The sequence below is a fragment of the Symphalangus syndactylus genome, chromosome 18 (genome assembly GCF_028878055.3).
Source record: "Symphalangus syndactylus isolate Jambi chromosome 18, NHGRI_mSymSyn1-v2.1_pri, whole genome shotgun sequence".
Lineage (NCBI taxonomy): Eukaryota > Metazoa > Chordata > Mammalia > Primates > Hylobatidae > Symphalangus > Symphalangus syndactylus.
Window position 1 is genome coordinate 75,318,673 of NC_072440.2, and position 104,764 is coordinate 75,423,436.

The 104,764-nt window shown below is 47.3% G+C and overlaps 2 protein-coding genes, 1 long non-coding RNA gene and 2 pseudogenes across 5 annotated transcripts; 4 read left to right on the forward strand and 1 right to left on the reverse strand.

Annotated features, from left to right (window-relative positions):
• Window positions 1-37,172: 37,172 nt before the first annotated feature.
• Window positions 37,173-42,062, forward strand: LOC129467541 (mpv17-like protein; annotated as a pseudogene).
• Window positions 42,063-42,098: 36 nt separating this feature from the next.
• LOC129467746 (protein SET-like) lies at window positions 42,099-43,472 on the forward strand (annotated as a pseudogene).
• Window positions 43,473-44,644: 1,172 nt separating this feature from the next.
• Window positions 44,645-45,165, forward strand: LOC134733587 (uncharacterized). Its single transcript, XR_010117214.1, has 2 exons — window positions 44,645-44,717; window positions 45,121-45,165. It is a non-coding gene; the product is annotated as an uncharacterized lncRNA (long non-coding RNA).
• LOC129467743 (nuclear pore complex-interacting protein family member B4-like) lies at window positions 44,693-69,362 on the reverse strand. Its single transcript, XM_063623829.1, has 16 exons — window positions 68,332-69,362; window positions 68,003-68,159; window positions 58,314-58,442; window positions 54,620-54,719; window positions 54,318-54,456; window positions 51,799-51,804; window positions 51,252-51,353; window positions 50,176-50,236; window positions 50,031-50,066; window positions 47,551-47,677; window positions 46,179-47,190; window positions 45,991-46,034; window positions 45,715-45,867; window positions 45,239-45,378; window positions 44,995-45,040; window positions 44,693-44,793 (listed from the first exon to the last, which is right to left on the reverse strand). The coding sequence occupies exons 1-16, from the start codon at window positions 68,376-68,378 to the stop codon at window positions 44,702-44,704; spliced, it is 2,391 nt and encodes a 796-aa protein (XP_063479899.1). The 5' UTR covers window positions 68,379-69,362; the 3' UTR covers window positions 44,693-44,701.
• On the forward strand, window positions 64,192-102,048 carry PLA2G10 (phospholipase A2 group X). 3 transcript variants are annotated; one of them, XM_055252477.2, is made up of 5 exons: window positions 73,853-74,087; window positions 78,580-78,909; window positions 83,094-83,244; window positions 86,186-86,292; window positions 101,844-102,048. In XM_055252477.2, the coding sequence occupies exons 1-5, from the start codon at window positions 74,084-74,086 to the stop codon at window positions 101,984-101,986; spliced, it is 735 nt and encodes a 244-aa protein (XP_055108452.2). In that variant the 5' UTR covers window positions 73,853-74,083; the 3' UTR covers window positions 101,987-102,048. The 3 variants fall into 3 exon arrangements, 1 of the variants encoding a protein (XP_055108452.2); XR_008652458.2 differs by lacking the exons at window positions 73,853-74,087; window positions 83,094-83,244; window positions 86,186-86,292; window positions 101,844-102,048 and adding exons at window positions 64,192-66,567; window positions 67,767-68,011; window positions 70,014-70,118 and having other exon boundaries at window positions 78,580-78,658; XR_008652457.2 differs by lacking the exons at window positions 73,853-74,087; window positions 78,580-78,909; window positions 83,094-83,244; window positions 86,186-86,292; window positions 101,844-102,048 and adding exons at window positions 64,192-66,567; window positions 67,767-68,011; window positions 70,014-70,118; window positions 76,834-78,451.
• The last annotated feature ends 2,716 nt before the right edge of the window (window positions 102,049-104,764 follow it).

Below are 104,764 nucleotides of genomic sequence, written 5' to 3' on the forward strand. Positions count from 1 at the left end.
AATCGAAGAAACTGAAGCACTTGTGACTGACCCAGATCTTCACGGAGGAAAGGGTATTCGAACCCGGCTAACCCAGGAGCCTGAGCTCTATACTCAATGCAGCATTCTCACAGACACCCAAGATAACGTTATCCTTACGGAAACGAGTTCGACGAAGTGACCTACCCCAAAGCCTCAAGGCTGTGATGATGCTGGAATGAGAAACAACAGGAGAGTTACCAAGAGGTGTTACCCCCTTGACATTTATTTATTTATTTATTTATTTATTTATTTATTTTTTCTTTTGAGACCGAGTCTTGCCCTGTTGCCCAGGTGGAGTGCAGTGGCGTGATCTCAGCTCACTGCAACCTCCGCCTCCCCGGTTCAAGCAATTCTCGTGCCTCAGCCTACCAAGTAGCTGGGATTACAGGCGCATGCCACCATACCCGGCTAATTTTTGTATTTTTAGTGGAGACGGGGTTGCACTGTGTTGGCCAGGCTGGTCTCGAACTCATGACCTCAGGTCATCCACCCGCCTCGGCCTCCCAAAGTGCTGGGATTACAAGCGTGAGCCACCGCGCCCGGCCAAACTTAAATTTTTAAAAGAGGAACAGGAGTCAGCCAGACCAACAAAAGAGCGGCTGGTGTTCCAAGCATAGGAATCAGAGGAAACAGAGGCCAAAACCTTGGGACTGTGGAGAATGTAGAGGGAGAGCAGGGGCTGCCCCTACTCTCAGGGAAGGGAAAAGGTTGCAACCTTGGAAACTGTACAGGCCTATCAAAAATACAAAAATATCCAGCCTGGGTGACACGGTGAAACTCCATCTCTACAAAAAATTTAAAAAATAAAAATAATAAAAATTATCTGGGTGTGGTGGCACACACCTGTAGTCCCAGCTACGCGGGAAGCTGAGGATTGCTTGAGCCTGGGAGATAGCACCACTGCACTCCTGCTTGGGCAACAGAGTGAGACCCTGTCTCCAAATAAATAAATAAAATTTTAAAAATGCATATGTATGGGCCCGGCGCAGTGGCTGATGCCTGTTATCCCAACACTTTGGGAGGCCGAGGCAGGTGGATCGCCTGAGGCCAGAAGTTTGAGAGCAGGCTGGCCAACATGACAAAACCCTGTCTCTACTAAAAATACAAAATTAGCCAGGCATGGTGGCAGTGCCTGTAATCCCAGCTACTTGGGAGGCTGAGGCAGGAGAATCGCTTGCACCCAGGAGGCAGAGGTTGCAGTGAGCCAAGATCGTGCCATTGCACTCCAGCCTGGGCGACGAGCGAAACTGTGTCTCAAAAAAAAAAAAAAAGGTGTGTGTGTGTGTGTGTGTGTTTATATGTATCTCTTTCCAAGAGTTCAAGACCAGCCAGGGCAACATATGGTGGTGCATACCTGTAGTCCCAACTACTTGAAAACTGAGGAGGGAGGATCGCTTGAGCCTTGGAGGTCAAGGCTGCAGTGAGCTGTGATTGCACCCCTGCACTCCAGCCTGGGCAACAGAGCTAGACCCTATTTCACAAAATAAAATACAGCAATTTGGTTTTTTCGTTTGTTTTTTTTGAGACAGAGTCTCGCTCTGTCACCCAGGCTGGAGTACAGTGTCGTGATCTCGGCTCATTGCAACCTCTGCTTCCCAGGTTGAAGCGATTCTTGTGCCTCAGCCTCCCCAGTAGCTAGGATTACAGGCATGCGCCACCATGCCCAGCTAATTTTTGTATTTTTAGTAGAGACGGGGTTTCACCATGTTGGCCAGGCTGGTCTTGACCTCTTGACCTCAAGTGATCCGCCCGCCTTGGCATCCCAAAGTGCTGGGAATACAGGCATGAGCCACCACGCCCCGCCAGCAGTTTGTTAAATATAAACCATAGCTCTGTTTTGCAACAGTGTAAAATCAGTAACTGTCTTTCCTGAGTCTCTATTTGGTCCTTACTGAGTTCCTTGGGAATGTTGGACAGGAATCATCTGTGTCTCAAGGACAGAGGAAATAATTGCACTCTAGCTCCCAAAGATACTTCAAGGTAACTGTTTAAATGAGAATCTCTTCTTCACTTCCAAGGCAAAGCAAAGCAAAAACAAAAAGCAACAATAGCAAAACAGCAATTTGACAATTATCTGTTTTGTTTTGGTTTGGTTTGAGACAGCATCTCATTGTCTAGCCCAAGTTAGAGCGCAATGGCACGATCACGGCTCGCTGCAGCCTCGGGCTCCTACAGCTTAAGCAATCCTCTTACCTCAGCCTCCCAAACCCACACCACCAAGCCCAGCTAATTTTTTGTATTTTTGGTAAATATGAGGTCTCACTTTGTTGCCCAGGCTGGTCTCGAACCCCTGGCCCAAGTGATCCTCCCACCTTGGCCTCCCAAAGTGTGTCTCCCCACCTATACCCCCATTCTTTCACTTCAAAAAAGTCTGAGTCTGGGTGCAGCGGCTCACACCTGTTATGCCAGAGCTTTGGGAGGCCAAGGCAGGAGGATAACTTGAAGCCAGGAGTTTGAGACCAGCCCAGGCAACACAGCCAGACTCCGTCTCTACAAATAACAGTTTTAAAAAACTTACCCAGGCATGGTGGCACGTGCCTGTAGTTCCAATTATTTGGGAGACAGAGGTGGGAGAATCACTTGAACCCAGGAGTTGGAGGCTGCAGTGAGCTATGACTGCACCACGACACTCTCCGGCCTGGGTGACAAAGCAAAATCTCATCTCTTAAAAAAAAAAAGGGAAAAAAAGTTTGACATGTTCAAAATAATATGTTAATGTAAGTTATAAGAACATAATGGCCAGGCGCAGCGGCTTACGCCTGTAATCCCAGCACTTTGGGAGGCCGAGGCGGGCAGATCACGAGGTCAGGAGATCGAGACCATCCTGGCTAACATGGTGAAACCCTGTCTCTACTAAAAATACAAAAAAAAAAAAAAAAAATTAGCCAGGCGTGGTGGCGGGCACCTGTAGTCCCAGCTACTTGGGAAGCTGAGGCAGGAGAATGGCATGAACCCGAGAGGTGGAGCTTGCAGTGAGCCGAGATCGCACCATTGCACCCCAGCCTGGGCGACAGAGTGAGACTCCGTCTCAAAAAAAAAAAAAAAGAACATAATGAACACCTATGAACATATCACCCAATTTAAGAAGCCGAACATTAACTAGGACAATTGACACTTACTGTGTGCTGCTCTCGGATCCCACCTTCTACCTGCTTTCCTCCCAAAAGTAGTCACCATCATGATTTTTTAAAAGTCATTTTAGTTTTCTTTGTATAATTACCATATTTATACTCCTAAACAATGCACTATATTTATTTTTATTTGTCTTTGCATTTTATAAAGTAATCTCCATGCTGTATTATACTGCTGTTTGTTTTCAACATTATGCTTTTTTTTTTTTTTTGAGATGGAGTCTCCCTCTGTTGCCCAGGCTGGAGTGCAGTGGCACGATCTCCCGCTGTCCTCCGACCTCAGCCTCCTAAAATGCTGACATTATAGGCATAAGCCACCACGACCAGCCTGAATATTCTTGTATCGTGTCCTGATGCATGTGTACAAGTGTTTTTCTAGGGTGGAACTGTTGGGTTGGAGGGGGCACAAAAAGCTTTTAGGAAAGGAGAAAGGAACAAATTTGATATCTACGATTTTTTTTTTTTTTTGAGACAGAGTCTCGCTCTGTTGCCCAGGCTGAAGTACAGTGGCACAAGCTCAGCTCACTGCAATCTCTGCCTCCTGGGTTCAAGCGATTCTCCTGCCTCAGCCTCCTGAGTAGCTGGGACTACACGTGCTCGCCACCACACCTGGCTAATTTTTGTATTTTTAGTAGAGACGAGGTTTCTCCATGTTGCCCAGGCTGGTCTCAAATGACTGACCTCAGGTGATCTGCCTGCCTCGACCTCCTAAAATGCTGGGATTACAGATGTGAGCCATCGTGTCTGGCTACTATTAGTTTTTCTGTTTAGAAATTGTTCATCTGGATCCTCCCTACCTTTCAGCCATTTGCAATACATTTGTTGAGCATAAAGAGTGACCTTCTTGGCCGGGCGTGGTGGCTCATGCCTGTAATCACAGCACTTTTGGAGGCCAAGGTGGGTGGATCGCCTGAGGTCGGGAGTTCGAGAGCAGCCTGACCAACATGGAAAAACCCTGTCTCTACTAAAAATACAAAATTAGCCTGGCATGGTGGCGCGTGCCTGTAATCCCAGCTACTCGGGAGGCTGAGGCAGGGGAATCACTTGAACCTGGGAGGCAGAGGTTGCAGTGAGCCGAGATCACCACCATTGCACTCCAGCCTAGGCATCAAAACTCCCTCTCAAAAAAAAAAAAAGAAAAAAGCAACTTTCTTATCCACACCAAAGAGTCACTGGAAGCCATTTGATGCAGTATGACCTCATCTCTCTAGCCAGTGTCGATTGGGTTACAGGAGGGCACCAAGAAGCTTTTCAAAGGCTGTGCCAATGTACACTTCCAGCAATATCTTCTTAAGCTTGAGTGCAGCTCCGTATTTTCCCAAAGCACAGCTAAGACTAAGGCTGCCAAGTTTTTAAAAAGATTTAAAGGAAACTCTGAGCATTATACAAGAAAAATACTGGCTGGGCTCGGTGGCTCATGCCTGTAATCCCTGCACTTTGGGAGGCTGAGGTGGGTGGATCACTTGAGATCAGGAGTTCAAGACCAGCCGGGCCAACATGGTGAAACCCCATCTCTACTAAAAATATGAATTAGCCAGGTGTGGTGGCAGGTGCCTGTAATCCCAGCTACTTGGGAGGCTGAGGCTGGAGAATCACTTGAACCCAGGAGGCAAAGGTTGCAGTGAGCTGAGATCGTGACACTGCACTCCAGCCTGGGCAACAGAGCAAGACTCAGTCTCAAAAAAAAAAAAAAACAAAAAAAAGAGAAAAAGAAAACCTTGAAACTAAATAGCATAATTTCCTGTTGTAATTCTTTGGCCATGTCCGTTCTTTGTGGAGCCTCTATTCAGTCAAATTGTCCTGTGGGCCAAATCCTCTTGCCAGGATAAAAGCCTCCTTATCCAGTCTTGCCTTCCCCAGAGAAAATAAAGGGGGTGGGGGAGGGACAAAGAAAATTAAGACCCTCCCCCTCCAAAAAGAGAAACAACAAAAAGCACGCGAGGATTAACATGCTATCTGCAAAGTCACCACCCTGCCCACAGTGTGGCCTTTCACTTCTCTGAGTAATATATTGTTTGTAATATAACAATGTAATGAGCTTCTTCATTCCAGAACAAAATTTTGCTTTACTATCATCATATACCCCGAAGACTCATTAAACTGTGTTTTCAAAAGAGCAGCCTTTCCTTAGAGATAAATTTTACAACTACCTCTAGAGTAGTTCTGTTGGCCAAAGCCTCTTAGCTTGCTAGTGAAAGAAACAAAGTCAAGCCAGCTTAAGCAGAAAGGGAGAATTTGTTCTGAGGATACAAATATATAGTAAGGTACCAAAAAAAAATTTATCATTGGCCAATTTGGATAAGGTGCCCTCCTGTAACCCTCCTGTAATCTAATCAACACTGGTAGAGAGATGAGGTGACAGTATACCAAATGGCTTTTGATGAATCTTTGCTGTGAACTAGAAGGGATTAAGTTATGCTCAACTAATGGTTTGCAAATGGCTGAATGGTACGGAGGATCCACACGAACAATTTCTAAATAACAAAACCAATAGCATGTATCTCATTTGTCCTTTTTCCTTTCCGAAGAGTCAACAATTATTGTATGAGTCAATTACCTTTATAAAAACTACATTCATTAACAAAAATGCAAGATCTCAACTATATATCTTTAGTTATATACATGTATACACATATATGTGTATGTATACATACATTCTCCTCAAAGACAACTAATTCAGAGCTTTCCTCATCCCAGTATCTCAGAGAAATACAAAGCAGTTTCTTAGACTTGGCATCATTGAGATTTTGGGCCAACCAGATACTTCTCTGTTGGATGGGGAGGAGGCTGTTCTGTGCACTGTGGGATGTTCAGCAGCATCCCTGGCTTCTACCCAGTAGATGACAGTAGCACTCCCCTCCTTCCCACAGTAACATTCAAAAATATCTCCAGATGTTGCCAAATGTCCCTGGGGGACAAAACTCTTCCAATTAAGAATGACTGGTATAAACAAGTCAGCTGGGAGTGGTGGCACACACTTGCGGTCCCAGCTATATGGGAGGGTGAGGCAGGAGAATTGCTTGAGCCCAGGAGTTTGAGACCAGCCTAGCCAGAATCTCTGCCTAGCCTAGGCAGATCTCTACAGAAAAATACAAAAATTAGCCAAAGTGTTGGTGTGCACCTGTAGTCCCGGCTACTCGGGAGGCTGAGACGTGGGGATCAACTGAGCCCAGGAGGTGGAGACTGTAGTGAGCTATGATCTCCCCACTGCATCCCGCAACAGGGACCCTATCTCAAATAATTAATTAATGGAAGAAAGAAAGCCTAGCTTTGTCATTTACTCTATTACTTTGGGCAATTGCCTTATGTTTCCAGACCTTCAATTTCCTTACGTACAAAATGGGAATAACTTTTTGAGCTATTTTAGAGCTATCGTAAGGATCAGAGCACATAATCACAAACCACAAAATATGTCACAGTGTACAGGACAGAGCAGGTTCTCTGTAAATGACAGTATTTGCCCATTTATTTTTCTGTAAATATGAAATATACTAGGATACTTGATGTGGTTACAGTCAGGTGGAAACTGACCTATGAGGGAGATAGACAGATAGGCACGGTCTTTTTTTTTTTTTTTTGAGACGGAGTCTCACTCATTCGCCCAGGCTGGACTGCAGTGGCACGATCTCGGCTCACTGCAAGCTCCACCTCCCAGGTTCATGCCATTCTCGTGCCTCTGCCTCCCGAGTAGCTGGAACTACAGGAGCCCGCCACTGCGCCCAGCTAAATTTTTTGTATTTTTAGTAGAGACGGGGTTTCACCATGTTAGCCAGGATGGTCTCTATCTCCTGACCTCGTGATCCGCCTGTCTCGGCCTCCCAAAGTGCTGGGATTACAGGCGTGAGCCACTGCACCCAGCCAACAGATAAGTACAGTCTTTATCTGTTCGTGCGGCTATAAGAAAGTACCAGAGACTGGGTTATTTATAAAAAACGGAAATTTTGGCCAGGCACAGTGGCTCACGCCCTTAATCCCAGCATGCTGGGAGGCCAGGGCAGGTGGATCGTGTGACCTTAGGGGTTCGAGATCAGCCTGGGCAACATGACGAAACCCTGTCTGTACAATGCTACAAAAAAAAAAAAAAAGCTGGGTGTGGTGGTGCATACCTGTAATCCTAGCTACTCGGGAGGCTGAGGTGGGAGAATCACTTGAACCCAGGAGGCAGAGGTTGCAGTGAGCCGAGATCATGCCATTGCACTCCAGCCTAGGTGACAGAGACACTGTCTCAAACAAACAAACAAACAAAAAACCCCAGAAATTTCTTTCTCACAGTTCTGGAGGCTAGGAAGTCCAAGATTAAGTTACCAGCAGGTTGGTATCTGGTGAGGGCATGGTGGCCATTTCCAATACGGCACCTTGCTGCTGTGTCCTCCCGGGGGGACCAGTGCTGTGTCTTCACGTGACAGAGGGCTGTAAGGGCAATGAAAGGGCCTAGCTCGTTCCTGCCAACATTTTCACGAGGTTACTAATCCCATGCCCTCATAACTTAATGATGCCCCACCTCTTAATACTACCAGACTGGTGGTTAAGTTTTAACATATGAATCTTGGGGAACACATTCAGACCACAGCAGATATATTGTAGAAAAGAATAGTCCATGAATTCCCCAGCAGTAACACTTCGCATATTTTGCCTCTTATTAATTGGAGTACACTGTGTTTCATATGGCTTTTTAAACTTTGTAAAAACTGCAGCAAGTGCCTGATTACTTAGGGCTTGTTTATCTAGTGACGGACTATTTAGTCCATTAATTTTGTGCTGTACAACAGGAAAGAGAGAGAAAGAAAATGACTTCTGCAGAGACTGAATCATCTTTATGTCCTCTATGGTAGTTGGCACTTAGTAGGTATTAAATAAACAACAGGCTGGGCAAGATGGCTCATGCCTGTAATCCCACTACTTTGGTAGGCTGAAGCAGGTGGATCACTTGAGCTCAGGAGTTCAAGACCAGCCTGGGCAACATGGTAAAATCCTGTCTCTACAAAAACTATAAAAAGTAGAGGGATGTGGTGGCATGTGCCTGTAGACCCAGCTACTTGGAAAGCTGAAGTGGGAGGATTGCTTGAGCCCGGGAGGTGGAAGTTGGACTGAGCCAAGATCCAGCTCCAGCCTGGGCCACAGAGGGAGACCCTGTCTCAAAACAAACAAACAAAAAAATCTCCTTAACTCCCAAAATGGAAAGTTCTCCAAGATATATGTTAAGTGATTTAAAAAAAAAAAAAAAAAAAAGGGCCAGCCTGGCATGATGGCTCACGCCTGTAATCCCAGCACTTTGGGAGGCCGAGGAGGGCAGATCACCTGAGGTCAGGAGTTCGAGACTAGCCTGACCAATATGGGGAAACCCCATCTCTACTAAAAATACAAAAATTAGCCAGGTGTGGTGGCAGGGACCTGTAATCCCAGCTACTCAGGAGGGTGAGGCAGGAGAATCGCTTGAACCCGGGAGGCAGAGGTTGCAGTGATCCCAGGTCGCACCATTGCACTCCAGCCTGGCGACAAGAGTGAGACTTTGTCTCAAAAAGACAAAACAAAACAAAACAAAAAACAAAACATGTATTTTAAAACATGGAAAGAATAAGCCAGATAATTTTAGTTTGTTTTTTTAAAAATTTTTCTAATCAGGCAGCCTCCAGAACCAGAGTAGGCTCAGAGAGACTCCCTACTGTTTTTAAAGTATATAAATAATTATATTCATTAAGAAAACTGGCTGGGCATGGTGGCTCATGCCTGGAATCCCAGCACTTTAGGAGACTGAGGTGAGTGGGTCTTTTGAGCCCAGTAGTTGCAGATCAGCCTGGGCAACATGGCAAAACTCCCCATCTACAAAAAAAAAAAATCAGAAAATTAAAGCAGTTTGTATTTTTCTCTCACGGCAAGCATTTTCTGCTCCTAGGCACACCATAGGAAGCACCTGAAACTCACTAATCACAGTTCTTAAAAATGACCTCTATTCACCCAAGATAAGATCCAGTCACGTGGCCAAGCATGGTGGTTCACGTAATCCCAGAACTTTGATAGGCCAAGGCAGGCAGATCATGAGGTCAGGAGATGGAGACCAACCTGGCTGACATGGTAAAACCCTGTCTCTACTAAAAATACAAAAATTAGCTGGGTGTGGTGGCGTGTGCCTGTAGTCCCAGCTACAGGCTGAGGCAAGAGAATCCTTTGAACCCGGGAGGTGGAGGCTGCAGTGAGCCGAGACCGTGCCACTGCACTCCAGCCTGGCGACAGAGTGAGACTCTGTCTCAAAATAATAATAATAAAAAAATCCAGTCATACTAGTATTGATGAGTCATTGCATGAGAAAAGGCTTTTCTGTAGGCTGTGTCTGCAAATACAAACACACTATCCTCTACAATGTCTTTGTTCTGTTGTTCATTAAAGTTGATTTTTCTCTAAGTTCGTAACTGTAGTTCTAGAGTTATTAAAACAACTGTGCTCACCTGGTACACTTTGAATGTACTCAACTGTTGCATGGAATTATTACTTAGAAAGAAATTTATAAGACTGGGCATGGTGTCTCATGCCTGTAATCCCAGTACTTTGGGAGGCCAAGGTGGGCAGATGGTTTGAGATCAGGAGATCGAGACCAACCTGACCAACGTGGTGAAACCCTGTCTCTACTAAAATACAAAAATTAGCCAGGCCTGGGGGTGCATGCCTGTAATCCCAGCTACTCAGGAGGCTGAAGCAGGAGAATCGCTTGAACCCGGGAGGCAGAGGTTGCAGTGAGCCGAGATCGAGCCACTGCACTCCAACCTGGGTGACAGAGTGAGAATCCATCTCAAAACAACAACAACAACAAAACAGAAATAAATTGATAAATGTTACACGGCTTATAAATTGCCAGTTTAATTTTTTTTGGTAGTAAGATACAAATAACATAACATATACTTAACATTTTTTTTTTTTTTTTTTCTGAGACAGAGTCTTGCCCTGTCACCCAGGCTGCATTTTCAGTGGAAACAGGGTTTCACCATGTTGGCCAGGCTGGTCTTGAACTCCTGACCTCAAGTGATCTGCCCACCTCGGTCGCCCAAAGTGCTGTGATTACAGGTGTGAGCCACCACTCCCAGCCCTCTTCTTAACCATTTGTAAGTGTACAGTTCAGTGGTGTTAAGTAAATTCACACTGTTGTGCCACCATCACCACCATCTACCTCTGGAACTGTCTTATCTTGCGAAACTGAAATAGACAGGCACTAAACAACAATTTCCCATTTCCCCCTCCCCACAGCCCCTGGCAACCCCCATCCTACTTTTCCCCTCTGAATTTGATTATTCTAGGTACCTCACACAAGTGGACTCGTCCTGCATGTGTCTTTTTGTGACTGGCTTATTTCTCCTAGAATGTCCTTCCAGTTATTTATTCCAAGCATCTGCAAGGCATAAATTCTTCCAATGTGAGTTATTAAAATTATAAATACAGAAATACTGAAGTAAAGGACAGAGAAAGGGGAAGAAATATTTAAAAAACTAAAAATTTTGCAAGTTTCCACTCAAAGTATTATACCATTTAAAAATTCACTTTTGCCTATAATCGGACATTTCAAAAGGAAACTAAAACTATTTTAGAGTAATCTTTTTTTGTGTATTTATTTATTTTTGAGACATGGTCTCGTTCTGTCCTCAGGCTAGAGTGCAGTGGTGCAATCACCCTTCACTGCAGCTTCGAACTCCCAGGTTCAAGTGATCTTCTCACCTCAGCCTTCCAAGTAGCTGGGACTACAGGTGTACACCACCACTCCTAGCTACTTTTTTAAGAGCAATCTTACACAAACAAACCACATATAAAAAGAAAGATCATAAGTGCAGTGCCGTCCCAAATGAAGTTTATTAGATTATCATGAAAACATGCAACCAAATCAGATTTTAAATCTTTGGGAAAATGGAAAACTCAGAAGTTGTGACCATATACATATAAACTGTAACATATTAGAATGCATTGATTGTGTTAACTGTCTCATAGCTATTTCATAATGAGTTCAGAAAATATCCTTAAGTTCTGGGCACGGTGGCTCACGCCTATAATCCAGCACTTCGGGAGGCCGAGGCGAGCGGATCGCGAGGTCAGGAATTCGAGAGCAGTCTGGCCAACGTAATGAAACCCCGTCTCTACTAAAAATACAAAAAATTAGCTGGGTGTGGTAGTGTGTCCCTGTAATACCAGCTACTCGGGAGGCTGAGGCAGGAGAATAGCATGAACCCGGGAGGTGGAGGTTGCAGTGAGCCAAGATCGCGTCATTGTACTCCAGCCTGAGCAACAGTGCGAGACTCCACCTCAAAAAAAAAAAAAGAAAAGAGGCCAGGCGCGGTGGCTCACGCTTGTAATCCCAGCACTTTGGGAGGCCGAGGCGGGCGGATCAAGAGGTCAGGAGATCGAGACCACGGTGAAACCCCGTCTCTACTAAAAATACAAAAAAATTAGCCGGACGTGGTGGCGGGCGCCTGTAGTCCCAGCTACTCGGAGAGGCTGAGGCAGGAGAATGGCGTGAACCCGGGAGGTGGAGCTTGCAGTGAGCCGAGATCGCGCCACTGCACTCCAGCCTGGGCGACAGAGCAAGACTCCATCTCAAAAAAAAAAAGAAAAGAAAAAAGAAAATATCCTTAATTACAAGGAGCTGCATTTTTCAGTGTCCATTTTTATGGGAATATTACTTAGGTACATTCCACCCAGAGTCTATGAGACATTATTTTCCATCGGAATGCTAGAATGCTTTCACAAAAGAACTCTATTTTAAAAACTGACTTATTTTAAAACAAGGTTCATTTGGAATAGCACAGTTTATTACGGCTTAAAATTCTGGCAGTGAATAACTTATCATTTGAAACTGGAAAACTGTCCCAACACTGAAACAGATACATTTGGCAGAAGCAGTCTAGTAAGTCCACTGATCTGAGAGAGGTCAGGACTCCACATGGAGGATCCCAAAACAAGATGAAGATAAGGATTTGGGCTTTTATGAAGCTGACAGTTAAATCTGTATAAACAAACATTGGTGAGTTCTGGGGGGGAAAACGGCAATTTCTGAGATGTTATTTATAAACATGATAATCTAGAGTGAAACAAGAAAATGGAAGAATTGCTGATTCTCATTCTCTTTCTGCCAGTAAGGCTTTAGAGAAGTTACCCAAAGATTGATCTGGCATATTACAGCTCAAGGTACAATCAACAGGCTTAAGAAAAGACTATATAACTTTAATTTAGAAGGAAAGCTTAAAACATACACCTTATAATATATATATATATATATGTATTTTTGAGACGGAGTTGTGCTCCGTCACCAGGCTGGAGTGCAATGGCGTGATGTTGGCTCACTGCAACGTCTGCTTCCCGGGTTCAAGCAATTCTCCTGCCTCAGCCTCTGAGTAGCTGGGATTACAGGCGCATGCCATGACGCCCAGCTAATTTTTGTATTTTTAGTAGAGACGGGGTTTCACCACGTTGGTCAGGCTGGTCTCCATCTGGTGACCTCATGATCCGCCCGCCTCAGCCTCCCAAAGTGCTGGGATTACAGGCGTGAGCCACCGCGTCCAGCCTATATAACGTATTATACTTCAACTATACATCTATTCCAGCTCCTCCATTTGTCTGACATTGGAAAAATTACCCCTCAGTATCAAATCTACTATCCTTGAAGTGGAGATAACAACGGTGCCCAACTTTGATTGCTGGCACAAATGCCTGAAAATCAGTTAGTACCATGTGTAGCATATTATAAACATTCAATAATTGTTAGCTATTATTATTAATAAATGCCCCACATGTGTGTGTTAACTCAGAGATGATACAAACTCGGGATACAAAGAAGAATAAAGCAAAGCTGAGTAAGATTCTCGTGGTCTAGTGGAGATATCATTACTATCTGACAGGGAATGAGTCACCTGACGGTCAAAATAAGATTTGTTAAAGTATCTCACTACAGAGCAATTTTTAATTATTATAGATCAGGGTTTTTCTATTTTCTTTTGGAAATATCTCTAAGTCATATAGATAGGGTTTCTCAACTTTATACTATTGACATTTGGGGGGCCAGATAATTCTGTGTTGTGGGGAGCTGTCCTGTGCATTGTAAGAGGTTTAGCAGTATCTCTAGCATCTACCCACTAGCTGCCAGGAGCACCTCACCACCCTGCATTTTTGTGCTGCTGTGGGCTACCAATGCGAGCCTCAAAGATTAAGCTGGGGCATGAGTTTCCACCCCAAATCCTTCCAACACTCCCAGGGCCTGCCTCTTCTCTGGCCAGCAGTCTGCACAGGACGTGGCCATCAACACACTGGGGAACTCCACTGCTTGGCAAATGCCAGGCACCAAAAACGTAAAATCTCAGTTTGGGAGTCGGAAACTTAGAAAAACAAATTGCAAAGGTTGAGTATTCCTTATTTTATTTTATTTTATCTTTTGGAGATGGAGTTTTGTTCTTGTTGCTCAGGCTGGAGTGCAATGGCGCAATCTCGGCTCACTGCAACCTCCGCCTCCTGAGTTCAAGCAATTCTCCTGCCTCAGCCTCCTGAGTCACTGGAATTACAGTCGCCTGCCACCATGCTCAACTAATTTTGTTATTTTTAGTAGAGACAGGGTTTCGCCATGTTGGCCAGGCTGGTCTTGAACTCCTGATGTCAGGTGATCCATCCACCTCGACCTCCCAAAATGCTGGGATTACAGGTGTGAGCCACTGCGCCCAACCAAGACATTCTTTCTAAGATAAAAAGCACAAAAAAAAAAAAGACTTGAAAAGCTGATAACTTTCCCACCTTAGGACTCAACGTCATTTAATGCTGGGTCCCTGTGCCACCTGAAATCATCGTTTCAGAAACCCTGCAGACCCCAAACCCCTCACCCACTCCCAGATCTTATATTAATAGCTCCCAAAAGAATATAATCACCACTCTCTCTCTCTCAAGCCTAAATAAAAAAGAACAGATTTCGGCCGGGCACAGTGGCTCACGCTTGTAATCCCAGCACTTTGGGAGGCCGAGGCGGGCGGATCACGAGGTCAGGAGATCGAGACCACGGTGAAACCCCGTCTCTACTAAAAATACAAAAAAATTAGCCGGGCGTGGTGGCGGGCGCCTGTAGTCCCAGCTACTCGGAGAGGCTGAGGCAGGAGAATGGCGTGAACCCGGGAGGCGGAGCTTGCAGTGAGCCGAGATCGTGCCACTGCACTCCAGCCTGGGCAACAGAGCAAGACTCCGTCTCAAAAAAAAAAAAAAAAAAGAAAAAAAAAAAAAAAAAAACAGATTTCATTATCTGGTAGAGTAGGCAAAACCTTAATAGCATTCATCCAGAGTACTAGGTCTAAAAAACCTACCAATGTCCAAACGGCTAATCTCCAAAGGACAGGCCCATTTTGCTTCCATTAACTTTATTTTTTTGGACAAGAAGGGTTGAAGAAGCCACCAGAACACAAATGGGGAAACTATTAAGGACGAATGTAGGTAACTCTTCCTCCAAAGGCACTTACTTGGCAGAGGCTTGAGCAGCCACGCCAATGGCTGGGATCTGGTCCCTACTAGAGAGGGTGACTTTTATTTGTCGCCACAGAGGCTGCAGCATTGTCAGTGGGGACGGACTGCTGGGTCTCAGTGGCTGAAGCTGAGCCATCAGGGGCAGATAATGCAGGGGCCAGGGTAAATGGTTTCTGACATGGTTTCTGGCTGGGCCATGGCGGAGCCTCAAAAGCCTGAGCAACTGGCATCTCAAGAACCTTCAGGACACTTGAAGACTGGCTCAGGGAACTCTCCTGCACTACAGAGGTGCTGGGGATGGCCTGTTGCGTTTGAAGTAGGGCCTGCAAGTCCTCGACAGCCTGAGAGGCCTGTGGGTCCGCAATAGTAAAGGACTGGGCAGATACAGGCTGCCCCATATCGACCTGGAGGGCCAGTGACTGGGTTCCAGAAACCAAACCAGGTGGTGGAGACTGAGTTTGAGAGGCCCGAGGAAGATCCTGGGGCTGGCCCTGAGAGGCCACAGGCACCAGGGGCTGGCTCAGAGAGACAGCAGGGACCTGGAGGTGGTTCTGAGAGGCCGTGGGGACAGCAGGTTGGCTCTTAGAAGCCAAAGAAACTACAGGCTGGCTCTTAGAAGTAAAAATGGCTACAGGGTGTCTAGCAGAGATAGAGGGGGCTACAACCAGGCTCTTAGCGGAGTGGAGAGCGGAAGGCACAGGCTGGTGCAGAGGCAACACAGGCCGCACCGGATGGGTGGGGGGCGGTTGATCGATCGATGGCGGCTGGCATCCGGGCCTGGGGAGCCAACGGTCTCTGAATTTTTGTCACCTTCAGGCTCCGGACCCAGATCCTCTTTGCCAAAGTCTTGAGAGGCGTTGCTCTCGTTGACCCCTTCCCCTCCATCTTTGTCCTTGCTTTTCCTTCCCAGCCGTTCTTCTACGTGGACCGAGACAGGCACGGTCAGGAAAGCTTCTCTTTGAAGGGTCCTCCGACGGCGCCGCCGCTGCATCAGCAATTGGCGGGGACGGTCCCGATGCCCACAGAGAGGCAGTGGCTGGCGCTCTAGCGCATGGCCTCCACCAAGGAGGCAGAGGACAAGCAGGAGACCTTCAAGGTCTCTTCGGGGAGCAGCTCGATGTTGCCAGTGTACCAGGAGGCCCACCAGAGGACGCTGAGGAAGATGATGGCCGAGCCCAGGTAGACCAGCATGTCGTAGAAGGCCGGGTCCACGAAGACGCCGGTGAACAACAACGCCACGCCCACCATGTCGAAGACCACGCCCAGCCAGAAGAAATGCCGGCAGCGGCCTAAGCTCCACCGCTTCCCGGTCGTATTGACCGTCCTTACTGAAAGCTCCATGATGCTATCACTGTCGCCGCCGCAAGGTCCAAAGAGCCACCAGGCGTGCGGCGCCGCTACAGGCTGGCTGCGGCCTCTGGGTACCCATGGCAACGCCGTCGGGGTGCGTCCCTCAGGGGGCGGGACCAGAGGGCGGGAAAATTGGGCCACCTCTCACGCTCCCGGCATGCGCGCATGCGCAGTGCGCCCCCGTCGCCCGCGCAGCCGCTTTCTGCGCCCGTGCAGTAATAATTGCGGTGCGTCCGTGGAGTGTCTGCCCCCTTGCGGACAATCTGGGACGGTCAGGCTCTGGGTGGGAGAAGATGGACTCTTGGAAAAGTATCCACGTTCCTCAGCGAGGGCGAGATTCTGGACCCTTCTCTAGTAACTTCCCTCTCATAACTAGGCGTGTAGGTTGGCCCCAGGTGCAGACACTTACTGAGGAGTTGATAGTTTTCCTTTGTTTCGGTGGAGAAATAGCTAAATTCCGGTCTGATGTCAGACCTTGATTCCAGTCGTTTGCCCTAGTGAGATTATTAACATAATTCTGCTAGTTAATAGCTGACCTAGAGGGGAATGTCTTCAGTTCCTTCCCTTTTGTTGTTTCATTTTTTTTTTACCTGTTTGTCCAGAACCTTAATGCTTAACACTAAGAAGTGGGGCTGCTTTTCCCACTACTACTCCCAACTGTGAAAGATAGGAAAAACGTGTCAAAAACAGAAAAACTGGCCAGAACCGGAAAATTAAATAGCTTAAAAATGAGCTCATCTTGGCCAGGCTCGGTGGCTCATTCCTGTAATCCCAGCACTTTGGGAGGCGGAGGAGGGCAGATCCTTTTAGGTAGGAATTTAAGACCCGCCTGGCCAACGTGGTGAAACCCCGTCTCTACTAGAAATATAGAAGTTAGCGGGGCGTAGTGGCAGGCGCCTGTAAACCCAGCTACTAGGGAGGCCAAAGCAGGAGAATCGCTTGAACTTGGGAGGCTGAGGTTGCAGTGAGCCAACATCACGACACTGCACTCCAGCCTGGGTGACAGAGTGAGACTCTGTCTCAAAATAAATAAAAATAAAAGAATTAGAAAATAATGCTCGTATTTTTTACCATGCTCTTTCAATCAGAAACTATAATTATCTCCTCGGGCTTGGTGGGGTGGCTCACACCTGTAATACCAGCACTTTGGGAGGCCAAGGTGGGTGGATATTTGAGGTCAGGAGTTCGAGACTAGCCTGGCCAAAATGGTGAAACCCTATCTCTACTAAAAATACAAAAAAAATTAACCAGGCATGGCTGGGCGTGGTGGCTCATGCCTGTAATCCCAGCACTTTGGGAGGCCGAGGTGGGCGGATCACCTGAGGTCAGGAGTTCAAGACCAGTCTGGCCAACATGGTAAAACTCCATCTCTACAAAAGTACAAAAACTAGCCTGCATGATGGCAGATGCCTATAATCCCAGCTACTCGGGAGGCTGAGGCAGAAGAATCACTTCAACCCAGGCGGCGGAAGTTGCAGTGAGCCGATTGTGCCATTGCACTCCAGCTTGAGAGACCACGACTGTCTCAAAAACAACAAAAAAAATTTAGCCAGGCATCGTGGTGCTGTAGTAGGACGAGCCTCAGACAAAACCTCTCAGACACCGAGCTGTAGAAGGAAGGGCTTTATTCAGCTGGGAGCATCGGTAAGCTACTGCCTTAAAATCCGAGCTCCTTGAGTGCACAATTTCTGTCCCTTTTAAGGGCTCACAACACTAAAGATTTCACATGAAAAGGTCGTGATTGATTGAGCAATCTAGGAGATAAGTAACACGAGTTTCACGCATCGGTAGTCAGAGTGAAACAGAACAGGGCAGGGAGTTTCACAATGTTCTTCTATACAATGTCTCGAATCTATGAATAACATCGGTTTCTAAGTTATGAGTTGATTTTTAACTACTAGGTTTAGGCCAGACAGGCCCAGGCCTGGTTTCAGGCCTGCTGCCGGGTTGCCTGTCTTTGATTTCACTTCCTTGTTTTTTCCTTAAAACAGGTACTGAGTATAAAACAATATGAGAGGGTCTCTCTCTTCCTTCAGTGCAAGCCTATACTCCCAGCTACTCCAGAGCCTGAGGCAGGAGAATCGCTTGAACCCAGGAGGCAAAGATTGAAGTGAGAGGAGATTGTGACATTGCACTCCAGCCTGGGTGACACAGCGAGACTCCCTTTCAAAAAAAAAAGAAAAAAAAGAAACTATAATTATCTCCTCATTTGGTTTTATCTGACACTAGTTTGATACAAGAGCCACTTCTAAATGAAGGCTATTTCTTAGCGATTGCATTGGATCTCAAAGTGTAGTCCCAAAGCAGCAGCAGCAGCAGCACCTGGGAACATGTTACAAATATAAATTACAAGGTCCCACCCAGAATGCCTGAATCTAAAACTCAAGATTAGGGGTCAGCCTTGGGTTTTTGTTGTTGTTGTTTGCTTTTGTTTTGCTTGAGATGAGTCTCCCTTTGTCACCCAGGCTGGAGTGCAGTGGTGAGATCTCGGCTCACTGCAACCTCGGTCGCCCAGGTTCAAGCAATTCTCCTGCCTCAGCCACCCGGGTAGCTGGGATTACAGGCATCCGCCACCATGCCTGGCTAATTTTTGTGTTTTTAGTAGAGACGGGTTTTCTCCATGTTGGTCAGGCTGGTCTTGAACTCCGACCTCAAAGAATCTGTCTGCCTCGGCCTCCCAAAGTGCTGGAATTACAGGTGTGAGCCACTGCACCCGGCCAGCCCTGTTTTAATAAGCATTTTAATACATGCTAGAGTTTGAGAACCACTGAGCTACTGCAGTACTTTAAATCTAGGGCTGTCAGGTTAAATGCAGACTACTCAGATAAAACACTGAATAATTTTTTAGTATAATTGGAACCCAAATACTGTCTGAGATATGCTTATACTTTAAAAATTCAGTGTTTATCTCAAATTTAAATTTAAGTGGGCATACTATATTTTTATTTGCTAAATGTGGTAGTGCTATTTAAACCTTTCTCGTGTAGCTTTTAATTTTAGACTTATAAGAACATAGGATGAATCCATCCTTTTTTAGGTTAACTGCTTTTTTCTTTTTTGTTGAGATGGAGTCTCACTATGTCACCCTGGCTGGAGTGTGCACTGGTGCAATCTCAGGTCACTGCAACCTCCACCTCCCGAGTTCAAGCGATTCTCCCACTTCAGTCTCTGGAGTAGCTTGGATTATAGGCATGCACCACCATGCCTGGCTAATTTTTTTGTATTTTTAGTAGAGACAGGGTTTCACCATGTTGGCCACGCTAGTCTCAAACTCCTGACCTCTAATGATCCACCCCTCTCGGCCTCCCAAAGTACTAGGACTACAGGCATGAGCCACCGTGCTTGGCCTGTATTTTTCTTTATACAAGTAATTTCATAAAGAAAATCTGAAGAAGATGACTAAGTTGATTTTTTTTTTTTTTAAAGAACACTCTATTCACTGAAAAACCAGTATGGGCCAGGTGCAATGGCTCATATCTGTAATTTCAGCACTTTGGGAGGCCGGGCAGGTGGATTGCTTGAGGTAAGGAATTCAAGACCAGCCTGACCAACATGGTGAAACCCTGTCTCTACTAAAAGTACAAAAATTAGCTGGGCATAGTGGTGGGTACCTGTAGTCTCATCTACTTGGGAGGCTGAGGCAGGAGACTCCCTTGAACCCAGGAGGCAGAGGTTGCAGTGAGCTGAGATGGAACCACTGCACTCCAGCCTGGGCGACAGAGCGAGACTAGGTCTCAAAAAAAAAAAAAAAGGCAGTGTGATAAAATACACCAAAATGTTCACAATGTTTTGCATGGCAGAATGGTATCATGAATAACATTGACTTATAAACTCCACCTGGATGAATGGCAGGGCAGATTTTTTTCACTTTCTCAGGCTCAGCTAATTTTTACTTTCTGAACCTAATTTTATCTATGTGATATGTCATGGGTTTAGGAAAGTAAATTAGTTCCTACTACTATTTTGATTTCTTAAGAAGTCTTTTTAAAAAGTTAAAACCAGGCCGGGCGCGGTGGCTCACGCTTGTAATCCCAGCACTTTGGGAGGCCGAGGCGGGCGGATCAGAAGGTCAGGAGATCGAGACCACGGTGAAACCCCGTCTCTACTAAAAATACAAAAAATTAGCCGGGCGTGGTGGCGGGCGCCTGTAGTCCCAGCTACTCGGAGAGGCTGAGGCAGGAGAATGGCGTGAACCCAGGAGGCGGAGCTTGCAGTGAGCTGAGATTGCGCCACTGCACTCCAGCCTGGGTGACAGAGCAAGACTCCATCTCAAAAAAAAAATAAATAAATAAATAAAAAGTTAAAACCAATTTACTACGGTGTAATTTTCATAGAATCGTATATACCTATTTTAAGTGTACGATGAGTTTTGTCAAATGTATGTATTTGTGACACTACCACAACCGTCAAGATACAGAATATCCCACACCCCAAAACATTCACCTTTATATACTTGGGTTTGTTTTTGGACTCTCTCTTCTGTTTTTATTTATTTATTTATTTATTTATTATTATTATTTTTTGAGACGGACTCTTCCTTTGTTGCCCAGGCTGGAGTGCAGTGGCGCAATCTTGGCTCACTGCAAGCTCCGCCTCCCGGGTTCACGCCATTCTCCTGCCTCAGCCTCTCCGAGTAGCTGGGACTACAGGCACCCACCACCATGCCCGGCTAATTTTTTTTTGTAATTTTAGTAGAGACGGGGTTTCACCGTGGTCTCGATCTCCTGACCTCGTGATCTGCCCGCCTTGGCCTCCCAAAGTGCTGGGATTACAAGCGTGAGCCACCGTGCCCGGCCTGTTTTTATTTTTTTCTTTTTTTTTTTTTGAGACATGCTCTCTGTCACCTAGACTGGAGTGCCGTGGGGCAATGTCAGCTCACTGCAATCTCTGCCTCCGGGGCTCAAGCGATCCTCCCACCTCAGCTTCCCAAGTAGCTGGGACTACAGTCACGTGCCACCAAGCCCAGCTAATTTTTGTCTTTTTTGCAGAGGCAAGGTTTCACCATGTTGCCCAGGCTGGTCTCGAACGCCTGAGCTCAAGCAATCTACCCGCCTCTGCCTCCCAAAGTGCTGGGATTACAGACGTGAGCCACCACACCAAGCCGAGCCACCACACCAGGCCAAGCCACTGCACCCGGCCTCCTTTTTCTGTTTTGAGATGGAGTCTCCCTCTGTTGCCCAGGCTGGAGTGGTATACAGTGATATGATCTCAGCTTACTGCAACCTCCATTTCCTGGGTTCAAGCAATACTCCTGTGTCGGCCTCCCAGTAACTGGGATTGTAGGTGCATGCTACCCTGCCCAGCTAATTTTTGTATTTTAGTAAAGACTGGGTTTCACCATGTTAGCCAGGCTGGTCTTGAGCTCGTGACGTCAGGTGATCCACCCACCTCAGCCTCCCAGAGTGCTGGGATTACAGGCTTGAGCTACCGCACCCAGCCAGGACATACTTTTGTTGCTTGAAATACCTACTCTTGGAACAGTCTTTCCTAACCCACTTGCTAGGCCCAACAGAGCACAGGAGGAACCAAAGAGTGTTTCTATTTGACCCCAACACCTCTGAAGGTCCTTCAGTGGAGCCTGAATAAACGTGGAAACCAACGTCTTGTGCATCTCCTTTTCTACTGGTTACAGGGCAGTTGCAGGATCCTGAGAAGGAAGAACGTCTTATACATAGGACTCAAGTCGTCTTTTTAAAATAAGATTAAAATATCTAAACTCTTTTTTGTTTTCTGCTTCTATAACATAATACCACACACTGGGTGATTTATAAAGAAGTTTAATTGGCTCACGGTTCTGGAGGCTGAGAAGCCTAAGATCAAGGGACTGGCCGGGCGCGGTGGCTCACGCCTGTAATCCCAGCACTTTGGGAGGCCGAGGCAGGCGGATCACAAGGTCAGGAGATCGAGACCATCCTGGTCAACGTGGTGAAACCCCGTTTCTACTAAAAATATAAAACAAAATTTGCCGGGCATGGTGGCATATGCCTGTAGTCCCAGCTACTCAGGAGGCTGAGGCAGGAGAATCGCTTGAACCCAGGAGGCGGAGGCAGCAGTGAGCTGAGATTGCGCCACTACATTCTAGCCTGGGTGACAGATGGAGACTCTGTCTCAAAAAAAAAAATGAGGGGGGGCACAACTTGTGAGGGCCTTCTTGCAGTGCCATACCATGGCAGATGGGCAAACAAGCACAAGACACACAGAGTGGATGGAAACTGAACTTATCCTTTTATCAGAAGCCCACTCCCTGGATAATGTAACCCACTCTCGAGACACCAGTGTTAATCCATTAATGAAGGCAGAGGCCTCACGTCCTAATCACCTCTTGAGGGTCCCACCTCTTTTTTTTTTTTTTTTTTTTGAGATGGAGTCTCGCTCTGTCGCCCAGGCTGGAGTGCAGTGGCACGATCTCGACTAGCACTGCAAGCTCTGCCTACCGGGTTCATGCCATTCTTCTGCCTCAGCCTCCCAAGTAGCTGGGACTACGGGCCCCTGCCACCGTGCCCAGCTAATTTTTTGTATTTTTAGTAGAGATGGGGTTTTATCGTGTTAGCCAGGATGGTCTCGATCTCCTAACCTCGTGATCCGCCCGCCTCGGCCTCCCAAAGTGCTGGGATTACAGGCATGAGCCACCGCGCCCGGCCTAAGGGTCCCACCTCCTATTCTTTCTTTTTTATTTTTTGAGATGGAGTTTCGCTCTTGTTGCCCAAGCTGGAGTGCAATGGCGCAATCTCAGCTCACTGCAACCTCCACCTCTTGGATTCAAGCAATTCTCCTGCCTCAGCCTCCTGAGTAGCTGGGATTATAGGTGCCCGCCACCACTACCAGTTAATTTTTGTGTTTTTTTTTTGTTTTGTTTTTTGTTTTTTGTTTTTTTGAGACGGAGTCTCGCTCTGTCGCCCAGGCTGGAGTGCAGTGGCGCAATCTCGGCTCACTGCAAGCTCCACCTCCCGGGTTCACACCATTCTCCTGCCTCAGCCTCTCCGAGTAGCTGGGACTACAGGCGCCCGCCACCACGCCCGGCTAATTTGTTGTATTTTTTAGTAGAGACGGGGTTTCACCGTGGTCCCGATCTCCTGACCTCGTGATCCGCCCGCCTCGGGCTCTCAAAGTGCTGGGATTACAAGCGTGAGCCACCGCGCCCGGCCTAATTTTTGTGTTTTTAGTAGAGATAGGGTTTCACCATGTTGGCCAGGCTGTTCTCGAACTCCTGACCTCAGGTGATCCACCCACCTTGGCCTCCCAAAGTGCTGGGATTACAGGCATGAGCCACCACGCCTGGCCTGGTAGAACCTATTCTTAAGCATGGTACACTTTGGCTTTTTTATCACTTTAAATTGCTTTATAGGATGTGATTATAGAAATGTGCCAAGTTATAGATTATTTTATTTTGCTTTGTTTTATCATCGATTTATTTAGAGACAGAGCCTTGCTCTGTCACCCAGGCTTGAGTGCAGTGGCATGATCTCAGCTCACTACAACCAGGTTCAAGTGATTCTCATGCCTCAGCCTCCCAAGTAACTGGGGCTACAGGTGTGCACCACCATGCCTGGATGATTTTTCTATTTTTAGTAGCGTTGGGGTTTCACCATGTTGGCCAAGCTGGTCTCCTCTGCTCAAGTGATCTACCGGCCTCAGTCTCCCAAAGTGTAGGATTACAGGCATGAGCTACTGCCGCCAGCCTCATGTCATAGTCTATTAATCACTTATTCTAAGAAAAAAATTGGCCAGGCACAGTGGCTCACTCCTGTAATCCCAGCCCTTTGGGAGGCCACGGTGGCCGGATCACCTGAGGTCTGGAGTTTGAGACCAGCCTGGCCAACATGGCGAAACCCCGTCTCTACTAAAAATATAAAAAAATTAGCTGGATGTGGTGGCACACGCCTGTAATCTCAGCTACTTGGGAGGCTGAGGCAGGAGAATCACTTGAACCCAAGAGGCAGAGGTTGCAGTGAGCTGAGATTGCACCACTGCCCTCCAGCCTGGGCAACACAGTGAGACTCCGTCTCAAAAAAAAAAAAAATTCCTTAAGCTTTCTCAATTATAAATATTCCCTTTGTATAGAAATCTCTCTATAGGTAACAGTACATACCTGTAGTCCCAGCACTTTCAGAGGCCAAGGCAGGAGGATTGCTGGAGGCCAGGAGTTTCGAGACTAGCCTGGGAAACAAAGCAAGAACCCATCTCTAGGGAAAATAAAACAAAAAATTAGCCGGGCATGGTGGTAGCCACCTATAGTACAAGCTACTCAGGAGGCTGAGATCAGAGGATCACTTGAGCCCAGCAGTTCAAGACTGAGTGAGCTATGATTGAGCCACTTCCCTCCAGCTTGGGTGACAGGGTGAGACCCTGTCTCAAAAAAAAAAAAAAAAATGTCAAGGTCCAGGTGAGAATGGAAACACCACCCATACACCTCCCCCAGCTCAACACACACGCACACACGCACGCACGCACGCACGCACGCACTTGCGCTCGTACACGGTAAACGTCCTCCTTTCTTCCTGCCTATGGGTTTGATGCCTTCTCTGGGGAGAGGTGCTCTCAGCAGGATGCCTCTGCAGGTTCCGTGGGGCTCATCCTAAGGCACTTCCTGGAAGGCAGAATGCCGATGTGCTTGCACACAGGCCCACAGGGGAAGGTGAGGGAGCCAGAGAGGGATCAGCTATGTGTCAGAAAGCGCTGGGGAAATGGAGAGGAAAACCTCACGCTTTTTCCCTCCCTCCCCAGGGAAGACACACACAATGCCGGGAGCCCAGAGCAACCTGGGGTGACTCCCTGGGCTCTCCTGGACCTCCTACAGCTCACAAGGGAGGAGGGCACCCAGGGCCGGCCTTGGGCCCTCCCTGTCACTATGTCCTACTTAGAACTCCACCAGGCAAGGATGAGGCCTCGAGCTGATTGGAAGAGGAGCAATGAACGGTCAAAATTAGACCTGGTTCTAGAAATTTTGCAGATTTGCAGTTTGGTGAAAAATGCAGAAATGGATCAAATAGCATTTTTGCCTATAATTAGCAAAGTTTTTAAAAAAATAATAACATCCGGCTGGGCATGGTGGCTCACACCTATAATCCCAGCACTTTGGGAAGCCGAGGCAGGGGGATCACCTGAGGTCAGGAATTTGAGACCAGCCTGACCAACATACTGAAACCTCATCTCTACTAAAAATAAAAAATTGGCCGGGCGTGGTGACACATGCCTTGTAGTCCCAGCTACTCAGGAGGCTGAGGCAGAAGAACTGCTTGAACCCGGGAGGCGGAGGTTGCAGTGAGTGGAGATCGCGGCAGTGAACTCCAGCCTGGGCGACAGAGAGAGACTTTGTCTCAAAAAATAAAATAAAATAACATCCCGTGTTAGTGTAGAAGGAAATAAGTATTGTCCGCCAGGCACAGTGACTCATGCCTGTAATCCCAGCACTTTGGGAGGCCCAGGCGGGTCGATCACCTGAGGTTGGGAGTTTGAGACCAGCCTGACCAACATGGAGAAACTCCCGTCTCTACTAAAAATACAAAATTAGCCAGGCGTGGTGGTGCATGCCTGTAATCCCAGCTACTTGGGAGGCTGAGGCAGGAGAATCGCTTGAACCCAGGAGGCAGAGGTTGTGGTGAGCCGAGATACTGCCATTGCACTCCAGCCTGGGCAATAAGAGCGAAACTCCATCTCAAAAAAAGAAGAAGAAAATAAGTATTCTCCTGGATTGCTGGTAGAATTTCAGATTGTTATAAAACCTTTGACGTATTTCAACTGTGTTGAACTGAATGGAACTGGGCATTCAGTAACAAAAACACTTAAAATATACCTATGTTTTGTATTTAAAATGCAACTCCCAAAGTGTAAACTAAATACATAAATATGTTAGAGATTTAACTATAAGACTGTCCACAGTAGCACAGCTTATAATGAAACTAAATTGAAAACAAACTATATAGACAACAAAATAACAGGGAATTGGCTAAATAGTGGTACTTCCGTAAAACTGGTTAAGACACAACCTGCAAAAAAAAAAAGTGCCAGTTGCGGTGGCTCTCGCTTGTAATCCTAGCACTTTGGGATGCCGATGTGGGAGGATCACTTAAGGTCAGGAGTTTGAGACCAGCCTGGCTGACATGGTGAAACCCCGTCTCTGACAAAAGTACAAAAAAATTAGCCAGGCATGGTGGTGGACACCTGGAATCCCAGCTACTTGGGAGGCTGAGGCAGGAGAATAATTTGAACCTGGGAGGCAGAGGTTGCAGTGAGCTGACATCATGCCACTGCACTCTAGCCTGGGAGACAGAGTGAGACTACTCAAAAAAAAAAAAAAAAAAAAAAAGTGATGCAGGTACACAGTTATTAACATGGAAAGATGACATTGCTAAAAGGGCTGGTAAGAACACAGCATGTGTAATATGAACCTAATTTAATTTTTTTAATGAAAAACTACATACATGGAAAAGACTATAAAAATTCATAAAAAATGAAAAGAATGGTTAACACTAGAGATGTTAATTTCGTTTGTTTTTTGGAGATGGAGTCTGGCTCTGTTGCCCAGGCTGGAGTGCAGTGGTACAATCTCGGCTCATTGCAGCCTACACCTCCCGGGCGCAAAGGATTCTCCTGCCTCAGCCTCCCAAATAGCTGGGATTACAGGCGCCTGCCATCACGCCTGGCTAATTTTGTATTTTTAGTAGAGATGGGGTTGTGCCATGTTGGCCAGGCTGGTCTCGAACTCCTGGCCTCAGGTGATCCACCTTGGCCTCCCAAAGTGCTGAGATTACAGGTGTGAGCCACCGCGCCCAGCCAAGATGTCAATTTTCTGAATTACACTTTTTTGTTTTTCATACTTGTAGAATTGTTTTTTAAAATCACTAAACAGCCAGGCACAATGCCAGGAGCCCGTGGTCCCTAGCTACTCAGGAGATCGAGGTGGGAGGATCACTTGAACCCAGGAGTTTGAGGCCAGCCTGGGCAACACAGCAAGACCCCATCTCTAAAAAAAAAAAACAAAAAGCATCAAAACAGTCAGTTTTTGATCTATTGCCTTCCAGCTCCAAATCCATCCTTTTTGCCTTCTGGGTAAAAATGGATCTGGGCCCTTTAAATTGCTTTCCTTTGCCAGGAGGCACAATGTTATTTGAAGTTTTTAAAGTTTTGTCGATAGAGGGCGCTGGAGAGACACTGCAGGAGGAAAGGGTTTTGCTTATTGGTTCCTGCTGATGGCTTCTCCAGTGCCCAGCTCCTGTACCACCTGTTGGCAGGCAGCTTCCCCTGGCACTCCCCTCTGGTGGTCTTGCAGCAGAGTACCTTCAGTGAGAGACACCTTGCCATGAAAATTTACCCTGAGGGTAGATTTCCAGCAAGTTCCACCAGCCAGCAGGCCATCACGTCAACTGTCTTCTTTGCTATTCAGTGATCCAGGGCTGTACCCTCTCTACCTGGTCAGGATCTCAGCCCTCCAGGGGTGACTGTTTCCATGAGTGTCATATCTCAGTCCTAGGGGTAGTGGCTGTTCCTTGTATCTACTACTTGTATACTTTTCTTTTTTTTTTTTTTTTTTTGAGACAGGGTCTCCCTCTGTTGCCCAGACTGGAGTGCAGTGGTACAATCTCAGCTGACTGCAACCTCTGCCTCCTGGGCTCAAGTGATCCTCCCACCTTAGCCTCCCGAGTAGCTGGGACTACAGACATGAGCCCCCATGCCTAGCTAATTTAAAAAAAAAATTTTTTTTTTTTTTTTTAGAAATGGGAGTCTTGCTATATTGCCCAGGCTGGTCTCCAAATCCTGAGCTCAAGCTAATCACCTGCCTCAGCCTCCCAAAGTGCTGGGATTACAGACGTGAGCCCCCGCACCTGCCTGTATACTCTTCACAGTTCCCTTCCTATTACTCGAACCCTCATGATTCCAGTCTCCTATTAACAATTCTTCATACAGTCCATCCTCATTATTCATGGGTTCCATATTTATAAATCTGTCTACCTTGCTAAAACGTATGTGGACCCCAAATCAATACCTCTGGTGCTTTTGCCATTATCTGAAGACATGTACATGCAGAAAGCAGCAAAATATTTAAGTCACATAATGCACCCATTCCCAGCTGACTAGCTGGGACTACAGGCGTGCGCCACCATGCCTGGCTAATTTTTGTATTTTTAGTAGAGACAGGGTTTCACCATGTCGGCCAGGATGGTCTCGATCTCTTGACCTCGTGATCCACCCGCCTCGGTCTCCCAAAGTGCTGGGATTACAGGCAGGAGCCACCGCGCCCGGCCAATTTCTGTATTTTTATTAGAGACAGGGCTTCACCATGTTGGCCAGGTTGGTCTTGAACTCCTGACCTCAAGTGATCCTCCTGCCTCGGTCTCCCAAAATGCTAGGGTTACAAGCATGAGCCACCGCACCTGGCCACACTCTACCTTCTTGTCTCGGCTTTCAGGCTGCAAACAAGTGTGCTTTCTGCAGTGTATTTAGTGTCACATCTTTCACAGTTCTGTGCTTTTTGTGACTTTGCTGCTTAAAATGGCCCCTAGCCAGGTGCGGTGGCTCTTGCCTGTAATCCCAGCACTTTGGGAAGCCAAGGCAGGTGGATCGCCTGAGGTCAGGAATTAGAAACCAGCCTGGCCAATATAGTGAAACCCTGTCTCTACTAAAAATAAAAAAAATTAGCTGGGCATGGTGGCACATGCCAGTAATCCCAGCTACTCCGGAGGCTGAGGCAGGAGAATCAATTGAATCTGGGAGGTGGAGGTTGTGAGCTGAGATCACGCCACTGCACTCCAGACTGGGGAACAGAGCGAGACTTCATCTCAACAACAACAACAACAAAAGGCCCCTAAGTGTCCTCTTGAAGTGCTATCCAGTGTCTCTGAGTGCAAGAAGGCTGTGAAGTGCCTAATGGAGAGAGTACATTTGTCAGATAAGCATTGTTCAGACATGAGTTACAGTGCTGTTGGCCGTGAGTTCAATGTCAATGAATCAACAATATGTATTAGATAAGGCATCCTTCAACACACACACATAAAAGAAGATTATGCATTGATTGCTTTATAAAAATATTGTGACCAGAGGCTTGGAGAAACCCAATCCTGCATTTCCTTTAGAGCAAATGATTCAATATTCACCAATTCAGTGTCCTTGGTGACTTTTTTGAACATAACTATCTTGAATAATGAGAATCAACTATATTAAACTTTCCCTCTTCTAGCTGGGTGCAGTGGCTCCTGCCTGTAATTCCAGCACTTTGGGAGGCTGAGGAGGGCGGATTGCTTGAGTCCGGGAGTTTAGTCTGGGCAACATGGCGAAACCCTGTCTACAAAAAACACAAAAATTAGCTGGGCGTGGTAGCACTCATCCGTAGTCCCAGCTACTTTGGAGGCAGATGTGGGAGAATCACTTGAGCCTGGGAAGCAGAGGTTGCAGTGAGCCAAGATGGTGCCACCCCACTCCAGCCTGGGCAATGTAGTGAGACTCTGTCTCAAAAAAAAAAAAAAAAAAAAAGAAACATTGTATGGAAAATTTGCAGAAAGCGTAGCTATTTTTTATTAGCCTGTAGCCACATTTTGAGCCAAAATCGTCAATGAAAAGAGTCAAAGTCTGTAAGATATTTGAAGAGATTTTTTTTTTTTTTTTTTTTTTTTTTTTTGAGACGGAGTCTTGCTCTGTCACCCAGGCTGGAGTGCAGTGGCGCAATCTCGGCTCACTGCAAGCTCCGCCTCCCGGGTTCACGCCATTCTCCTGCCTCAGCCTCTCCGAGTAGCTGGGACTACAGGCGCCCGCCACCACGCCCGGCTAATTTTTTGTCTTTTTAGTAGAGACGGGGTTTCACCATGGTCTCGATCTCCTGACCTCGTGATCCGCCCGCCTCGGCCTCCCAAAGTGCTGGGATTACAAGCGTGAGCCACCGCGCCCAGCCTTGAAGAGATTTATTCTGAGCCAAATAAGAGTGACCATGGCTACGACACAGCCCTCAGGAGATTCTCGGAACACGTCCGGAAGGTGGTCCGGGCGCAGCTTGATTTTATACATTTTAGGGAAGCATGAAACATCAATCAAATACATTTAAAGATTTACATTGGTTCAGTCTGGGTTATAGGTAGATTAAAAATTTTCTGGGCTGGGCGCGGTGGCTCACGTCTGTAATCCCAGCACTTTGGGATGCCAAGGCGGGTGGGTCTGAGGTCAGGAGATCGACACCATCCTGGGTAACACAGTGAAACTCTGTCTCTACTAAAAATACAAAAAAATTAGCTGGGCCGGGCGCGGTGGCTCAAGCCTGTAATCCCAGCACTTTGGGAGGCCGAGGTGGGTGGATCACGAGGTCAGGAGATCAAGACCATCCTGGCTAACACGATGAAACCCCATCTCTACTAAATATACAAAAAATTAGCCGGGCGTGTTGGCGGGCGCCTGTAGTCCCAGCTACTCAGGAGGCTGAAGCAGGAGAATGGCGTGAACCCGGGAGGTGGAGCTTGCAGTGAGCCAAGATTGCGCCACTGCACTCCAGCCTGGGCGACAGAGCGAGACTCTGTCTCAAAAAAAAAAAAAAAAAAAAAAATTCTGATGGGCAATTGGTTGAGTTATTATTAATAGAACGGAATATCTGGGTTACAGTAAGAGTTTGCAGAGACTAAAGCTTTATCTCGCAGATGAAGCATTCAGGTAGCAGGCTTCAGAGTAAATAGATTGCAAATTTCAGAATGAATAGATTGTAAATGTTTCTTTTCTTTTCTTTTGAGACGTAGTCTCGCTCTATCACCCAGGCTGGAGTGCAGTGATGCGATCTCAGCTCACTGCAATCTCTGCCTCCTGGGCTCAAGCAGTTCTCGTGCTCAGCCTCCCAAGTAGCTGGGATTACAGGTGCATGCCACCACGCCTGGTTAATTTTTTGTATTTTTAGTAGAGATGGGGTTTCACCATGTTGGCCAGGCTGGTATCAAACCCTGGCCTCAAGTAATCTACCCCCGTTAGCCTCCCAAAGTGCTGAGATTGTGCCACTGCACTCCAGCCTGGGTCACAGAGCGAGACTCCGACTCAAAATAAAAGGAAAGGAAAGAAAATCAGGAAGGAGGGAAGATTACATATCATTTCCTTGCCAGCCTCTCTCCATTCTCATTTCAGGTGACAAAGAGGAAGGCAGTTGCTTTAGTTTCCTGCTCTGTGTCTGCACATATGAACAAGTCTCAGAGGCAGATGTTGAAGAAACTTCAGTGCTACGTTTTTTGAGGGGTTGGCCTTACTGGTTGATTCATCTGCTCCATCGTAAAACAGTCCTATTGGTTTTAAACACGTTGCGCGTTGGCCGGGCATGGTGGCTCACGCCTGTAATCCCAGCACTTTGAGAAGCTGAGGCAGGCAGATCACCTGAGGTCAGGAGTTCTAGACCAGCCTGGCCAACATGGCGGCGAAACCCCATCTCTACTAAAAATACAAAAAAATTTAGCCGGGCGTGGTGGCGCATGCCTGTAATCCCAGCTACTCAGGAGGCTGAGGCAAGAGAATCGTTTGAACCCAGGAGGCAAAGGTTGCAGTGAGCTAAGATCGTGTCACTGCACTCCAGCCTGGGTGACAGAGTGGGACTCCGTCTCAAATTAATTAATTAATTAATTGTGCATTATAGTCTTTTGTTTGTCAGTAGAAATTTCAAGATTTGCAAGAGAAGTTACATTTTAGACATGGTAGCCCCCTTGGTGGTTCTTATTAAACTGGGATTCATTTAAATGAAATAATAATAGCTACAATAAGCTTCATTGTCGTCATCCTGATGTATTTTTAATGTGATCCTTAGTTGTAAATTGAAGCTCAGTTCCCACATCAGTACTTATTCCCTGCTGAAAGAGCGCCGAACAAAACTCCTTTTTTTCATTCGAACACAGCCCTGTGTTCTCCGTTCATCTCCCACTGTTTGGGGATATTAACGGGACATGAACGCGCTGCCTCGTTATTGCTGGAGGGCTCTGAGTCACAGCTTCCACAGATGATGAAGCATCAACGTAATGAATTAATTTATCTTAGAGCATCTCTTCTTGTTTGAAGACCATGGGAGGCCTTTAGCATTTGCTTGAGTAATAGATTGTCTTTAGTTCCTGATTTTTTTTCTATTGCTTCTAAGAAGAGACAAGTATACAGTAATGCATTGGAAATCATCAAAGCCTTCTAAGTCTTCATTTTTCCTTCTTTCAGTTCCCATTAAGTAAATCCATTGAGCTGCTCCACAAAAAACACCATGGATATTAGAGGATATTTGCCTCTAGAGATTGCTACCAATCCCTCGCCTCTCTGGGTTCCTAGGAGAACTGACATGTGCAGAAGGCGCCCAGTAAATGTCAGTTTAATCGCTTTGGCATTGCCAGATTTAGCAAATAATTTTTTTCTTTACATTTTTTTAATTTTTTAATTTTTTTTTTCCAAGACGGAGTTTTGCTCTTGTTGCCCAGGCTGGAGTGATCCTCCTGTCTTGGCCTCCAGAGTAGCTGGGACTACAGGTGTGCACCACCATGCCCAAGTAATTAAAACTTTTTTTTTTTTTTTGGTAGAGATGGAGGTTGTATCAGTCCGTTCTTGCATTGCTATAAAGAACTACCTGAGACTGGGTAATTTATAAAGAAAAGAGGTTTAATTGACTCACAGCTCCACAGGCTGTGCAGGAGGCATGGCCGGGAGGCCTCAGGAAACTTTCAATCATGGCGGAAGGCAAAGGGGAAGGAGGCACATCTTACATGGCTGGAGCAGGAGGAAGGGAGAGAAGGGGGAAGTGCTACAGGCTTTTAAACCAACCAGATCTCATGAGAACTCACTCGCTATCACGAGAACAGCAAGGAGGCACTCTCCCCCCATGATCCAATCACCTCCCACCAGGTCCCTCCCCTAACACTGGGGATTATACTTCGGCATGAGATTTGGGCAGGGACACAAATCCAAACCGTAGCAGGGCGTCTCACTATTTTGCCCAGACTGGTCTTGAACTCTTGGCCTGACAAGCGATCCTCCCACCTCAGCTTCCCAAAGTTCTGTGATTACAGATATGAGCCACCACATCAAGCCAACATAGCGATCGGCACTCTAGCCTGGGCGACAGAGGAGACTACGTCTCAAAACAATTAATTAATTAATTAATTTAAATAAATAACCCCATACTTTCTGCCTCTGTGGCTTTGCCTGTTCTGGGTATTTCGTGTGAATGGACCCATGCATCTGGTGGTCTGGGCACATTTCAAACACTCAGCCCCCTTGTCGGCCCATGGCCTCCGAATTGGATGGCGCGGGCTGGGTGTGCGCGGGGTGCCCAATCCCTCCGGAGCATCTGGAGTGGCCACGTGCAGGTGCGGGCGGCGGCGGCGCAGGGGGCAGCTGGAGGCAAGGGAAGCCCGGATGTGGTGCAGGGAGCTGTCGACCATGCCGGCTTCCGATTGCGGGCGCCCAAATTCAAGACAGCCCTGGTGACATAGCAAGAGCCTGTCTCTATAAAAAATTAAAAACTAGCGAGGCATGGTGGCGCATGCCTGTGGTCCCAGCTACTCTTGAGGCTGAAGCGGGAGGATCACTTCAGCCTCGGGGTTTGAGGCTGCAGTGAGCTATGACTGTACCACTGCGTTCCAGCCTGGGTGACAGAGTAAGACTTTGTCTAAAAAAAGAGAGAGAAAGGGAGATGAGAAGATTTATGCTGCTGACTTTGAAGATGTTGGATGGGGAGCCAAGGAGTGCAGGGAGCATCTAGAAGCTTGGAAGAGGCAAGAAAATGGACTCTCCTTTAGGACCTCCAGGAGGAATGCAGTCCTGCAGACCCATTTAAGACTCTGACCCCCCCAAATTCTAAGACAAGAAATTTGTGTTCTTTTAAGCCATTAAATTCGTGGTAACTTGTTACCTCAGCAATGGAAAAATGATACAAGGGGGATATAAGTAAAAAGCAAAGAAGGAGATGTTTTGGTGAGCTGGAAGCTTGCCCAGCTGGGAGAAATCTAACAGAAATTTACTTGGGACCAGTAAGAAGGATAAGGAGCCGGAGAAGGCTATAAATCAATAAATGGGCAGATAAAAAGGGTCAGAGAACATAGAAATGGGCAGATTTCCAAGAACTGAAGAGAATGGATATATTAGTTTGCTGGGGCTGCCATAACAAAATAGCGCACACGGGGTGGCTTAGACAATAGAAATTCATTTGCTCACAGTTCTGGAGGCAAGAAATCCAAGACCAGGGTGCCTGCTGGGTTGGTTTTGCACGGCTGCCTTCTTGCTGTGTCTTCACATGGTCTTTCCTTGGTGTGAAAACATCCCTGGTGCCTCGTTTTATTTATTTATTTTTTAAATAAAAAAAAGAGAGAGAGCGACAGGATCTCACTATGTTGCCCAGGCTGGTTTCGAACTCCTGAGCTCAAGCAATCCTCCTGCCTTGGCTTCCCGAAGGGCTGGGATTACAGGCGTGAGCCACCACGCCCGGCCCCTGGTGCCTCTTTGTGTGTGCAAATTTTCTTTTTCTTTTCTTTTTTTTTTCTTTTTTTAAAGACGGAATCTTGCTCTGTTACCCAGGCTATAGTGCAGTGGCTCGATCTCGGCTCACTGCAACCTCCCCCTCCCAGGTTCAAGCGATTCTCCTGCCTCAGCCTCCCAAGTAGTTGGGATTACAGACATGTGCCACCACACCCAGCTAATTTTTGTATTTTTAGTAGAGATGGGGTTTCACCATGTTGGCCGGGCTGGTCTCAAGTGATCTTCCTACCTCAAGTGATCCCCCTACTTTAGCCTCCTAAAGTGCTTGGATTACAGGTGTGAGCCACCGAGCATGGCCCCAAATTTTCTCTTCTTATAAGGACACCAGACAGATTGGATTAGAGCCCATCCTAAAGGTCTCACTTTAACTTAATTACCATTTTAAAGGCCCTAGCTTCAAACACAGTTGCCTTCCGAGGTACTGGAATTTTGGAGGGCATCATTTAGCCCATAACAACTGGGTTGATGAATTGAGGGACAGCCTACAGAAGCTGGTTTGTGGTCTCGCTTGGAGACTAAGGCCATTTGACAGTTCAACACAATGTGAAGCAATCCGGGATTGGAGGCCAGACTGGGAACAAAGAACCTTAGGGTGACGATTGGCGATCATTTGAATAAGATCTGTAGATTAGGTAAGTGTATGATTTCCGTGCTTATTTCCTTGTTTTGATCATTGTACTATGGTCATGTAAGATATCAATATTTCAGGAAGCTTGGGTGAAGAGTATGTGGTAACTCTTTGTACTATTTTTGCAACTTCTGTCAAAGTCTGTAGTTATTTCAAAATTAAAAATTAAAAATCAAGGCCAGGTGCAGTGGCTCATGCCTGTAATCCCAGCACTTTGGGAGGCCAAGGCCAGCGGATCACCTGAGGACAGAAGTTGGAGACCAGCCTGGCCCATATGGCGAAACCCCATCTCTACTAAAAATACCAAAATGATCCAGGCATGGTGGCGCATGCCTGTAGTCCCAGCTACTCGGGAGGCCGAGGCAGGAGAATCGCTTGAACTTGGGAGGAAGAAGTTGCAGTGAGATCGCACCACTGTACTCCAGCCTGGGCAACAGGAGTCTGTCTCAAAAAAGAAAAAAAGAAAAGAAAAAAGAAAAGTTAAAAAGCAGGGCCAGGCGCGGCGGATTATGCCTGTAATCCCAGCACTTTGAGAGGCCAAGGCAGGCGGATCACGAGGTCAGGAAATCAAGATCATCTTGGCTAACAGGATGAAACCCCGTCTCTACTAAAAATACAAAAAAAAAAAAAAAAAAAGAAAAAGAAAAATTAGCTGGACATGGTGGTGGGTGCCTGTAGTCCCAGCTACTCAGGAGGCTGAGGCAGGAAGCTCCGTTGAGCCCAGGAGTTTAAGGTTGCAGTGAGCTATGATCGCGCCACTGCACTCCAGCCTGGGAAACAGGGAAAGACGCTATCTCAAAAAAAAAAAAAAAAAAAAAAAAAAAAAAGGTGAAGAAAAAAAGAAGGAAGGAGAAAATGAGTTCTATGAGGTGAGAGACTCTGCAGTGTCTGTTGCTTGGGTTCCCACTGACACCCCACTTTTAAGACAGCGACTGGAAGCTGGGAGCTCAGCATATGTCTTGGGAGGTGATGATCGTTGAGGCACAAACTGAAGAGGAGAAGGCACACTGGGCCTCATCTCGCATTCATAAAAGCCCTCGCATTGTAACTTTTGACATTCTCTCTAGAGGAAGTCACACAATCAGTACAGTGTATTGCGTGTGTTCCAAATGTGAATTCTTGGCCCGTAAACAGTTAAAACACATTGCCATTTTGGTAACTGAGTTTTGCTATCCCTTCATTTCTTTTTCCCTTTTTTTTTTTTTTTTTTTTTTTGAGACGTAGTCTCGCTCTGTTGCCCAGGCTGGAGTGCGGTGGCGCCATCTCGGCTCACTGCAAGCTAATTACGATACTTTTTTCTTTATTTTTTTGGTAGAGATGGGGTCTTCCTATCTTGTCCAGGCTGGTCTGGAACTCCTGCCTTCAAAGGATCCACCTGTCTAATTCTCCCAAAGTGCTGGGATTACAGGCATGTGCCACTGTGCCCAGCCAAATGCACCCTTTTTTTTAGTGTACAATTCAGTGGTTTTTAATTTATTCACAAATTCATGGAACCGTCACACCTGTCCAATTTCAAAACGTTTTCGTCACTCCAAAAAACAATCCCATATGGGAGGCCGAGGCGGGCAGATCACTCGAGACCAGCCTGGCCAACATACTGAAACGCTGTCTCCACTAAAAATACAAAAATTAGTCGGGCGTGATGGCGCACGCGTGTAGCCCCAGCTACTGGGAGGCTGAGGCAGGAGAATCGCTTGAACCCGGGAGGCGGAGGTCGCAGTGAGCCCAGATCGCGCCATTGCACTCCAGCCTGGGCGACAGAGCGAGACTCCGTCTAAAAAAAATCTAATTAATTAATAAAAATAAACATAAATAAATAACCCCATACCTAATGCCTCTGTGGCTTTGCCTGTTCTGGGTATTTTGTGGGAATGGACCCAAGCATGGGGGTGGGCCGGGCACCTTTCAAACGTTCAGCTCTCACGACGGCCCGTGGCCTCCGGATTGGACCGCGCGAGCGGGGTGTGCGCGGGGCGCCCAATCGCCCCGGAGCGTCTGGAGGGGGCAGGTGCAGGCGGCGGCGACTGAGGGGCTGCTGGAGGCCCGGGAGGCCCAGACGTGATGCAGGAAGCCGCCTAGCACGCCGGCTCCTGATCACGGGCGCCCACAGCACGGACATGGCGGGCTGGTGGCCGGCGTTGCCGCACGCGGCCTGGCTCCACCCGTGGCCCACCAACGTGCTGCTCTACGGCTCGCTCCTCTCCGCCGGCGACGCGCTGCAGCAGCGGCTGCAGGGCGGCGAGACCGACTGGCGCCAGACGCGGCGCTTGGCCACGTTGGTGGTGACCTTCCATGCCAACTTCAACTACGTGTGGATGGGCCTGCTGGAGCGCGCGCTCCCCGGCCGCGCCGCGCGCCATGCAGGCCAAGTTGCTGTGCCACCAGGTGGTCGATGCGCCCATCGTGGTCTCGGCCTTCTATGTTGGTGAGGGGCAGGGAGGGGACCTGGGGGGTAGGATGCGGTATTGAGTGACTAGAGGCAGGGACTCGGGGATCAAGCGGCTGGAGGGAGGGCGCTGCAGGAGCCTGGGGACCCGGGCAGGAGCCGGGGCTCTGAGACCTGGGCTGCTTCAGAGGCCTGGAGGGCCAGGGCAAAGGCTGGAGGCTGGGGTGTTTGATTGCGAGAAGTTGCAGGAGGCACTGGCTGGGGAGCCGAGAAATTGGGGAGCTAGAGGTCCACGAGGTCAGGAATTTAGAGGACTAGGGTCGGGGCTCAGACTCTGGGGTTGGGTGTAGGCCAAGGCTGGAGGTAGGCAGGGCTGCAGAGGTCTTTGCCCCCTGAAAAAGGCCCACAGGAAAATAAAGGAGATTCCAGTTCAAGGCCACAGCAGCTGCAATGACCGTGAACCAGTCGTGGGGCAGGGAAAGAACCGACCTGCTGTTCAGAAAATCCACGCCTGGGGCCCCGGGGCCAACACAGGAACAAAATGCAAGGGGACCCGTGACCCTGGGGGGCACAACAGATGGAATCTGGATCTTCAGCAAATTCATGCCCAGGGGCCTAGTCCTGCTTTGGTAGCAAGATTTTCCCCTGGGGTCCCACGGGAAACATCAAGGGACTTTGGATCCTTGCCATGGAGGACTATATACCTGTGAGGGTTCAGGGAACCCTCTCCTGAGAAAATCCGACCCGGGCCTGGGGTGTGGGGGACAGGAGCTTGACTGTGGAAACCTTCTCTACTGCCTACAATAAGAACAATGGAAATGTTACCTGAAAAATACCGGGGTTCATTCCCCTAACGAGTCACAAATGACTCCACCAAGAGGCAGGTTTTGATCAATGGGGGTTTTATTTGGCACAAGTAAGGAAGACATTGGGCATATTCTCCCAAGTAGTGTGTCCCCCAGAGAAAGAGACAGGAGGGTTTTATGGGGTGATGGAGAAAGGAGAGGGTGCATGATTGCATGTAGAGTAGGGATCCCAGTGAGTCATGATACTAGCACATAGGCTGCATAGGTTACATAGGTTATAGTCATGAAGCTATAGCTTCTCCCGGGGTGAAGACTTTAGCATGGTAATGAGGAGAGTTAACTTGGGTTCATCTGTAAGTAACCTGGGGTCACTTAGGAGCAGATTTAAACAAACAGGGTGACCTCATTCCACCCAGGGTTGGGGAAGAACAGATTGAGATCAGGAGGCTGTAAAACAGGCTGATTGCTCAAGTTGTTTTAATTCTTGTAATCTTTGGAGATCCTCCGTCTGCTCACAGAAGGGGCCCTGTGGCCTCTATCATCATTGCAAATTCTATAGCCTTGAAAGGGATGGGGTGGGTAACTGGGGAGAAAATCTCCATGGGTCTTAAGCCTGACCTTGGGATTGGGGATCACAGATTTCCCCTCAAATGGGAGGGAACTTCTCCTAAGGGCTGTTGGTGCTTTCTAAACCAGATTGAGGTCAGACAAGCCACCATCTTGAAGAAACCTACCCTGCCCCCTGCGCCTTATTTTTAAGAGTTGGATTCACTTCCTTTCCCCACAGACCCCACCAGAAACACAAATCACCTGGTTGCCTGTTGCCATTGCGGCCAGCTACATGGCTGATGGGGTCAGTGGGTCGGGAGAACAGACAGCCTGAGAGCTAGGGCCTCCTGTTTTCTCAGAAGGTCTGTGCCTGGTCCCGGCGTGTGATTTCCAGACTAGATTTGCAAACAGCTTCCTAGCACCTGTTACAGAAGCCTTGTACACCGGCGAAGGGGTAGGGGACCAGAATGCTATTCAATCCTCAAACAACTAGTGAGATTGTTCTCTTTTTCTTCTTTTTTGTTTTGTTTTTTTTTTTTGAGACAGAGTCTTGCTTTATTGCCCAGCCTGGAGTGTGCAGTGGCCTGATCTCAGCTCACTGAAACCTCCATCTCCAGGTTCAAGCGATTCTCCTGCCTCAGCCTACCAAGTAGCTGGAATTACAGATGCACACCACCATGCCCGGCTAATTTTTGCATTTTTAATGGAGACAAGGTTTCACCATGTTTGCCAGGCTGGCCTCGAACTCCTGAACTCAAGTGATCTGCCCATATTGGCCTCCCAAAGTGCTGAGATTACAGACGTGAGCCCTCGCACCTGAGATTGTTCTTATTACTCTTATATTACAAATGAGGAAACAACTAGTGAAATTAGTGAAATTGTTCTCTTTTTCTTTTCTTTTTTTTTTTTTTTTTTGGAGACAGAGTCTCGCTTTATCATCCTGGCTGGAGTGTGCATTGGCCCGATCTCAGCTCACTGCAACCTCTACTTCCTGGGTTCAAGCGATCCTTCTGCCTCAGCTTCTCGAGAAGCTGGGATTACAGGCATGCGCCACCATGCCCAGCTAATCTTGTATTTTTTTTTTTTTTTTTTTTTTTGAGACGGAGTCTTGCTCTGTCGCCCAGGCTGGAGTGCAGTGGCGCAATCTCGGCTCACTGCAAGCTCCACCTCCCGGGTTCACGCCATTCTCCTGCCTCAGCCTCTCTGAGTAGCTGGGACTACAGGCGCCCGCCACCACGCCCAGCTAATTTTTTGTATTTTTGGTAGAGACGGGGTTTCACTGTGGTCTCGATCTCCTGACCTCGTGATCCACCCGCCTCGGCCTCCCAAAGTGCTGGGATTACAAGCGTGAGCCACCGCGCCCGGCCTTAATCTTGTATTTTTAATAGAGACGGAGTTTCTCCGTGTTGGTCAGGCTGGTCTCAAACACCCAACCTCAGGTGATCCACCAGATCAGCCTCCCAAAGTGCTGGGATTACAGGCATGAGCCACCACGCCCAGCCCACTAGCTTTTTTTTTTTTTTTTTTTGAGACAGAGTCTCGCTCTGTCGCCCAGGCTGGAGTGCAGTGGCACCATCTCGGCTCACTGCAAGCTCCGCCTCCCGGGTTCACGCCATTCTCCTGCCTCAGCCTCTCCGAGTAGCTGGGACTACAGGCGCCCGCCACCACACCCGGCTAATTTTTTTTGTATGTTTAGTAGAGGCGGGGTTTCACCATGGTCTCGATCTCCTGACCTCGTGATCCGCCCGCCTCGGCCTCCCAAAGTGCTGGGATTACAAGCGTGAGCCACCGCGCCCGGCCACTAGCTTTTTTTTAAAAGAAATTAAAATTTCAAAATGTCCAAATGTTCAACTTTTCACACAATATTTGGAAGGTAGAGAAAAGTAACCAATAGACCCACTATTGTAACTTGTTTTTGTGAATTGTGAATTGTTACAGTTTTTGAAAAAATAATTGTTCTGCTATAACTTTTATACTCTATTCTCACTTCATATTTATCATTCCTTTAAAATTTTCTAGTTTTAGAGTGGAGACTATGTTTTATTTTTTTTTTTTGAGACAGGGTCTTGCTGTGTTGTCCAGTCTGGAGTGCAGTGGCATGATCACAGCTCACTGCAGCCTCCACCTCCTAGGCTCAAGCAATCCTCCCACCTCAGCCTCCTGAGTAGCTATGACTACAGCCACGCCACCACACCTGACTAATTTTTGTATTTTTTGTAGAGATGAGGTTTTGCCCTTTGCCCAGGCTGGTCTCTTAACTCCTGGACTCCAGCAATCTGCCTGCCTCGGCCTCCCAAAGTGCTGAGATTACAGGCTTGAGCCACGGCGCCTGTCTATGGTCTCTTTTCACTGTTGGGTCAGAGGGTCATATTGATGGATGATAGTGATGGTTACTTTGCATTTTGGAATGGGAAACTTAAACATGAACTGTTATATGGTACTCTACTGAAGCTTTTAAAATTCTTTTGGTGTTTTTGCAAATAGGTATGAGCATTCTCCAGGGAAAGGATGACATATTTTTGGACCTGAAACAGAAATTCTGGAACACCTATACGGTAAGACAGGCGTTTGAAAATGTAATCAGTATCTGCATATATACACATACACACACACACACACACACACATATACAATATACAATATATATACATATACAATCAGTAACTTTTTGTGTATATATGTGCATATATACATACATGTATATATAGATATGTATATATATGTACATAGATCCACAAAAATATATACTTTTTGTGTACATATTTATAAAGATTAAAAATGTTTTAATTGACACATATGTATGTATTTTTAGAATACATGTGATTTGATACATTTGCATAATCGTATCAGGATTCTTTGTGTGTGTGTGTGTATATATATGGATATATATATATTTTTAATTAAAAAAACTTTTTTTGAGACAGGCTCTCATTCTGTCACCCAGGCTGGAATGCAGTGGCATGATCATGGCTCACTGCAGCCTGGACCTCCTGAGCTCAAGCGATCCTCCCACCTCAGCCTCCTGAGTAGCTGAGACTACAGCATGTGCCACCACACCCAGCTAATTATTTTTAAATTTTTGGTAGAGACAGAGTCTCACTATGGAGCCCAGGCTGGCCTCGAACTCCTGTGCTCCAGTGATTCTCCCACCTCAACGTTAAGTACATTTTTATTAAACTATTCCTAAATTAGAGCTCCAGTGTGGTTGGCAGAAGGGTCCAATATTTTGACAGAGAAATCTTAAAGTTACTTTGATAGATGTATGAGGAGAGCCTTTAAGAGTGTCTACAGGTTCAGCTTGCTTCCGGACGAGCGAGGAGACTCGTGGTCTGGTTCTGGGACTTCCCTAACAGCATGGCCCCTAAACGCCAGGCTCCACTCTCGCCTCAAAAGAAGAAACCAAGACCACCTCCTGCTCTGGGACCGCAGGAGATACCGGCCTCTGCAGGCTTGCCGCAGAAGGGAGAAAAAGAACAGCAAGAAGCGATTGAACACATTGATGAAGTACAAAATGAAATGGACAGGCTTAATGAACAAGCCAGTGAGGAGATTTTGAAAGTAGAACAGAAATGTAACAAACTCCGCCAACCACTTTTTCAGAAGAGGTCAGAATTGATTACCGAAATCCCAAATTTTTGGGTAACAACATTTGTCAACCATCGACAAGTGTCTGCACTGCTTGGGGAGGAAGACGAAGAGACACTGCATTATTTGACCACAGTTGAAGTGATAGAATTTGAAGATATTAAATCAGGTTACAGAATAGATTTTTATTTTGATGAAAATCCTTACTTTGAAGATAAAGTTCTCACCAAAGAATTTCATCTGAATGAGAGTGGTGATCCCTCTTCAAAGTCCGCCGAAATCAAATGGAAATCTGGAAAGGATTTGACGAAACGTTCAAGTCAAACGCAGAATAAAGCCAGCAGGAAGAGGCAGCATGAGGAACCAGAGAGCTTCTTTACCTGGTTTACTGACCATTCTGACGCAGGTGCTGATGAGTCAGGAGAGGTCATCAATGATATTTGGCCAAACCCATTACAGTACTACTTGGTTCCCGAGATATGGATGATGAAGAAGGAGAAGATGATGATGATGATGATGATGGAGGAAGGATTAGAAGATATTGATGAAGAAGGGGATGAGGATGAAGGTGAAGAAGATGAAGATGATGATGAAGGGGAGGAAGGAGAGAGGATGAAGGAGAAGATGACTAAATAGAACACTGATGGATTCCAACCTTCCTTTTTTAAAATTTTCTCCAGTCCCTGGGAGCAAGTTGCAGTCTTTTTTTTTTTTTCCTCTTGTGCTCAGTCGCCCTGTTCTTGAGGTCTCTCTTCTCTACTCCATGGTTCTCAACTTATTTGGGGGGAAATACCTTGAGCAGAATACAATGGGAAAAGAGTCTCTACCCCTTTCTGTTCGAAGTTCATTTTTATCCCTTCCCGTCTGAACAAAAACTGTATGGAATCAACACCACCGAGCTCTGTGGGAAAAAAGAAAAACCTGCTCCCTTCGCTCTGCTGGAAGCTGGAGGGTGCTAGGCCCCTGTGTAGTAGTGCATAGAATTCTAGCTTTTTTCCTCCTTTCTCTGTATATTGGGCTCAGAGAGTACACCGTGTCTCTATGTGAATATGGACAGTTAGCATTTACCAACATGTATCTGTCTACTTTCTCTTGTTAAAAAAAGAAAAAAAACACTTAAAAAAGTGGGGTTATAGAAGGTGAGCAAAGGGTGGGTTTGAGATGTTTGGGTGGGTTAAGTGGGCATTTTGACAACATGGCTTCTCCTTTGGCATGTTTAATTGTGATATTTGACAGACATCCTTGCAGTTTAAGATGAGATACTTTTAAAATAAATTCTCTCCTAATGATGACTTGAGCCCTGCCACTCAATGGGAGAATCAGCAGAACCTGTAGGATCTTATTTGGAATTGACATTCTCTATTGTAATTTTGTTCCTGTTTATTTTTAAATTTTCTTTTTGTTTCACTGGAAAGATGATGCTCAGTTTTAAACGTTAAAAGTGTACAAGTTGCTTTGTTGCAATAAAACTAAATGTGTACACACACACACACACACACACACACACACAGAGTGTCTATACCTCTCATGAATTGGAAAGAAATACTTTCTCCGGGCCGCGCACGGTGGCTCACGCCTGTAATCCCAACACTTGGGAGGCTGAGGCAGGTGGATCACTTGATGTCAGGAGTTTGAAACCAGCCTGGCCAAAATCATCAGATTGGGAAGATGGTCCAGGTCCCAGGCGACAGTAGATGGGACGTGGCTGTGGTCTGAAAATATCAACTGGAGAAGGTGGAATAGGTACCAGAAGACACTCGAGAGGTATCTTCAGGCTCAGAGAATCCTCAACTGGAGAAGGTGGAAGAAGTACGAAAAGACCCTCGGGAGGTGTCTTGAGTCTCGGAAAATCATAAGCTGGAGGAAATGGTTCCGCTCCCAAGGGACGGTCAACAGGAGGTGTCTGTGTTCTCAGAGAATCATCAACCGGAGAAGGTGGAAGACGTACCAGAAGGCACTCGGGAGGTGTCTTGAGGCTCAGAGAATCATTAACTGGAGAAGGTGGAAGAGGTACAAAAAAGACTCGGGAGGTTTCTTGGGTCTCCTAAAATCATCACCTCGAGGAGATGGTACAGGTCCCCGGCAACACTCGACGGGCGGTTTCTCTGGTGTCAGAAAATCGTCAACTGGAGAAGGTGGAAGAGGTACCAGAAGACACTCAGGAGGTGTCTTGAGGCCAAGAGAATCGCCAACTGGAGAAGGTGGAAGAGGTAAGAAAAAAGAGTCGGGAGGTGTCTTGGGTCTCCTAAAGTCATCAGCTCGAGGAAATGGTACAGGTCCCCGGCGACGCGTGACGGGAGGTGTCTCCGTGGTCTGAAAATCATCCACTGGAGAAGGTGGAAGAGGTACAAAAAGAAGAGTCGGGAGGTGTCTTGCGTTTCCTAACATTATCAGCTCGAGGAGATGGTACAGGTCCCCGGCAACACTAGACAAGCAGTTTCTCTGGTGTCAGAAAGTCGTCAACTGGAGAGGGTGGAAGAGGTACCAGAAGACACTCGGGAGGTGTCTTGAGGCTAAGACAATCATCCACTGGAGAAGGTGGAAGAGGCACAAAAAAAGAGTCGGGAGGTGTCTTGCGTTTCCTAACATTATCAGTTCGAGGAGATGGTACAGGTCCCCGGGAACACTCGACGGGCGGTTTCTCTGGTGTCAGAAAGTCGTCAACTGGAGAGGGTGGAAGTGGTACCAGAAGACACTCGGGAGGTGTCTTTAGGCTAAGAGAATCATCCACTGGAGAAGGTGGAAGAGGTACAAAAAAAGAGTCGGGAGGTGTCTTGCGTTTCCTGACATTATCAGTTCAAGGAGATGGTACAGGTCCCCGGCAACACTCGACGGGCGGTTTCTCTGGTGTCAGAAAGTCGTCAACTGGAGAGGGTGGAAGAGGTACCAGAAGACACTCGGGAGGTGTCTTGAGGCTAAGAGAGTCATCCACTGGAGAAGGTGGAAGAGGCACAAAAAAAGAGTCGGGAGGTGTCTTGCGTTTCCTAACATTATCAGCTCGAGGAAATGGTACAGGTCCCCGGCGACGCTTGACGGGAGGTGTCTCCGTGGTCTGAAAATCATCCACTGGAGAAGGTGGAAGAGGTACAAAAAAAGAGTCGGGAGGTGTCTTGCGTTTCCTGACATTATCAGCTCGAGGAGATGGTACAGGTCCCCGGCAACACTCGACGGGTGGTTTCTCTGGTGTCAGAAAGTTGTCAACTGGAGAGGGTGGAAGTGGTACCAGAAGACACTCGGGAGGTGTCTTGAGGCTAAGAGAATCATCCACTGGAGAAGGTGGAAGAGGTACAAAAAAAGAGTCGGGAGATGTCTTGAGTTTCCTGACACTATCACCTCGAGGAGATGGTACAGGTCCCCGGCAACACTCGACGTGCGGTTTCTCTGGTGTCAGAAAGTCGTCAACTGGAGAGGGTGGAAGAGGTACCAGAAGACACTCTGGAGGTGTCTTGAGGCTAAGAGAATCATCCACTGGAGAAGGTGGAAGAGGTACAAAAAAAGAGTCGGGAGGTGTCTTGCGTTTACTGACATTATCACCTCGAGGAGATGGTACAGGTCCCCGGCAGCACTCGACGTGCGGTTTCTCTGGTGTCAGAAAGTCGTCAACTGGAGAGGGTGGAAGAGGTACCAGAAGACACTCTGGAGGTGTCTTGAGGCTAAGAGAATCATCCACTGGAGAAGGTGGAAGAGGTACAAAAAAAGAGTCGGGAGATGTCTTGAGTTTCCTGACACTATCACCTCGAGGAGATGGTACAGGTCCCCAGCAACACTCGACGTGCGGTTTCTCTGGTGTCAGAAAGTTGTCAACTGGAGAGGGTGGAAGAGGTACCAGAAGACACTCGGGAGGTGTCTTGAGGCTAAGAGAATCATCCACTGGAGAAGGTGGAAGAGGTACAAAAAAAGAGTCGGGAGGTGTCTTGCGTTTCCTAACATTATCAGCTCGAGGAGATGGTACAGGTCCCCGGCAACACTCGACGTGCGGTTTCTCTGGTGTCAGAAAGTCGTCAACTGGAGAGGGTGGAAGAGGTACCAGAAGACACTCTGGAGGTGTCTTGAGGCTAAGAGAATCATCCACTGGAGAAGGTGGAAGAGGTACAAAAAAAGAGTCGGGAGGTGTCTTGCGTTTACTGACATTATCACCTCGAGGAGATGGTACAGGTCCCCGGCAGCACTCGACGTGCGGTTTCTCTGGTGTCAGAAAGTCGTCAACTGGAGAGGGTGGAAGAGGTACCAGAAGACACTCTGGAGGTGTCTTGAGGCTAAGAGAGTCATCCACTGGAGAAGGTGGAAGAGGCACAAAAAAAGTGTCGGGAGGTGTCTTGCGTTTCCTAACATTATCAGCTAGAGGAGATGGTACAGGTCCCTGGCGACGCTTGATGGGAGGTGTCTCCGTGGTCTGAAAATCATCCACTGGAGAAGGTGGAAGAGGTACAAAAAAAGAGTCGGGAGGTGTCTTGCGTTTCCTGACATTATCACCTCGAGGAGATGGTACAGGTCCCCGGCAACACTCGACGGGCGGTTTCTCTGGTGTCAGAAAGTCGTCAACTGGAGAGGGTGGAAGAGGTACCAGAAGACACTCGGGAGGTGTCTTGAGGCTAAGAGAATCATCCACTGGAGAAGGTGGAAGAGGTACAAAAAAAGAGTCGGGAGATGTCTTGAGTTTCCTGACACTATCACCTCGAGGAGATGGTACAGGTCCCCAGCAACACTCGACGTGCGGTTTCTCTGGTGTCAGAAAGTCGCCAACTGGAGAGGGTGGAAGAGGTACCAGAAGACACTCTGGAGGTGTCTTGAGGCTAAGAGAATCATCCACTGGAGAAGGTGGAAGAGGTACAAAAAAAGAGTCGGGAGGTGTCTTGCGTTTACTGACATTATCACCTCGAGGAGATGGTACAGGTCCCCGGCAGCACTCGACGTGCGGTTTCTCTGGTGTCAGAAAGTCGTCAACTGGAGAGGGTGGAAGAGGTACCAGAAGACACTCGGGAGGTGTCTTGAGGCTCACAAAATCTTCAGCTGGAGGAAATGGTAGAGGTCCCAGGGGACACTGAACTTGAAGTTTATCTCTTCTCAGAAAATCATCTGTTGTAGAATGTGGTTGAGGTCCTAGTCGATACTGTAATCGAGAAAGATTCAGAGGTCTCAGACGATCTTTAGCTGATGGAGGTGGTTGACCTCCCAGATGACACTGAGTTGGAGGAGGTGCCTGGCGGCCCTTCCTTTTTCTTAAAGTTTCCGCTGTGAGGTCGGGCCAGTAGGGCAATCCTGAGGAATGATAATGCTCCACTGCAGCCATTCTGACCTGTGGGGCCAAAGGAGGAAATGTTTTCACACATATTCATTTGAAGGACAAAATTACCACCACCAACACAGGCTGCACCTTCTGTTGCTGGTGATAGATTTTTGCAGCTTTCCATCCTCCAGGTTTCAAAATAGCAGTATCAGTGTCATAATACCACCCTTCCACTGAGTACTGCCCACAGCTGGGGAGTAAAATCATTGGGACACACCGTCGTCTCCACATGCCACTGTGTCTGTCTGCAAAGGTAGGCAGGCTGGGGTCCTGCCCCAGGGAAGACATGGGAATGTCTGTGTCTATCCTCAGTCCTCCCTCACAGCCAGCATGTGAAAGAGCATTGAAAATTGCACAAAACGTTAATCACCTACATTAGAGCAGGATGCAAACAAAATCACAGGAAAAGAAAGAAAATCCTACATATTTTGGAAATGAGACCCCACAACATCTTGGGTAAAGTGGATCAGTCAGAGTTCACTGCGCCATGAGACCTAGAGTAGTGGAGGTCAGTGGTGCCTCCTCGTGTTATTTCTGGAAACAGAACAGTAAAAGCCCTTCAGCCCTCGGCCCCTGAGCTTTTACGGATCCTGGAGGTGCCACCAACGATGATCAGCTGGGAATGGAGAAGCCTGAAGGCTCATGGGGAAGATTTTGCTTCTCAAGAAGTCGAGACAGAAAAGGCACCACAGAACCCACAGAGCAGAGGCCAGGCCAGGAGAGGGCATTGTCGGAAAAGACCAAAGTGTCCTGATATAGGAAGAGTCCCCGGCCTTTACCTTTGTCTTCTGTTTTCAGCTGGGACGCAGCTGCTGTTCCTCATGGGAACCGAATGAGGTCCTGAATCTGGTAAGGGCCAGAGAAGGGAATGGGGCTAAATCTGGCTTGCATCTGCTGTGCAGAATAAGAAACCCTCCACACCCTCCGCTGCCATCTCACTCTCTGCCACACAGGTCCCTTACCAGAGGCACAGGGTTTATTGACCACATGCCTCAGAGGACTCTGGAGCCCTCTGGACCCTCATCCTTGAGGAAGATACCACAGAGCCCTGGTCCAGGGGTATTCTTAACTCTCAACAGGCTGTGAACAGGGTGGGCTCTAACCAGCTGGAAATGAGCTCTAAATCAGTACACATCACAGGAAATCACTCATCATGTGAGCACAGACTCAAAATTAAAATCGGAACAGCCATGGTTGGAAGAGTATCAATAAACCCTGGACAGGAACAGCACTGCTCCTCTTCTTCAAGCCATAGGGACATTTAAAATTCTGTGGATTCATAGTTAATCTAACTTTCATACCTGGCCAGGTATTATCAATACTTACGAACAGAAATGGACATAAAGAGATGATCAGTCATGAGAAAAGGTAAGAGCTACAGAAATTAACTGGAAAGTTCTAGGGTTACACTTCAAATGTTAGAGGAGTAAGATTACATAGAAATTTAACTTACTATTGGAGTTATATAGTTGACAACAAACAACTTAAACAAAAATAATGAAGAAAGTTCCACAAAGTGTAAATAAATGCTTCTTTTCTTAAAGCAGATCTCATGCTACAATATTGATCCATGAAGACATGGCCAGAAAATCTCTGCTCTCATCAGCACATGTGGCTCCCATTCTAAAGTGCTATTGTTGTTTTCTCAAATGAAGGAAAAATAAATCCTTCGCACTGAGTCAAGGTGGAAAGGGGAGCTGGCCCATCTGCCTTCTAGGCTCATCTCCTCAGTTAAAAGTAACCATGACATCAGGGTGGGGCAATGTCCACAGGCAGTGGAGCGGCCTGAGCTCCACCATTCACAGGGGACTAGCCAAGAGCCATTAGCCAGGGCACCTGAGAAAAATAGGGTCCTGCTACCCAGCGAGACAACTGTTCTCTTTATAAGTGCTTGGAATTGTGTCCAGGAAACATAACCATTACCCCACCCGAGCCCTCATCCCCAAAAGGAGGAGCAGGGTGTGCGGATTGTGCAGCAGAAATTCAGCGGCTGCCTTCACAGCGAGCTCCTACCCCTCCAGAAAGGGTTCTCTAGGCCCGGTCGTCCCTGGACTGGCTCCCGACTCATGAGTCTCTGTGGCACTCTCTGCTTTTCCCTCATTTCACACCTAGAAGACATAGAAAGAATTGACTTGAAGAATTAAAACACCAAGTTCTTTACTAGACAGTCAAAGCTTTATCTTAAAACAAAAACATCCTTTAAAATGTCCATCACAATGACCTACCTTTGCTGCTTGGAGGCAGCCTTCCTCTCTGCCATCTTCCTCTGCAAGGCTCAAGCACAGAGCTGTGGGCAGAAAAACACATCCATGTCCTGACCTGGCAGACTATGTCCAAAAGCAAGGAAAACAAACAAACTTACCCAGTTGGCATGAGGCTTTCTTGCAGAAGGGGCGATCTGAAAAAGCCAATACATGAGAAATTGAATGTTGAGAGAGTCTAAGGGCCGTGCCATCACCTGCATCAGCACTGAACAATCCTGCAACTGCGGGGAGGAAGCTCCTTACTTTGCGTCTGTAGTAGTCCTCTGCCCGCCGCCACAACCTTTCCGCAGCGTGAAACAATTTCCTATGGATTACAATCACTTTCATCAGATAAAGCACCACTTTCAGGATGATTTTAAATAATCTGCCATGTTTCTGTTATCCTCACAACTGTACCCTTACACAATCTATCTATACCTAGAAAACGAATTTCAGATGGCTATAAAAAGCACAGTCTGAGCCGGTCGCGGTGGCTCACGCCTGTAATCCCAGCACTTTGGGAGGCCGAGGTGGGCGGATCACGAGGTCAGGAGATCGCGACCACGGTGAAATCCCGTCTCTACTAAAAATACAAAAAATTAGCCGGGCGTGGTGGCAGGCACCTGTAATCCCAGCTACTCGGGAGGCTGAGGGAGGGGAATCACTTGAACCTGGGAGGTGGAGGTTGCAGTGAGCCAAGATCACGTCATTGCACTCCAGCCTGGGTGACAGAGCGAGACTCCATCTCAGAAAAAAAACACACAAAAACTAAAAATCAGTACAGTCTGATCCAAACTGTTGCTATATTGATTCCTCCTCTTTTGCTTACTGCCTGCTGACTTCTGAGTTGACAATTTCCTTCCCCATTCTCAGTATATCCCTAATTCATCCTTCATTGAGCATCTTTTATCATAAACCTCTATTCTCTTTGTATTAATATCCTTGCCGTGTTTCACAGGGCAGAAACAGCTGGGCTTATAAACAGGCATAGTCCTTTTGAAGGATGTGTTTGATCCTACAACAACACACTTTCCTGAGGATGACAACAACCCACCCCACCCCTAGAATGGCTGGTATGAACCGAGTTTCCACACAGTCTAGCTGGCAATGGGATCAGGAGACGTTTTGCTACTTCACATCTTTTGGTCACTGGTAAATCTTAAGGTACTTTGTTTTCTGTTTTGTGAACTCTCTCTCTCTCTCTCTCTCTCTCGATATGTCTTCTGGCCGTTTGTTTCTATTTCTGCATTTACTGGGTCTAAACATTGTACAAAGGTTAAAAACAACCCCATCTCCAATGGGGGTTTCCCAAGAGGGTGGGGTTCAGTTTCTGAACTCACATGTCGGTGTCTATTTCTTTCATAATCGATTTCCCATTTTCCTCTGCCTCTGATAGCTGCCTGTCCTTTTCTGCTTGCTCACATTCTTTCATTCTTAGCTTCCTGAGATTAGAAGGGAGAGAAATGCACACACATGATCCGCCAGCCCGTGTGGGATTCCCTCTGCCCTGCTGGCATCTGAAGGCTGTGATTCAAAGATCCCCCCTGCAACCTTCCCATAAATGAACCAACTGATTCTCACAACCGAAGGGAGAATTGACACATCCCATTGAGGGACAAAGAAAAATCACACTCTGGCCTGCTGGCAAGTCACCTGTCATTTCCAGCTCATCTTCATAGTTCTATAGTTAGTCCTATTCTTTAGTAAATAAAGACTATTAAAAGCTTCTATGAGGTGCACTATGTGTGTCTCTGGGGTCAGTCTTGTGCTTGACACAGTGAAAGCTCATTTTAGTTCAGTGCGAAAAACCAGACCTCACCAACTCATCACAACTAACTCCATCGGAAGCAGAGGATTGCTCCTTCTCTGACTCCTCCTGTGGGAGACCTGATTCTCAGTCACAGGCTGATGCCAGCACGGAGACCATCAGCTATAGAGATCCTTCCAGAATATGGTGTCATTAACCCTGCAGTTCACTACTGCACTTTGCCATGATTCAGGACTGGAACCCTTGTCATCGACTTTAAAGATCCTGGTTGAGAGAAAAGGCAATCTGAATGCTGGGCGCATCTATTGAATGAGAAATGATCGGAATGGCTCCTAAGGCAGGGTGTTATGTGCTGAAAATAGGTGAAAACTGCAAACCATCCACCCTGGTGTTGACTGACTTTAACAAGGTTCAGTTCACAGAGAGTGTGGGCAGAAAAAGAAAATGGCCTAAAAAGCTAGGTTTGCTGTGTTGCCCTCACACCACTTGATTCATGCTCCTGATCCTAAGGATCTCACCTGATACTTGGTTTTATAGGAAGGCTGTGAAAATTCCCAGAACGCTAGGAAACAGGGACAAAAACACTGCAAAGAGAAAATTAATGAACTTGTTTCTGACCACAGGGCATCCTTCAGCACATGCTGTCTGGAGTGGCCTCAAACAAGGAGTCTGTGGTGAGGTGCTGAGAATGCAATGGGAGCAGGGTCCTGTCCCCACGCTAAAGGAGCTCACAGTTTAATGCAAATGAGAAGCCAGTGAGGACATCACTACTCCTGCTGTGCACTTGGGAACTAGAAACACAAACCCTGACTCTGGAGGGAAGCTAAGGAAGCATTCTACTCTTGAGTTGACATAAGTGCACCTGAAGCTTCTGACCTCTGATGAGAACAATGGGGGACACCAAACAGAATAAAACCCATGATTGAATACATCAAATCGCTAACATGGCAGTTAACAGACATGAGGTCAAGACGCAGAAGAAGGAAACCCAGGACGAAAGTCAGCCTCGCATTTGGAACCCATTTCCCTGAGCTTCATTGCTGAATTCCAGAAGGGACTACTGAGATGCAAAGAAGCAGAGCAGCTTTTGCACACATGCATGGGATTACGTGGAAAACAAGTGGATTGAGGGTCTGCCAATGAAAGTGACCCGTACTGAAGTCCACTGGCTCGGGTTGAGACCCAGAAGAGTCACACATCAGAATAGAGGTGGACAGGAAATACCCTGGCCTTTGTAGGGACTGAGACTGCACTGACCACCTCCATTGCAGCCTGTATGGAGGACCCCTGACCATCCCCCAGAAGTAGACTCCCATCTCTTCTGCAACAAGATAACATGCTGCTAGGCCTCAATTCATTGCTAAATATTTTTTAACAAGTATCTCACATTTAACAAAAAAAGATCAGGCATATGGCAGCAAAATACAATGTAATATGACCAAAACGTGAAAGACCGTGAAAATGAATCTGGAGGTGACCCAAGCATTGAATTCAACAATCCAGGCTGGGCGCTGTGGCTCGCGCTGGGTGGCTGAGGCAGGTGGATTACCTGAGGTCAGGAGTTCAAGACTAGCCTGGCCAACATGGTGAACCCCGGTCTCTACTAAAAATACAAAAATTGGGCTGGACGCGGTGGCTCACGCCTGTAATCCCAGCATATTGGGAGGCCGAGGTGTGTGGATCATGATGTCAGGAGTTGTAGACCAGCCTGGCCAATATGGTGAAACCCCGCCTCTACTAAAAATACAAAAATTATCCGGGCATGGTGGCATATGCCTGTAGTCCCAGCTACTCAAGAGGGTGAGGAATAAGAATCACTTGAACCTGGGAGGTGGAGGTTGCAGTGAGCCAAGATCTCGCCACTGCACTCTAGCCTGGGTAACAGAGTGAGACTCTGTCTCAAAAAAAAAAAAAAAAAAAAAAATTGGCCAAATGTGGTGGCACACACCTGTAATCCAAGCTACTCGGGAGGCTTAGCAGAATTGCTTGAACCTGGGAGGCAGAGGTTGCAGTGAGCCAAGATTGCGCCATAGCACTCCAGCCTGGGCGACAGAGCAAGACTCTATCTCAAAATTAAAAAAAAAAAAAAAAAAAGAAAAAAGGCTGAGTGTGGTGGCTCACACCTCTAATCCCAGCACTTTGGGAGGCTGAGGCGGGTGGATCACCTGAGGTTGGAAGTTCGAGACCAGCCTGGACAACATGGCGAAACCCCATCTCTAGTAAAAATATAGAAATTAGCAGGGCGTGTTGGTGGGCACCTGTAATCCCAGCTACTTGGGAGGCTGAGGCAGGAGAATTGCCTGAACCCAAAAGGCAGTGAGCCGAGATTGTGCCATTGCACTACAGCCTGGGCAACAAGAGCAAAGCTCCGTCTCAGGGAAAAAAAAAAAAAGAGAGAGAAAGGAAAACCCATGCCAGTACTAGCACCTCCTCTTCCCCCAAAAAAATTACAAACAAGAATGTAGGCAGGGAAAGGAATTATGCAGATTCAACTAATCAAGCAGAAAGGACAAACTCAATTTTGAACCCACTGAATTTGCCACAAATATTATAGAAAATATTCTCAAGGACTTTACAGTTGTCTACTTTGACGGGCACATGGTTCATACAACAGTATTTGTGTCAAGGCACATCTTACTCTTCCTTGGGAGTCTTCCTCTGTCCACTGATTTTGTAATGACTGTTGACCTTCGTCGTCACCTTATGGACTTCAGTTTGAACTTTGGCTTCCATATATCTCGGTGAAGTATAGAGGTCTTCCATGCCAATTTTAATTCCTGGAAAGGAAGAAACCCTTTTCTTTGTGTGCATACGAGTGGACCTTTGCCCTTGGTGAGGGTGAGGAGAGGAGAAGGTGAGAAACCTGAGGGCAAGAAGCTGTTCTTTCCCTTTCCACGGCAAACTCATTTCCACACTATGGGGACTGCAACACAGCCATACCTTCCTGGCTACGGCTATTGGACCTCCAGGCTCTCCGATGTACATCCGTGGATCTGTCATGTACATTTCGTGACTTTAAGACAGTCTTCAGGAAAGACACCTAGGAAATAATAATTTAAGAATGACGGCCGGGCGTGGTGGCTCATGCCTGTAATCCCAGCACTTTGGGAGGCCGAGGCGGGTGGATCACGGGGTCAGGAGTTCAAGACCAGCCTGGCCAAAATGGTGAAATCCCGTCTCTACTAAAAATACAAAAATTAGCCAGGCATGGCAGCAGGCACGTGTAATCCGCGCTCCTCGGGAGGCTGAGGCAGAGAACCCTTCGAAGCCGGGAGGCAGAGGTTGCAGTGAGCCGAGATCACACCACTGCACTCCAGCCTGAGCTACAGAATGAGACTCTGTCACACACACTCACACACACAAAAGAATGACATGAGGCCGGGTGCAGTGGCTCACTCCTGTAATCCCAGCATTTTGGGAGGCCGAGGTGCGCGGATCATCTGAGCTTGGGAGTTCGAGACCAGCCTCACCAACATGGAGAAACCCTGTCTCTGCTAAAAATACAAAATTAGTCAGGCATGGTGGTGCATGCCTGTAATCCCAGCTAGTCGGGAGGCTGAGGCAGGAGAATCATTGAACCCGGGAGGAAAAGTTTGTGGTGAGCTGAGATTGTGCCACTGCACTCCAATCTGGGCAACAAGATTGAAACTCTGTCTCAAAAAAAAAAAAAAAAAATAGGCCAGGTGCGGTAGCTCACGCCTGTAATCCCAGCACTTTGGGAGGCCGAGGCAGGTGGATCACAAGGTCAAGAGATGGAGACCATCCTGGCCAACATGGTGAAACCCCGTCTCTACTAAAAATACAAAAATCAGCTGAGCATGGTGGCACACGCCTGTAGTCCCAGCTACTCGGGAGGCTGAGGCAGGAGAACTGCTTGAACCCAGGAGGCAGAGGTTGCAGTGAGCCGAGATCACACCACTGCACTCCAGCCTGGTGACAGAGTGAGACTCCGTCTCAATAAAGAAAAAATGACATGAATATACTTCACACAACTGAACTGTACACTTCAACACAGTTAGACGGTAATTATCATGTTATAAGTATTTTACCACAGGTTAACATGTTTCACAACTTGAAAAGGAAGGAATTACCTCCAGCTCTCTGAGTTCTACAATTTGTAACATTTCACCCCCTGCTCCTTCCTGATCTGCACTGGAGCACCTTCCTTCTGTCCCTGCTCTACTCAGAGTCCACTTTCCTTCCCTCACATCAGCTTCATTGAGGCTGGTTTGAACCTAACGCAAAACATTCTCACTAACGACTGAATTCCCACCAAGATTTCCATATTATCACAGTATGCTTTTAATCTTCTAAGATATTAAATATTTGTTCTCATCATAGCTAAGATGCAATGCAAATCCCATCTCAGGTGTGGGTCAGATACCTATGAATCTCCTGAGGTAGTCATTGAAATAACTTTTTTTTTTTTTTTTTGAGACGGAGCATCACTCTCACCCATGCTGAAGTGCAGTGGCACTACCTTGGCTCACGGCAACCTCCACCTCCCAGATTCAAGTGATTCTCATGCCTCGGCCTCCCAAGTAGCTGGGATTACAGGTGCCCGCTACCATGCCAGGCTAATTTTTGTCTTTTTAGTAGAGATGAGGTTTCACCACGTTGGCCCATCTGGTTTTGAACTCCTGACCTCAAGTGATCCACCTGCCTCAGCCTCCCAAAGTGCTGGGATTACAGGCATGAGCCACCACACCTGGCCTGAAGTAATATCTTTCAAATTCTTTGTAGAATTTGTTTTTTTCTGATTTCTGCACATAGGATAAAAAACAAAACATGTGCTAGGATTTCGAGAGAAGCAGTGGGTAATCCAAAAAGATGAAAGAGCAACCACATCTATCCTATAGCTACTGCTAGATTTCATAAGAAAGGTAGCTGGCCCAGTTTGGAGCTAGGAGAAATGTCAAACACACGAAGAAATGAGAAGCGAAGAAATGCCATCATGCATAATGCTTCATGGCACCCATGATGTCCCTGCTTAGGAGGTAATGGTATAGATGACTAGATGACAAGGACAAAGATGAGAAGGTGCAAAGCTGTCCAAGTCAAACAGCTCAACTGAACTTTCCTAAATGGAATTGGTAAAAAGTGGTAAATTTAAAAACTTCCCCCAGCTCACGTGATGGCTCATGCTTGTAATCCCTGCACTTTGGGAGGCTGAGGTGGGCAGATCATTTGAGGTCGGATTTTGAGAGCAGCCTGGCCAACATGGTAAAACCTCGACTCTGCTAAAAATACAAAAATGAGCTGGGCATGGTGGTGGGCACCTGTAATCCCAGCTACTTGGGAGGCTGAGGCAGGGGAATCGCCTGAAGCCAGGAGGTGGAGGTTGCGGTGAGCTGAGATCACACCATTACACTCCAGCCTGGGCAACAGAGGGAGACTCGTCCGGGGGCTGGAAAAAAAAAAAAAAAAAACTTCCCCCAATTTATACCGAAAATTCTCTGTTCAGGACTAAGTGGGGTAGAGAATGTTAAATGTGCCTAGATATCTTCATAACTCATATATTTTCTGTTTTCTACATATCTTGAAAGGCAGTGCCAAATGACGTGTAATTATCTAGGTGGTAAAACTGAAACATACTTCCTCTTCCCTTGAATATAAAAAAGCATTGTGGTATTAGTACTTTTATCTTGGATCATTGTTCAGAAGGAAGTTCAGCCACCAGACAACCACATTTTTACTGTCATGAATGGGAAGAGAAAATGTAGAGCTCAACTTACCCAGTGGAAAAAAGGCTCAAAAGACAAATTATGGCACTTAGCAGCCAAATTTTTACCAAGTACAGACTTTTGACATACTGATCACTCTCCAGTTGCAACTGGGAACAGGCACTTTGAATGATGTCATTCAAAATTACCCTGCCCAGACACACTTTTCATTGATTCTCTGGAGGGCAGTTCTAGGAGATTCTCTGGGGCTTTCTCTGCATCATGAGAGGCAGTGCAGTTCTGCCCTTCACCTTCCGGCAGTTTGTCACCTCGTCCCTATGACCTCAGAGGAACTTTGTCTCAGGCCGATTGTTTGTTCCTTGGGCTCTTTCATTTCCCCTAAAAATCATTTGCTGCCCCTCTAAATTGCCTACATCTCCATCTATCTCCCTCTCCCCTCAGAAGAGGGTGCTCTTTAAGCATCAACCATCCGGCCCTTCTAGCAGTCTCATTTTTCAGCTGGTTCCCATGTTTATGCCTGTTCTATGTTTTTCTTTTCCTGTTAAGCTGTCTGTTGTCAGCTCATTTCTGCAGTGAATCTTTAGAGAGGAGATTGGAAGCTTTCCTTCCACCCATACGATAGAACTCTAAAGCAGAAGAGTTTAGAAACAATTTCCTATTTAAGTGATGAAACCTCATACTCCATTTCTGATAAATAGCACGAAGGTTAAAAAAAACTTATTTTTGACCAAAAGCTCTGTTGACATTCTCTTAAACAAACACCAACCTATTTAATTTGCATAATGTAAATGGCAGATATTTTCATAATTCTTATGCTAATAAATCATTTCCCTGATTTTTTTGGGTAAAACCACATATTGATAATGAAGTCCAGAAACGTGAATTGTTTTAAATAATTTCTTCTTATTTGTGATTACAAGTATACCTCTAGAGAAAGTTAGTATACTCACACAAAGATTAGTTTTCCAGAGGAAAATGGCAAGTGTAGAAATTCCCAGAAACACAATAATGACAACTATCCACGGAATTCCACAAAAGTCAGTCCCAGGATGAAAATGGTCATGCAGAGAATGGATAACCTGGAATAATAATAGTTGAAATAATGAAAAGGTCAATGACACTGACAACATTTCACTCAGAAAGAATCATCCTTAGAAACTGTCAACCTCCTCCAAAAGGTAACCACATCCATCAGATATCACCGTGGGATTCCACTGCTACAAAAAAGAACAGAAGTTAGAAGTCTCATGTTTTTCGGTTGGCTGGTAGTGCTTTTAGGCATTGCAAATGTGGGGTGTCATCTTTCTTGGTATAAAGCAGGGATATCCAATCTTTTGGCTTCCCTGGCTATATTAAAGAAGCAAAGTTGTCTTGGGCCACACATAACAAACACTAACAATAACAATAGCTGATGATCTTAAAAAAAAAAAAAAATCCTTCTTTTTTTTTTTTTTTTTTTTTGGAGACAGAGTTCCGCTCAGTTGCCCAGGCTGGATTGCAGTGGTGCAATCTCGGCTCACTGCAACCTCCAACTCCTGGGCTTAAGCCATTCTCCTGCCTCAGCCTCCCGAGTAGCTGAGATTACAGGTCTCTGCCACCATGCCTGACTAATTTTTGTATTTTTACTAGCGATGAGGTTTCACCATGTTGGCCAGGCTGGTCTTGAACTCCTGACAGGCGATCTGCCTGCCTCAGCCTCCCAAAGTGCTGGGAATACAGGTGTGAGTCACCGTGCCCAGCCGTTTTTTTGTTTTTGTTTGTTGTTTGTTTTTGAGATGGGGTCTCACTCTGTCACCCAGGCTGGAGGGCAGTGGCGTGCTCTCAGCTCACTGCAACCTCTGCCTCTCAGGTTCAAGTGATTCTCCTGCCTCAGCCTCCTGAGTAGCTGGAAGTACAGGCACCTGACAGTGCACTCAGCAAATTTTTGTATTTTTTGTGGAGATGGGGTTTTGCCATGTTGGCCAGGGTGGTCTCGAACCCTTGACCTCAGGTAATCTGCCCGCCTCAGCCTCCCAAAGTGCTGGGATTACAGGCATGAGCCACTGTACCTGGCCAAAATCTCATAATGTTTTAAGAAAGTTTACAAATTTGTGTTGAACTGCATTCAAACCTGTCCTGGGCCACATGCAGCCCGTCACTCATGGGTAGGACAAGCTAAGTATAAAGTAATTATCTTTTCTTTTCTTTTTGTTTTGAGACAAAGTCTTGCTCTGTCACCCAGGCTAGATTGCAGTGGCATGATCTCAGCTCACTGCAACCTCTGCCTCCCGGGTTCAAGCGATTCTCCTGCCTCAGCCTACTGAGTAACTGAGATTACAGGCGCCTGCCATCGCGCTCGGCTAATTTTTGTATTTTTAGTAGATATGAGGTTTCACCTTCTTGGCCAGGCTGGTCTCGATCTCCTGACCTCACGATCCACCTGCCTCGGCCTCCCAAAGTGCTGGGAATACAGGTGTGAGCCACTGCACCTGGCCAGTAGTTATCTTTACTTAAAAGTTATTTATTTGTTTTTTAAATTGATGTATAACATTGGATGCATTTATTATATATCACATGATAAAAGAATCCCTCTAAATAATACTTCTCTCTGGGATTATGTGAATCTTTGTCATTTAAAGCTCAGCATAAGTAAAAAAAAAAATACAATGAAGAGTTTACTTCATTCACAAATAAGTATCAAATTTTAGTGCTTAAAAATTAACAAGGTGGGCCAGACGTGGTGGCTCACGCCTGTAATCCCAGCACTCTGGGAAGCCGAGGTGGGTGGATCACGAGATCAGGAGATTGAGACCATCCTAGCTAATACGGTGAAACCCATCTCTACTAAAAATACAAAAAATTAGCAGGGCATGGTGGCACGCGCCTATAGTTCCAGCTACTCGGGAGGCTGAGGCAGAAGAATCACTTGAACCTGGGAGGCAGAGGTTGCAGTGAGCTGAGATCGCACCACTGCACTTCAGCTTGGGTGACAGAGCGAGACTCCGTCTCAAAAAAAAAAAAAAAAATTACCAAGGTGGAGATCATGAAAATGGCATGAGTAGTGTGGGATTTCTCTAAGATTGTTGATATTAATCCCATTAGACTCATGTGAGTGAACACAAAGACTTCCCCTGAGTAAGTTCAGACAGCTTGTGATACCATTTCTACATCGATTCCTCAGGATTTAACTATATATTCTTGAAAGCGTCTCAATTTTAAATGTTTCTTTCAAGATGGTGAATTAAACAGAGATAGCCCTTCAACAGGTTGAACTCAGCATAGGCTGAGTCTGAAATGGAAATGATGGAGTTAGAGAACCATACAACAATGGTAATGATTTCAGAAACCTGGTGTTGAGCAGAATAAGGCAGACACAAAAGAGTACCTATGGCATGGCATGCATCTGTATACGTGAAATTCCAGAATAAGCAAGTTCACCTATGATAAGAAAGAGATTGGCTGGGAAGAGTGAGAGTTCACTTTCTGGGGTGACATAATAGTGTAGATCTTGGCTGGGCACGGTGGTTTACACCTGTAATCCCAACCCTTTGGGAGGCCGAGGGGGGCAGATCACCTGAGGTCGGGAGTTCAAAACCAGACTGACCAACATGGAGAAACCGTATCTCTACTAAAAATACAAAATTAGCTGGGCGTGATGGCACATGTCTGTAATCCCAGCTACTTGGGAGGCTGAGGCAGGAGAATCACTTGAACCTGGGAAGCAGAGGTTGCAGTGAGCTGATGTTGTGCCATTGCACTCCAGCCTGGGCAACAAGGGAGAAACTCTGTCTCAAAAAAAAATAATAAAAATAAAATAACATAGATCTTGAAAGGGGGTTGGGTTATGCTGGTGTACGTACTTTACAAAGTTAGTAAACTTACTCTTAAGGTTATACATTTTGGCCGCGCACAGTGGCTCAAGCCTGTAATCCCAGCACTTTGGGAGGCTGAGGCAGGCAGATCATGAGATCAAGAGATGGAGACTATCCTGGCGAACATGGTGAAACCCCGTCTCTACTAAAAATACAAAAATTAGCCAGGCATGGTGGTCTGCGCTTGTAATCCCAGCTACTCAGGAGGCTGAGGCAGGACAATTGCTTGAACCCCAGAAGCAGAGGTTGCAGTGAGCCCAGATCTTGCCACTGCACTCCAGCCTGGGCGACAGAGTGAGACTCTGTCAAAAAAAAAAAAAAAAGTCATCAAACCAGGTGACACAAATCAAATGACATTTCACTTTGTTTTGGTCCATGTTGTTTGTTTCAGACAAGAGTGCAGTGGGGCCATCTCGGCTCACTGCAACTTCCAGCTCCTGGGCCCAAGCGATCCTCCCACCTCAGCCTCTCCAGTAACTGAGATAACAGGTATGCACCACCAGGCCCGACTAATCTTTTTTGGAATTTTTTGTGGAGATGGGGTTTCGCTATGATGCCCTGGCTAGTCTTCAACTCCTGGACTCAACTGATCTGCCCACCTTGGCCCCCTAAACTGCTGGGATTACAGGCCTGAGCTGTGTAATTTCAGGCCGCGTGACACAGCCCAGTAACAAGGAAGAAACCCCGCGGGTGCAGCGTCTACTCACATGGGTGGACTGACGGCTGATAAATCCCAGCGGAAGGAGCCAAAAGAGCAGCCACTGCACCCGCATGTCCTGGTCCTCTCAGGGTGCCCTGAGGCGGCCAGGACAGAGGTGGGGGTGGCTTAGGGCGGGGGGAGGGAAGGGGATGGGGACGGGGCCCGGATCTGAGTTGGGGAGGGGGAGGAGAAGGGGAGGGAAGGGGGAGGGGAGGGGAGGGAAGGGAAGGGAATGGAGGACAAGGGGGCTGTTGGGCGAGGAGGAGGAGGAGAATAAGAAAGGGGTCTGGGAAAGGATCCGGTTCAAATTAAGTTCTGAAGCGCTGGTAGAAGGTTTAGCTACAGGTCAGGGAGGTCAATCAGGGAAGCAACAGGACGCGAGGGGCAAGGGAACGTGAGGCTTAGGAGCAATTAGATGGAGACCAGGGATCTGCTTTCCAGCAAACCTTCTTCGGTCTGGGCCCCATCTTAGCAAACCTGGGGCTTTATACTCCCTCTCCAACAATCGGTGACCCCGGTGGTGCCTCACAGTGGACCACCTGTGAGCTCACAGTGCTTCCACCTGGCGTCATTCCAATGCCCCCTCCCCCATCTCAGCCCCCCACACTCCTCCCAAGGACAGGTCCTCTCTGGAACCTTCACAAACCTGATTTCTTTGTCCTCCCCAACCAGCTCCCTGTCCCTGATTCTGGGTGCTCCTTCCTTCCTGAGCTCCCAGGGTTCCTCAAGGTCACTCTTGGCGACAAAACCTAAAAAACAAATGATGGCAGGACGGCAGGAAGAACCTCATACCCAAGCAGAGTGCGAGGTTTTACAGCCCCCGCTCAGCTGTTCATATCCTAAGTAACAAAACATCAGCGGGATGTGGAAGGTCCCAATAGTAAACCATCTCCATCACATCCTTGTAGCCATCCGTCCATCAATCTGCATCTCAGGAACAAATGTTGTAGATACATTCATTTTAAGCATGCACGGTACATTTACAAAAGTTAACCTGACTTATTTTTTCCAGCAAATCTCAATATATTTTAGAGCAATCAAATCACACAACATGTTTCTGATCATATAACTGTGCTAGAAGTCAATGATTAAAAGCTAACTCAAAATTATTATTTGCTTGGAAATTCAAAGTACCCTCATAAGATATAAACATAAGAAAGAATCCAAAATGAAACAAGATTGCCTTTAAACTCAATGATAAGATCATAACATGGCAATAAAATGTCTCCCTCTGGCCTGGGAATTCCACTTTGTGGCACAAGGTTGGGTGATCTCAAATCACCCCTAACCCACTTAGACATTTTAACCTCCGAAACAGAGGGATGATGTCACTTATCTATATCATCCTACTGCCTGTGCATGTGGACTTTAAATTCTGAACCCAAATGAGGGGGAGAAAACCAAGTTGACTTTCATGATTGACCTCTCAGGGATGTCCAAGGAATCTGTGCATTTCAAGAAACAAAGTTCATCAGCTTCTCTCCTAGGGTATTTGGCCACAATACCCAGAGGGCTTGGCAGCATCATGAGTGATGGGTGGGGAGTGCCAAGCAGGTGGGCAGGACCCAGGGGCCTGGTGACCAGGACAGACCCCCACTGTCCATCACCTTTCCTGGCCCAGTCCTCAGCTAAACTTCCCAAAGGCCTTCTTCTGCCCCATCACACAGAGTGTGCCCAAACTCACTCAGGCCTCTGGCAGCTGAAAACCACTGCTTTAAATCCCTTTACCATTTACTATGACATAAGGTTATTGTAAACAGGAAATATTCTATTGATGCTACAAATGGAAAGCCAATGCCTTTACCATAAATAGAAAAACAACCCTAAGAAACAAGCAAAACAAAAACAAAACAGGGGCTGGGTGTGGTGGCTCACGCCTGTAATCCCAGCACTTTGGGAGGCCAAGGTGGGTGGATCACAAGGTCAGGAGTTCCAGACCAGCCTGGCCAATATGGTGAAACCCTGTCTTTAATAAAATACAAAAATTAATCAGGTGTGGTGGTGGGCGCCTGTAGTCCTAGCTACTCGGGAGGCTGAGGCAGGAGAATAGTTTGAACCTGGAAGGCAGGGGTTGCAGTGAGCCAAGATCGCACCACTGCACTCCACCTTAGGCGACAGAGTGAGACTCTGTCTCAAAAACAGCAACAACAACAAACAAACAACAGGGATAACAAAACTATGGAATTCAATTCTATTTGTATGCTGCTGCCATGCTGCAGCCCTAGATTTGGCTGGGTGCGGTGGCTCACGCCTGTAATCCCAGCACTTTGGGAGGCTGAGGCAGGCAGATCATGAGGTCAGGAGTTCGAGACGAGCCTGACCAACATGGTGAAACCCTGTCTCTACTAAAAATACAAAAATTAGCCGCTTGTGGTGGTATGCACCTGTAATCCCAGCTACTCAGGAGGCTGAGGCAGGACAATTCCTTGAACCCGGGAGGTGGAGGTTGCAGTAAGCCAAGATCGCACCATTGCACTCCATCCTGGGTAACAGAATGGAATGAGACTCTGTCTCAAAAACAAACAAACAACAAAAAAAAAGCCCTAGATTTCGGTTGTGTTACTTGTAAAAGGAGAGACAAAGTAAGTGGGGGTTGAAATCAGATTAAACCAAAAACGAATGGCAGAGAGTACTATAATGTCCATGAAGGGTTGCTAGAGTCACCGTGATCACAGCCCAGCAGAGACAGGGAAAGGAAGATGTGAGCAGCGTTTGGGGCCTCAAACAGTGGGGGTTATTCGTGCAGCCCAGGAAAGGCTCCCCAAAGCCAGGATCAACCTCCCTTGCAGGCCAGTCCCTCATGGAGGCATGGCCAGGCACCTTAGATTTGAGACCAACTGTGTTGCTGCTGACCAGCTGTGTGACCCTGGGATGGTTTCCTTCCATACAATGGGAGTGCCAATGGCTGCATGCATGCAAAGACTGTCTGAGGATAGGAGGAAGCAATCTGTTGAGCACCCGTGTACCTGAGTGTCATCCCTCCCAAGGGCATCTTTCGTTCCAGAGCTGGCACCTTGGAAGGCCCTTGGCCACTAAAGGCAGTGACGATGGTAACAGCAGTAAATCATCATTTATGGCTGATGAGGGAAGGCCAGGGGGTAGGGCTCCTGGGTCCTGGATAAGAATGAGGGTCTGGGCACTACTGGGGACAGCTGAGTGGTAGGATTCCTGGGTCCTCAGGGGGAAGGTCCATCTTCAGTGGCATTGGGCCTAGGCTGGGATGCTGAGTTCGCCACTGGAGCATCAGCAGTACAGGCAGGCACAGAGGCAGCGGATCCATCAGAGGTGGCAGGTGTAGGATCCTCTGGTGAGCAAGTAGAGTCACCAAGCCTGGCTGACCACTACCCCCACAGACGATGCCCTGTCCCTTGCCTCATGCTCCGGCAGGGTACAGGCTCGCACCTGGGGCCTCATGGAGCATCTCTCTAAAACCTCCTGGTCATCGAATGGGCACTTGAGTCACCCAGGGCCACTGGAACAAAGAGGAAGAATCAGGCCCCACGATGTTTTGGGAGAGTGTTTAGCACAAGAAAATGCACAGAATACATGGATGACATGGGGGCACTGTCGGTGTGGGGGCAATAGTTTACAACCTCCAGCCCTAATCTGAGCACTCTCACCTGTGCAATCTGAAAGGAACAGGAGACTTGCCGGAAAGATAGTGCCTGGATTTAACTTAAAGGAACTGAAATGTTGGAATTTTCACTCTTGATATCCTTCCAGATCAACTCTGTCAATGCTCCCATCCTCAAAACTATCATATGGGGTAACTGAGGCAGAGATTTACTGACTCAATGTCACTCGGTTGATTCTGAGTTCACTGCTGATTACATCTGACCAAACTGCTTTTTCTGAAGTCTACTCCGTTTAATCATGCTGGTGATGATTTTGTGCAGCTCTGGGACAAACTCCACCTGGCTGAGGATAAAGCAAATCCACGGTGACTTAGTCCTGCTGTCATTTCCCATCCGCTCCCCACTCTCCTCCTCTGCCCCTCCACAGTCTCCCATGCAGGCTGACACCATACGACGGCCTTAATGGAGTCCACCGAGTATTTCAGGTTCTCTCCTGGGCCACTTGAAAGTGGATGTACCCATGGGATTTGCTTTGACCCAGGAGATGTGAGTGGAAGTGAAGTGTGTCAACTCTTTTGTGTCAACAAAAGAGTTGGGAGCCATTGAGACCGGCCACCCTCTCCCCTTCATCTCTTAGAGCAGCTGACAGCTCCCATATGGAGGCTGCTCCTTTATTCTTGTGGCAGGTTGAGGGGATGTGGGGCACAGGGCACAGGAGAGCCATGGAGGACGTGCAGCACGGGCAGCAAAAGAGCCTTCAGTGTTGTAGATTTCCATTGTTTGGGGCTGTTTGTTCCCTACAGTGATACCTAGCCCATCCTAGCAGGCATGCACCATCTACTCCACACTCTGTGAAGCAGACTAGCCTGCCATGAGAACATGAACTGGTGGTCAGACATACGTAGGTTTCAGTTCCAGCTCTGCCTCTTATTGACTGCAACCTCAGGCTTAACTTTCAGTCGCTGAGCCTCAGTTTCAACTCTGCAAAATGGGGTGGCTATACCATCTCAGGTTGCAGACAGAATTAAATGAAATATAAATGCACGTAGAGCATTGAACCCAGGGCCTGACACACACAGTGAGTACTCAATGTTAGCCATGTAGCTTCATAATGCATACTGATTGTCAATATTCAGACAATGCAGTAAAGTATTACCAAAAAAAAAAGTAAACTTATTTGCATATGTATTCTTTCAATCTTTATTTTTAAACAGACAGGGTAAAACTATGCATATTCTTTCATAGCCAGTGTTTTTCTCTTCATAGTATATTGTTAAAATAATTTTATCTCAGACCGGTTGCAGTGGCTCACACCTATAGTCCCAGCACTTTGGGAGGCCAAGGCGGGCAGATCACGAAGTCAGGAGTTGACACCAGCCTGGCCAATATGGTGAAACCCCATCTCTACTAATGATACAAAAATTAGCTGGGCATGATGGCGCACACCTGTAGTCCCAGCTACTCGGAGGCTGAGGCAGAGGAATTGCTTGAACCTGGGAGACGGAGGTTGCAGTGAGCCAAGATTGTGCCATTGCACTCCAGCCTGGGTGAGAGAGTGAAACTCTGTCTCAAAAAATATATATATACATATGTGTGTGTGTGTGTATAAATCTCAAAAATAAAAGATCATTTTTGAGATTATCACTTTAAAAGACAAGATAATGTTCAACTTAATGAATAATTTAATTATTACTATTGGACTTTTTGTAGATTTCACAGAGCATTCAAAACCAATGTAGGAGAATAAAAAATATGTATTACATGTTGTAAAATAAATGATTTGGTTAATTCTTTTATTCAAAAATACAGAACATATATATGTAATATAGAATGTATTTCTTATTATGAGTCATGTTAAAAAGTAGTTCAGAAGCTGTTGATTTGAATTTCCTTTTCAAATTTTGCAGGATAATTTTTTTTTTTTTTTTTTGAGAGTCTCGCTCTGTCACACAGTCTGCAGTGCAATGGCGTGATCTCGGCTCACTACAACCTCCACCTCCTGAGTTTAAGCAATTCTCCTGTCTCAGCCTCCTGAGTAGCTGGGACTACAGGCTCACACCACCATGCCCGGCTACTTTTTGTATTTTTAGTAGGGATGAAGTTTTGCCATATTGGTCAGGCTGGTCTCGAACTCCTAGCCTCAGGTGATCCACCTGCCTCAGCCTCCCAAAATGCTGGGATTACAGGCATGAGCCACCACACCCAGCCTAAATTTGGCAAGATAATAAATAACCTTTTTAAGTGTCGTTGGACACTTGTCTGGTTGTTTTTCTTTAGGTTACCGTGCCAGCAATGATTCCTTTTGAGTTTCTGACAGAAGATAGTGGTTTTCATCCAAATAAGTCAACTACTCTACCTCATCCCTAAGCCACTTGTATGGAAGGAAAGAGAGGAAGAAGCCAGTACTGTGACTGTGTAAGCTTCCCCCAGCATCACCCGCTATGAGATGTGTGGCAGCTGAGACCCGGGAACTGCACAAGGGCACCTGGCCCCATCTGTCTGCACTCACTCACCTTCCTCAGGTACTCGCATGGGCACGTCCCTGACTTTACGTGCTGCTGCAGCTCCTTGGTGAGCTGGTCCTGGTCATGGGACAGGAACTGTGGGGTCAGGACAATAGAGAGCTTCACCATCTGCAGAATGAGAACGGGGCTCATGATGAGTGCCAACCTATTAGACAATTAAACAAAAAAGTTTGTTGAATGAGTGGAAAAACAAGGTGATGTTTGAGTCTATAGTGGTCAAGAGCATGGGGGCTTCAGAAAAGGACAGAACCAAGTTCAAATTCCCGTACTTTGAATTTCTACTTCATGCCATGCAAAATTACTTTACCCCTTTTAACCTCAGTTTTCTTCTGTGTGAAACAGGAACAATAGTTTCATTCGTCATTCAGTTTCTCTCAAGTTTTCACGAGATCACACCTATAAAACATCCAAGTCATTTAAATGTATCATCATTTCTGTCATAATTAGTGGGATCCATTTCACTATTATTGGATATACAGTTCTGTGCCTGAAACCTACAAAAAAAGAAAATGTGAAGTCTAAAAAGCATTAGTGACTTGTCATTTTTATATTATTAATTATAACCCTATTTAATCACACAAGGCCTTGTCCGTGGCAGGTGCTCAACAAACACTTGTCGAATCAATGCATGTGGGCTCCAGAGCCACACTGTTTAGATTCTATTCTGCCTCCACCACTTATTAGCTGTGTGATCTGGGTAAGATAATTCACCTCTTTATGTCTGCACTTCCTTCTCCATAAACTATATATAATGAGAATCCTTAGCTCATTCGGTTGTTGCAAGGGGTGAATGATTTGGCACATAGGAGGGGCTTGTTAAACATTAGCTGTGATGATCTCCTTCCAAATCTTCATTTTCAGAACCACAGATGAGGCCATAGTGCAACCCGGTGACCCTAGAGTATAAGTACACACGATCGCCAGCTACGCTCTGTCTCCACCATAGGTCCAAGACTGGGTAGTTACGGTCTGGAGGTTTCTGCTGCATCTGCCTCCTCAGTGCTCACCTAAAGACTTTTGTATTTCCCTCCTCACATCCCCGCAGATGGGGTTCAGGCTGCCGGACACAGCTGGGTGATGCCAGGGCAGTGGCCACCTGTGCCAGCCCTGTGAGGTAGCTGGAGGATCATTGTTCCTTCCTTCTCGGGCTCTGGGCAGATGCCAGGGCTGGGATGACCCATGCCCTCAAGTTTCTTGCTTTGGAGGGTCACATTTTCCCCTGGCAAAGAGGGTAAAGGTCACAGGATGCCAGAGAGCTGTGACTTCTCTGTGCCCTGGGCCCAAACTGTGAAGACCTAACACACTATGCTAAAAGTCCAAGGCTGGGGTGCTCCCCAGAGCTTCTTGCCTCACTGCTTCTGCTGAGGGAGGAATGAATACTATGTCCTCCCAGAGCTTTGGGAGCTTGTAGCAAGCAGCCTCCCGAGCACAAAATCTCTTGGAAACCTCTAACTGTGTCTGAAACATTAGCGCAAATGTTGCATCCTATTTCCCATATGCCCGCACGTTTTAGGAAAAAACCCTCAATTTCCTAAACATGCAAGAAAAACTGGTATTGTAGGACAACGTGACTTTTTAAAAAATGTTATTTAAAAATCTTCCCCACCTCCTTTCTGCCCTCCAAGACTGCCAAATTCTTGTTGAACAAATATTATTAAATGCCTACTACGTGCCAGCCATGATTCATGGTCTTGGGGATATAGAAGAGAACAAACTGACGGGGTTCCTCTCTTATGTAACTCACATTCTTATACAATAATGATAAGGGTTAACATTAATTAAGCTGTCACTACATGTTAGTCACGGTGCAGTCATTCCTACACATTATTACACTTAAACCTGCTAGCAAGCTTGCAAGGTAGTTAGTTGTTTTTCCTTTAAAAACCGAGTCTCAGAATGATGAAGCACTTTGTCCAATGTCACACAGCTAGTAAGTGTGGAGATCTTGCATCCAATCAATGCCCATCTCATTCTAAAGGCCCCGTTATATGTTCTCCAGCCCATGGAGAAGAACTTTAACACAGTCAATGAAATTTCTACACAACAATGTTCTTGTCTCAAGTCCAAGAATGGCTCCTACACCTCCTATAATGCTGGCTTTCTGGTGAGTAAAGATGCCATTCTCATGTGTAATCAGGTGGCAAATGGAGATATGACCAAAGTAACCCTGCACACACTTTTCCTGTGTCTGATTCAATTCAAGTACCCCTTTTGATTACTTAGCATAACTGAGCTTTAAAAGGGTTAAGGTTTTTATATGCATGTAACTTTCTGTATTGCTTTGGAAGTCTCTGGTTAAATGAATATTCTTTTTTTTGTTTGTTTGAGACGGAGTCTCACTCTTTTGCCCAGGCCGGACTGCAGTGGTGTGATCTCGGCTCACTGCAAGCTCCGCCTCCCGGGTTCATGCCATTCTCCTGCCTCAGCCTCTCGAGTAGGTGGGACTACAGGCGCCCGCCACCACACCCGGTTTTTTTTTGTATTTTTAGTAGAGACGGGGTTTCACTGTGTTAGCCAGGATGGTCTCGATCTCCCAACCTCTTGATCCGCCCGCCGTGGCCTCCCAAAGTGCTGGGGTTACAGGCATGAGCCACCACGCCCGGTGTGAATATTTTTTTAATAGTGACCTGTGATTCTGTTTTGATCAAGTGTTTTCAAACTTGACATCTTTGATGGGTTTCTCCAGTGTCAAAATCCTAAGTCAATTCTTTTTGGCTTAAAATTAACTTTGGGATTTTTCAGCTGGATCCCTTGGGGAGTCTAAAGAATGTATCTCTCATCTTGTAGAGGTATTAAGTGATTTATTTGGTAGATTATATGGGCGGGCATTGTCAAATGTGGTGATACTGCATGCGAGGGCATTGTCAAGTGAGGTGATATTAGATCTCATGTCAGTTATATTTATGGGTGTGTTGTTGATATACATGTTCCAAAAATTACATACATTTATACAAATTTAATGTTATGATTTGTAATTTTGATAGTTATGCTAAATATTTGCTAAAGTTATATTTGCATAAACATGTTATGAATGGCTGGGCACCGTCACTCATGCCTGTAATCCCAGCACTTTGGGAGAAAAATGCAGGTGGATCACCTGAGGTCGGGAGTTCGAGACCAGCCTGACTAATAGGGTGAAACCGTGTCTCCACTAAAAATACAAAAATTAGCCATGCCTGGTGGCACATGCCTGTAGTCTCAGCTACTTGGGAGGCTGAGAAAGGAGAATTGCTTGAACCCAGGAGGCAGAGGTTGCAGTGAGCCGAAATCATGCCACTGCACTCCCGCCTGGGCGACAGAGGCAGAATCTATGTAAAAAAAAAAAAGTTATTAATTATTTCTGAAGATTATATGAAATTTGTAAAAGTCTGGTGGTCCTGATGTGATGCTGTCAGTCATGATTCTGATTACTGTCTTAAAATGCTGCACATAAGTAAATTTCCTTGTGAAGTGGGAACTTTCATCAGATTTTTATCATAACTATTGTTTCCATCATCCAGTTACTATTTTGAATTCTTCTCTAAAAATATTTGTAATTGGCAATAGTCCAAATTTTCTTTTCTTTCCTGTTTTTGAGACAGTCTGGCTCTGTCGCCTAAGCTGGAGTGCAGTGTGCCATCTTGGCTCTCTGCAACCTCTGCCTCCTGGGTTCAAGCGATTCTCCTGCCTCAGCCTCCCAAGTAGCTAGGACTACAGTCGCCCGCCACCACGCCCAGCTAACTGGTGGTGGTAGAGACAGGGTTTTACCATGTTGGCCAGGCTGGTCTCCAACTCCTGCCCTCGTGATCCGCCCTCCTCAGCCTCGGAAAGCGCTGGGATTACAGCCGTCAGCCACTGTGCCCTGCCCCCAAATTTGCTTTGCATGGAGAAAACTCTAACAAGTCCTCTTGAACACAGTTTTCTGATAACCCAGATCAATGAACTACCCAGGCTTCCCCACTATGCGATATAGGCATGTGAGAAACTCGTACTTATACCCCCTCAATACATTAAAACTAAATTTTTTTTTTTTTTTTTAATCAATGGGCCAGGCGCAGTGGCTCACGCCTGTAATCTCAACACTGTGGGAGGCCAAGGCCGGCGGATCACTTGCGGTCAGGAGTTCCAGACCAGCCTGGCCAGCCCGCCTCTACTAAAAATACAAAAATTAGCCAGGCGTGGTGGTGCATGTCTGTAATCCCAGCTACTCGGGAGGCTGAGGCATGCGAATCGCTTGAACCTGGGAGGCAGAGGTTGCAGTGAGCCAAAATTGTGCCACTGCACTCCAGCCTGGGAGACAGACTGAGACTCTGTCTCAGAAATAAAAATAAAAATAAAAATAAAAAAATCAATGAACTAAAAACCACTTTCTAGTGGTTTCTAATAAGGAAAAAATGGTTCAAAAAACTGCTAAGCGAGATCAAGCAAAACAAAAAAATCTATTAAGATAATGTTTTTATAACTCGTATTTAAAACATTGTTGATTCATTCTTTATTTTTATTTTGAGACAGAGTCTCACTCTGTCACCCAGGCTGGAGTGCAGTGGCGGGATCTCCGCTCAGTTCAAGCGATTCTCCTGCCTCACCCTCCCAAGAAGCTGGGATTACAGGCGCCCGCCACCACGCCCAGCTAGTTTTTGTATTTGTAGCAGAGACCGGGCTTTCACCATGTTGGCCAGGTTGGTCTCCAACTCCCGATTTCAGGTGATCACCCCCTGCCTGGGCCTCCCAAAGTGTTGGGATTACAGGCGTGAGCCGCCACGCCCGGCCCTTGTTTTGTTTTCCAGATTGAAGAAACGTTTTTCTCAGAAGTCATCTAGAATTTACACCGATTTGGTAAAGCACACTTTTGTGAACAAAAGTGGGTGGAAGCGTTTGTTTTTCCTCCCTACTTGATCCCTCCAAAGTTTGGAAACTATTCATAAATATTCTTATTTTCATGTACATATGTTCTCTTTATAAGCAGGCTATAATCAGAAAGATTGGTTATATTATCAAGGCTCTGACTGAAACATTCTATTTAAGAATATGCAGAAAATGCCTGGCTTCGAGTTTGCAGCCTTACGTTACAGTCAGGGGAAAACTATCACTCCCTGCAGGCCTGAGAACCTTACAGCTTTTCCGGGGGCAACTTGGCAAGGGGGGTCCCGGCAACTACTCGCGGGCAGGAACCATGGGGCGCAGCCCCGGGCGACCCTCGGGCCGGCGGGGACCTTCCGCTTCCTGGCGTCTTTCTCCACCGCCCCGCCGGCTGCTGGGGAAGCGACGGCCGCCCAGTGCCTGGAGGTCGCTCCCTCGCCTCATCTGGCTGCGGGAACGGAGAGGCGGCCGCGGCCGGAGCAGGGTGGGCGGCCTGAGGCGAGAGCCCGGCCGGCCCCCGCGGGGAATATGGCGAACTGCGGCGACCGGAGCAGCAGCGGCGTCAGTTGCTGCACCCCCGACTTCTCGGAGCAGCGAAGGAGACTCGCGAGAAGACGCCGCCTAGAGGAACCCGGGCAGCAGCGACACAGCCAGGAAGCCCCGGGAGGGGAGCTGGGCGCCAACGAGCGCCACGGCAACCTCCAGGCGGCGCCACAGCAACCTCCAGGCAGCGCCCACACCAGCCTACAGGGGGCGCCGCTCGCACTGCACCTGCCGCCGCCGCCCCGGGGCGTGAACTGCGCTGTCAGCCGGGCCGCGCAGACCCAGGCGGCCCAGGCCCGCAGCAGCGGAGGAGCCCAGGGGCACTGCCTGGGGTGACGAGAAGGAGAAGACGGTGCCCCAGAAAAAGGCAAGAGCTCAGAGCTCGGGCCCCCGTGCCAGGAAAGGCCAGGAGCGGAAGATGGGTGGAGATGGAGATGGAGAAGCAGCAGGTGGGAAGGAGCGGCGCTCCACCGGTGGGGTCAACATGCGCTGGTGGAGCTTAGAGTATGAAGAGGATGAAGCAAGGCAGAAAGAGCGGAAACGAGAAGGTGCAATGACACCACGGAGCACAATGCAGAATCCAGCCCTAGGACTCCAATAAAGGCTGGCTTTAATTCCAACTCACACCCCCCACCCCTAATCAGAGAGGATCACGGGAGAGAGAGGACCCAAGGAACGTTGGAACCTATGGGTAAGCTGTAAAGGAAATTTTAAAATCTCAGGATCCCAGCCCCCCATCTTCTTATGCAAAAGAGAAGGTCATTGCAACACCCTTTTCCAAATGAATAGCTGTTCCTAACATCATGTAACAGCCAGATAGATGTCTACTCAGCAAGAAAAGACCTCAGGCATCTGGGAAGGGCTGCGCCCCGTAGATCATTCAAAAGTAAATTATTTGCTGGCCTCCTATAATCAAGGACATGCCAATGTTAACTTTAGGTCTACAATCTTTTTTTTTTCTTTGACATGGAGTCTCCCTCTGTCACCCAGGCTGGAGTGTAGTTGTGCAATCTGGGCTCACTGCAACCTCTGCCTCTCAGGCTTGAGCAATTTTCTTGCCTCAGCCACCCGAGTAGCTGGGATTATGGGCGTGTGTCTCCACAGTGGGCTAATTTTTGTATTTTTAGTAGAGATGGGGTTTTGCCATGTTGGCAGGCTGTTTTCGAACTCCTGACCTCAGGTGATCCACCCGCCTTGGCCTCCCAAAGTGCTGGAATTACAGGTGTGAGCCACTGTGCCCAGCTGAGTAAATTTCTTGATTGCACAGAATGTATGGTGATATTGGTGGACTTAAGGACATTGAATTGTTTATCAGGAATAAAGTATTATGTGTGTTTTCTGGGGTCCTGGATAATGCTGTAGCATTCAGGGTAGATGGAGTAAAAGAAATGTAGAGATGGTTTCCTATTTACTTGTTTTTGCTTCTAATTTTCATTCATTTGCTATTTATTCTCTTCTGGCTTTGCTTGTGTATGCATATATATAAAACCATTATTATTATGATTATTTTTAGTTTCTAGTGGAAGGCTTTTATTTGGTTCTGTGAATAGTCATTTTGTTTCCTATGTATTTCTAGCAAGTTGTATTCATTCCATTGATCTAGAATTCGTAGGCTGCCTTTGTCGGTCCTGCAGGAATTAATGGAGCATACCAGCCTTTTATTTTTTATATTTATTTTTTGAGATGGAGTCTCACTCTGTCGCCCAGGCTGGAGTGCAATGGTGCGATCTCAGCTCACTGCAACCTCTGCCTCAGAGGTTCAAGTGATTCTGCTGCCTCAGCCTCTGGAATAGCTGGGACTACAGGTGCCCACTACCACACCCGGCTAACTTTTTGTATTTTTAGTGGAGATGGCGTTTCATCATGTTGGCCAAGCTGGTCTCAAACTCCTGATCTCAGGTGATCTGTCTGCCTCGGCCTCCCAAAGTGCTGGGAGTACAGGCATGAGCCACCCCGTCCAGTGAGTATACTTTCATAAATAGAATTTGAGTCATATTTCTGTCTCTGCCTAATTTCTCCAAAATTTGTAAACTGTTTGTGAATATTCTTAATTCATGACAATGTGTTTGTTGGCATACAGTCAAACAGGGTCCCCAGGGCCGATCAGGGAGAGAGAGCCCAGAAACTTGACATGTTGGCACTACTGTAACTGCTGAAGGGTTTCACCTTGCCCACTGCCTAGACAGAGCCAATTCATGAAGACAGGTGAATTGTAATTGACCAACATGGTGAAATCCTGTCTCTACTAAAAAAATACAAAATTAGCTGGGCATGGTGGTGGGCACCTCTAACCCCCGCTACTTGGGAGCCTGAGGCAGGAGAATCGGTTGAACTCGGGAGGCAGAGATTGCAGTGAGCCATGATTGTGCCATTGCACTTCAGCCTGGGTGACAAGAAAGAAAGAAAGAGAGAGAGAGAGAGAGAAAGAAAGAAAGAAAGAAGGGAGGGAGGGAGGGGAGAAAGAGAGAAAGAAAGCTGCTAACCCAAGCGGAACAAAAAATTAATTGAATACCAAAAAAATACTTTGCTAAATTTTCATGTTAAAACATCCGATACAGAAATTGTTTAGATAAACAGTTTGGTTTTTGTTGTTGTTGTTTGTGCCACCATGCCCAGCTAATTTTTTGTGGGCTCGCCCAGCCTAGATATACAATTTGAATGAACTCCAAGGACTAAGTCAAATTACCTATGATAACCCATTAGGTATCAGTGCTATGCACATAAACTGGAGAAAGAACTGATATTCAGGAGCACATAAGTCCTATGTTAACCATGGACTCATGGAGAATCAAGATGGTCACATTGTCCTTCCTGACTCCTTAAAGTGTTTGTTATTAATGGTTCTGCAGTTGGGCGTGGTGGCTCACACCTGTAATCCCAGCACTTTGGGAGGCAGAGGCGGGCGAATCCCCTGAGGTCGGGAGTTCCATATCAGCCTCACCAAGATGGAGAAACCCCATCTCTACTAAAAATACAAAAAAATTAGCCGGGCGTGGTGGCAGGCACCTGTAGTCCCAGCTACTTGGAGAGGCTGAGGCGGGAGAATGGCGTGAACCCGGGAGACGGAGCTTGCAGTGAGCCGAGATTGCGCCACTGCACTCCAGCCTGGGCGACAGATCGAGACTCCGTCTCAAAAAAATAAATAAATAAATAAATTAGCCGGGTATGGTGGCTCATGCCTGTAATCCCAGCTACTCGGGAGGCTGAGGCAGGAGAGTCGCTTGAACCCAGGAGGCGGAGGTTGCAGTGAGCCGAGATAGAGCCATTGCACTCCAACCTGGGCAATAAGAACAAAACTCTGTCTAAAAATGAAAAATAAAAGGCTCTGCATTCCATGACTTATCATGGAAAAGATAAAATGATCTAAATTAAATATGTGTTTCTATGCTGACTTATAAATTGCTAAAATAGTTCATAACCAGTGTTTCATTTGTCAGATCCATGTTCCTGGGAAGACAATCAAAGCTTCAGGTGCATTTGGCTACCTCATGGGCCGTTTGAACATTTCAGTTGTCAATTGTCATTTTCAATGCATGTTTTCTGGTTGCTTTCCCATGCAAGAGGGCTGACATCACAACAGTAGATCATTATGGTACAGTGTATTTTCACTAGGTACAGAAAGCTTTTTATGGCTCACTGACTGGGGACAGTCAATTCCTTCACAATCTAGAACCTGAAGATTGGATCTTCTGAGAACATCAGAGAAAGAATGTCCTTGGAATCCACACTACAGCAAAACTTCAGAACTTTGAACTTTGGGTTCATAATCTCACAAGAGGGAAGTTTTTTGCTGGAAGAAGATGGCATCCTTGATGTGAACAGCTTTTCCCAAGATCACAGATCAAGACTTCTCGTTTTTTTTTTTTGGTTTTTTTTTTGAGACAGTCTCGGTCTTGTCGCTCAGGTTGGAGTGGAATAGCACGATCTTGGCTCACTGCAACCTCCACCTCCTGGGTTCAAGTAATTCTCCTGACTCAGCCTCCCGAGTAGCTGGGATTACAGGCGCCCACCACCATGCCTGGCTAATTTTTTTGTATTTTTAGTGGAGACAGGGTTTCACCATGTTGGCCAGGCTGGTCTCAAACTCCTGACCTCAGGTGATCCGCCTACCTTGGCCTCCCAAAGCGCTGGGATTACAGGCATGAGTCACCGTGCCCGGCCTTGTGATAGTGTCTTACTCTGTCACCCAGGCTGGAGTGCAGTGGTGCAATCTTGGCTCACTGCAACCTTTGCCTCCCAGATTCAAGCGATTCTTGTACCTCAGCCTCCCCTGCCACTGAGACTACAGACACGTGCCACCATGCCTGGTTAATTTTGTGTGTGTGTGTGTTATGGAGTTTTGCTCTTGTTGCCCAGGCTGGAGTGCAGTGGTACGATCTTCGCTCACTGCAACGTCTGTCTCCCGGGTTCAAGCGATTCTCCTGCCTCGGGCTCCTGAGTAGTTGGGATTATAGGTGCCCAACACCATACCCGGTTAATTTTTTGTATTTTTAGTGGAGACAGGGTTTCATCATGCTGGCCAGGCTGGTCTCTAACTCCTGACCTCAGGTGATCCACCCGCCTCGTTGTTCCAAAGTGCTAGGATTACAGGTGTGAGCCCTGTGCCCAGCCTCCGTGTGTCTCTCTCTCTCTCTCTCTCTTTCTCTCTGTCGACTAGAGAGACTCACCGGGGACAATCAACTCTCTCCAGATTGACACACAGAGAGAGAGAGAGACAGAGGGCAAGTGAGAAAGAGACAGAGTCTGGCTCTCACCCAGGCTGGGGTGCAGTGGTGTGATCTTGGTTCACTGCAACCTCCACGTTCCCTGTTCAAGCGATTCCTGTGCCTCAGCCTCCCAAGTAGCTGGGATTATAGGTCCGCACCACCACGCCTGGCTAATTTTTGTATTTTTAGTAGAGACGGCTTTGCCATGTTGGCCAGGCTGGTTTTGAACTCCTGACCTCAAGTCATCCGCCAGCCTCGGCCTTCCGAAGTGCTGGGATTACAGGCGTGAGTCACCGTGCCCGGCCAAATAAAATAAAATGTTAAACTCAGGACTACCCCTCCTCCAAGTCTTCTGTCCCCTTTGGGCGCCCAGGTGAGTGGGGGAGGGGCTGGAGGAATAATAACATCAAAAGAGCCCCTTTTGCTCCCTTATTCCGTGGAGACTTCCCTGGGCCTGACTCCCGGTCTTGTCCCTAGCGCCCCGCGGCCTCTCGAGCCCCTTCAGCTACCAAGATGCAGAGATCAGGACGCCTTTGCGCCGCCCCAGGTGCCTGCCCCTAGCTGGCTCCGCCTGGGCCCCGAGGGAAGGTGAGGTCCGGGGCCGGGCCAGGGCGTGGCAGCGGGGGTGTGTGTCCGCCGGGCTTGGTTCCTCCGGTGGCCCGGCAGCACCGTCCCACGTCTGCCACCCTCCGATGGGGCCACTACCTGTGTGCCTGCCAGTCATGCTGCTCCTGCTGCTGCCATCGCTCCTGCTGCTGCCATCGCTGCTGCTGCTGCTGCTTGGACCTGGCCCCGGGTCTGGCGAGGGTGAGTGAGGAAGGGGCTTTCCCGGAACTCAGGCCTTCCGGGATTCCTCCAGCCCTTCCTAGGGACCCAGCAGCCCTGCCTCCCATCCCTCTCCAAGTTCCTAGTTGCCCTAGAGCCCCCAGCTCGCTCTTCTAATGCTCACCCACACTCTGGGTCCCAGCCCTCTGCAGGGCCCCCCACTCACTCCTCCCAGGGACCCAGAACTAGTCCAGTCCTTCCCCAGAGGCGCAGAGTCCTCTCCTGGCTCCCTCCCCTAACCGGCTGTGACCCTCCCCGGCAGCCCGGAAGCCGCCCGGTTGTCCTGATCTGGGGTCCGAGAACTTATCCTTCATTCCACCTGTCCCTGAGATGTGAGACACCAGAGGGTGGGAGGAGCAGGGGCAGAAAGGCCCGGCTTGGGGGTGGGAGAAGAATATATTGTGCCCCTGTACAACAAACCCCTGTGACCAAAAAAAAAAAAAGAACATACTGTCTCTATCTCACTATCCATCCTTTGGGGTCACTGTAGAGAGGTCCCCTGGGTGACTGCCCATTTCTGGGGTACACAGATACATGTAGCCACAGAGTACTATGCAGACACGGCCAGCACACAGATGCGGAGGCACAGGACCAGCCATAGACTCACCTGGCCCTCAGGTGTGCAGCTCACGATGTGAGGATCCCACAGGCAAAAATACTGAGATACCGCTAGGGGGACACACGCACACCCAGCTCAAGGATACCCGAGACAGCACTCAGGACAATTCAGATGCGCCGTGTACACACACACACACACACACACACACACACACACACACACAGAGAGCGGCACAGACACACATATGTGCACATAGTGACCTGGGGCTCACAGGATGCACAGACAGCCCTGGCCCTCCCCGAGGAGGCTGCAGCAGGCAGACAGGGCAAACAGACCCCAACGTGACCTGCCCCACCTATGTTGGCACAGAGGGAGTGTTTTGCTTGGTTATAAGCACAGTGCTCGATGCCCGCCCCATCCTAGAACCCTCCCTCTATAGGGCTGTTGCTAGGGCTCTGAGATACCAGAGAGTGGTCAGGGAGGGTGGCAGGGGAAACTTTCGGGACAGATTCAGGGTACCATGTTGGGACTGGGACATTGTCAGGGTGCTCAGAGAGGGCGTGTTCCCTGGGTCTTGATGGATTTAGAGGTCAAGGGACCATTTCTGGAAGCTCACTGTGTGCCAGGGTAGCTTATATCAGAGCTCCGCTCTTTTTTTTTTTTTTGAGACAGAGTCTCACTGTTGCCCAGGCTGGAGTGCAGTGGCACGATTTTGACTCACTGCAACCTCCACCTCCCGGGTCCAAGAGATTCTCCTGCCTCAGCCTCCTGAGTAGCTGGGACTACAGACATGCACCACCACACCTGGCTAATTTTTGTATTTTTAGTAGAGACGGGGTTTCACCATGTTAGCAAGGCTGGTCTCGAACTCCTGACCTCAGGCGATCCACCTGCCTTGGCCTCCGAAAGTGCTGAGATTACAGGCATGAGCCACTGCGCTTGGCTGGAGATCTGCTCTGGAAGACCCCCCCCCCAGGCCAGAGGGCACTGCCACAAGCAGACAGTATGGCGAGGGTCCCTATGGCCACCTGGCAGGCAAGGTGGATTCTGCAGGGAGGTGGCCTGGGAGCAGGGTGAGGATGGGGTGAGGGCATTTGAGCAGCAGAGTGTCTGCGTGACTGGGCATAACTGGAGGGACAGTAAATGACTCGTGTGAGAGGATGAGGGAGGGGTGAGAGGAGCTCACTATCCCCAGGACTTGGGGTGCAGTGAGACTCCTTAGCTTTATCCAGACTCGCGGGAGCCATGGAGGTTTGAGGCAGAGGCGCAGACTGCTGGGAGAGTGAGGACTCACCATCCAGAGAGGAAGGCGAAGCTTTAAACTCCAAATGCCATTTTATTTTCGTGTGTTTTTTTGTTTTTGTTTTTGTTTTTTGAGACGGAGTTTCACTCTTGTTGCCCAGGCTGGAGTGCAATGGCACGATCTTGGCTCACTGCCACCTCTGACTGCCGGGTTCAAGCGATTCTCCTGCCTCAGCCTCCCAAATAGCTGGGATTACAGGCGTGCACCACCATGCCTGGCTAATTTTGTATTTTTAGTAGAAACAGGTTTCTCCATGTTGGTCAGGCTGGTCTGGAACTGCTGACTTCAGGTGATCTGCCCGCCTCGGCCTCCCAAAGTGCTGGGATTACAGGCATGAGCCACTGTGCCCGGCCCCAAATGCGTTTTACATTTTCTTCCTCTTTGCTTCATCTTTCTCTTCCAACATAAATATGCTACTTTTTCCACAGATAAAAAGACAAAATGGAATTTAAGTCTGGCCTGGACTTCTCAAAAAAGTCAGTGTGATGAAAACTGTTCTAGATAAAACAGAAATGAGACTGGGCATGGTGGCTCATGCCTGGAATCCCAGCTCCTTGGGAGGCCAAGGCAGGAGAATCACTTGAGGCCAGGAGTTTGTGAACAGCCTGGGCAACATAGTGAGACCCCAGATCTACTAAAAGTTTAAAAATTAGCTGGGCATGGTGGTGCATGCCCGTATGTCTGGAGGCTGAGGCAGGAGGATTGCTTGAGCCCAGGATTTGGAGGCTGCAGTGAACTATGATTGTGCCACTGCACTCCAGTGTGGGTGACAGAGTGAGACCCTGTCTCTAAAAAAAAAAGAGAGACAGGATGATCAGGATGAGCGCAGTGGCTCACGCCTATAATCCCAGCACTTTGAGAGGCCAAAGCAGGTGGATCATGTGAGGTCAGGAGTTCGAGACCAGCCTGGCCAAGATGGTGAAACCCCGTTTCTACTAAAAATACAAAAATTAGCTGGGCGTGGTGGTGCACGCCTGTGATCCCAGCTACTCGGGAGGCTAAGGCTGGAGAATTGCTTGAACCTGGGAGGCAGAGGTTGCTTTGAGCAAGATTACACCACTGTGCTCCAGCCTGGGCAACAAGAATGAGACTCTGTCTCAAAAAAAAAAAAAAAAAAAAAAAGATGATCAAACACAATGCATCAACCTCCAGGAGCCGTATAAACCCTAACCCTAACCCAGGAAGCAGGCAAGCCTGTGTGTGAGTTTCCACTCTATTGCTGGTACCACTCGGCTCTGGCAACCCCGAAGGCCACCTTCCCCTGTCGTTACTGCGTAAGGAGGAAGGAGCACTGGTTTGCAAGTCAGAAGCCTGGGTTGAAGCCTCTGCTTGAGTTCCTGCTGGCTGTGGGACTGTGGGGTTACCTTTCCCGGCTGGCCTCCTTTCCTACATGTCCAATGCAGGGGTTCCAGTCACATGCATTGGGCACCATTACATGTCCAATCTGTGCCAGGATCTAGAAAAATGGCTGGGCTCAGGCCAAGGGGCCTTCCTGTCTGGCAGTGAAAATAAGAGGAGATACCAAGGGCCCTGAGCCTGAGTCTGGAGGAAAAGTCATGAGCACAGGGCAGTGCCAGGGCCCGGGAGCTGCCACAGAGGAGCCCACCTTGGTGACAGACACCTGTAGGCTCATCCGTGATGCCCAGTGCCCAACACAGGGAACTGGACAAACGTTTCTTGAATGACTCTTTTCCCTTCTTGGCTACCTTGAGGACCCTGATTATAATAGTTAGCCATTTTGTTTTTTTTTTCTTTTTTTGAGTCTTGCTCTGTCGCCCAGATTGGAATGCAGTGGCAAAATCTTGGCTCACTGCAATCTTCGCCTCTCAGGTTCAAGTGACTGTCCTTCCTCAGCCTCCCTAGTAGCTGGGATTACAGGCGTGCACCACTATGCTCGGCTAATTTTTGTATTTTTACTACAGGTGGGGTTTCACCATGTTGGCCAGGCTGATCTTGAACTCCTGACCTCAGGTTATCTGCCCGCCTGGGCCTCCCAAAATGTTGGGATTACAGGTGTGAGCCACTGAGCCCAGCCAGATTATAATAGCCTTTTCATGCACCAGGGGCTTTATACTCATTATCTCACTTCATTCATATGAGTTGAAGTCAGCTTATCCCCTATTTCACAGATGAGGAAACCAAGGCCCAGAGAGGTTAGGAATTTGTCCAAGGTCACACAGCTAGGAAGTAGGATTCAAACTCAGACAGCCAGGCTATAACACCTAAGCTCTTCTCAGGCTAATGCCCTTCCCAGGGGTCTGGGAAACCCTGACCTGCAGCCTGTCACCTTTGTTTACCCCCCAGCCTCCAGGACATTACATGTGCACCGGCGTGGGATCCTGGAACTGGCAGGAACTCTGGGTTGTGTTGGTCCCCGAACTCCCATCGCCTATATGAAATATGGTTGCTTTTGTGGCTTGGGAGGCCATGGCCAGCCCCGTGATGCCATTGACTGGTGAGTGCATGCCTGGACCAGGCTACAAAATCCCTCACACTCTGGGGTAGTCAAGGCTTATGAGGAAGTACACAAAACCAAAGCTGGGGTTTGGTCCAGGGAGATCCCAGTGTGCAGTACTACTTTGCAGGGAGGCAGAGGCCTCTTGGATAACATGGCCAATGAAGCCAGAACTTGATACCAGCTGCCTCTTACCCCGGCCATGGGCTGATTACGTTGCCTTAAAAAATTGGCCAGGAGCGGTGGCTCACTCCTGTAATCCCAGCACTCTGGGAGGCCGAGGCAGGCAGATCACTTGAGGTCAGGAGTTCAAGACCAGCCTGGCCAACATGGTGAAACCCCATCTCTACTAAAAATGCAAAAATTAGCTGTGTGTGGTGGCAGGCGTCTGTAATCCCAGCTACTCGGGAGACTGAGGCAGGAGAATTGCTTGAACCCGGGAGGCGGAGTTTGCAGTGAGTTGAGATTGCACCGCTGTATTCCAACCTGGGTGACAGCGCCAGACCCTGTCTCAAAAGAAAAAAATAATAATAATATAAAGTGACCAGATGTGTTAACTCACACCTGTAATTCCACCAGTTTGGGTCGAGGCAGGAGGATGACTGGAGCCCAGGAGTTTGAAACCAGCCTAGGCAACATAGTGAGACCCTGTCTCTATGTTAAACACACACACACACACACACACACACACACACACACACACACACACACACACACAAAGGCAGCCAGACTATGCACTAGGAACTGCCCTGGGAATCCCTTTGTGTTTTCACAACAATCCCATTTCACAGATGAAGAAAACAAGGCACAGAAATATTAAGTAATGTGTCCAGGTGCGGTGGCTCACACCTGTAATCCCAGTACTTTGGGAGGCTGAGGCAGGCAGATCACGAGGTCAGGAGTTCGAGACCATCCTGGCCAACATGGTGAAACCCTGTCTCTACTAAAAATACAAAAATTAGCTGGGTGTGGTGGCAGGCGCCTGTAGTCCCAGCTACTCAGGAAGCTGAGGCAGGAGAATCGCTTGAACCTGGGAGGCGGAGGTTGCAGTGACCCAAAATCACGCCACTGCACTCTAGCCTGGGGTCTCGCTTTTGTCCAGGTTAGAGTGCAGTGGCACAATCATAGTGGCTCACTGCAGCCTCAAACCCCTGGGCTGAAGGGAATCCTCCCACCTCAGCCTCCCAAGTAGCTAGGACTATAGGCATGTGCCATCATGGCGAGATAATTTTTTGTGTGTTTTTATTTTCTGGAGATAGAGTCTTACTCTGTTGCTCAGGCTGGAGTGCAATGGTGTGATCTTGGCTCACTGCAACCTCCACCTCCTGAGTTCAAGTGATTCTCCTGCCTCAGCCTCCCAAGTAGCTGGGATTACAGGCATGCGCCACCACGCCTGGCTAATTTTGTATTTTTAGTAGAGACAGGGTTTCGCCGTGTTGGCCAGGCTGGTCTCGGACTCCTGACCTCGTGATCCACCTGCCTTGGCCTCTCAAAGTGTTGGGATTACAGGCATGAGCCACTGAGCCTGGCCTGGTGAGCTAGTTTTTAAATTTGTTATAGGGACAAGAGAGACAAGAGTCTCCTTATGTTGCCCAGGCTGGTCTCGACCCCCTGGCCTCAAGTGATCCTCCCAGCTCAGCCTCTGAAAGTGCTGGGATTACAGATGGGTGCCACCGCACCTGGCCTCTCAGGAGGGTTTCATTATAAACCTGCCCTGAAGGGAGGGAATCTGATTTTACTAGAGGGTGTAGCCTGGTGAGGCCTGGATGACCTCTGGAGGCAGGGGCTTGTGCCTGGGCTGAGACCTAAGGGACAAAGGGCAGACATGAAGTTGCCCCAGGTAGAGGGTACAGTGTGGGCAAAGTCAGGAAGTGGCAGGGCTTGGATCACTCCAGGAAGAGAGAGGAGTCGTGTCACAGGAGCTCGAGACCCAGAGAGTGAGGCAGGCAGGCAGGGACCAAGCTTGGGCACAGCCAGGGAGGCAGGACAGGGCATGGTGGGGCCAATGGAATCATTACCCAAGACAGGGATTTTCAGGGAAACAGCTTAGATAAGGCCAGGCGTACAGTAGCTCCAACCTGTAATCCCAGCATTTGGGGAGGCTGAGGTAGGAGGACTGCTTGAGCCTGGGAGTTCGAGACCCAGCCTAGGCAACATAGACCCCATATCCACAAAAAATTTAAAAAAGGAGTTTGTGTTCCTGTAGTAGCATACTTAGGAGGTTGAGGCGGCAGTATCATTTGAGCCCGGGAGTTCAAGGCTAAAGTGAGCTGATTGAGCCATTGCACTCCAGCTGAGCAACAGAGAGATACGCTGTCTCAAAGGAAATACAAATTAAAAAACCAGCCGGGCATGCTGGCGTGTGCCTGTAGTCTCAGCTACTTGGGACACTGAGGTGGGAGGATCGCTTGAGCCCAGGAGTTCAAGGCTGCAGTGAGCTATGATTGTGCCACTGCACTCCAGCCTCGGTGGCAGAGAAAGACCCTGTCTCTTAAAAAAAAAAAAAAAAAAAAAAAGCTGGCCGGGCGCGGTGGATCATGCCTGTAATCCCAGCACTTTGGGAGGCCGAGGCGGGCGGATCACGAGGTCAGGAGATCGAGACCATCCTGGCTAATATGGTGAAACCCCGCCTCTACTAAAAATACAAAAAATTAACCGGGCGAGGTGGCTGGCGCTTGTAATCCCAGCTACGTGGGAGGCTGAGGCAGGAGAATGGCATGAACCCCTGGGGACGGAGCCTGCAGTGAGCCGAGATCGCGTCACTGCACTCCAGCCTAGGCGACAGTGAGACTCCATCTCAAAAAAAAAAAAAAAAAAAAAAGCTTATCTAAGAGGATGCTGTGCCTCCCTGGGGGTCTTCAGTCACCCATGGTCCTGGCAAGAGAGGAGGGCCAGGAGAGAGCTTCACCCACCTGCTGTCTTGCCCATGTGACATCTGCAGGTGCTGCCATCACCACGACTGTTGTTACACTCGAGCTGAGGAGGCTGGCTGCAGTCCCAAGACAGAGCGCTACTCCTGGCAGTGCGTCAATCAGAGCGTCCTGTGCGGTGAGTCCCCAGCACCACCATGCCACCCACCCCGAGTATCCCCTGGGCATCCTGGCATAGGCAGATGACTTCTGTGCCCCTGTTGCAATAACCACTGCTTCCAACTCTCTGTAGACCACCCCTTGGGTATATCTAATGTAAGTGATGTTTATTTTATTTATTTTTTGAGTCAGAGTCTCGCTCTGTCACCCAGGTTAGAGTGTGGTGGTGTGATCTTGGCTCACTACAACCTCTGCCTCCTGGGTTCAAGGGATTCTCAGGCCTCAGTCTCCCAAGTGGCTGGGACTACAGGCACGCACCGCCACACCCAGCTAATTTTTGTATTATTTTCAGTAGAGGTGGGGTTTCACCAAGTTGGCCAGGCTGGTCTCAAACTCCCCACCTCAAGTGATCTGCCCCCCTCAGCCTCCCAAAGTGCTGGGATTACAGGCATGAGGCATGGTGTCCGGCCCTAATGTGAGTGATCTTTAACACTGAGCACTTGAAAAAGAAAACCCTGAAGAAACATAATTCTTTGATGTCTGGATGACAAGGAAGAAGACAGAAATGGCATCAGATAATAAACAACGTCAATGTTTATCAGAAAGGGGCTGGGGGTGGGGACCAGAAGGAGGATCGCTTGAGGCCATGAGTGCATCTCTACAAAAAACTTAAAGGATTTTTTAACATTGGCCAGGCGTGGTGGCACACATCTGTGATCCCAGCTACTTGGGAGGCTGAGGTGGGAGGATCGCTTGAAGCCCAGAAAGTTGAGGCTGCGGTGAGCTATGATCGAGCCACAGCACTCCAGCCTGTGTAACAGGGCAAAACCCAGTCTCAAAAAAAAAAAAAAAAATTTACCTTACCAACCGCTTCTAAAGATATAAAAAAAAAAACCCTGCAATTAAAAACCTCAGGTCACTCAGGGCAATCTTACCAGATTTTGAAAGAAAGCAATAACATAAGGACTGTAGTATTTATTTTATTTTTATATTATTTATTTATTGTTTGTTTTTGGAGTGTGGGTTTCTTTGCTTGTTTTTTGATATTTTTGTTTGTTTTTTTTGAGACAGAGTTTTACTCCTGTTGCCCAGGCTGGAGTGCAATGGCGTGTTCTTGGCTTACTCCGCCTCTCGGGTTCAAGTGATTCTCCTGCCTTAGCCTCCTGACTAGCTGAGATTACAGGCACCCACCACTACACCTGGCTAATTTTTTTGTATTTTTAGTAGAGATGAGGTTTCGCCATGTTGGCCAGGCTGGTCTTGTACTCCTGACCTCAAGCGATCCACCCGCCTCAGCCTCTCAAAGTGCTGGAATTACAGGCGTGAGCCACTGCATCTGGCCGTGGTATTTATTTTTAAGATTCCATTTTGGGCTGGGTGCTGTGGCTCACGCCTACAGTTCCAGAACTTTGGGAGGCCAAGGCAGGTGGATCACTTGAGGCCAGGAGTTTGAGAGCAGCCTCAATGGTGAAACCCCGTCTGTACTAAAAATACAAAATTACCCTTGTATGTTGGTGCATGCTTGTAATCCCAGCTACTCGAGTGTCTGATGCAGGAGAATCACTTGAATCCAGGAGGCACAAGTTGCAGTGAGCTGAGATCGCACCACTGTACTCCAGCCTGGGCAACAGAGTGAGACTCTATCTCAAACAAACAAAAAAAGAAATAGATTCCATTCTGATGTATGGCATTTTCCATTTATAGTTTCCCTTCAAATAAATAAGAAAGCTAAATCAATGAAAACAACTAGGAAGTGAGTAATGGTACAGGGAGAATGTAGATAAGGCCTGAGTTTTGGCAACGAGACACAAAGTTATCTGAAGAGCTAGTCATGATCCAGACCACTAGTTCCATCCCTTTTTTTCTATTTTCTGTTACTTGAAAATACACATAACAGGCTCGGTGCCGTTGCTCACCCCTGTAATCTCAAGACGGACAGATGGCTTGAGCCTAGGAATTCAAGACCAGCCAGGGCAACATGGTGAAACCCTGTCTCTACAAATAATACGAAAACTAGCACGGTGTGGTGGTGTGCACCTGCAGTCTCAGCTACTTGGAAGGCTGAGGTAGGAGGATCACCTGAGCCCAGGGAGGTTGAGGCTGCAGTGAGCCAAGATTGCACCACTGCACTTCAGCCTGGGCAACAGAGTGAGATCCTGTCTCAAAAAAAAAGAGTAAAGGAAAAAAGAGGCTGGGCGTGGTGGCTCACACCAGTAATCCCAACACTTTGGGAGGCTGAGGTGGGTGGATCACGATGTCAAGAGTTCCAGACCAGCCTGGCCAACATGGTGAAACCACGTCTCTACTAAAATACAGGTGGGTGCTTTTAATCCCAGCTACTCAGAAGGCTGAGGCAGGAGAATTGCTTGAATCCAGGAGGAGGAGGTTGCAGTGAGCCGAGACTGCACCATTGCACTCCAGCCTGGGTGACGGAGTGGGACTCTGTCTCAAAAACAAACAGACAAAAAAAGAAAATAGACATAATATAAAATTAACCCTGTTAAAGTGTATAATTCAGTGATACTTAGTATATTCACAATGTCATCCAACCACCACCTAAACATTTTCATCACTCCGCCTTGAAAAATCCCTTTCCCATTAAGCAATCCATTTCCATTCCTCCCTACCACCAACACCTGGTAAACTTACCAGGTTACCAGTTTTCTATCTCTGGATTTACCCTGTCTAGATATTTCACATAAATTGAATCATACACTATGTTTCTGGCTTCTTCACTTAGTATAATGTTTTTGAGGTTTGCTCATCTTTCTTTCTTTCTTTCTTTCTTTCTTTCTTTCTTTCTTTCTTTCTTTCTTTCTTTCTTTCTTTCTTTCTTTTTTTTTTTGACATGAAATCTTGCTCTGTGGCCCAGGCTGGAGTACAGTGGTGCCATCTCGGTTCACTGCAACCTCCGCCTCCCGGGTTCAAGTGATTCTCCTGCCTCAGCCTCCTGAGTAGCTGGGATTACAGACGTGCACCACCATGCCTGGGTAATTTTGGTATTTTTAGCAGAGATGGAGTTTTACCATGTTGGCCAGGCTGGTCTTGAACTCCTGACCTCAGGTGATCCACCTGCCTCAGCCTCCCAAAGTGCTGTGATTACAGGTGTGAGCCACCACACTCATCCTGTTCATGTTGTATTAATAGCATGTGTCAGTATGTCATTCCTTTTATGGCTGAATAATATCCGCTGCATGGATAGATCACATTTTGTTTATCCATTCATTCAATGACAGGCATTTGGGTTGTTTCCACCTTTTGGCTTATGTGAATAGTGCTGCTATGAACATTCGTGAACAAATACTTATTTGAGTACCTGGTTTCAATATTTTGGAGTATATACCTAGGAGTGGAATTGCTGGGTCATACGGTAATCCTGTTTTACTTCTTTTTTTGAGACAGGGTCTCGCTCTGTCACCCAGGCTGGAGTACAGTGGCAAGATCGTGGCTCACGGCAGCCTCAAACTCCTGGGCTCAAACTATCCTCTTGGCTCAGCCTCCTGAGTAGCTGGGACTATAGGTGTGTGGCACGATGCTGGGCTAATTTTTTTGAGACAAAGTCTCACTTTGTCACCCAGGCTGGAGTGCAGTGGCACGATCACGGCTCACTACAACCTCTGTCTCCCAGGTTTTAGCAATTCTCCTGTCTCAGCTGCCTGAGTAGCTGGGATTACAGGTGCCCGCCACCACGCCTGGCTAATTTTTATATATTTAGTAGAGACGGGGTTTCCCCATGTTTGCCAGGCTTGTCTCAAACTCCTGACTTCGTGATCCATCTGCCTTGGCCTCCCAAAGTGCTGGGATTACAGGCGTGAGCCACCACAACCGGCCATTTTTAAACTTTTTGTAGAGATAAAGTCTCCCTATGTTGCCCAGGCTGGTCTCAAAATCTTGGCTTCAAGGAATCCTTCTGCCTCTCTGCCTCCGAAAGTGCTGGGATTACAAGCATGAATCACCATGCCCAGTTAAGAGTTCTTTATATATTGTGGATACTGACTCTTACCAGATATGTGATTTGCAAATATTTTCTCTCATTATGTAGGTTGTCTTTTTGCTTCCTTGATAGTGTCTTTGCCCAAAAGTGTTTAATTTTGATGAAGTTCAATTAATCTGTTGTCTTTTGTTGCTCATGTTTTTGGTGTCCTTAGAATCCACTGCCAAATCCAAAGTTATAAACATTTACCCTTAAGTTTTCTTCTAATAGGTTTATCATATTTAACTCTAATATTTAGGTCATTGATCCATTTTGAGTTAATTTTTGTCTACGGAGTGAGGTAGGGGGTTGAACTTTATTCTTTTGTATGTTGTTATCCAGTTATCTCAGCCCTCTTGGTTGAAGAGACTCTTCCCCATGGAATCATCCTGCTACCTTTGCTGAAAATCACGGCTGGGAGTGGTGGCTCACACCTGTAATCCTAGCACTTTGGGAGGCCGAGGCAGATGGATTGCCTGAACTCAGGAGTTCGAGACCAGCCGGGGCAGCACGGTGAAACCTCGTCTCTACTAAAATAGAAAAAAAAAATTAGCCAGGTGTGGCAGCATGCACCTGTAGTCCCAGCTACTCGGGAGGCTGAGGCAGGAGAATTGCTTGAACCTGGGAGGCAGAGATTGCAGTGAGCAGAGATTGCACCACTGCACTCCAGCCTGGGCAACAGAGCAAGACTCTGTCTCAAAAAAAAAAAAAAAAAAGAAAAAGAAAATCACTTGGCTCTAGATGGAGGAGGGTTTCATCACTTTGAGCTAATAACTTGACTTCTCTTAGCCTCAGCTTCCTTACCTGTAAGATAGGTGTTGAGAAGATGAGAAAAGGTTTGTAAGATGAGAAACAGATTTTGTTTTTGTTTTGAGACGGAGTCTTGCTCTTTCGCCCAGGCTGAAGTGCAGTGGTGCGATCTCTGCCCACTGCAAACTCCGCCTCCTGAATTCAAGTGATTCTCTTGCCTCAGCTTCCTGAATAGCTGGGATTACAGGCCCCTGCCACCACAGCCAGTTGATTTTTGTATTTTTAGTAGAGACAGGGTTTCCCCATGTTGGCCAGGCTGGTCTCGAACTCCTGATCCATCCACTTCAGCCTCCCAAAGTTTTGGGATTACAGGCATGAGCCACCACGCCCGGCCTACTTTAAGTATGTTTTTAGATCTTCAGCTATATCTTCTTACTATGGATTAGAACTTGGCCTAAGAGCAAAGCTGAATTAATATGATGATATAATCAATTTTTAGGCCTGAACATGCCCCAGGTATCATCTCATCTAACCCTCTCGTTTAGAGTTGGGGAAACTGGCTGGGCATGGTAGCTTATACCTGTAATCTCAGCACTTTGAGAGGCCAAGGCAGGAGGATAACTTGAGCCCAGGAGTTCGAGACCACCCTGGCAGCATAGAGAGACCCCCATCTCTACAAAAGACAAAGGGGAAACTGAGGCTCAGGGAGAGTAAGTGACTTATTCCCAAAACTGCCCCCTTCTGGTGTGGGTGATGAGGACGTGAAATGAGGCTTCAGTGGGAAATCTGTTGAAAATCTTTCCTTTCTCCCTTCAACTTGCATATTCTGCTTGCTCCTACCCAGGTGGAAATGATATTTATAAAATATTGGTGTGTCTGTTGGTAGAGTCTGTGCCTGTTTACAGAACTGTCTGCTCTGAACCAAATGAAAGGAACTAAAATATCTATTATGCATTTTGGACTAAAAATATTATCTTATTCTGTTTGGAGATATTCTGAACACAGTTGTTTATTTAATTACAGGTTTGGCCCATTTTCCATTTATGGGCCTGACTTAAATATATTTAAAAGAATTTAAACCTGTAATAATATTTACTAGCAGGTCTTAATTTTAAACTTAACCCTCAGGAGCTATTTTTCCTTTCAAATTTTTATTCTTCTTCAAAACGTGATGCCATAGGGTTCCGGTGGTCATGGAGCAGTGGGGCCAGGTCTTGCTGTTGGAGGAATCTTTGTTGCTCAGGGAGAAGAGTAAGAGGACAACCAGAGGCGTTGGGTCAGGAGATCCTGGGCTGGAATCCTGGTCCATGCCTTCCTAGTTCTGTGACCTTGGATGAGTTACCGAATTCCTGTAAGCCTCACTTTCCTCATCTATAAAATGGAAATAACACACCAGAGTTGCTGGGGTTGTGTGAGCATTGGAGATTGTGTATGGCTTTGCTTTTCTTTTCCTTCCCTTCCCCTCCCCTCCTCTCTCCCTCCCCACCTCCCTCTCCCCCTTCCCCTTTTCTTTTCTTTTCTCTTTTCTTTTCTTTGAGACAGAGTCTCACTCTGTTGCCCAGGCTGGAGTGCAGTGGCGCTATCTCAGCTCACTGCAACCTCCACCTCCCTGGTTCAAGCCATTCTCCTGCCTCAGCCTCCCAAGTAGCTGGGACTACAGGCGCACCACCACACCCAGCTAAATTTTTTTGTATTTTTAGTAGAAACGGGGTTTCATCATGTTGGCCAGGCTGGTCTTGAACTCCTGACCTCAAGGGATCTGTCCACCTCAGCCTCCCAAAGTGCTGGGATTACAGGCATCAGGATGAATGGCTTTTCTAAGGCTTTTCTATGGTCTGTCAACAAATATTACTGGGAGTCTACTCTGCCGGGCTCCATGCTAGGTTTTGGGCAAGGCAGAGCCAAGAGGTATTGTATCCTAAAAGGAGGAGACAGGGACGTAGCGTGTGCACCAAGTGCTTTGTAACTATTGTGTTGAGAGATAAAGCAGGTGAATTACTATACCTGCTACAACATGGATGAACCTTGAAAATATGATGGGCTGGGTACGATGGCTCCCACCTGTAATCCCAACTCTTTGGGAGGCCAAGGCAGACATGCCACTAGAGCCCAGAAATTCGAGACCAGCCTGGGCAACATAGCGGCACTCTGGCATAGTAGCGCATGCCTGTAGTTCCAGCTACTTGGGAGGCTGAGGTGGGAGGATCACTTGCGCTCAGGAGGTCCAGGCTGCAGTGAGCCGTGATCATGCCACTGCATTCCAGCCTGGGTGACAGAGTGAGACCCTGCCTCAGCAAAAAGGGCCGGGCACAGTGGCTCACGCCTGTAATCCCAGCACTTTGGGAGGCTTAGGCTGGTGGATCACTTGAGGTCAGGAGTTCGAGATCAGCCTCACCAACATGGTGAAACCCCGTCTCTACTAGAAATACAAAATTAGCCGGTCATGGTGGCGGGTGCCTGTAATCCCAGCTATTCGGGGGGTTGAGGCAGGAGAATTGCTTGAACCTGGAAGACAGAGAGGTTGCAATGAGTGGAGATCATGCCACTGCCCTCCAGCCTGGGCGACTGAGCGAGACTGTTTCAAAAAAAAAAAAAAAAAAAGGAAAGCAAAGAGAAAGAAAGAAGAAATACAGCGTTGAGTGAACAGAGCCAGACATAAGAGGTCACATATGTAGGCTTTCTGTTGCTCTGTTGGGAATACAAAAAAGAGGTCACATATATTGTATGACTTCATTTATATGAATTGTCCAGAATAGGCAAATCCACAGAAATAGAAAGTAGACTAGTGGTTGCTGGGAATGCAGATGAGTGGGAATGGGGAGCGACTGCTTAAAGAGAATTGGGTTTCTTCTGCGGTGACGATCTCGATCTGTCACCCAGGCTGGGTGCAGTGGCATGATCACAACTCAGTGCAGCCTCAAAATCCTGGGATTAAGGGATTCTCCTGCCTCAGCCTCTCAAGTAGCTGGGACTACAGGCATGTACCACCATGCTGAGCTAATTTTTGTATTATTATTATTATTATTATTTGAGATGGAGTCTTGCTCTTGTTGCCCAGGCTGGAGTGCAATGGCACGATCTCAGCTCACTGCAACCTCTGCCTCCCAAGTTCAAGTGATTCTCCTGCCTCAGCCTCCCTAGTAGCTGGGATTACAGGCATGTGCCACCATGCCTGGCTAATTTTTAGTAGAGATGGGTTTTCTCCATGTTGGCCAGGCTGTTCTTGAACTCCTGACCTTGTGAACCGCCTGCCTCGGCCTCCCAAAGTGCTGGGATTACAGGCGTGAGCCACCATGCCTGGCATGTATTTTTTGTAGAGATGGTGTCTTGCTGTGCTGCCTAGGTTGGTCTTGAACTCCTGACCTCAAGCAATCCTCCTGACTCAGCCTTCCAAAGTGTTGAGATTACAGCCCTAAGCCACTATGCTCAGCCTGGGGTGTTAACAGTGTTTTAGTACTAGATAGGTTCCCAGCATTGTGAAGGTACTAAATGCTGCTGACTGTACACTTTAATATGGTAAATTTTATGAAAGTCTCCCGGAGACACCAATGAAGCAGAGACCTGAGGAATAGAGGAGGCAGCCATGTGGAGGTGATGGAACAGCCAGTGCAAAGGCCCTGGGGTACGCACAAGTGTCTGGGTGGTCTGAGAATCACAAGGAGTTCGGTGAGGCTGGAGCAGAGTCCCCCAGAGTGACAGAAGTAGGGGATGATGTTGGAGAGTGATAGGGGCTAGATTCCTAAGGCATTGGAGGCTCTTCTCTGAGAGAGATGGGGAGCCAAGGAGGGTTTGAGCAGGGGAGGGACATGACCTGATTTGCATTTTTTTTTTTGAGACAGTCTTGCTCTGTCACCCAGGCTGGAATGCAGTGGTGTGATCTCGGCTCACTTCAACCTCTGCCATTTGGGCTTAAGTGATCCTCCCACCTCGGCCTCCTGAGTAGCTGGGATCACAGATGTGTGCCACCATGCCCTGCTAATTTATGTACTTTTAGTAGAGATGGAGTTTCACCATGTTGGCCAGGCTGGTCTCAAACTTCTGACCTCAGGTGATCCACCTGCCTCGGCCTCCCAAAATGTTGGGATTACAGGCGTGAGCCACTGCACTCGGCCTTGATGTGTATTTTAACCAAACCACTCTGGCTGCCACATGGTACAAAACCCAGGAGGGGGACAGGGTGGAAGCTGGATGTGGCTATCAGGCTGTTGCAGTGGTCTTGGAGAGAGGTGTTTTGGGCAGGGGGTCACAGTGGAGATGGTGGAAGGGGCTGGCTTCTGGACAAATCTGGCTGGATGGAACTGCAGGAGTTGCCAGTGGATGGGTGAGGGTGTGAGGGGAAGAGGAGCTGGCTGGGGTATTTGTCCCATTCGCCCTGTAGCTGACCACTCTCCTGTCCTTGGACAGCCAGCCTTCAGCCAGCCCTGTATGCCACCCTGGGGCTATAGCCATGAAGCTACAGTGGCTCCTTCCTCAAAAGTCCCCTCCCTACTACATCATATTTCTCTGAGGGTTTCTGTTGTGCAGCAGCCCATGGAAAGCTACAGACAGGAAGGATTGTTCCTGCACTGGCTGGTTCTATTACTAATTTTTACACATATTAATCTATTCATCTGTCTCGCCATCTATTTATCCATTATCCATTCATCCATCATCCGTCTATCCATCCATCCATCATCCATCCATCCATTCATCCATCTATCCATCCATCCATCCATCCATCCATCCATCCATCCATCCATCCATCTATCCATCTATCCATTCATCACCCATCCATCCAATTTCCATCCATCCATCATTCATCCACCCATCTTCCATCCATCCACCCACCATCCATCTATCCAGCCATCCATTGTCCATCATCCATCATCCATCCATCCATCCATCCATCCATCCATCCATCCATCCATCCATGGGGAGTGCCTGCTTGAGGGGAATGGGGTTTCTTCTGGGGTGATAAAAATGTTTTAGAACGCCGGGCGCAATGGCTCACGCCTGTAATTTAGGAGGCTAAGGCGGGCAGATCACGAGGTCAAGAGATTGAGAGCATCTTGGCCAACATGGTAAAACCCAGTCTCTACTAAAAACACAAAAATTAGCTAGGCGTGGTGGTGCGCGCACCTGTAGTCCCAGCTACTCGGGAGGCTGAGGCAGGAGAATTGCTTGAACCCGGGAGGTGGAGGTTGCAGTGAGCTGAGATCGTGCCACTGCACTCCAGCCTGGCAACAGAGTGAAACTCCGTCTCAAAAAAAAAAAAAAAAGAAAAGTTTTACAACTAGATAGATGACCAGCATTGTGAATGTACTAAATGTCACTGACTTGTACACTTTGAAATGATTCATTTTATGTTGTGAGAATTTTGCCCTGGTAACAAGAAGCAGGAGTGCATGGTGAGGGATCCATCTATCCCACCATTCATTCAACCATTCATTTACATACTTTTTCTGATTCAAACCCAATACATGTGTGTTATGAAAAATTAAAACATTCCAGAAATATTCTTTTGAAAATTTTTACTTATTATTTATTTCAGTAGCCTTAGGGGTACAAGTGGTTTTTGGTTACATGAATTGTATAATGGTGAAATCTGAGCTTTTAGGGCACCCATCACCCAAGTAGTCTACATTGTACCCAATACATAGCTTTTTATCCCTCCCCACCTCGGAGTCTCCAATGTGTCCATTATACCACTCTGTATGCCTTTGTGTATCCCCCATAGCTTAGCTCTCACTTCTAAGTGAGAACATACAGTATTTGGTTTTCCATTCTTAAGTTTCATCAGTTAGAATAAGTGAAGTAACTTCTTTGCAATCCCTATCAAAATACCAACATCAATTCATCCAAGTTGCTTCATCCAGCTTCGTACAAGTTGCTGCAGAAGACATTTTGTTCTTTTTTATGGCTAAGTAGTATTCCATGGTGTATATGTAATCACATTTTCTTTTCCTTTTTTTTTTTGAGAAGGAGTCTTGCTCTGTCACCCAGGTTGGAGTGCAGTGGCGTGATCTTGGCCCACTGCAACCTCCACCTCCTGGGTTCAAGTGATTCTCCTGTCCCAGCCTCCCAAGTAGCTGGGACTACAGACATGTGCCACCACGCCTGGCTAATTTTTGTATTTTTAGTAGAGATGGGGCTTCACCATTATTGGTGAGGCTGGTATTGAACTCCTGACCTCGTGTTCCACCCACCTCGGCCTCCCAAAGTGCTGGCATTATAGGCATGAGCCACTGCGCCCAGCCACCACATTTTCTTTATCTACTCATTGGTTGATGGGCACTTAGGTTGGTTCTGTATCTTTGCAGTTGTGAACTGTGCTGTGATAAACATATGCGTGCACATCTTTTCAATATAATGACTTATTTTCCTTTGGGTAGATACCTAGTAGGGGGATGGCTAGAAAGAATAGATTTACTTTTCGTTCTTTGAGAAATCTCCATACTGTTTTCCTTGGAGGTTGTGCTAACTGATCTTAGCACCAGCAGTCTAAAAGCATTCTTTTTTCACCACATTCAGGTCAATGTCTATTTTGACTTTTCAATAATGGCCATTCTGGCTAGGGTTAGGTAGTATCTCATTGTGGTTTTAATTTGCAGTTCCCCGATGATGAGTGATGTTGAACATTTTTTCATTTGCTGGCCATTTGTATATCTTTTGAGAAATGTCTATTCATGTCATGTGCCCACTTTTTTTTTTGAGTCTTGCTCTGTCATCTAGGCTGGAGTGCAGTGGCACAATCTCGGCTCACTGCAACCTCTGCCTCCCGGGTTCAAACGATTCTCCTGCCTCAGCCTCCCAAGTAGCTGGGATTACAGGCATGAGCCACCACACCCGGCTAATTTTTGTATTTATTTTTTTTTTTTTTTTGAGACGGAGTCTCACTCTGTCGCCCAGGCTGGAGTGCAGTGGCGCGATCTCGGCTCACTGCGAGCTCCACCTCCCGGGTTCACGCCATTCTCCTGCCTCAGCCGCTCCGAGTAGCTGGGACTACAGGCGCCCGCCACCACGCCCGGCTAATTTTTTTGTATTTTTAGTAGAGACGGGGTTTCACCGTGGTCTAGATTTCCTGACCTCGTGATCCGCCCGCCTCGGCCTCCCAAAGTGCTGATCTTCTTTGTTGAAGATCACAAGCGTGAGCCACCGCGCCCGGCCATTTTTGTATTTTTAGTAGAGACGGGGTTTCACCGTGTTGGCCAGGCTGGTCTTGAACTCCTGACCTCATGATCTGCCCACCTTGGCCTCCCAAAGTGCTGGGATTACAGGTGTGAGCCACCGTGCCTGGCCATGTGCCCACTTTTTGATGAGGTTTTTTCTTTTTTTTTTTTTTTTGAGACGGAGTCTCGCTGTGTCCCCCAGGTTGGAGTGCAGTGGCGCGATCTCAGCTCACTGCAAGCTCCGCCTCCTGGGTTCACGCCATTCTCCTGCCTCAGCCTCCCGAGTAGCTGGGACTACAGGCGCCCGCCAACACACCCAGCTAATTTTTTGTATTTTTAGTAGAAACGGGGTTTCACCGTGTTAGCCAAGATGGTCTCGATCTCCTGACCTCCTGATCTGCCCGTCTCGGCCTTCCAAAGTGCTGGGATTATAGGCGTGAGCCACCGCGCCCGGCCGGTTTTTTCTTTTCTTCTTGCTGATTTGAGTTTTTTGTAGATTCTGGATATTAGTCCTTTGTCGGATATGTAGTTTGCAAATATTTTCTCCCATTCTGTGGGTTGTCTGTTTACTCTGATGATTAGTTTTTTTGCTTCGCAGAAGCTTTTTCGTTTAATTAAGTCCCATTTATCTATTTTTGTTTTTGTTGTATTTGCTTTTGGGGTCTTAGTCATAAATTCTTTGCCTAGGTCAATGTCCAGGGGAGTTTTTCCAAGGTTTTCTTCTAGAATTATTATGGTTTCAGGTCTTAGATTTAGGTCTTTAATCCATCTTGCGTTGACGTATATGGTGAGTTTTGTAGATGGTGAGAGATAGGGATCCAGCTTCGTTCTTCTACATGTAGCTATCCAGTTTTCCCAGTACTATTTATTAAACAGTGTGTCATTTCCCCAATTTATGTTTTTGAGTGTTTTTTTTTTTTTTTTTTTTTTTTTTGAGATGGAGTTTCACTCTTGTTGCCCAGGCTGGAGTGCAATGGTACAATCTCGGCTCACTGCAACCTCCTTCTCCCGGGTTCAAGCGATTCTCCTGCCTCAGCCTACCAAATAGCTGGGATTACAGGCATGTACCACCACGCCCGGCTAATTTTGTATTTTTAGTAGAGACGAGGTTTCTCCATGTTGGTCAGGCTGGTCTCAAACACTGAACCTCAGGTGATCCGCTCGCCTTGGCCTCCCAAAGTGCTGGGATTACAGGCATGAGCCACTATGCCTGGCCTTGAGTGCTTTGTTGAAGATCAGTTAGTTGTACGTGTTTAGTTTTATTTCTGGGTTTTCTGTTCTGTTTTGTTGGTCTATGTATCTACTTTTATGTTAGTACCATGCTGTTTTGGTTACTATAGCCTTGTAGTATAATTTGAAGCTGGGTAGTGACGCCTACAGATTTTTTCTTTTTTCTTTTTCTTTTTTTTTTTACACGGAGTCTCACTCTGTCACCCAGGCTGGAGTGCAGGGGGCATGATCTCAGCTCACTGCAACCTCTGCCCCCCAGGTTTAAGCAATTCTCCTGCCTTAGCCTTCTGATCAGCTGGGATTATAGGCGCACACCATCACGCTTGGCTAATTTTTGTATTTTTAGTAGAAACGGGGTTTTACCATGTTGGCCAGGCTGGTCTCGAACTTCCGACCTCAAGTGATCCACCCACCTCAGCCTCTCAATGTGCTGGGATTACAGGTGTGAGCCACTGTGCCTGGCCAGATTTGTTCTTTTTGCTTAACATTACTTTGGCTATTAGGCTCTTTTTTCTTGGTTTTTTTTTTTTTTTTTTTTGAGACAGTCTCATTCTGTCACCCAGGCTGGAGTGCACTGGCACAATCTCGGCTCACCGCAACCTCTGCCTCCTGGGCTTAAGCGATTCTCCTGCCTCAGCCTCCCAAGTAGCTGGGATTACAGGCATCTGCCACCACGCCCAGCTAATTTTTGTGTTTTTAGTAGAGATGAGGTTTCACCATGTTAGCCAGGCTGGTCTCGAACTCCTGACCTCAGTTGTTCCAACCACCTCGGCCTCCCAAAGTGCTGGGATTACAGGCATGAGCCACCATGCCCAGCCTGTTTGGCTCTTTTTTAGTTCCATGTAAATTTTAGGATTGTTTCTTCTAATTCTGTGAAAAATGATGTTGGTATTTTGATAGGAATTGCATTGAATCTGTAGATTGCTTTGGGTAGTATGGTCATTTTCATTATATTGATTCTTCCAATCCATGAGCATGGGATGTATTTCCATTTGTTTGTGTCATCTATGATTTCTTTCAGCAGTGTTTTGTAGTTCTCTTTGTAGAGATCTTTCACCTTCCCGCTTAAGTATATTACTAGGTTTGGGGTAGCTTTTTTATCTTTTTTTTTTTTTTCAGCTATTATAAGAGGGACTGAGTTCTTGATTTCATTCTCAGCTAGTCCTTATTGATGTATAGCAGTGCTACTGGTTTGTAACCTGAGACTTTATTGAATTCATTGGTCAAATCTAGGAGTCTTTTGGAGGAGTCTTTAGGATTTTCTAGGTATATGATCATATCATTGGCAGAGGTAGTTTGATTTCCTCTTTTCCCATTTGGATGCCCTTTCTTTCTTTTTCCTGACTGCTCTGGCTAGGACTTCCAGTACTATGCTGAATAGAAGCGGTGAGAGTGGGCATCCTTGTCTTGTTGCAGCTCTTAGGGGGAATGAATGCTTTCAACTCATCCCCATTCAGTATGATGTTGGCTGTGGGTTTGTCATATATCACTTTTATTATTTTGAGGTATGTTCCTTCTATGCCTAGTATATTGAGAAGTATCTTTTTTAAAAAAAATATTATTATGGGCTGAGAGTGGTGGCTCGTGCCTGTAATCCCAGCACTTCGGGAGGCTGAGGCGGGTGGATCACTTGAGCTCAGGAGTTCAAGACCAGCCTGGCAATATGGCAAAACCCCACCTCTACTAAAAATACAAAAATTAGCTGGGCATGGTGGTGGGCCTGTAGTCCCAGCCACATGGGAGGCTGAGGTGGGAGAATGGCTTGAGTCCAGGAGGCGGAGGCTGCAGTGAGCCACAGCCTTGCCACTACACTCCAGCATGGGTGACAGAGACAGACCTTATCTCAAAAAATAAATAATTACTATTATTATTTTTAAATAAGGGAATCCCCAAATGAAGTCGTGTCATATCAGGCCAGGCATGGTGGCTCATGCCTGTAATCCCAGCACTTTGGGAGGTCGAGGTAGGTGGATCACCTGAGGTCAGGAGTTCGAGACCATCCTGGCCAACATGATGAAACCCCCGTCTCCACTAAAAATACAAAAAAATTAGCTGGGTGTGGTGGCTTGTGTCTGTAGTCCCAGCTACTTGGGAGGCTAAGGCAGGAGAATTGCTTGAACCCGGGAGGTGGAGGCTGCAGTGAGCTGAGATCATGCCACTGCACTCCAGCCTGGGCAACAGAGCGAGCCCCCATCTCGAAAAGAAAAGAAAAAAGAAATCGTGTAATATCGATGCAGAAGAGCAGTATGGCAGACTTTGGACTCTCCATTTGAAACTTTCAATTTCCTTTTCTGTAAAATGGGGCTGACATCATCTGCTTCCTGGGGAGCCGTGCAGATGGAGATCACATGGTGAACTGTCAAGTGTCTCATAAATGTAATTTGTGACCCATCCTGCCTCTTGCTTTACTGGTTTCCCTTGAGTCTCTCCAGGTCCCTGCTCTAATCTCAGTTTCCCCACTTCTTCCAGGACCGGCAGAGAACAAATGCCAAGAACTCTTGTGCAAGTGTGACCAGGAGATTGCTAACTGCTTAGCCCAAACTGAGTACAACTTAAAGTACCTCTTCTACCCCCAGTTCCTATGTGAGCGGGACTCGCCCAAGTGTGACTGACTACCTTGACTTGAAATGCTCTTTTGCACAAGGAAATAAAGCGTCCTCTCAGTAATGAACAATAGCATTCAGTTATTTACAGAAGGGAACTGAAGCCAAGTGATAAAGCCACAACCTTGTGTTTGCTTTCTCTCCCAGTCCCAGAACTCAGGACTGGAGCCCATGTGGTTTGCAGTTAAAGGCCAAAAGTCCTGCACCTATTTTATAAAACTGTGCCTGTGCTTATCACTGTGTTGGGTTTGGTTCCATTTTTGAGGTTCCATCTTTATGAAAAGGTGGTCTTTGTCTTCTAACCTGCTTGGATGGCTGGTAGTCAAATGTGAACGAACACCTACCGTGTGCCTGGCCATGTTCTATGTTCTAGGTTGCAGCAATCAACAAGACGGCCATACAACACCCACCCGGTGAAGTTCAAGTCCAGTAGCTGTTAGCTTAGGAAAGAGTACTCCCTTATCCCACTACACCTTAAAATGTATTTGCTGTCCTGCAGCGTTGGCTCATTTCTGTAAGCCCAGCACAATGATTACAAAAGTGGTACATACTTGTTGCTTTTTTTAAAAATGAAAGTGGAGAGAAATATAGAGCAGAAACAAAAATTCCCACAATTCAATTCACTCCAATTCCCACAATTCAGAATAATCTGTTAGGATCTATAGTTTTAAAAATGTAGTTCAAGGCCGGGCACTATGGCTCACGCCTGTAATCCCAACACTTTGGGAGGCTGAGGCGGGTGAATCACAAGGTCAGGAGTTCAAGACCAGTCTGACCAACATGGTGAAACCCCATCTCTACTAAAAATACAAAAATTAGCCAGGCATGGTGGCACACGCCTGTAATCCCAGCTAGTCAGGAGGCTGAGGCAGGAGAATCACTTGAACCCAGGAGGTGGAGGTTGCAGTGAGCCGAGATCGTGCCATTGCACTCCAGCCTGGGCGACAGAACGAGACTCCGTCTCAAGAAAAAAAAAAAAAAAAAGGTAGTTCAGATTATACTGTATGATGTTTATAAACTTTTCTCCATATCATAAAAAATCTTTGGAAACTTCATTTAAAATGTCTGTGTTAGGGTTGGATGAGGTGGCTCATGCCCATCATCCCAATACTTTGGGAGGCTAAGGAGGGACGACTACATGAGGCCATGAGTTCAAGACCAGCCTGGGCAACATAGCAAGACTCTATCTGTATAAAACAAAAAAAATTAGTAAGGCGTGGTGGCATGCACCCGTAGTCCCAGCTACTCGGTAGGCCAAAGAGGGAAGATAACTTGTGCCTGGGAGTTCAAGTTTGCAATGAGCTATGATTACATCACTGCACTCCAGTCTGGGCAACAGAACAGGACCTTGACTTAAATAAATAAATAAATAAATAAATAAATATCTGCATTAGATACCATTTTATAGATTGACAGTTTTTGGATACTGGAGCTGTTTTCTGTTTCCATTAGTTGTTTGATGAGAGGATACTTGTAAACAAATCTTCACCACTCCCATCCCCATAACCTATTCCTTAGCCCAGATTTGCAGAAACGGCATTTTTGGATCAAAGGATCTGATTATTTTTTGAGACAGGGTCTCACTCTAACACCTAGGTTGGAGTGCAGTGGTGCAATCTCAGCTCATTGCAGCCTCGACCTCCTGGGCTCAGGCAAATCTCACTTCAGCCTCCCAGGTGGCTAGGACTACAAGTGCATGCACTCACATCTGGCTAGTTTTTTTATTTTTAGTAGAGATGAGGTTTTGCCATGTTGTCTAGGTTGGTCTCGAACTCCTGAGCTCAAGTGATCTCCCTACTTCAGCCTCCCAAAGTGTTAGGATTACAGGTGTGAGCTACAGCACCCAGCCGGGCCTGAGTATTTTTTTATTTTGCATTTTTCGGAGACAGAGTCTCACTGTGTTGCCCAGGCTGGAGTGCAGTGGGGCAGTCTCGGCTCACTGCAACCTTTGCCTCCCGCGTTCAAGAGATTCTCCTGCCTCAGCCTCCCGAGTAGTTGGGATTACAGGTACTGCCACTACATGCCCTGTCGCCCAGAGCTGGAGTGCAATGGTGTGATACCGGCTCACTGCAACCTCCACCTCCTGGGTTCAAGCAATTCTCCTTCCTCAGCCTCCCAAGTAGCTGGGATTACAGGCACACGCCACCAGGTCTGGCTAATTTTTGTATTTTTAGTAGAGACGGGGTTTCGCCATGTTGGCCAGGCTGGTCTCGAACTCCTGACCTTGTGATCCACCCCGCCTTGGCCTCCCAAAGTGCTGGGATTACAGATGTGAGCCACTGTGCCCGCCAATTTTTTGTATTTTTAGTAGAGATGGGGTTTCACCATGTTGGTCAGGGTGGTCTTGAACTCCTGACCTCAGATAATCCGCCCGCCTTGGCCTCCCAAAGTGCTAGCATTACAGGCATGAGCCACCGCGTCCAGCCTGGACTATTTTAGATACCCCCTTTAGATGTACCCATCCTGCTATGATTGGTAAGAGGTAGAGGCAGCCTGTAGCCCTTGATCTGAGTGTGCCTATCCCTCCTGCTGGCGATAAGGAGTAAGGTCCTGCCCAGCCTGTTTGCTCTAGGCCACGGCTTTGCCCCAGTCCCTGAGCAAATCTGGGTATTACTCATCTTTGAAGCAGGGTGTGGGAGCAGGTGGGGACAGTGTGAGAGGCCATGGGGTGGAGGTGGGTGGCCCAGGCCCAGCTCTGCCAAAGCCAGCCAGCACCAGCTTGGTGAGTTTTGCCAGCCAGCCTCCAACTATTCATCTGTAAAGGATACTGGCAACCCCTGTGTGGCA

Bases quoted from the DNA above. Each gene is read 5' to 3' on its own strand.
- PLA2G10 (XM_055252477.2), top strand. The intron at 83,245-86,185 runs GTGAGTGCATGC...TGACATCTGCAG, and splicing joins CCCCGTGATGCCATTGACTG to GTGCTGCCATCACCACGACT. The intron at 86,293-101,843 runs GTGAGTCCCCAG...CACTTCTTCCAG, and splicing joins CAATCAGAGCGTCCTGTGCG to GACCGGCAGAGAACAAATGC.
- LOC129467743 (XM_063623829.1), bottom strand. From the start codon at position 68,378: ATGACGAATGAAACTATTGTTCCTGTTTCACACAGAAGAAAACTGAG. The intron at 68,160-68,331 runs GTTAAAAGGGGT...ATTGTCTAATAG, and splicing joins TCACACAGAAGAAAACTGAG to GTTGGCACTCATCATGAGCC. The intron at 50,237-51,251 runs GTGAGTTCAGAA...TGTAATCCATAG, and splicing joins AAAGAAATAGACACCGACAT to GAAATTGTTTCACGCTGCGG.